Genomic DNA, 142,107 nt, shown 5'->3' with positions numbered 1-142,107 from the left:
TAGTTTGATGGGCTCTAGCAGACGTACCAAATTAAATTCGAGCAAAATCTTTCTTGAGTATATTTTTCTTATCTTAAAGATTCGAAATAAACAATTTTTTTTCTGAAATTTTTGCACTGTCATGCCCCCTTAAGGGAAGTTTAAGGGGTTATATACAAAGTTGGAACTCAAAAAATCGAAAAAAAATTATTGAATGTTCTGAAAGTACATACTTTTAAAAATATCTGTAAAGTTTCATCCTCATCGGAGCATTAGGTTTTAAATTAATGCCGTTTGCAGCGCGCTGGTTCTTCCACACATGAAGTTAATACAAAACTTTAAACGCAATTATCTCGGAATGAAGTTTTTTGAAAAGTACCGTTGCGGTGAACGTGATATCTCGAAAACTAATCGGATTTTCACAAGCATTTGTTTAATTTGTTTGTATTTACATTTTCGTGTACTTGAATTTTGGATTCTTTGCAATGAAATTTTGTTTAAAATTTCGAACACCGGAAAAATTAATTTTTTGGTTTTTTGTAAGCAAAAATTTTTTTTTATTGGGAAACCGATCCGTTCAAGTGCACCACATTTCATTTTTCTTCAATAATCTTTTTCCAGTTGTTGGATTTCAGTTGAACGGTTCACCTTGGAGAGCATTCACCGCAAACCTCTGCCAAAAACACGTTCCGGGGGATGGTCAATCACTCCGACAACATTGAATATTTTTGCCTTTCTCAATAGAAAGCTATTGCAATTGCTCTGAAAACCGTCTTTTTAACGGAGGACCGAGTGACATATACCATTCGATTCAGTTCGTCGAGTTCGGCAAATGTCTGTGCGTAGGTATGTATGTGTGTATGTATGTATGTGTGTATATATATGTATGTGCGTCTGTGTGTGTATGTGAAGAAAATGTAACTAATTTTTCTCAGAGATGGCGGAACCGATTTTGACAAAATTAGTCTCAAATGAAGGTACAACGCTCCCATAGGCTGCAATTGAATTTCTAATGTGTCCGACTTCGGGTTCCGGAATTACAGGGTGATGAGTACGATCACGCAGAAAATGTCGATTTTAATAAATCCTGCAATGAATATATAAAGGTGAAAATTTTTCCAAAATGTAACCATAACTTCTTCGATTTGTAGTATTAGGTCACTAACAGCCATTCAAAGTCTCTTTGGCCACATTGGCCACCATCATCGGTTCCGGAAGCCCGGGCGGAATTATCTAAATTCAGAATAACAGTCACATCGGTTTCTCGGAGATGGCTAGACCGATTCAACCAAACTTAGTCTCAAATGAAAGGTGTTGCGCCCCCGTAAATGGCGAATAAATTTCATCCCGATTCGACTTTCGGTTCTGGAGTTACGGGTTGTGGCGTGCGATCACATAGCAAATTGCGATTCAAACCGATACTCCGATGAAAGCAAAAAAGGTAAAAACTTCGCTAAAATGTCTCTCAAACAACTTAAATTTGCAGTTCTAGGTCACCGACGGCCAACTAAACTTTCGTTGACTACATTTTTTTCCTTTTTTATTAAGGACTTATAGTGAGTCAATCTTTTTCCTTTTTTATATTGTAACGACATATAATTAGCAAGGGACTAAAAGGTGAAGTATTTTTAAAATATTAAGAGTCATAGTACTCAAGGAAGAGCAAGGATTTGAAGTAAGAAGGTTTAGAAGAGCGTGGAGTAGGGTCGATGAACAAGCTTAGAGTTTCCCGGCTACTTAACTCTTTGTCTTCTGCAATGCAGGAGTCAGGATCTTTTGGCATTAAATGCGAATCACCTGAGTCTGCGGCATGTCCGGACAAGCGTAAAGTCAATTGAATGCTTATGCTGTCGGCCTTGCTAATTATATGTCGTTACAATATATAAAAGTTGACTACATTGACCACCATAGACGTTCGCGGAAGTGCCCGGGAAAAGCAGCCATATTTCAAAATTAACGAACTCACATCAGTTTCCCGGAAATGGCTGGGCCGATTTTCACAAACTTAGTCCCAAATGATAACTATAATATCCCCACAGATGTCTATAAATTCGTGCGGATCGCTTATATGGTTCCGGAAATATATGTTGTTAGTTTTATTTACCCTTCATTCGTCACGTTCCAGAAATATAGACTAAACCGTCCTGTCACATATGAAATTCCCATATAAGCCGGAACTCAATTTTTTTTCATAAAACGTTTTGTGATTATGAAATTTTAATGGTATTTTCCCGTTTTTTTATTTGTTGTCTTGTATAAGTTAGGTTTGTTCAAATTTGTCAGCAATAGTTATGTTAATGCTGTGTTAATTGTTAAAAGAATTTTGTCAAATAGGTTAATTATTTCAATAAAACCCTAGAGGTCCGTTGAAAAATGAAATAAATAAATAAATAAATAAATAATCAGGCCAGTTTTCCATTATAGAGATCCAATTAACGTAATTTTTTTACGAAAAATGTTAAGTGGGACTGTTATGACGAGAAATCGGACAGAAACCGGAAAATTCTACGCAGTCCCACCACGATCTATGCAAACGATGTTGATTACTTTTTTTTACAAAAATTGTATATCGTGAGCTTTTTTTTTGTTTCTCGGGAGATTTTTTGCTTCATCAAAATCGGAAATAGAGTAAATTGCCAATTTTAACCCTATTTAAGAGGGTACCTCACAAATTCATTAATTATTCTGCCTACACTCGATGGAGTGCGTATAATTTGGCATCGACAACTTTGTTTCGTTCTTAAGAACCAATCTAAAATGACCTAAAAACGAAAGCTCGAATCGAGTGCCCCAATTGTCATCCTACCATTTGACCCAATGTGTTGAACAAAGATAGCAGACGCAGCACAAACTAGCGGCTTTAAATGGGTAGCGTAATAATATAAACATGGCAAAAATAGGCTCATTATCCTAGATGCATTCGTCATGTAATGCAAGCGACCATAATGATGAAGAGCTTTACAGGACTGTTCTCGCTGCTGTAATTAATATTACCACGGCCATCTTTTTTTTAATGAACCTTTCTTTTTACCCAATTTTTTTCAGAGCCCGACATCTAGCGTAATGTACTTCTTAACTAAACGCTACGTAATTATTTTTTTATTGTGCACTTTTTTGGGTTTTTTGTTAGTGGGACAAATATGCGTAGTATTTCAACAATGGGACAAACAGACTTGGTATTTTTTCACGGAGTCTTTGAACAAACTGTATGATTAGGATGTGTTTTCTGAAAATATACTTCAAAATGAACTGTTTGATGAAAAAAAGTGAAAATGACCAAAAAGTAACATGGGACAATTATGCGTAGAACGGCAGTATAGTTGTCATGTCGTGTATAATAAAAATGTAATATTTACATTTGGAGGCTTATAATGAATATAAATAACGCATAAATTTTCGTGTTCATGATTGAGAACGGCACAATTGCACCGCTAGGTGAATTAAAACAGGTTTTTTTTTAAATTCAACTGGTTTTTTCTATCTTCGATAGTGCTACCAACCAACCAATCTTTCGCTTTTTCAAATAAAAATTGCATAAAATGCTTTAAAAAATCACGAACTTAGCTCAATTTTTCGCCACAACGTTGTATATAATCCCTTAAGCTAAACAATCAGGAAAGGTTATGAGCCTATACAGTGACACAATCTCATATTCGTACACCTCTAGTGCATATGTTTAATATTGTTTCATAAATGTTTGCGCTATTTAATATGGGTATTGTTTTGTAAATGTGGTAGTAGAATCATCAAAACATTTAACATCAAACAAATTAACATAATGGTTAAAAAAGTAAACTAGCTGCCATTATGGGACGAAAACTAATTATTACTCACCAAAATGAAGCTAAATCACTTCATGGAATCTTTGAAATTGTTCAAAGGTTGCGTCCAACTTTTTAAAATGTCATTAAAAGCTTTGATGTGGCGAAACGTAGAGCAGATATTGCGAAAAACTTGAACTATGAACAATTTACGATGAGAGATAAACTATTTTTAATTTAGAATTAGAAAAAATTGGGAAAATCGAGTAATTAATGTTATATACATGATAAATAAATTGAATCATAGCATTTAAGTATAAGTCTGCTCTGGTACGGCTCGTAATGTATTGAGAACGGACAATTACAATGCCTGTGTTCTGAGCAAGAAGCTGTTCATCAATAAGAAGGACAAAGAATTGATTTTTTATTTACTAAACAACAGTGAAATATTTTATCGGAATATTTGAAAGATTGTAAACGTTGTCTACGAATCCAAATTCAACATCTTTGACTTAAATGGCTGTTGTCTCGAGTGGAGAAAATCGAACTCAGACCTGGACGTAAAAGCCTTATACCGGCAGCCAAGCGCAGAGACAGTGGACTTTTTTGTGTGGGGTATTATATGTCCACTAGATGTGCTAGAAATGTGGTGTTCATCGATGGAATGATGGATCAGAATGTGTATTTTAATATGAATATCTTAAAATAAATTTTAAAGCAAAACTTCCATAAAATGGTACTTTTACTAAGAAATGGTGGATATTGGAAATCCCATCAGGAGAAGAACCTAAAGCATAAGGCGCGCAAAAAACGTTTAGAGTAAATTTATAATTGTTTGATTCTCCACTGCGGACCCCGTTTATTAACTGATTAGAAAAATAAATAGGAGTATTTGGATAAAAAGTGCGAAACTATCCGGATTATAATGAGAATGAGCTTAGAAACTACTATTTAGAAGAATGGGATAAATTTAAGTTGAATACACACAAAAACTAGTGGTCAGCATTCCAACACGATTGAAAACTGTAATTACAAACTAAAGCTACCACATTGAATATTTATTATTGAAATTTCAATTGATTTTTGAAAAAAAATATGTGTGCTGTACGAATATGAGATTGCGTGTAAATTTGACTATCATTAGAATTATGATAATTTTTTGAAAAAATGAGCATTTGTAGTGCAAAGATAATTATTGTATCTTCCCTATGCTGTCTAATAAACTACTTCTACATATATACAATGTCTCGTAAACTTAATGTTAACTTGTAAAATGCATATAAGCATTCCGCATAGCGGTGTTCGAAAATGAGATTGTGTCACTAGGGACTTAAGAAGAATATTTTAAGGGCTTCGGTTTCTTGAAAAGAAAGAAAAATATATGTCCCGATTTTATAAATGTCCCGGTTTTATCAGCCTAAAATTCACCAAGGGGCTGATAAAAACGGGTCTTTACTGCATTAGTTTCGGTATCCTGCATATTTCTTATTTTATTTTCTTTTCTTTTTGGAGCATGGAAAAGCCCGCTGGAGTTGTGTTTCAAACTTTTTCTCCGGCAGGTATAAAACCTCATCATATTTTGCATCAACAGATTAGCCAGATTCAGCCTTTATTTCAGGAGCGTTGAATGCGTTGCGTTGCGTTGAATAGCGTGGAGCGAACTAAGCCACAATAAAGTGCTTTTATGTATCGTATATCGACAAATTCATTAGCGACTCGGAAAATAAATCCTAAGAGCTTGGATTCTTTGGAAATAGTGTATTCTATGTGTTCCTTAAATTTCAGTTTGAAATCCAGCAGAGCAGAGGATCGTATCACCTGAGAATAAAAAACTCCTTGGTACAGTCATTTTACGCCAAGACTGGAACGTGAGGAGCCAATTGAGAAAAGAGCCGCTAAATTCTCGTCTTTCTAGTTTGGAAATTGTTATCTGGTGGTTGATTTTGTCGAAAGCTGTGGAGAAGCTAAATCTTGCATGCAATGAATTGATGATGAAAGATGTGGAGGATATGAAGTTAGTAGAGGTTTTGTTTATATATTTATTTCGTCAATGAGATGAGACTACCAAAATGATTTAACAATGTTTACTTGCCAAATAACGAACCAGAATATAAAATAACTTACCAAATAACGAATCAGAATACCAAATAACGAACAAGCTAAAAAAAGTTTTGGGATCGGTTTCGAGTTTTCAACCGATCTCAACATTTTTTTAGCTTGTTCGTAATTTAACTGCCGTTCCCTTGAATTCCTTTTTTTCGTCAAAATTTTCATATTAGTGTTATGATTTTTTTAATATTTTTTTTCAAATGAAAATAGTGTTTTTTTAGAAAAATCGTCCCCGTTTTCAAAAAGAAGATATTTTTTGAATGAATCGTTTAAGGACATCACACAGAAATTTGGCTTGGGGAGGGGGGGGGGGTCTGTTTGACAAAAATCGTTGATTTTTCGAAAATGCTTCAAGATAATGTAAATTTGATAAAATATTGAAAGTTCAGAAACAAAAATAGTTCATCAGTTAGTATTCCATTCTATAAATGAGAAAAAATAATAAAAAATACCTTTCATATCTTCATAGATAACTTTCTCTTATAAAATGCTAAAAAATCAAAGAATATACACTTTTAAAATGGATATATGTACGACAACTTTTCTTACGGTTACATAATTTCAAAACCATCAACTTCGAAGGTTGGTTGTCAAATGGTGTGCATACAAACTGCAGGTTACTGGGCTTTGGAACAGTAACCAGTCATACACAATTGTGATCACAAATGAGGTGAAGATATTCTTGCTCCCAGCGATATCACACTCACATGTAGTTTTCCTTACAGGACATTCCATGTGAAGATTCTCTCTCAAGAGGAGTGGTTGGCTGGCTATATGGAAAGACAACAACAAACGCAAGTGGTCTGTTACACTGACGGTTCTCTGATGGAGGGACGTGCTGGTGCTGGTGTCTACTGTCGTGAAATGAGATTGGAACAATCTCACTCATTAGGTAGATACTGTACTGTATTCCAAGCTAAAATTCTTTGCGATTATGTGCGGGGTACAATCGGCCCTTCAACTGAGTTTGTCCGGCAGAGTTATAAACTTCTGCTCCGATAGTCAGGCTGCAATTAAGGCCCTTATCTCAGACAAATCACGGTCCAAGCTAGTGATCGCGTGCCGAACCCAAATCGAAGAACTAAGCATTGTCAACACTATCTACCTTGTCTGGATGCCCGGATATTGCGGTATTACTGGAAACGAATGGGCTGACCAATTGGCCAGGGCAGGTTCAGCGATCGACTTCGTTGGTCCTTGAGCCCACGCTGCCAATTTCGACAAGTTGGATAAGGGAAAAAATACGATCCTGGGCTTCGTCCGAGCACCGCAATTATTGGAGAAATCTACAAACGTGTCGCCAAACAAATAGGGTTGTGGTACCGGTAATACCGGTACCGAAAATCCCGGGAATACCGACCCATTTTTGGAACCGTAATACCGGTACTGAACAAAAGCCAGTACCGGTATTTTCGGTACCATACAATTTTTTATGAAAAATATGTGGACTCTCTAGGGGGACCTGTTTCAAAATATCGGTCTACAAGATGACCTTTAATTATATTAATTGTCTTCTAGATAAATCGTTGAGCTAACACCTTCGTAGGGAAATGAGGTGGGGCCACCGTCATAATAATTCTAGAAGTAAAACATTACTAGCCCCCGTTGTACTGAACGGTATGTTTAAATTCTTGTTTTATATTGTCGAAATTAAAATTTAACGATCTTGTTCTAAATTTCAAAATATTCACATCTAGCGTAAGAGACGTAAAAATTTGCTATTATTGTGTTTATTAGCGACATTCTGATTGGTTTTCATTATTCACTGGGTGGCGCGTAATAAGACTATGGTCTAAGCCATGTCTGTATTTGGTTTGATCTTAAACCATTATCTATAAAACGAACAGCGAGTTAGTAGCCAATAATTTTAGAGTTGGTGAACTGCTTCAAATGGGGCGATTTGTAATTATTGGTGATCGGAAAATTCTGGAAAACTCAATACTTTACGGAAAAGCAAGGAGCCTTGGTATGCATTAGAGAATAGTAGGCAAATGGCATAAAGATCGAAACCAATTTACAGAAAAGCAAGAGAGGAAATGCGAGCAACCTGCTCGGATTTACCTGCCATTCTCGCTTTGATTTACTGTTATTAATAGGGTTTCTTACATTTACCATCTGTTGAAGTCGACGAAAGTCGCACCGCTTAGCTGTTAGTGATATCAAAGTGGCCTAGATTTTAAAAGAAAAGAAAGTGCCGCATACGAAAAATATTCTGTGAAATGAGTCATACCATTCCGAAGCAATTAAAAACAATAAACATGTTTTTTTGATCAGCACAAATCAATCATCTGAGAATAAGGTCATCAGTTTGAGCATTCGATTTCACTTTGAAGCTGTTTTCGATTTTTTTTTAAATGTTCAAGTACCGGTACTTTACCGGTACTACCGGTACTGAGGGCTTCAGTACCGTAGTACCGGTTCTCACCAAAAAGGGTCGGTACTGCGAACCCTACAAACAAAGGCGTTTTTAGAACAACCGTGCCCAGTGATTTCGAAAAATCTCCTACATTTTTCGAAGCTCCACTGCGGCATGCTGACCAGGGCTTTAACCGGCCACTGCAAACTCAATTATCACATGGCAACTATTCAGCGCGAGTCTTTTTCATGTGATCTTTGTGCATCCGACCACGGAACCTCATATCTGATATGCAACTGTCCAGCGATTTCGAATTTTCGGAAGTCCTTATATGGACGAAACCTCCGTTTGGACGACTGAAACCAAGAGACATATTAAAGTTTCTTATCCAATGTGGTAAAGAGCTTCAGGCTTATTCGCAGACAAGTTGAACTACTTGTGAGTTTAACTTACCTGTTGTTTATTTTTGTTTTTGTGCTGTAACTTTTCCCACCCTTCCATTTCTTCTTCCCCACACCTCCTTGTCCTTTCCTTCCACTCAGGAAATGATGAAAACACACGGAAAGGCACAAACCCCGACTACATACGGGGAACGTGCCATTTAAGCCAATATATTCTGATTCCTGAAGGTAAAATGTGGTGATTACCTAGTATGCTGATAAGTTTATTCGAGTACATACAATTACAATTACAATTTTCATCATCTAGATAATTAAGGGCGATTAAATGGCGCGTTCCGCGGAAGCTTCGGGGGCAATTGAAGGGCGCGTTGGGCGACAAAATATGATGGCGACAAATCGCCCAAATCTTGCATTTAAGATAGCCATCTATTTGCCCGGCATTTGCTGGCAAATTGAGGGGCCTATTAAATCGAAAATAGGCCGAAAACCCGTGTTAGTTTCAAGAAAACGAAAATGATACTGTGTGAAGCGGCGATGGACAGCCATTCGTAAATTACATTACACGAAAATTGCCCTAAATTAACTCATCCTCTCCCTATGATACATTTTTTTATACCCCGTGGAGTATGTAACGTACGTATTTGTTTTTATAATTTCATTTTTTCAGTAAAAATATGGTACGTCACGTTCTAGCCTACTCCCCTTCCCAATACGTCATAAAATATAACATACATGGTATATATGGTAATACGCCACCTTCCTCTCAGGGGCCGTACACAAATGACGTAGCTTTTTTTCGGCGATTTTTGACCCTTCCCTCCCCCTACGTAGCATTTGGTCACAAAATTCTAACCTCCCCCTCGTAAATAACGTAGCATTTACCTACCCCCTCCCCCGGGAGATGAAAAAAAATTACATATGTTTTTCAATTATTTTAAATACCTACATATCCTTTCAAAATGTGTGACGACTTTTATCAACATTTTCATTATAACAGCAAATTGCGTGTAAAATAAGCCCATTTCATGACAAATATAGTGTTGATAGTTTTGTTTTGAATTTTATAAGTCAAAGGGAGCATGAAGAGAAATTCTCTCAGTTCACAATCGTGCAGCCGCCAATGATTGTAAGAAGCATACGTTCATCTAAATTACTAAATTTTGTTTGGTTGAATCCGAAGTGAAAATTTAATTCAGCTTTCAAACTAAGTCTACTAATTAGCAACATTAGCTAACTAATGTAGCAAGTTAAATCCGCATACAAAATCTTTTTGTATTTTCGCGAACTTGCAATTCCGCGAATCGTAAAATTTACCTCATGAAAAACCGCATCAAAAGTAACTTGTTTGAATTTAAATTTATTTCTCTTGGGAATGGATGATCATTAAATTGTTTTCTCTAAACAATGGGTTTTAAACTTAATGCTACGTCGCACAACTTCTGACCCTACCCTCCCCCTCGTCACACTTCGTCACAAATTTGGTATACCCTCCCTACCCCCCAAAATGCTACTTCTTTTATGCATGGCCCCTCACCGCATTACGTAATTTATGAAAGGTCCTTACACGAGCAATATGTTCAAATTAAGCATTCATTTTTGCTTTGCTAGCATCCAATTTTATAAATTTGAATTAATATTTAAAATCATTTTTAACTTCAACGAAATTATAAATTAAATTTCACCCAGTTTGAAAAGTTTTAATCATGAAAGTAGAATCCAACAGAGCAGTCATCAAGTGGCAAATTGTGTGTTGATGGTAGTGTAGTTTACCTTACGTGATACTACCAAGATCGTTCGGATATATAATAATTGCTTGGAATTGAAAGCAGGGGTGTCTTGTTTAATATCCGTCCTCAGGTACTACCTATCACTGAGGCAAAGCCACACATAATTCAAATGAATGGCTGCATTTGACGTTTAGTTTTTTTTGCATTCGCGATTCCCCTCCCAAGTGTAAATCAGCGATCTAAAAATAGCGCAATTCTTTAAGAAGCTAAGCTTAATTTTACTCCTAGTTCAACTACCACCAGACTATATTTAACGATTGCGATTAAAAACCAGCGTGTTCACCCTGTTGGCCAGATTCTAATTATTGTACAATAATGACTGAACATGAAATGTACACAGTCCTCTGAGCGATTATGGTTAAAGTAGCAGTGAAGAGATGAAGCATCCGTGGTTTTTGCTCAAGAACTATAACTTTAATAAATTAGAAATTCTTCAACAAAATTGGTTAAAAGGTTGAAACATGAACTTTTTTTAACAAATTATATTGCATACTAATACTCTTACATATTAAAACTTCACTTCAGAAATCCTGCTCAGGTAAATCCTGTCGTGTTCTTTTTAATTAGTATTCTAACTTGAATGTTGCAGCTTCCATTCTTTCCTTTGAAATGTGAAAAACAGGAAGGGAAAAAACTCGGTTTTAATCTGGCTAATATAAGCATTCCGATTTTTTTTGCTCTCTTACTCTATCTTGTTAACAATGGCTTGTTCTTCCGTATAGCATCTGAAAAATAGGATATAACCCGAAGCACCAGTCCGGAGTGTGCAGTACCGGCAGTCGCCTACGAGCAAGGAAATGGACAAAGTGGAAGCAGAAGCACACACATTTCAAGCACCATTACCATTCGGCTTCTCCAACCCCATGAACGAGCGGAAACGGTTTATACGACACAGAATGAAGAGAAAACCCCTCTTCATAAGCATAATAATTGCCCATCCCCGTGCTATTCAGTTTCTGTTACTCCCCCGCAGTCATGTAGCAAAAATTCAAAACATTCAACGTCCTCATCATGTGCTCAACTTGGTTCGTACAAAACGTGATTGTGTTGAAGTTAGTTATTTGAGAGCAGAACCACCATACAAGGAAGAACCGTCAACCCTTCTTCTGGCCAGCCTCCAATGGTCCTAGGTAACCGCCCTCTGATGCAAAACCATCCAGCCACGACATGGCAGACCTCTTAAAATGTCATTGAAAGCCATAATGAGGAAAGACGATATGCCACACATAACTGGAGGAGATTTTTCGCATAATAGATTTTATGAGCATTGTTTCACCACTCAATTACGCTGCAACGGGGATCCTGGTGAGGGAAAGGACGAAAAGACAATGGCAATTCGATACGACCTCCATTCCAATTCCCACAGGAGCACAGTTCTGCTGGAAAAAAGGTATGCAGAGCAACCCGTAAAAAGGGTAATCTGGAAGCGTAAACGCAAACAGAAAACGACCCCATTCAAGCTTATTGGTTGATTGGGTTGTTATCCTTAGTGGGTACATGTTCCGAGCCAGGACCTTCTCAACCTTTCCATGCGAGAATGGAAAGGTGAACCAATGCAACGACGCATTTGTCGGAAGTCTTTTCGAAACAATCATTATATGTATGACGATCCAGACAGATAGGGTTTGATCAGCATTTACGATACTCTACAAAATATTAGACCCCGAACAGTGCGATGGAGTTTTTCATTGTTTTAAAAGAAAATACATACTGTGCTATATGTCTCCTTAGTAGAGAAAAAAATTGGTAAAAACTATTTTTTTTCACTGAGGAGAAAAAATTTTTATACCACATTTGCGCGTAAAGGGCACAAAACCTATAACTAAAATAGTTATAGAATTTTCGTTTCATCAGAATCCGACACTAACTTAGCTACAGTTTTAAACTGGCACAGAATTAAGCCCTTACCTCAACAAAAAATATTAGAAAAAGGGAAAATAGTACAAAGGGCCGTTATCCCTACAGCGAGGATGGAATATGAATCCCCAAGGCGATATGGGCGCTTAGAATCATCATTAAATTGATTAATTTCAAAGGTGATAAACTTCGGCGAAGTGGAATGTTCATTAGATTAGAATATGTGGCGAGGGGCAAGCACTAAATCTTCAATACGAACCAGCGCCAAACGTTTTACATAATTAGTTACTTTAAGTACCATGAAGTACACGTCAAATTCATTGTACTTTAATTACTGAAACGATTTTAAGTACAGTGCCTTCGTACTTTAAATACGCAAAATATTTTAATTACCGTCAAGATGTACTTTAAGTACCTTAAGTACGTACACATCGACATTAATTACATTAAGTACAACAGAAGTATTGTTAAATACTTTCATTATTTACTTTAATTATATTCAAAATACGTTGGTTATTTCAATACGACGCACTCAAACCTGCTTGTGCTTCCCGCTCGATATGTGACTTTTTTCGAAGTTAAATGTCAACTCTGACCAGTTTCATCTCATCAGGAATGTTGTACTGCTCTCACTCAAGAAGTTGTGAATAAATTTAAATATTTGACATTGCTGTTTATTGTTTGCATTTTTGGGCTTAACCTCTACATCGCGATCAAGGTGGCTGTCAAACGCTGATCAAAAGAATTCAAAACGTTAAACCCTACTTGTCACACACGATCAAATGGTCTACTTCTCTACTACTTGTTTCTATATTTAGTCAGCATTGCGGGAATTAGAATGTGTGACTTTACCTAATTTTCTAAATTAGCTGCGTTCGCCTATATATTAACGAAGCCTTAAATCTTAACCTTAAACTCATCACGGAATACAAAGAATTTTTCTGGTCAAGACAACGTTCATATGGTGAACGGTAAACCCCCCCCCCCCCCCCTTAGCCAAAGTACTATTTATTCTCAAACAACGTCATGCAGCTATGAAGATGAGATTACCACATGCTGTATTTCTTGTCTACAAATGTCCTGTTAGCTTCCAATAGCCATTATCATATGTCTCTTTTTAGAAACTTAGATTGAAATACGAGTCTTCTCAGTGGTATGTTGTTTTATTGTTTCGATCGGTAGTCACTTTAGCTTAGGGTGTCTGGAATTTTGCTTTTTATGGAAATCTTGCGCATGACAGTCACTTGTCAATAAATTTTCAGATCAACTCAAATCATCTTGCGTGTATTATTCCACCTGATGGTGTAATCTATAACCATGTGTTTTCTCCATGTATTTTGATGGTTTTTCCCATTCAGACTTAAGTGGTGGCCTATTTGGGTCACATTTGGAAGAGTCTTAGAGTGATATGGAGAACCATGCAACTATACATCTATTTACACCTGTTCAATGTTAGGGGACGCTTAGTTCAATAGTGCCAGGGGCCTCGAGTGGTCTTAAGATGGCCCTGCACAGAAGTAGCAAAATAAACGCCATTTTGTGGTAAACTGAGCTAGATACGCTACATTACAATCTCTACAAAATGACGTTTTCAGAATTTTGACATTCTGCTTGGTTGCTGAGGTATAGCGATAAATGCCTCTGTCTTGGGAATGGCTCAAGTTATCTTGATGTTTTAGGTGTTTTTCTGTGTAAAATATCTGAGAAACACAATGGCATAAACATTTTCAAAATAAAAATACACGAAGTGTGAGAAAAATGCAGTTTATATGCAGTTTATTATATTTATATATATTTTATTTATATTTATAAACTGGAGAAATGGCTTGTTTGGCAACACTGTAACCAAAAATTACTAATTTCCTTCAAAATGCATCTCACCGATTGTTTATTGGCCAAATTAACCCAAAGATACGAAAAAAGTTTATAATAAGTTTATGTTCGCATAGAAAAATTTTCCATGCACGATTATGACACGTCATACATATTTTGTCATCAATACACACTTATCAGTGAGTGCGACTTTTGTTTACATATTCGGCGATAACTCTCAATATAGTCATCCGATCTTCGTAATAATTGAGAGATTAATACAGATTAGATAGAATAGAATCATGAATTGTCTTCTCTGAATTATTTCTAGCATTTATAAGTTTCAAGATGTTCATTCTCAAACTTTAAAAATCGTTTTTTCTCGAAATGTGTAAAATGCCGCTTGTCATAAGATAGCACAACAGTGACGATTTATGTCGTTTTCGATTGAAAACCTAGACACTAACCCAGGCTAGTTGCTTCAAACAAACGATTTTAATGGAACTGAGTTGGGTTCTCACAAAACAGCGGTGGTGTGAGCGAACCCGAAATATATTTCAGGTTGGAACCCACCCCGTTTTCGTTCAGTGGCGCATAACCTAGGTTCGGCTTCAAACAAACGGTTTGACAGCAGTTAGGTCTGAAGCTGAGTTAGTTTCTACCTCAAGCAAAAACGACATTAGTCACTATTTCACTATACGCTGAGCAAAAATTGCGAAGCATATCTCGATTTTATTTGGTAACTCGTGTTCTTTGGCATCGAAATCGCCTCCTGCGATTTTTGGGTTTTGACTGATTAGTCCAATCAGAGCGCGTCTTTCGCTAACTGGGATGCTGTCTTGACCCAGTTACTGAACAATTGCTGTACATCCAAATCATGTTTCAAAGTTTTGTTGATTACCCTAAAATGCAAGTCTGCCATAAAGTTGTAGTGTTCGAGTCCTGATTTCAGCTAAACAAATAAATAAGAAAATTTCAACATGCTCTGTCACGATTATAAATTATATCACTAAAACGCACCGTAAGTTTAGGAATATTTCATCAAGCTCAGTGTGAAAGCTATTCTGATTTATAGCTAATACATCTACAAAACAAACCGCAATTGTGTAAACGTATGAGCTCATGAAGTAATATGTTTAATAAGCAACATGCAGAAATGAAAGCAATAATTTGAGTTTTAAGCATAGAGACCACAAATACCGCATGCAGGCCCTCGCGATCCTTACTAGCCACAAACGTGTCGTGCCAGCATGTTTGTGTGTGAGCCTGACAATCCCTTTTGAATGATTACTGTTTCTTCTCTTTTATTTATGATCAAACTCGGTTGAGTGATGATAATTGCATAATGCTCCGAACAGCAGCTATTTATTTCAAATAATAAAATGTTCCTGAACTGATGTCCGAGCCATGAACTTATATCAATTTATGATGCTAGCGATTATCTCTCATATGTTGGAAGCTCTAATGAAACAATAAAACCGTACATGGTTCCGTGGAATTTGCGGGATTATATGAAGGATGATAAAACATAAGTGAACATAAGATTATCAGCATTTTTTTATTTTTCTAGAATTAAGGGGGTACGTTATTATTATTTGTTAATTATATAATAAGGCTCGAGGGTCATTCGTCTTTTTGATTATAATTTTAATAAGTATTTCAAAAATACAATTCCATTTAGAATTCAATATAGATAAAACAAATAAATGAATAATCGAATAATATTTCTGTCTACTATCCTGGGCGCTTCTTGTATTAATTTTCTTCTTTGGTAGTGAGCAATGGTCAACTTTACCCTCTATCTCGTGCTGATCATACCGTCTGCCTTCTCCCTCGCTTGTGTTTGTGTCAAAGTCGTCGTTGCTAGAGCTTTGATTTTCGCTGTTTCTTGTATGGTGCTTTTTGAGTTTTCGAGTGACTCTGGTATAACCGTTTTCTTTCTTGTTTTTTTTTTCTTCCAAGGTAGGTTCACTGTTTGCTTGGAGGTACTGTGGAATATTGTTTGTCCGGCATTTATTCATTGGCCGGCTGTTTGTGGTGTATCAGCAGATATCGAAGGCTGTTTGGTGGTATTGATTGTAGCAGATGAATTTTCTTTAGTTGTTTTAGCGTTTGAGATGATCTGCCCTCGAAAATTAAGTAAGACGGTATAGCACAGACTAACAGACATAACACTATGAGGGAATTCCCTCAAAAACATCGATCCGACAATTTTTCCAGAACACTAGCTCCACCTTTTGTTCACGGTCCCAAACACTAATTTACTGGTGGGTTACCCCTCAGGCCCAAACCCAAAGCAATTTTTCACTAGTGGTTTATCCCCCATATGCTTGTGCATATGTCAGTGGCGCCATAATTTCAAATGTGACCACAGTCCCAACTACAAATATAGTTAAAATGACCGTTAAAGCGAGCGAAGCTTTGTTTTTAAGTTTTATGTCTGTTAGTCTGTGGGTATAGGTTGGTTCAGCCGCATTCGCACCACCTGAAGAGTGTTGAGAATGCCAGGAAAAAAGTTTCGCAAGAGACGGATTTCACTTCTTCATACTTCTACAGGAATCTTTTAATATAATCCGTGCACTATATGCTAAATAATGTAAGCCAATTTCCATTAGATCATGGTCCACATACATGTAATTTATGGTTTTGACGTTTTCATATTAGATATTGCATGTTGTTCTTCACTACGAAGCTTTCTGCCTCGGCTAAGGAGTTATTAGTACTAGGTACTTGTCTCGTATAATGTAGCTATATGTGTGAAACTTCTTTAAGAATAATTTCCATGTTCAATTTAATCAACTGTTCCACCTCGCACACGGTAGGTCTAACACGGGTCGGCGAAAAGTCAATCCTGATCGTGTTCTTCCGTAATGGGCAAAATTGACTTTGTAGTTCACTCATTTCACTCGCTGTTTATGGTAACGGAACTTTGCTGTGCCTATATTATACACGTACACGTTAGATCGGCGCGGCGCGAGTAGTATTTTTCCGCGTCGAGGAGTGCCGCGGCGAACACGATAACTTTTCAACGGAGATAGATAGAAATCAGGTGTCTTCTACACAGTTGTAGAACTGGCATTTTGCAATAATTCTTCCGAACATCTCGATATTTTATATCTCTCATATGAAACTCATACTATGTACTACAATTCTCCTAAACATACTATTGAGTTAAACTTAACCATTATTTCACAAAAATGTGTAGTTCGTGGGAATCGAGTCCTGATACACAACCATGCACTGCTAGGCCCCATGTTAAACTGTCTCAAACATCACTTCGTTTAAACTTTAATAATTTCTTTTAACAAAGCCGGATTGACTAGCAGTCTTCGACAAAGTTGTAGACAATTAAATTATCTTTCTTATTTTCACTTACAGTGATATTATGATGCATACAGTGCCACCTACGGGCGACAATGCGAAAACCCACTAGTTTCTCCGTATAAATTGTCGAAAAATCCCATACAAATTTCAGACACGTTGGTCCGGTAACTAGATTTACTTCAAATTTAATGCAAGAACTCCTGGTGGGACTAGGAATCGACTCAGGGGTGGGCCGATTGAGTTTTCAAAAATTCATTATTTTTCTGGGCAGTCTAGTGCACACATCAACAAGTTCTATGAGTACGTATTTAAATTTCACTTTCACAAGAGTCAATGAGGTTTGGGAAAACAAGCCGGTTGTCACGGTAAAGATAGATACGTCTACCTTTATCAGGACACATGATAGTGAACTCGGGTGATTCGTAGTTATTCTGCCTAAGCTCGACCCTCATTATCAGAAGGCAAAAATTAAGCCCGCATGATATTAAGCCTGTTCTAATGACCCTGCCACTTCTAGCTTTCCGATCTGTTTACTTCACATCCTTGCTCTCACTTGAGTACTATGGCTCTAAGTTTCATAACTTTCCCTACCCAGTAATCTCTAGCTAATTGAATGTCGTTAAAACGTAAAAAAGAAAATTTGACTAACATAGTCGAAATAAAAAAGGAAAAAAGAAAACAAGCAATCAACTCAAATATTTGTTTTTGTCCCAAAGATGTGTCAAATATCAGTTATTGCTGATGCTAGGAAATTATTGGGCTTAGATAGAATCAGAGCCGTCTCAGTTTTGCGCCCCTTTGATGTTAATTTTGTCATTCTTTTTCGTTCGAATTTCGAACAATGATTTCGTGTGTACATGGAGATGGTTCTGCTCTCCTAAGGCGGTAGCCACAAAGGAATTTGCCCATGCTAGCTATATTGTCAGCGAATATGCCGCGGTGAACATGAATCCTTCCGAAGAAAGTCTTCAGATGTAAAGGTTTAAAGAACTTCACATAGATATGTGAATACAATATACATTGTATAACATTCCACTGTCACAAACTCGAGGAACAGGTGTTTCGGTTCGATAACACCAAGTTCTTTCGTGAATTGGGATGGTCAAAGCAATGTTACAATGCAGTCCGATGTTTCCTCATTTATAGGTAAAGTTTTGCTGATTTGCCAAAACAGTTTCGGTTAAAAACCGTATGTCATCCCTTGACCCCCAGACTTACAACATGTTTGCATTACTATTCTTTGGATTGTCTTTCTATTTATCATATCTCCTATAATTTCTGTCTCTGCCTTTGTATTCTTTGAGTTTTCACTTTGCTTTGGGCTTCAAGCCCGGGCATAAAAAACTCTGCTGAAAACTCATATTCCGACTCCCCGTTTAAAAACATTGATTGAACTCGGTTGGACCCTATTTGAACTTGTTTCGCATCAAAGATTATCAGCTAAATATTGTAAAGATTTTGAAAGAACTAAAGCAGGCATAGTGATAGATACCCCGAAAGGTCGTCCAGATAGTTCAGAATTGTGATATTCTGTCTAAAGCAAGCAAATGACGTTAGTGGCGACAAGGCTTATATGAAGAACTGCCGCATCTAAATGTCCGCTTACAAAGTTGAGATCGACGGTGGGGCGACCGATTCGAAATTGTGCCTGGATCTACTAAATTCCAGGTCATTTTGCTTTATGAGACACAATTGTGCGATTCTTCAAACTTGTATCAGGTGAACTTTGTTGTTTAATTACGTCTTCTTCGACAGGAATCGTCTGCCTGTTCGACTGTTGTACCAAAAAGCGTGAGGATGACTCTTGTATTGATAATGCTGACAATACCCGATCAGAGTGAAATAACAAGATTATAACAGAACACATTTTTTGTAACATATTGTGTTATAAATTAGGTCTCGTTAGTAGTTAAAATAACAGAAATTTATAACAAGTAACAATGCGAGTTATAGTTTTGAAATATTTCTGTTATGTGTTTCTGATCGGGTAGGTATGCCTATTATGAAAGAGTCCATATGATTCAGGGTCCTAGGAATCTACAGCGTTCCCTTTAAAGACAATCTAAGCATTCTTGCAGAAAAACTAAAAACTATGCTCTTTTGGAAGAGTATCACTCTGATGATCCCCATGCACAGGGATGCAAAGCTGGCCAAAACAAAAAAAAAATCGATTTTCAGTGCAGTTATAACCTGACTCAGTTTCTCTTCGAGAAAAAACTGCATTAGTTTTTCAACCCTGTGGTATTTACAATCTCTTCTTTTCCAGTGTTCAGTTAACTTGGAAATGGCACATTTCTTGACTTATTTCATGATTTATACTCACAAAAATTAAAAATCCGGTCGTGACTTCAGCGCCACTCTAAGGCTGGCGCGTTTGGCGGGGTCAACCTGGCCAACCGCACGCTACGGCTCTGGATATAATAGAAGTGAACCTTTTCACATTTAATACTTACACGTTTCAAATTAGAAGACCGCATAAATGCTAGACTCTTCACATAGCCGTGTGATGTAATAGAGTGAGGATCAAAAAGGTGATTGGTGAGGTGCTGGAAGGGGTATAGAATTCCACATATGCGCATTTTTACGTGTGTTATTTGCTGTTCTTCAGAATCAAAATTCAAACTCTAATTTTTATTCTGCGGAACAGTGCTTGCGGAGCTCTTCTGAAAGTATAGTTAATTCGACATCTGAAATTGTACGTATATTAAATACTATACCCCTTCTAGCACCTTTAGTCGGCATCCTTTTGTCCCTTATTCTTTCACATCACATGTGGTTTCAACCTCTTCCGCTGGTTCTGCTGAAGAGTCAAGGATTTTAGTGCTCAGCTTCTTTGAAACGTCGTAAATGTTAAATGTGAAAGGGTTCCAATAGTTTCTTAGCTTCAACAATAACTGAGATCAGTTAGATGTACAATCGAGCCAAGTGAACAACAGGCCTCTCGATCTAGTGTGCATTGTCTCGAGAACAAAGGAAATATCGGATTATTCTTGTCATCATGAGTAAAGTTGACGAAAAAGCTCTACTCCGACCCAACGCTGCGATCGTTGACTTTAAATTTTGTTTAAAACGACCGAGTTTTAGTGAAGTGGAATACCTTCTGAAGGTAAAAATGCAACTTAGGCTTGCGGAAGTCTTGTACCTTCAGTATCATCATCTTCGCAATGTAGTGTTAATATCATTCAACACGTTAGCACAAGCCGAGCGTTTCGTTTTGAAGAACAACTTAAAACACGTGGTTGAAAGTGACAACGTTGGAATTAAGATTCCCGTATACATTGAGAATGATTATATAGATGTAAGGTTATATGACCTATCACCTCGTACCCCTCCTGAGCCAATTGCAAAATGCATGTCGCAATACGGAGAAGTTGAATCCGTTACACCTGATACTTGGAGAAACCTCTTCCCGGGTACTCCTAACGGCGTTTTTGTAGTGAGGATGCGGGTTGAAAGGCCTATACCATCCTACTTGGCAATAAAACTCAAAACTCACGGAACTACAATTATGCAAACTACGCTATGCACCCATGAGGGGCAAACTCCTACGTGCAAGTATTGTAATCTGACAGCTCATCATGGACAACCTTGCGCGGAAGATGCAGAGGAAAATGCATCTCAACCGATTGCCAACTCATCTACGGCAAACGAACCTAAAACAGAGTTTTCAATACCAATGCCTGAACCACAAACGGTAGCCAAATTTGTGGCAGCTGTTCAGACCATAATGACAACTAAAAGAATCATCCAGCACCCCAAAAGCAACTGTAAGCAACATCGGCAACGAATGCAGTAACAATGACGACGGATTTACAGTGATCAACAATAAGTACAAGAAGCAAGGGAGAACATCTGATCTCGGACACCAAGCCAGCTTCGACCGGGACGTGAAAATCAAGACAAATTAAATGAACCCCCTGACGCTGTTTGCCAACAGACCTCGCGAAAAAAGTCCTTCGCTCGCAATAAAAAGTTGCGCGCACGAGATCCAACTAATTAATTCTTGTTTGTATTTTTCTTTTTACATGTATTGTAAACGAATAAAAGATCCACGGCTCCGTTAAGCTACCGCTATGAGCCGTGTCAAATAAACGAATAAAAAAAATAAATAACTGAGATCAAAGACATATATTTGAGATGAAAACCCCATAGTTCCAAAACCAGTCAAGAGTCAGAAGTAAAATTTAGATACGTATTCATAGAACTACTATTTCGAAATGTCGCCCACTAGAGCTAGCATTAGAAGTATACTTTCTATAATATACTTCATTTGGTTGATGTAAAGATACTCTGTTTTCACTCGTCTCAAACTTAGATACCGCCAGATTTCCAAGTAGGCAATATGGTGGAGGTAAGACATTTAAATATGCTTGAACTCTTGCTAAAATGCCCAACGATTTGGTTTCATGGGGGTTCCATTTAAATTCCTCGACAAAGGCTGCGGTACTGAATTCTCTTCATTAGGGTAATTTGCATGAACAACTGATGAATGACTGACGAACGAGTAAGGGGAACATGATATAAATGTTTCCCGCTTGAGTGGAAGGTTTACGTTTCGCTTTGGAGAATGTGGAGAATTTCTTTATTGCATAAACAATACGGCCCAAGTTCGCCGAGGGGTTTCGTATGTATACAGGGTGCTAGTGGTATTTTGAGAATAGGCTCAGTCACATTTTGTTGTACGATCGATGAAACTTAATAACAAAAATATGGCAACCCTGGTTTTATTGACATTTCCAATAAAATAAATAAAGGTACGAATGAAATTTTGAGGAACAGCACAATTTTTTGTGTAACAGGGAGGTTTGTAATGGTGTACATGAATGGAATAGTTAATCGCGGTCATTTTGCCTGTCAAGATGACAGTGCATTCTGCTGCATTGCCTTTGAAATAAAGCTCTTTATGCATATTGTTGGCAATCCACCAATTAGAATCCCTGCAGTCAGTAATCATTCGTTGTAGAAAAACTAAAGATTTCGTTAAGGCATTTCATTACTGATTTATGTGTCTATAATCACCATACACTTCACCATCCTAATTATATGCAAAGTCTCAAAATAGCGAAAGCACCCTATACAATAAGGAAAAAATGGATTCTCCTTTTCACGTTGCTGGGCTGGTAGTCTCCTTCCCATTGCAAGTTCTTCTTCATTCGTTGGTTTCGGATGCTGCCATTCGATTCGCGGAGTACTCTCGACTTACCCGTGTGTACATTGTGAATACATTTTATCCCGGAGCTTAGCGAGCACAGATTTTTCCCACTTGCTGGAGGTAATCAAATTTTATGAGTCTGGCAAATTTGAGAGCGTGGTGTTGGAATAGAAATCGGACACCTGAATTGGTCAGCAATTAAAAATAAGAGCTTATCGGCTATGGCACCAGAGATCAATTTGTTTAAACTTATAGTCATTGATCCATCACATTAATAGAAATACCACTTGCACCGTACGTTAAGTGTATTCTCAGCCACGTCTCTCGAATATCCATCACTGATTAATTGCTTAATTACTGCTTCAATAGATTCAGGATGGTCTTTGATTGTATGCCACCATTATAAAACTAAGATTGGAAAGAATAAAATTATTTAAGTATTTAGTTTATTAATTTTTAAAGTGATTGATTTTCAGCATCGCACAGTGGCTCAAAAATTGATTTTGAGTAATTTGAATATATGCAATTAAACAATCCATATTTGGAATTTGACATGTTCTACAATGAAATTAGTTATGGAATTTGAGCTTCGATTTCGTCTCGCCGGATACCACACTAACATAGTGACAGGACTAAGTTAGCGCCGGATTGATACTAAAACCAAAAACGAAAACACGCAAGAAAAGGACATCACGCGGGACTAGGGGTTTGCTCAACAGACAATCGTGTTTTCGTTTTTGGAACTAGCGTCAATCCGGTGCCAGCTTAGTCCTGTCACTAAGTTACTGTCGGATTCTGATGACACGAAGCTCTGGCCCGGTGCCTCAACATCAGTGTCATCGACAAAGCCAAAAACCTAAACAAACTTCCGGAAAATCATACCACGTGTGATCATCATGCTCTTCTTGTCACATCTTCCAAAGCGATATTGAACAATAAACATGAAAGCACATTCACCCTTTCCGAGTTTTAAAATGTTTTAAAGTGTTCCTGATATTATTTGCCATAACTGATCTCGATCAATTCTATCACATGCGACTTTTAAATCTATAAACAGGTGATGAATGGGCAGGTTGGTGCTAGGCGGCAACAAACCTCCAACCGATCTCCTCCTCTATTTCAGGTAGATCTGTCGTCGGCTGCACGCATCCTCAGGCTGGTTCATGTTCTACTCTCGTCGTCTACTGCTTCGCAATTTAAATTTTCGTCGCAATACCGCCTCCAGTTCGTTCGTTAGCAGGTTCCCATTAGCATCTCTGCACATGTGGAACATAGACTTTGCGTGAGCGATTCACCTTCTCGTAGAATTTCCATGTACCATTACATCTACTTCATCGCCTCGTTATCTCGAGCTACCTGTAGGCGCGAGTTTGCCTATTCCGCACTTTTCTGCCTTGTACACTCTCGTGCGGTGCTTCAGTGTGCTTGCCCTTGCTGCATTCTTCTCCTTAACTAACTGCAGGCACTTGCTGTCATACCAGCCATTTCCTCGATTCGAAGTATTACCCATCGTTGGCCGGTGTACAGATTCTCTGATCCGATCACTGATCATTCATTGACTCCCAACCTATCTGGGCCTTCACGTCGCCAATGACAAACTTAACATCTCGTTGTCATACACACGCTCCCGCTGCCCGTAAAATGCATTTTTATCATCTTTGGGTCTCGCTTCGTGAGGACAATATGCATTGACTTGACCACGCATTGGCGTATATTTCCCAACACTATACCATCAATTCCCAACAAATTTGCTACAACTATACGACTCAAAAGCGGCTTGCAGTTCCATGTTTCATGCTTACAATTGCTTCGTCGCGTGGGTCTTTGCCGATTTTGCCGATCCCTATTTTCTTCCAAATTGTTCGTAACGTAGTGTTTTCTGGGCTGTTTGCTATGCCATTACGAGCCCTCTGTCGCATCGGTGAGATTTCATTTACTGTCTGCCAATCCACATAACTGACACCTGCGACAGGTGTTTAGTTCTGCTTATGGTAGTGTTACAGCGTTCATGTTTGCATCGAACATCGTAATAACAAATACAAATATAAATATAATTTGAATTTGGTAATAATTTGTTAGCATATATCACTGTAGAACACATACAAGTTTTAGTTTACCCGACTGAAACAATTTAAAGTTGTTAAACATAACATACCCAAATGAGATATTTTAATTGTTTATGTTTTATCGAAACAGCATATAATCGAAACAATAATACAGTGTAATTGTCGGATCAAGCTTCAGAAACTCATATAACAGGTATTCAATAAGGTTCTAACGTAGCGCAGATTTCATTTCAAACTACACATAATCTAGTCCAAAAAACTTTTTAGTGGTCCACTAGGAGGATAATATCAGTCCACTAAGAAGTTGATCTCTTTCTCCGGACCAAAACCAGCCTAGAAATCGTGTGACATGCGGCGAGTTGAAGTAACTCAGCCAACAATCGATCCACTGGGTTCTTGCTCCAATGTCGTAAGAGGCGAAAATAGGAGTTCCGAAATCAAGTTGTATCTTCGTGCCGAGAACTGAATGGCTGGAGGGACCATGCCAGGGAATATGCCACTTGTGCACGGAGTATCATAGGGTTTACCCTTGCTATATCAAGCAAATATCAGACACAGTGCTCGTTTGTTACCATTTACCCATTTCGAGGTTCGCTATAGGCGATTATAAGCCAGCGTGTTTGGTATCGTCTTGTTGCTGTTCAATTATATGTAATAGTGCTCTGATCGACCATGGTTAGAGTAGCACAAATTAATCGCCAGCATAATCTTCAGAATAAATGTACGATGATACATACTGTGACAGAAATTGGTTTCCATTTATTATCGGCAGCTCAGCTATAAATGTGAGAGGCACTAATTTGATGGAATACTTAAGCAGTACAAATCTACATATACTCGATAGAGGAAATCACCCAGGATTTGCACGGTTTGGCAGGGAAGAGGTGGTATATGTAACTCTCTGCTCTGACAGTATTGTGCATTGAGTTGAGTTTCACGGCTGGGGTACACTAGGAGGTTGATAACAGTCTATTATCTTTCTCCGGACAAAACCTGCCTAGAGGCCGTGTGGCATCCGGCGGGTTGAAGATTCTCAAGCAAGAATTGAATCATTCGAGTTCTACTATAAAAAGAATATGGATACTTCAAGCATATTTTGAAAAAAGGTTCTTACTTGTAGTCTAGCAACAGGATACATTCCATTAGCGTGGTGGGAAATAACTGTGAAATTCATTCCCAAAGGTGGCCGCGTCCCTTATGAGGAGGCAAATAGCTTTACATTGATCAGTTTGACCTCCTTCCTTCTTAAATCAGTGGAACGTTTAATCGACCACTACATTCAGGATGTTAGCTTGGGCGAGCACCCGCTGCATGCAATGCAACATGTATATCAGCGGGGGAAGTCTACTACCACCCTTAAGACAATGTTGTCTACAATATTGAAAAAGCATTTTCGCAAAAGTAATTAAGTCTAGGAGTTTTTTCGATATTGAAGGTGCTTTTGACAACGTGTATCTCGAATCCATTTTGAAAGCACGAGGTCATGGAGTACCTTCATATATCACGAACTGGATACACGTGATGCTTAGCAACCGACATCTGACGTCATCGTTAAGATAAGTAGAGATAAGGAAACTGAGTGTCAGCAGATGTGCTCAAGGTGGTGTACTGTCACCACTTCTATGGAACCTTGTCGCCGATGGCTTGTTGAAGAAACTTAATGATCTTGGGTTTCCGACATATGGTTACGCCGATGGTTGTCATATAATGATCTCCGGCATTTCCATTAATACACTTTTTGATATGATGCAACAAGCCTTATGTGCTGTTAAGGATATCTGGTGTAAAGTGCTCGAACCGAAAGTTATTTTGTTTTACGATTTTAAAGGCAAGGTAACAATGGATCTTTTGTGTAATGTTAAAATCTATTTCTACATGCATTGTGTACGAAAAACAAATATTTTGGGTCACGCAGAGCCACACATACGAGCGTTCCAAGTGTAGACGTCCAACCATTTCCAAGTCCAGAAGCGCCGCGGCGAACGAAACTCTTGATAAAATTCAGGTATGATTCAGGAAATTCAGCAAGATTTGTAAAACTTGGACGAACCAAAAAATTGAAAAAAGTTCGAGTTTCGGAAAATGGGTTTATGAAACCCGAAAAAACTTACATTTTACTGTAAAATTCATTCACTTTTCTTAAAAATAATAGGGAGAAAAAAAATTGTATTTAGTTTTCTGTAGTTCATCGACAGGCTGCATATATTATGCATTCTAATAAAAAATCAAGTCAATTCGTTAGTTAGTTTTTGAATTATCGTGTTCGGCAACATGAAAAACGTTGTTTCGAGAAAAAAACGCTATTAAAGGACGTCCCAAATCAAATTGAATCACGGAACAAACGCTTTGGAAAATTACCCATTGCGTGTGTGATGGCAAATACGCGCGAGGAATGCATAGCTGTTTAAAACAAAAGAAGTTCAGCGTGGCCACTGCGATTGCAGGAGGCTATTCTAGGTGTTCAATACTAGCAATTAAGCGGATAAAAAAAGAGATCGATTTTTTTGCCCACTACACGTTAAGCAAATCACGTTAAGTACGTTTGGTACAGCTAACATCGTTTTACAATCAAGAAAGCTTACATGGTCTTCGGTCTTGTGCATTCCGTCTTAAAGTTACTGGGCTTTGGAACAGTGACCCAATAGGTCGTGCAACTAGCCACACAAGACTGTAGTCGCAAATGGTAGCTTGGGATGAGTATACACTTGCTTCCAGTGACCTTACACTCACACGTAGTTTTTCTTTGAAACTTTCAATTCCTCCTCGCGAGGAATGGCTGTTTGGTTGGATGGAGCGACAACTTGAAGAATATGTAGTTTGTTATACTGACGGTTCTGTGTTGGAGGGCCGAGCCGGTGCTGTAGTCTATTGTCGTGAAATAAGATTAAACCAGTCTGATTTGCTCGTAAGGTACTGTACCGTATTCCAAGCAGAAATGTTCACGATTTTGTGTGGCGTGCAATCGGCACTCCAACAGGGCATTTGCGGTAAAAGAATCTATTTTTTCTCTGACAGTTAGGCTGCCCTGAAAGAACTTAGTTCAACAGATTCGAAATCGAACTTAGTATTTCAAATTTTATGCTTTTATGGGTACCCGGTCCAAAACCAGTTCTACAACTTTCGATAAGTAGGATAAAACACAAGATTCGCTTTTAGGCTGCATCCGAACATGCCAACCATTGGTGTGGCTTACAAACTTGCGTCCAAATTAAAACTTTTCTTTCGGGTGCAAATCCGAAAATGTCAACGAATTTGTTGAATTTGTTCCAAGCACAATTGCAGTATTCTAGTTAGAGCACTGACTGAACATTGCAAACTTAATTATCACATGGGTACTATTGAGCGGGCTGAGTATTGTTCATGTGAGCTTTGGGAATCCGATTACGGAACTTTATATGATTTGATGTATAACTGCCCTGCAGTAATGCAATTGCGAATCCGGATTTTTGGTTCTCCATTATATGAACATATGTACAGGGAGCTAAAATAAGAGTGGGAGATCCGAGCGAGTGCTGGTTCATTGATCTCTGAATCTCATGACTAATAATCATTCGATCGAGTGTTTTGGCGGACGGCTGATATGGATGTTTCTACTTTCAAATGGAACATACTGGTTCGGATGTTCGAGGAATCATTTGATCTTGAGTATAGTGATCGAGTCATTCGATTCGGATCAATGGACTGTCATCTATAAGAGATGATCAGACTGAAGGTGGGTGTTTTTATTTCTTAAATCGCTCTGTCGCTCTGGCTCGTGAAGATGGTGAGTAACACTCGTCTATAACGAATCGGATTCGCTGTTTTCAGAAACAGAGATGACAATCTCTTATGGATGGAACCTTCTCTTAAACATACTGTTCAGCCACTAGTTAATGCTCAACTAGATCAACTTAATAAACTGAAACTCGTAGTTTTTGAAGAAATCCAATCCATGTGAACCACATCACCAAACACCTAAAAGTAGTTTAGATGCATGTAATATCTATTTCTTTATCGCTCTCGCAGGTTGATGGGATTGACGATATTGTATACATCATCAAGCCACAATAGATTCAATAGAGTTATCTAAATATAAGGACCTTCACTCTTTTTAGTTTCTTTTTGCACCAAGTTCTACTACTAGAGGTTAATTAGTTCTCATGTTAATAATCCACCAAACATTATGACTACTCACGATTTGATTTATATAAAAAGCCCGCTTCATGATGTTGATTACAATACGCGTCGATAGTGGTGTATCGAGGAGGCCGGGAGGGCTGATGTGAGCCTTTTTTCTGTTCTATACCTTTCCTCTATTTACCCTCTCATAGACGACAATCAACCAGTAACAAATAGATAATTGAGAAAGGATGTGCTATGTGTGGTGGTTGGCTATTCAAGTATTGGTAGATTTTGAAGTACTAATGTATGTCTTTCATGTGATGATCATAAATTCAGCTGTATCTTGTACCTATCTAATCTATTACGTCTCTCATATATTGTCCTTTATTTCTTCTTTTCGAGTCCTATACCGCCATTCTACACCCGCCTTCAGCTGGGTCAGCAAAGATGGTGATAGTGAACGTCGTAACACTCACACATTCTAAAACACGGTCTCAAGCGGGAACCTACAAAAATGCCCTCGCGCACGCGATAGCGAATCGGTCACGTCAGGAAGTCTATCCTTGATATTAGAAGCCTAGGCCCCTGCCTTCAGCTGGACCAATTAAGAAAATACGCTCATACCTATTAGACAACACGTCTCATGGCGACATGACCGGGAACCCTATCGATATAAGGGTTCCCATTCTCTTCCAGAATTCTAACAGCGCACCGAAAATTTAATATCAGACTCACGGTTCTCGCGACCATTCAAGAACATACGTTACAAAATCAAGCCAGCGCACAAACGTTAGAGCCCCTCGCGATCTCAAGCGTCAACCTACAAACTCCCGCGCTCGCGCCATCATGAATCGTGATCGTCCGGAAGTCTCTATCCTCGGTACCAACAATCTAGGTCCTTTTTAATTAATAAAAAAAATAATAAAATTGAAAAATAACTCCCATATCCACTAGACAAAACGTTCCATGGCGACATGGCCGGAAACTCTAGTGATATGGGGTAACTCTCTCCCAGTCAGAATGTGATCCGTACACCGAAAACTAAAGATCAGAATGGCGGTCCGCGAATATATGAATGGCCGCAGGGTTTCAAAATCGAATTTATACACGCGAAGTCACATACACGCGAGCACACGCGACAAACACGTCAACATACGAACGCTTAAGCCCTTCGCGATCATCTACGCACACCTATGCCCGCGATCGCGTAAACTTGATAACACTCCGGCAATTGTGTGAACGTTTTAGTACTTACGAAGTTACAAACGCAAACGCGCGCGATCATGAATCGGTCACGTCCGGAAATCTTTACCCTTCATTCTAGCAATTTAGGTCCATACATTCAGTTGGACCAATCAAAAAAAATATAGCGCATATCCACTAGACCACGCGTTCTACGGCGACATGATTGGGAACTCTAATGATATGGAAGAACCCACTTTCTTCTGGATTCTGAAACGTACACAAAAAATTAAGTATCAGATTCACGGTCCGCGCGCGATCATTCTAGAACATACGCGAATATGCGAAAAGGCACACGATTATGAAATAGAATTTATACACACGAAGTTACATACACGTTAGCACAAGCGACATACAAACGCACACGCGATCGAGCACGTTAACGAACAAATGTTCGAGCCCTTCGCGATGATACACGCGATCACGAGTCCCTGTGCCCGCACATACCTGAACCGTACAATGAATATCACATTCACAATCACATTCACGTCCCGCTACAATTGGCCTAATGCAGTGTTTTAGTAGGCGACATTACCTGTCTCGTCTGCAAATTGTAGTATGTGATTCTGATGGGGAGCCCTTCCGAGAACCTAGCTCTACAGCTCCAGTAGGACAACTCTCGAAAAAAATGATGAGTCGGTATCATTGTTCCAGACCTTTGTATTGAATCTATTCTAGTGGTTCATATTAGCTTCCTTACATGATCTAAATTAGGAAAAGAAGAAATAGATAATAGAATAATAATAAAATAAGATTTCAATGAAATTCAAGAAAAATTAAAAATACAAAAAAATATGATAAATATCATTGTTAGTTTTAGAAATATACTTTTAATTTATTGTTTTGTATCCATCGGATTAGAGTTAGACTAGAGAGAAATAGTGACAAAAACCCGTTTGAGTTGGACATATTTCATGCCATACTCAAATTGTGCTAGTCTTAAAACATATTAGTAGTGTGTCATGAAAAAAAAACTTTTTATAGAGTGCATTTTTAACAAATACCTATATTACTTTCTTCACAGTCTAATCCGAGGTCCAAAGGCTAAGGGATCATTCATAAATTATGACACGCAAAAATTACCCAAAATTGGTTCCCCTTCCCTAGTCTAGATTACCACAATTTTTTTTAATACCTTTTCATTTTTTTACTTCAGTAAAAACATGTATTCAATTCAATTCAATAATAATACCGTTGAAACATATTTTTGATCACGTTCATTAACTCACAAGAAATGTTTATATGTTGATAGGGATACCGCGTTAACTCCGACTGGTAGTTCAATTAAACAATCGTATCTTTATTATGTTTTTAGTATGGCTTACCAACAGATGAACCATTGACATAAGACTTGTCTAAATGGAACCATTAAACTTTCGAATAATTTATCTCGGATTAAACAAGGATTACCCAACCCCTTTTCGTCTACATCACGTGTATAATGACCGTATGCCTGATGTTATAGGTGCATTTATTTTACACACTTCGGCTCGTGTGCAGTTTCTGTAGCATATACTCATTTACTCTCTCATCCAACAAAATCGCTTATGCTTATGATGCCTGGCAAATGTGCTATCATCATCATCACCATTATCATCAAGAGCACCGCCAATAACATCAGAAGCGGTATTATCTTCCGTCCCGCTGTAATGGTAATCGACTTCCCACCTGAGAGGTTTAAGTCTTAGAACACATCGGGCAACGTGTTAAAAGGCATCAACTGGCGAAACATATTAGGATTAGGATGTCTGATTTGGTAGTTTCATAAAATACGATACGTTTCACCATTTGTATACGTTTACTACTGAAGTTGGAGAGAGGCTGCTAAATTCTTTATAATTCTTAGGTAAATCCGTGTATGTATACGGATTGTATTGCCGATTACACTTTCTAATTGCTTCCGTAGTCCTGCATAGTCCTGTTTTGTTGCTAGTATGCTCACTACTCCGCACTATGGTCCAAAAACCTTAGGAGAGACCGGCTCTAGTTGGCGATGTTTTCAGTTTTCATGTTTTACCATTTTGATTTAGGTAGATCGTGCAGACGGTAAAAAGACACGTTTTTTATTTGTTCTAGTGATACAGAGAGTAGTAATAAATTCATTCAATTTCCATATAATAACGTCGCAATCGAACAATATTTTCTCAAAATTTGATTGCAAAAAGAAAATACGACGAAAACTTGTCTTGCGATGTACATTATATTTCCTTAATCTAAAGGACCACAGAAACTTTTATTTTTTGCTAGATTTTTTTTTAATTTTTCGTAGCACTTTGAAACCGAAAACACAATCTTTGCTAAAAATCGGTCTGCATGGTATTGTAAAAAAAAACAAATATAATAAAAACCTCTTGTAGTTTTCTGAGCAATTGCAATGATATGAAGAAGAGCCGTGCAAATTTTCAGAACAATTGGTCCAAGAGATTTTGAGTTATGGTGCACATTTTTTGGGTGCATTCTGAAGATTCATTGTCACTCGCCCAATTTTCAATTTTTTGCGATGAAAATTTAGGAAAAAGTTGTTCAATGCGTTGGTATAGCTGAGCCGTAGGCCTTTTATGATTTTTACAATATATGAAAATTAAAATTAAATTTGTCTGTCCATCGGGTCTTGTTGATGTAGCTTCTCTCGCTTTTTCGTTCACGTCCATGTCGTCAGCGGTACTGTATTCATGATGTTCACGGTCGGTTGTTCTTATTTGTTTCTCGTACTTACGGGTCGCTGTTTTAAATCTATCTTCCTCGGAAGTTGATTCTCTATTGGTGATGGTGGTTGTTGGTTTGGAGGCATTTGGTGTTATCATTTTTACTTCGCTATTGGTAATGGCAGTTTGTTTAGTTGCATTGGTTCCGATCGTTGTTGAGTTGGTGTTTGTTATCGCCCGGTCAGCAGTCGTTGTTTTAACAACTGGTTGTGGTTTAGCACACGACGGCTGTATAGCGGTCTTAGTCGTAACGGATGGAATGATTTGAGCAGCCTCTGCGCAAGGTTTTCCATGCTGTAGCGGCAGATCACAGTATTGGAAGCGTAGAAATCTGCCCTGGGTACGTGATCAGTGTTCGTTGAGAATATGCAATATGTTCAACTGATTTGCGGACGTATTCTCCCCACACGAACGCCGAGGTTCTGGAAAAAGGTTTCTCCAAGTATCTTCGTTGACTATATCAACCCGTTTTTTGAGGTGAGTTGTTTGATAGCGGCGGAACGAGTACGTAGTGTCAGGTCAGGTCACGTAATTTTATTTCAGGACAGTCATTATCTATATATGTATGGATACTGTATAAAATGTCATCACAATCGACGGTGTGTTTCAAGTTTTTCTGCGAAGCAAATAATTCTGCTTGACTAATGTTTTTGAACATAATTAGTACGGCATGACCTAGATGGTGGAATCGCACAGCATTAACTAGCTTCATGTTAACCTCCACCAACTTTACTTCACAAATCGATGGTCTTACAGGACATTGCCGGAAGTCAGCAGCAACTCAGTTTGCCTGAATGGGGCATAAACTTGCTCTGCATTGTCACACATTGTTTGTTCATGTTTCACAGACCAGGTAGAAGGAATCATTTTTTTGCTTTTGTAAATAGACAAAGCGGCACACGGATAAATTTGGTTACGTGCAGCGGAGCGATTCATAGCTTCTAAACTGAGCAATATGAGAAACCAGACTTAATATTTTATCCCTCCTTAATTCAACACACTAGATGGCTGTGCTAATTGTTCATGTGGTTGTGTGTGTGTTTTTTTACTATTTATTTTGAAACTATTTAAATATTTTGGGAAATCGGGTATCTTGTATTATTCTTTATGTTTTAGTTTCTCGCATTTCTTTGTTGTAAACAATTTTAGGGTTTTCATTGACACATATTTTTGCCAAAGGGATCAAGTTTCTATTTCTATCACTCGAAGCTAAGATTATTAAATAGATATTAAATTGATATCATTTTTTAAATTTCAGCCAGCAAAGCCGATTTCTAAATAATCTTGCAGCATTTTTTTCTCTACTTTAAAATGCATGTTGAATGGTTTGCTCATTCAGGTATTATTTGAATACAAAGTACTTCAATTTGCATCCAAAATATGCGAAGAACTAAAAAATGTTCAATATTTCGAGTAACTCTTTTCAGCACTCTTTCGGCAATATTGTTGGGCATATTCTTGAATGTGTTCTACGAACTTCTGTAAAGTTGTCAGAAATTCCCTTGTATCTAAAGATGGGCTCAATCATCAATCGATCAAAAGAAGCGACTCTTAAATGAACCACGAGTCTTTTTAAAGAGTTGCAACACGACGGAGTAATTGTTCATTTTGATTACATGCAAACAAATAGAGTGCGTTAGATGAGCAAATTACCTTGATCATGAATCACGGAAAATTAAAAAAGACGATGTTGGTTATGTTCACAATTTTGGAACTAGTTGGCGGTGTTTACAATTTTCAGTTTTTTTATTGTTAATTTTGTATTTGATTATATTGTTCAGTTTATAACATATTTCTAATTCAATATATTGGGTGCTCAGATAAGTGATGACTTTTTATCCATATTGATTACATTGTTCAGATAGTTACTATTTGAGATAGTGGTACCCGGGACTACTCGGACCTGCTTAAGCAAATCGCCCTTTTAGGTGGATAGATGTGAAAAAAGTTACCGGTCAAAAGTCCTAATTGTTAGTTTGAAACCTCAGCTACATTTTGGTGCCATAAAAGGTTCATTTGCACCACTCAATGGCAGCGCTAGGCGACGATTTACAAACCTCTACTTTTTTCCAGCCTTTTACAATGTAGGCGTAATTCGGACATCCCTACGGTGCAATTCAGACAGCCATTTTTCTTTAATTTTCTACAATGGAATTATATTTACCTATGAATTAGTTACAAGAGACAGTCATTAAGAAGCAAAAAACCTATTTTAATCCACCACCGGTGCAATTGTGCCTTTCTCAATCATGAATCACGAGAATGTGTGCGTTGTTTATATTCATTAAAAACTTTTAAATGCATATATTACATTTTATTATTATACATCACATGACAACTATATACAGGAAAATAAATCATTCGAGTTCAAAAATTTTGAAAAAGAAAAAACAGCCATGGTAATATTGAACTGAAAAACCTATTTTAATCCACCTAGCGGTGCAATTGTGCCTTTCTCAATTATGAATCACGAGAATGTGTGCGTTGTTTATATTCATTAAAAACTTTTAAATGCATATATTACATTTTATTATTATACATCACATGACAACTATATACAGGAAAATAAATCATTATTCGAGTTCTAAAATTTTGAAAACGAAAAAACAGCCACGGTAATATTGAACTGAAAAAAGGTGCGAAATCGGCAAAGTCCCAAAAAGCCGATTTTCATAAAAAAAAATTTTTCGAGATAACATAAAATCTCGACGTTTCATGCATTTTAAAGATGTTTGGCATCAAAAATACGAATTCGATTTCTGAAATTTCATGGGGTCCCCCCTTTGAAAAAAAAAATTGAGCTCCGGCTTATATGGGAATTTCATATGTGACCGGACGATTTAGTCTATATTTCCGGACCTATATAAGCGATCCGTGCGAAATTTTATTGACATCTATGGGGATATTATAGCTATCATTTGGGACTAAGTTTGTGAAAATCGGCCCAACCATTTTCGGGAAACTGATGTGAGTTCGTAAATTTTGAAAGATGGCCGCTTTTCCCGGGCACTTCCGGAACCGTCTATGGTGGTCAATGTAGTCAACGAAAGTTTGGTTGGCCGTCGGTGACCTAGAACAGCAAATTTAAGTTGTTTGAGAGACATTTTAGCGAAATTTTTACCTTTTTTGCTCTCATCGGAGTATCGGTTTGAATCACAATTTGCTATGTGATCGCACGCCACAACCCGTAACTCCAGAACCGGAAGTCGGATCGGGATGAAATTAAAAAGCCATTTACGGGGACGCAATACCTTTCATTTGAGGCCAAGTTTAGTCGAATCGGTCTAGCCATCTCCGAGAAACCGATGTGACTGTTATTCTGAATTTAGATACTTCCGCCGGGGCTTCCGGAACCGATGATGGTGGCCAATGTGGCCAAATAGACTTTGAATGGATGTTAGTGACCTAATACTACAAATCGAAGCAGTTGTGGTCATATTTTGGAAAAATTTTCACCTTTATACATTCATTGCAGAATTTATTAAAATCGACATTTTCTGCGTGTTCGTACTCATCACCCTGTAATTCCGGAACCGGAAGTCGGATCCATTAGAAATTCAATAGCAGCCTATGGGAACGTTGCACCTTTCATTTGAGACTAAGTTTGTCAAAATCGGTTCAGCCATCTCTGAGAAAAATGAGTGACATTTTTGGTCACATACACACACACATACGCACATACACACACATACATACATACACACATACATACACACACACACAGACATTTGCAGAACTCGACGAACTGAATCGAATGGTATATGTCACTCGGCCCTCCGGGCCTCCGTTAAAAAGTCGGCTTTCAGAGCAATTGCAATACCTTTCTATTGAGAAAGGCAAAAAGGTGCGAAATCGGCAAAGTCCCAAAAAGTCGATTTAAAAAAAAAAAAAAAATTCGTGATAACATAAAATATCGACGTTTCATGCATTTTAAAGATGTTTGGCATCAAAAATACGAATTCGATTTCTGAAATTTCATGGGGTCTCCCCTTTGAAAAAAATTTTGAGTTCCGGCTTATATGGGAATTTTATGTGTGACCGGACCGTTCAGTCTATATTTCCGGAACCATACAAGCGGTCCGTGCGAAATTTTACAGACATCTGTGGGGATAATATAGCTATCATTTGGGACTAAGTTTGTGAAAATCGGCCCAACCATTTCCGAGAAACTGATATGAGTTTGCTAGTTATGAAAGATGGCCGCTTTTCCCGGGCACTTCCGGAACCGTCTATGGTGGTCAATGTAGTCAACGAAAGTTTGTTTGGCCGTCGGTGACCTAGAACTGCAAAGTTAAGTTATTTGAGAGACATTTTAGCGAAATTTTTACCTTTTTTGCTTCCATCGGGGTATCGGTTTGAATCACAATTTGCTATGTGATCGCACGCCACAACCCGTAACTCCGGAACCGGAAGTCGGTTGGGGATAAAATTTAATAGCCATTTACGGGGACGCAACATCTTTCATTTGAGACTAAGTTTGGTTGATTCGGTCTAGCCACCTCCGAGAAACCGATGTGACTGTTAGTCTGAATTTGGATGCTTCCGCCGGGGCTTCCGGAACCGATGATGGTGGCCAATGTGACCAAAGAGACTTTGAATGGCTGTTAATGACCTAGTACTACAAATCGAAGCAGTTGTGGTCACATTTTGGAAAAATTTTCACCATTATACATTCATTGCAGAATTTCTTAAAATCGACATTTTCTGCGTGATCGTACTCATCACCCTGTAATTCCGGAACCGGAAGTCGGATCCATTAGAAATTCAATAGCAGCCTATGAGAACGTTGCACCTTTCATTTGGGACTAAGTTTGTAAAAATCGGTTCATCCATCTCTGAGAAAAGTGAGTGAGATTGTGTTCGCGTACACACACAGACGCACATACACACACACATACAGACACACACACACATACATACACACACAGACATTTGCCGAACTCGACGAACTGAATCGAATGGTATATGTCACTCGGCCCTCCGGGCCTCCGTTAAAAAGTCGGTTTTCAGAGCAATTGCAATACCTTTCTATTGAGAAAAGCAAAAATAAATAAATTACTTTACAAAAACTTAATACGGTATGTCACAGCTGTCGATTGGCGGCCCATGTATTTTCTTTGCTGGGGCGTGTGCAATGGTGTGCGCAGCCGCAAGCCACTGAACGGTGGTTGACGGAATAGAGGGTCCGAATAGCCCCGTACGCTCATATCGCACAAAAGTGGTGAGCGTCTCGAAAATATCTCTGTTTTCACCCAAACAAAAGTCATTCCATAAAATAGGAGCCTCATTCTTTCCAAAACACTTACCTTTTATTTTTTCACTTTTATTTGTTGCTTTAATCACGGTTTTTCAATTATAATGATTTTTGTTTTGAGAATGGCAAAACAGCGAAACACGTTGTATATCCTTTCTACAAAGAACAAAGAATCAACTTCAGCTCTCAAAATTAATGTTTCAGGATAGCGGTTCCACGAATATGTACGATAGTTAGAAAGTTTTACTATTTTCTGAGAAACTGAGAGGGTCCGAATTACCCCCCGAGGGTCCGAATTAATAGCCCCGGTTTCCCCTATAATATGCTTTCGCAGTTTCCTGATTTTTTCGGTAGTAATTATTAAGCCTACTTGTCAGGTAAATAACGAAACTAAACGAATCTTAAAAACTTACTTATGAACTAAAAAGAGAGCTATTTGATGATTGCAACGATTTTTGTCGTAAATTGCTTAGAATACTGTTCATAATAATTTAATGTTTGCGAGTCTGTGCGACTAGTTTATGCTAAACCAGGGAGGACGCTTCAAAATTTTGTTCTGAATCCTGTTTTCTTCCTGGAAACCCAACAACTTGCCCAAAATGGCACTGTAGATAGCATTGCCGATCTAAATGTTTATTTTCAAATTAATAGCTTGTTCTTTAGGCAGAACCGAGGATTTTTGATAATAAGAGGGTATAAACATTGTATATATTTGCTGCATTTTGCTTGGATTCATTACATTTAACCCATTAAATAGAATAATATTACTATTATTTGGTTTAAGAGAAGAAGCTCTTGGGTTATGCGGAAAGCAATTATTAATTGTGTTTTTGCCGCGTTAGTAAAAATTCTCAATTTTTTCAGGGTAATCATTGAAAATATTCAAGCTTCGTTGCATTGACTCGAAGGCAGAGATCATCAAAGAAAAGTTTCTACAAATCAGCAGGTAGATTTGGAAGATCTGAGGTAAACATATTATATAGGATTGGAGCGACGCTTGACCTTGGTACATCAAATGTACTATTCATGTATTGCACCCAGGGCCGTCGAGAGCCGCGCCGGGCCCCGGGGTTTGAAGTACTGACGGGCCCCTACCATATATGACTTCTTATTTCAATATCGATTAGAGAAATTATACGGATGCAACCGTTTCAATTAAACTATTTGTTATGAAAATTGTTTATTTGACACGATTCAACGCGTTAGCTTAACAGAGTCGTCAGTATTTTAAACATGTAATAGATGGAAAAAATAAAAATTAATAAAGGAATATTTGTGTCTGGCCATTAGAATGACTTGCGTCCGATTTACCATTCCAATTGGAAACCTTTTTTGTGGCATTGCCATACAGTCCATATCGGCATTGTTCATGCTCCCTTGACGCACAATAATGCTGCCCAGAATCAGAGCTTAGAAAAATTGACATCCCTTCGTGAGCTTGAAAGAGAAACAAAATTCAATTCATGCCCGCCGCGATGAATCGAATGTTTGGTTTGTTTCCCTCGTCCTTTGCTTTTCGGTACAACGCATTCATGTTCGCATATGTTCGGTTTCAGGAGCAAACTGAATCTTGTTTCTATGCTAGCTCGTCGCTGTTGTGCTATCTTATGACAAGCACCATTTAGCACATTTCGAGAAAAACGATTTTTAAAGTTTGAGATTGAATATCTTGAAACTTAGAAATTGCACAAACAATTCAAAGAAGGCAATTGATGCTTCTATCTATTCTGTATTAATCTCTCAAATATTACGAAGATCGGTTGACTATGTTGCGAGTTTTCACTATAAATGTGAACAAAAGTCACACTTACACGTGCCATAGGCGTGTATTGATGACAAAATTTGTAGGGTGTCATAATCGTGCATGGAAAATTTTCCATAGAAAAAAATCAGCAATTATTAACTTTTATTCATATCTTTGGCTTCATTTGGTCTATGAACAATCGATGAGATGCATTTTGAAGGAGATGAGTGAGGGAATCTAGAAAAAATAGTTATTTTTGGTTACAGTGTTGCCAAATATGCTACATTTCCAGTTTAAAACTTAACTTGCATTTTTCTCACAATTCGTGCATTTTTGTTTTGAAAATGAGTATGCCATTGTGTTTCTCAGATAGTTTTACATATAAAAACATCTTTTACATCAAGATAATTTGAGCCAATCCCTAAACACAGTCAATTGAAGTAAAAAATGAAAAATTTCTCAGCACGTTTATCGCTATATCTCAGTAACCAAGCAGGTTGTCAAAATTCTGTAAACGCCACTTTGCACAGTGGCTCAAAACAGCGTTTTGAGGTACTTAATTCACTGGAGTCAAAACTGTCCATATTAGTGATTTCACATATCCTACTATGTTTGTGTGTGTAAAAAGCGCCATCTTTTGGTGATATTATCTTTTTAAAAAAATTATCATAGTAGGCTATAGAAAATTTAACTTTTGAACCGAAAGAGATAGCGCTTGGCTGTCTTCGACAAAGTTGTAGAAGAGAGTATTTTTATAAATTTTGCAGAAGACATGTTGTCTCTGTCAGTCATAGTAATCGAGTTATGAGAAGTTCTCTATGTTCTTTTTTTACTCATAACTCTTCAATTCCTATTTTTACTCATAACTTTTTTATTTCTAATTTTTCGCATTAACAATGTTCTAGGGTATTTTTTATCATCATAAAACACACAACTTTTCCGAAGAGACCAGATAGCTGTGAATGCTGTGTAAAGACTTATAACTGATTTTGATTTAATTTTGGCCTGTTTTTGAACCCGTGTGACTTCACTATCGGCAAAAATTGTAATTATACTATCAATTATTCTAATAGGACTAGGTTTCGCCTACAAAACAAAGGTAAAATTGTTTGTCCATAAGCACCCGTTCAAAAGTTATACACTTTATGTCTGGCCTTCCTTTATGTCTGGCCTTCCTGAAGTCGCGTGCATGGCTCACGGAACGAGTAGGCGCTGGTGTTCAAAGACGCTTTCGCTTGATTTCCTGAGTGACGCGCACTCTGTGTACTAGTGCGTCTACCGGAAGGTTAACACTGATATTGAATGATTTTCCAATGGGTGCATTAACCGGCTGGATATTTTCAAATATTTTAGACTGTGGTGAAGGCAGCAATTTTATGCATAATCTTTTTTGCCCTGAAGCTAACTTTCATACGATAATCTGGACTGAGATGAAATTGTATGTCACCCATTGGAAATCGGTTTTGGAATCAGTTGTTACATTTGCGCTGACATTCAGAGAGAAAACATTCCGAATGCGATGACTGGGATCCAACAGCGAAATCTGCTGTGAAAAGACTGAGACAGAGAGTTGTGAGAGAAAGAATTTCAACTTTTGGTGGAAACTAATGGGTAGAATAAGTATCTAGTTAAATTCCCATATTTTCTGCATCAAATGTGTACACTGCAACCTCCATTTACGAACCAAGCCAAGGGTTCGTAAATTAAATTAGTTCGTTTTTTGGGATTTAGATCGTAAAAAAAGTTCGCTTCACATTCTTATTAAAATTCGTTGGTTGACCAATATTATCGATAACCCTAACAATATGGGTATTTCCGGAACGGGCTTGACAAGTACATGATGAAAATGGATATTTGGTACCTTTTTGAAATCCAGGATGGAGACTTCCGATTGAACAATAATCTCGATAACCCTAACAATTTGGGAATTTTTGAAAAGGGCTTGACGAGTAGATGATAGAAACGGTAGCTTGGAGCCATTTCGAACAATATCTGTATAAACTATGAGGGTATTTTTAAGCGGGTTTGATGAGTAGATGAGCGATGCCCTTTTGAAGGCCAATATAGCGTCTTCTGGTTGAGAAAAGTTTTCTATAATCATATCATTCGCATCACAAATCACTATACCTATATCGATTATATGATTATCTTATTTCGAAAACGTCAATATTTTAGGTTATAATGATGTCTTAACTGGAATTCGCCATCTTGATTTTCAAAATACATTGATTTTCGTCATCTACTCATCAATCCTATTCCGAGAATATCCAACTTTTATTAGTGACAGTTAGCTAGGAATATGATAAATTGTATACCACTTCATACTGCACACTTTGAAAAACACTTGCGATAAATGAAACCAGAATGGTTCAATTGCACTGTTAAATGAATCTGATTGGGTTACGTTCACCTACTTCAGAAAACCATTGGAACGTATTCGATTGTAATATATTTGCAGTGTCAACAGAAACAATAAACTTCAACAATTAAATTAAAATAAATTTAATTCGGTTAAAAATGCGGGCCCCCAAAACAGACCCGGGCCCCAGGGTAGTTGCCCCCCCTGACCCCCCCTCTCGTCGGGCCTGTGCACCTGCAAGTTACGTGAGTGATGAGAATGTCGCCTGCGTAATCCCTTAGGGATCATCCATAAATGACGTAGCATTATATGGGGGAGGGGGGAGTTTTGTATTTTGTAATGATGTGTGACGACAGGGGGATAGGGGGTCATGGTATACTACGTAGCTTTTCTAAAGGGGAATAACTAACATCAATTTTCATTTTTTTTAATTTTACGCGGACAAGGGGGGGAGAGAATTACCGCCAAGCTACGTAATTACCAGGGGGGTATTTAGAGGTTTGTGACGAAATGCTACGATGGGGGAGGGGGGTGTTAAAAATCACTCAAAAAATGGTACGTTATTTATGGATCGTCCCTTACTTCAAATCCCACACCTTTAAGTTCATTCAGGAATCCGTCTACTATCAGGGACCACAGAAGAGATGACAACACTCTTCCTTGAGGACAGTCTCTAGTGGTTTTAATGGTCAGAGTTTCGCGTCCCAGTGACAACACAACATTTCAGTAATTAATTCGGGGAATTTTCAACCTTTTTGACAAGATTGTGCAATGCCGTAACAGGTGATTTCCCAGGTTGATAGGCAAACTGTTCATTATTCAGTGGTTTCCTGCTGAGAAATTCATTACTGATGTGCGAGTTAAACACTTTTGAATACTTTAGGCTGGTCAACTTGCCTTTTGTATAGACACTACTCCGACTCCTCTCCAGTATACCAGTACGCCAATTTGTAGGATTTAAAAGCTTCCATTGCCCATCTGGCCTTCTGAGGTTTGAACATTGTTTTTGACCTCCGCCTCTCGACGATGACTGTCGTAGCATATGTGTTTTCGAGGGTTTTGCGATTCCGATTCAGCGCCCCATTGAGACACAGGTGAGTACATAATACATCCCTAAGTTTGTAAGATTATTCTGATACTTGATAAACTTCCCTGACGGTCTTGGAGTGTATGCTGTAATTCCCTTGACGCCCCTAAGACTTCCTCCATTCGTACCATTTCTTTGTTTATAAAATCAACAAAATGGTAGTAGATGTACGAGCTCAATCCATGCATAATTTAAAAAACTGCTTCTTGCGGTCAGTAATATTTATTAAGTTGAGAACAAATCAGATTTTTGACATTTTACTCCAGAACTATACAAATTTTTAATTTTTCGTTTGCGACGAGATCCGATTGTTTCGTAATATTCTGCCGGCAACGGGAGAATAGAAATTATGCTGGCAAGCGTGAATAAACTCATTTAGAGATGACACACACACTGAATGTAAACACGGTTGATCCTTAAAGCTTATAATCAAACAAACTTACCATATTTACCGCACTTCTTTTCTCCAGAAGTGGGACTGGCTCTTTATGAATAATTTAACTACCGGACCTGGTCGGAAAAGGGCTGAAGCTTAGCTCGAGTGGTTTCCAAATTCCCGGGATGAGAATGAAATCGGGGAGCCACTGCACGCTGCCACGATATGTTAAATAAACAGTTTGCATTGCTTTTCGGAGGGGGAGACCACAGCGGCGTAGCAGAGCAGTGTATAAGGGAGAGATACCCAAGGACAACCGTTCGGGTCAGCATTTAGTTTAATAGAATAGAATCTGAGAAAAACGTAAAGATTATCTCGTATAACGAAGGCATATTACACAACAGGAATCGTCAACATCGTCCTGTCGATCTCTTGACTTGGTGCCATGTAGCGCGTTCCAGCTTCAGCCTAAGCGTTTATTGTGGTTTGATATGAATCAGGAGGGATCGGAAGTTTGTGGCTTTTGGGGTGATGTTTACCGAACGGCTGTGATTGTGTATACATAATAAAATGTATAAGCAGGATTTGTGACATCTCGGATGAGTTGGAAATTTATTTCTCAAATGACGCCCAACATGTATATGTTATACAAGCTCATAAAACAGTTCTAATAAAATCTATGTCTTCGAATTAAACTGGTTGTAAAAGAAGTCTGATACAGTGGTGATTCGTTGATTGTGCCACACTCTCTGTCCAAATAAGAAATTCTAATCGAAAGTTTGTCAAAGTCAAGGGGATGGTATAGTAGTGTAGAATGTAGCTCGCATCTTTAACCAGACTGCCTATTTCGAGGTGAATTTGACCATGGAGTAGGTCTAACTGGAAAAAAGTTTAAGTAATAAACAGTCCAACCAGCGAATCACGATTGTAAATTACGAAAATTGCGTAGAGTCAATAAACTTTCTTTTCGCAAACATCTAGTGATATGATGATTGTTTGCCTGTGTTGAACAGAGGACCATTTGGTCAATAGAGGGCAGCTCGAAGAGCAGATGGCGTAGAAGACTATTGTCAAAATATGACCGCTAGTACGTAGAGCTGCCATTTATACAGATTTATCTGTATTACACAGATTTTAGACACAGATAGCGATCCAATACAGAAAATAGATCTTGCCAAATGTTTTTTAGCATTGGCTATTTTTTTTATTAAAGTATTGTTAATCTAACAATACACTTGTTCCATATTTTTGTTTGCTCTGTCATCTCACGTCTAAGACCTGACCACGTCGATCCAGCTCGGCAGCGTAGAAATAGGTGGAACAAAATCCATGGTGAATATTTTTTGTAGCGTGTGTCCTGTCGACTCGTGTGCTTTATATGCAGTCGGGCGTGCAGTAATAGTATGTGATAGGGTTATCGCAAAGAACTGCAAAGGTTATTTTATGCTCTTTTTTAAATTAGTATTAAAATTCTTTGTTCAATTTTGTCAATTTAGGGCAATTTTCGCGTTATGTAATTTAACATACTAACGATAGCAAGTTTCCATCTTCAGCAAAGTAATCCAGTTTAACAGTCCAAGCAATGTTCTACAACATTTATATAATAAAAAAAATCTTGAAGAAAACTTATGATGAAAAAACTGTTTTTAAGGGGCCTTTCACAAATAATACCCTATATCTCAAAAAACTTATTAAAAGCTAGAGAATTCAAGTCTTCAGATAAAATGTTTGTAATGAGTTTCTCCACAACTTTACTGAAGTAAGTATTTGTCTATCTGAATTATTGAAGAAAATAAATTTTGTACTCACTACTAGGGGCATTAATCATCAATCCGATAAGATGGAAAGAAGGAGAGTTTTATTACAAGAAACTTTCTCAAAGACATCACATTGCTAAAATCAACAGTTTTGACGCAATCTAAAAAACTCTTTTTTGCTCTTTGGAACCACTGTGCATTCCGCCGATAACGCCGTTCTCCGATTTCAAAGCCTTTCAAACTGAGCTTTCAATGTTCTACCTGAACACGAAAACCTCTTTTCAAATTAGCCGAAGAGGAGAATGTCGAGTTACAGTGGATGGATTAATTAGTCACAAACGCCTTTAATTCATTTTAACCGTAATGAGGTTAATGATTTGGAAGTATTAGAAAAAAGCACGTTTTATGTTCCACGTGCGGGTAAAGTGGGAATACTACAGACTATCCTATCTAAACTCTCTATCATATACATTTGGAACAACATAAGCTGTTGTTTCAAGCTGTTCTCAACTCCTATTCGACAGTTTTCACGATGGCACCCGCGTTAAGGTTTGGTAAGGCTAAACTGGTGTCGATGGAGGTCAATTGTGCTTGACTGTCGTATTTTTGAAAGTCACATCGTTAGCATCGGAAGGCTAAAAGTCAACAAGTGATTATTAGAATAGAATATTCATATACAATGAGGAATGAATTTCATTATCGTTTCAGGCAGTTAGATACTGCAAAATACGCAGGTAAATTATTCTCTTCTTAGAAAGGAAAATGGTCTAGCTCTAAATAAAATGCTTGAGGAAACAAAATCATTCAATAACCATAGAGAGCACTCGTAAAACGGAAGATAAAAGGAATTATAAAAGTGATAAGCGATAAGCGATCTCGTAAGATCGACCCAACATAACATATCCCTATGTTGAAATCAAACAAATACACCAAATACGCACACAAACACTCCATTTTCATTCCTACCAACAAAATACCAACGAATATGTTCGCCGTTTCTTCCTAAGTAGGTATTAAACTAACATTTCCTTTTTGTCTAGCGATCGTGTCAGTTACCCATGAAAGGTGCGATCATTTTTACTACTCTATGCTATTATTCATTGTCCTGCCTAGGTATTAAGGACGTATCTCGTGAATGATAGAAAGTACAATAATTTTCTATCAAACGATATGGTACATTATATAGTACTGGATCCAATTATTGACTGCTAATTGATACACCAAACCAACAATTCGTAGAACGTCAACCGTCCTGAAGAATATACCATAACAAATAAAGTGTGCAATACGCGTTATCTTCACATTGAAAGCTACCTGGAAGCCATATCAAAGCATCATCTGCACGCACAGAAAACAATCGTTGATCCTTACCAGAAAAACACCCCCCTCGCCCGCAAACATTTGCCCACCACCCGAGAAGGAGTGGAGATCAGCGATACGTTCCCATCGGTGTCAACATTTACTCCGAAGACTTTAGCCAATGGAAAACACTCTCTTCGCTCTCACATTTTCTCAATGCACAACCCAACCGCTCGGTAATGCACCTTCGAGAACCATGCCCGACCGTTGTGAGTTCGTGCGCGCATAAAATCTCTCCCTCTCGTTCGGAAGTGGCTGCTACTGATGCGATCCGTTTTCCCTTCTTCGCTACGTGGAGAATCTCGTTATAATCGCCACCCATCGCATCGGCAACCGGACTGGGACGGGTATGCTCAACCGATGATCCCAGCCCACAGTGTGATGCGAAGCACTTTTCCACTTCAGTCAGGCCGGGAGCTTCGATCCAGTGAGCTGGTGGTAAATCAGTTCATTTTTGATTTCCAACTAGTTTGGGCGCCCTTTCGGAGTACTACTTCGTGGTTCGATAGATTAGCTGATTCTGGTATTGAAATCACTTGTTCTTTGAATAACAAGTGTTTTAGAACAATTGTTGTATGCGATTTGATTTTAGCTATTGGAAAATATTGCTTATGAAAGGTGAATTTTGTTTGAAAAATTGTGAGGTTTCAGTGATATCAGTGCCATGTATAGAGAGATTACGCGAAATAGGTAGTTAAACTACAACAGATCAAAGACCACTTATCCGACCAGCTCATCGCTAAGAAGGGATACCGAAGAGAGCTGATGTGTGCATGCGGCTTAAGAGCGAACCTCTTCACTGCTACACACACCGATTATCGTCTAATTTAACGATCTGTTGAAAGAGGCAAACGAACAGCCAGAGCAAGAGAAGCGCGATGTGCAGAAACCAAATAAAAACAAAATAGAATGTTTGTGCAAAAAATTCAGTGAAACCGGCTTAAAGAAAACAAAGAACACGAAAAAGCTGAGATCGGTAGCCAGAAGAGATATTGGCCAGGCATTTCCGTTAAAACGGAACCTATCAATGTGAAGAAAATTGTGCAATTCATCAGAATCAGTTTGAGTGACGGTCGTGTAAATATGTAAACAGAGTTGTAGTAATCGAATGCTGAAACTCAGCAGTGCCAGAAACTCAATCTCAGCGATGGGAACTAAACTGTCTATATTCGAAATAAATAACTAATCAAATGTAAGATCTAAACCCGACTTGCAATCGGATTTTGTCAGCAATAGGTAGGGCTTTGTGTTTTATAGGATTCGACTTTATCTCGACGATATGCGATACAACAATGTGTTGACCAATCATGACACTGGCGTGATATTTAACAATGTGAAGCTAAAAATCGGCACTCTGTTCACACTAAAATCATAATGGATAAAACTAAACTTGTCCTATTTTTGTCCTAATATGCAGAGTCCAACGATCAAGTTTTATATGCCATTGGTATTAAATACATTTACGAAATTCACGAATTAATTTGATTTTGGACGAAACGAATGAACAAATAATTCTATTTTTGGAGTCTTACCTTTATAGGAGTACTGTTCACAAGAACATTAAATTAATCTGAAACAGATATTCCAGAGCTAGAACGCTATAAAGGCGATTATTGTAAAAAATAAGTTTTTTTACAATTAGGATTGAAAATTTGTAGCAATTCTAGATAAAAAAAACCCAAATCTTCACTTGTATTTATTTTTGCTCAACAATGAAAAAGTTATAAAAGCTATCCGGTTTACTCTCATTATAATATATACGCCTATTAATGAAGAATATTAGTCGCAGTCGAAATAGACCTACCCATTATAGTGAAGTGCATGTGCTGTTTTGAGTTTATTTTTAAATTATAGTTGTATTAACAATGGGGACATTCGTCTCTTTTTCGGGTTAAAAAATCTTTGTAGAACAGTCTCGAACTGTGTGCGGGATTGGGAATCGAACCCAGGGGACCTGGGTACAAGGCAATCGACCAACTGCTTTATTTCTACTACGCTTGCTTCCTTTTTATTTTTTTGTTAATTCCATTATAGAGGTTTTAATCAATGTATTCGCCTTTTTCGAGTTAGAAAAATCTCCAACCTTTTCTGCGGAAGATGGGAACTCAACTTTGGTGAGCTGCATAAAAGATGAGATATATCTCAACACTCTCAATTTTCTCTGTTCAGTATGGAACGATTGATTGTATTCACGAGATATATCTGAGTTGATATATTTTTAAAACCTGTTTTAATCCACCTAGCGGTGCAATTGTGCCTTTCTCAAACATGAACACGTGAATTTTTGCGTTGTTTATATTCATTATAAGCTTCCAAATGTATATATTACATTTTTATTATACACGACATGACAACTTTATACAAGAATAGAATTCATTATTCGAGTTCTAAAACTTTGTAAAAGAAAAAACAGCCACATTATCATTAAATTGAAAAAAAGGTGCGAAATCGGCAGTCCCAAAAAGTCGATTTTTATAAAAAAAAAAATTTTTTTTCGAGATAACATAAAATCTCGACGTTTCATGCATTTTAAAGATGTTTGGCATCAAAAATACGAATTCGATTTCTGAAATTTCATGAGGTCCCCCCTTTGAAAAAAAAATTGAGTTCCGGCTTATATGGGAATTTCATATGTGGCCGGACGGTTTAGTCTATATTTCCGGAACCATATAAGCGATCCGTACGAAATTTTATAGACATCTATGGGGATATTATAGCTATCATTTAGGACTAAGTTTGTGAAAAACGGCCCAACCATTTCCGGGAAACTGATGTGAGTTCGTAAATTTTGAAAGATGGCCGCTTTTCCCAGGCACTTCCGGAACCGTCTATGGTGGTCAATGTAGTCAACGAAAGTTTGGTTGGCCGTCGGTGACCTAGAACAGCAAATTTAAGTTGTTTGAGAGACATTTTAGCGAAATTTTTACCTTTTTTGCTCTCATCGGAGTATCGGTTTGAATCACAATTTGCTATGTGATCGCACGCCACAACCCGTAACTCCAGAACCGGAAGTCGGATCGGGATGAAATTAAAAAGCCATTTACGGGGACGCAATACCTTTCATTTGAGGCCAAGTTTAGTCGAATCGGTCTAGCCATCTCCGAGAAACCGATGTGACTGTTATTCTGAATTTAGATACTTCCGCCGGGGCTTCCGGAACCGATGATGGTGGCCAATGTGGCCAAATAGACTTTGAATGGATGTTAGTGACCTAATACTACAAATCGAAGCAGTTGTGGTCATATTTTGGAAAAAATTTCACCTTTATACATTCATTGCAGAATTTATTAAAATCGACATTTTCTGCGTGTTCGTACTTATCACCCTGTAATTCCGGAACCGGAAGTCGGATCCATTAGAAATTCAATAGCAGCCTATGGGAACGTTGCACCTTTCATTTGAGGCTAAGTTTGTCAAAATCGGTTCCGCCATCTCTGAGAAAAATGAGCGACATTTTTGGTCACATACACACACACATACACACACATACATACACACACAGACATTTGCCGAACTCGACGAACTGAATCGAATGGTATATGTCACTCGGCCCTCCGGGCCTCCGTTTAAAAGTCGGTTTTCAGAGCAATTGCAATACCTTTCTATTGAGAAAGGCAAAAATATGAAACACAAGAATTATTAAGTGGTTGCAGCAATTGCCTATTTACACTACGAAAGGTTTCAAAAGATCTTATACAAATGTTTGTTTTAAAGGGTTGTATATGTTGAGATGCGGGAAAAAAGGGAAAAGTTTGGATTTTTCTAAAGGTATGTAGCCGTATTTTTATTAAACACTTGCTATATGTCTAGCGTAGTACAATGTCCAATTTGCAAAATCCACTTGAGACAATAAAAAATATTAACAATTGTCGAAGTTATAGCAATTTCCGCAAAACTGTTTATTTCAAAGAGGTTTGCCATGACTACGATTACAGTCCAACAGCTCAACTGAAAGCATAATACTAAATGAAATTCATTAGTACATGTATCTGTGGTGTCCCTGAACGAATCATTGATTTTTTTTTATTTTTAGAAACAGGGACGATTTTCCTAAAACACTATTTTCACCTAAAAAAATATTAAACAAAATTATAACAATAATATGGAAATTTTGATGAAAAATGTAATCGTTCAAGCTAAAAAAATGTTTTGGGATCGCTAGAACTTTGCGTCTACTGTTCCTATCTCTATAAAAATTCGAGGTAACATTGTTAACAACGTGAACTTTACGATAGAAGAATAAAAAAAATTGATTTTTTGGCCGACCTCAACATATAGTAACCCCTTAAAAAAATCCGAGATCTGAGCATTTTGTAAAACAATATTTTTCAACAAATTTTAAAGGATCTAGAAACTTTCCGTTTGAATCTTTTTATTTCGCTATGGTGCACGTGTAAAATGGATTCGCTCAAATTTTGCCCAAGATTTTTTTATTCCTAAGGGATAACACCACTGTAGAGCACGAAAAATAGGCATATTTCGAGAATTTTTCGCAACACAAAAATGAGATCAATCAAGATCTTGTAAAATGGCATTTATAGCATAAGTATTGAAGCACAACCAATCCTATTTTCAAATAATTTCATCACAAAATAGTAGCTGTGTAGCATATTCCGTAGGCGCAGTTTTTGGAAGAGGTCCACGGCTGGAAATCTATCTCCCGTAATTTTTGGCCTAGTGCCAAAAACTGAAGTTTTTCTGATTCCTAGCAAGTGACGACGTTTTTGATTGTTGCCGAAATGGAGCACTTATGAGCGAAAAAACGCTGAAAATGTCATAAAAAGCGACGCAAAATTGTTTATCAAAAATATAACAATTTTGCGTCGCGATTAAAGTTTGCAGTCCATTCGTGGTATACATAAGAAGCGTTGCGGCAGTTTTGAAAATTTGAACATTTAGATTTTATTGTCGTCTTTCATTTTTTGGCATAGCATTTTCAACATCCTAAAACACATTTTTGATTAATAAAAAAAAAGTTCGATTTTTTAAAGATTCTACTGTGGTGTAACCCTGGCGATGGATAAAATTCCAACATCGCAAAAATAACTGTCTCCCTAGTGTATATGAGTATGTGTGATGCAAATATGTGCTTTTTGTAGCTTCATCACTTAGTAAGAAGATCTACTGGGGAGATCCAGGAGGAGGGTTCAGGAGAGGGCCCTAGGGAGGAGTATCCGGACCACATCCGAAAACTTTCAATTTGTTGAGAAATTTTAAATTAGTTTCAATTTTAAAATATTTTCAAACCCAAAACCATTTCACACCAAATTTTTCACTGATTTTCATTGATTGATAATTGATAATATATTACAGCTGTGCAATGTTCATTTCAAAAGTCAAATTTCAGACCCATTTCGAAAAAAGTTTCTGGACCCGCCCCTGGGAAGAGATTTCAAAAGCGTAGTGTTATAAGTACGAGTATTTTATCATATAGGATTATTTCATGATATGGATATTTTCAAATAATCCTTCCGAACATCATTTCAACCATCAAAGCCATTTTATGTGGAAAGAGAAGTTTTTTTTTTTAATTCTCTCCTATTAGGATTTTTTTACTTATAGGTGACATATACTTTGCGATAAAGGTATCTGTTTCAGTGATTTTTTGTGGCTCTAATCATCAACGACCCGACGATGTATTCAAAAGTCTTACTATGATAAAGTTTATCTAGGACAATCCAAGAGACTACTAGAAATTTCGTTTTAGGAACATATTGCAGGACTAGTAAAAGCTTCGAGAGCATTCGAAAAACAAAAATTTTCAATTTTAAATTTTAAAAAGGGACATAATAAACATCATAAAAGCGTTTCTATGTATTTCTGCTAGGGTTCGGATGTTGGTTTACCCCAACAGCGAACATTTTTTTCAAAAATCTGTTTTAATCCACCTAGCGGTGTAATTGTGCCTTTCTCAATCATGAACACGAGAATTGTATCGTTGTTTATATTCATTAAAATTAGAGAAGCCGATGTGACTATTATTCTAAAATTGTATACTTCCGCCGGGACTTCCGGAACCGATGATGGTGGCCAATGTAGACAAAGAGACTTTGAATGGCTGTTAGTGACCTAGTACTACGATTCCAACCAGTTGTGGTCACATTTTAAAAAAGTTTTCACCTTTATACATTCATTGCAGAATTTGTTAAAATCGACATTTTCTACGTGATCGTACTCATCACCCTGTAATTCTGGAACCGGAAGTCGGATCCATTAGAAATTCAATAGCAGCCTATGGGAACGTTGTACCTTTCATTTGAGACTAAGTTTGTCAAAATCGGTGCTCCATCTCTGAGAAAAATGAGTGACATTTTTGGTCACGTACACACAGACGCACATACATACACACACATACATACACACGCACAGACATTTGCCGAACTCGACGAACTGAATCGAATGGTATATATCACTCGGCCCTCCGGGCCTCCGTTGAAAAGTTGGTTTTCAGAGCAATTGCAATACCTTTCTATTGCGAAAGGCAAAAACGCAACAAAATATAATGAATGGCTTAAACCCGTCTTCAATGCACACAGTAGATGATTGGAAGGCAGATAAGAATGTGTACGAAAAAATGTGGTTCAAAAAGCTCTTGTTCGGTTGAAACCTTAGAATTAACCAGCAAAATCTAACATCCAGGCGAGCATGAACGTTGCTGTTGTTTGTTTTGTATTTTTTTTTGTGATATTTGATCCAATTTGTCTTCAAATGCTTTACATAATTGTTAAAAAATAATAACCTGTCATTATAATAGGAATAAAAATTTAATTCGTGGATGATTTTACCCCTGATTCCCTGTATTAACCGTGATTGGAGTTAAGTATTTGTAACACGCTGTGGAATAAATTTTGGGTTATCGAAACTCTGCTTTCCCTGAAAAAAAATCCTACCATATTGAACAAACCCTTGGATTCCATAAAGTATGCACGGTTTCGTACCTCATGCCAATACTATCAGTGATGTTATTGCTTCTTAAGTGCACTTACGATGTGCTTCATAATTGGGTTACGGTGTATTAACAGAATCGACCACCATGGAAAAAATAAAATTACCGATTTCCTTTATTAATCAGACAGCACTCACTAAATCCAAGTGACTATTCTTTGCCGTTTAGCCAAACAGAAGTAAAAATCAGACCGATTATACTGTTTGATAAAAATTTTCTTCTATGATACCAATCCTCTAAAGTTTGCGGTGTCGAAATGATGTACTATTGACCGTAAAAACTAAAGGTGACATTTCGCATCCCGGAACCAAACGTTTTTTTTTTTTGAAAACAAGTAAGAAAAAAGCGTACACCATAATGGACTATCATTGTCTCTATGAAAAAGTTTATCAAGGGTCTATCTAGGAGGATCCATGAGGCCACTAGAAATTTCGTTTGAGTAGTATATTGTAGCACTAGCAAGAGCTTCAAGAGAATTTGATGAACAAAATTTTCAATTTTTTACGTTGAAAGGGACTTATAAGTAATAAACATAATAAAAGCGATTCTGTTATTACCATAGTGTGTTAATAGTGTAATGAAATACTAGATATTTTTTTATTTGCATAATTTTTAATCCCACTTGCCGGATATTTTTATACAAGAAAATAAATAATTTCAAGACCCATAAAACTTAACCTGACGTACTACATAAAATAGATAAACTGAACCTGACGTACTACATAAAATAGAAAGGAAAGTAGAAGGGAGATAAAAGTAAAAAATATTGGAGATTCAAGAACAAAGAAAGGATATATTTTGATTTGATTTGATTTATTTTATTCATGTAACGTAAGACATTCTGCCTTGTTTATTGTTACAATTTGGTAAATGAATTCAAGCATATCAATTAATATTCTTCAATACTTCTAATGTTTCATCCCAACCCTAATTCTCAATTATTGTGCACCTAATTTGCGTTATTGAACTCCGATAAAAGCAATTTCTTGAAAATTAAATCGGACAAATTTGATCAATATTGGGTTTCAAGTTATTCCAATATGTGGTGCCACTCACAAACAGTGATTGACCATAGTATACTGATCGATGATTAGGTATCTGAAAATGTCTGGTTCTTGTACTTGTTAAGAAGGGGGGGGGGGGGGGGGTAAAGGTTTCAGCAAGAAAAAAAATTACTTTTTTGCGATTTCTTTTAAAACTTTGGATAAAGCGAATTGACCAAAACTTTTTTGTGTTGTAATGTATTATTTCAATAACATTCTGTATCTTTTTCATGCAAAAATATCCACAAGCGATTCTGTGATGAAGCTTTTTGTAGAACGTCACAGAAAAACAAGATTTGCGGTGTTATCTGCCATTCAAAAACTACTTAACCGATTTATTTAAAATTTTACACACACATTCTATGTTAAAAATTTTCGTTGAGGTTGAGCTTGTCACTAGGAAATGTAAACAAATATAATGAACATTTCAATCATATGAACAGCACACTTTGATCGAACAGCGTTTCCAGTTTTAGTTTTCTTCTACAATTCTTATCTGTCAATTCGAAACAGATGAATAGGGTAGACAAATTTGATTATTCGGTGAGTCACAAAATAATGACCCTTTTTATGGGACTTCGGCGTATTTAATTTGTATTTCAATGTTGTATTCATGTTAACATATTTTGGGTGGTGGGGGATTACTAGTGTCAGGCGAGAGGATGCGTTGGATACCCCATAACTTATGCGGGGTGGATAAAGGGAATGCGGATTTGAGTGTGGTCTGAGGAAAAAGGTCAGGGGGGGGGGGTGTTCAGGTGGTTGGTGGGTGTAATGGGAAGGGGAAATCAAAGGAGAGGAATTTAGTGGCTTTAGTGATTAGAAATCAGAAAGTGCTTTTAGTTGTTAGAAACGTGTAGATTATAGACTAATTGATGAAATTCGCTTCAAACGGCGACGAGCTCCCCCACCCGGTTAACCGTGTTAGCAAAAATTGCTGTTGTGGCCCAGCTCAGGAACAATATTAAAATTGTGCAAAGCATTATCTCTCTTCTGGCTATTGATCAAGTAAACATCCACTATCTTAAAAACAATCTTTCAGCCGCTGATCCTTTCATCTTATCTATCAGTGATCGTGAAAAATATAACTATTCGTGAACAGCTAAAACAGCGTCCCCATTCAACAAGCAGTATACGAAAGTGATGTGAAAGTCTAACCGACCGCGCCAAGTGTTTGTGTTTCTGTGAGTCGAGCGACCAGTGTGTATTTTCCAAACTATTTCCAAACATCGAAGAAAAATCTATCCAGATTAAACGTTCCGACCGTCGGCAACAGCGGCGGCGGCGGCAGCAGCCATCAACAAACAGTAAACCTGTGCCAACAACCAACCAGCAGCGGGGCTCAGCTTGCAGTCGAGGGGACGCAGCAAAAGGGGGCAAAAAAGGTTCATTAGGCAACACCGACAACTCCGAAAAGGTTTGTGTTAATTAATGGTATTTAAATTTTCTCAACTATCTCTAGCGTTGCTAGAAAACGAGAAGGGGCGATAAGCGCACAAGCGTTCCCGCGTAGACAAACTCAGATTCACATCAACGCAATGAGCAGAAACATTTCTTCTCGGCATAAATCCATCCGTCGCGTCGGTCGAATCCTGCCTGGGTAGCCTAGCAGCGAAGGGGAGGGCAGAAGTTCAACGGTCTACAGTTAGGTCTTTACCGCAAACCTAACTCTGTTGTATGGCCAAGTGGTGGCGGCGTTCATCCATCTATCGGTACATTTCAAACTCGATAAACAATTATTTACATTGACATTATTTCCAACGTAATGCACGTTTCGTGTATCTCTCCGAATGTTTTGTTTATTTTTCTCGAACTTCTTCAATAGTGTCTTTCGAATTAACCATGTTGTATGGCTGGGATGGTGGATACGCTTAGCAAAATATGAATTGATGTGGCTTTCAAAGCCGACCTTAAGGCCTACATCTCAAGCTTGCAGTAGACACTAATTCCATTCACTAGAAATGACTGTGAGTGGGACTTTTTCTCAATCTTAACGTTTTAGTGACTGCATAGTCGCGATTCCGCATATAGTTATCAATGTAAAAAAACTAAGTTGAGGTATTCCGTGATACTTGTAATCGATACTGATTGAGCATTTCCTGTGAACCTGAAAGTTGGCACATTTGTTTCCTGTTATAAAAAATGCTGGCTCGAAACTACCTAAAGACACTGTTTTACATATACTTCAACAGTTATTGTTCCAGAAGTGATTTAGGGAACGCTAAGTTCACCACATGCACAAATCATCTGCAGGATTAGAAGTTCCTTGACAATCTTCGACATTTTGGACACCGAAGTATTCCAATCCGGGGTTACCAAAAGCAAATCTGTATTTATGCTCAAAAAATCTTTTTGTTTGTATTTACTTTCCGAAAAATATGTATAAATATCAAACCAAACAAAATTGAATTTCACTTAAAAGATATTATCCCGTAAATTTTTGCTGTGTTAGCATTTAATAGTAATCTTTTATATTAAATCTAGACTATTCCTCTGAAAGAAATTAGGATCACCCTCGTGGAATTAATATTTTTATAAACTAGGGCTTCTTCTCACTGAAAAATGAATGTACTGTAAAAGAATACTTTGATGTAACAAAATTATTGCAAAATATCGTTATGAAAACAAAACTTTCATCAATTTTCCCACTCTAAAAATATATATTTAATCCACGAAATCTCATGAAACGGCAACAGAGTAGGTTCTCTAGACTCGCGACAAAAATTAAATTTCGGTTTCCTATTTTACAACATAATTATTATATGGAATCATAAAACAAGTTCTATGAGCACAATAAAATGCTGAATTAAGGGGTTATATAGGGAGCCCGGGACTAGTTGGCGGTTGGGGTAAGTTGGCGGAATCCCATTTTCTCTGTTTCCATTAGACACATAGCGCTGCCTCTTCTTGTGTACCTCAAGTTATGTGAAACGCGTTATCCAATGTGATTTTGTTGCAAAACGATTTGTTTGGTGGAAGTTGTGGGTGATATTGTGTTTTCGAGCATACCAAGTAAATTTTCTAAATTTTAAATACTTTACGTTATTTAGGCTGATTTTCAATCTATTTCCCGAATGATCCTTTTTTTCGATAGCACGTGAAAAGAGCTTTTAGTATCCGTATAGATATTACATCTATCCAAAAACAAAAGTTATTTTTTAAAAAGTTTTGAATAAAATATACGGTTGGGGTAAGTTGGCGGTGCTGCACGCGGGGCAAGTTGGCGGTACTATTTACAATGCAAAAAAGTTATCAAAATTTTTTATTTCTGGAACTCACTCCAAAGTAAGAAAATCTTTTTCTTATGTATCTCGCCAATGTAGGAGACATTTATTCCGGCCAATTTCAGGAAGAATTTCGAAAATTTGCTTTTGAATAGGGAGTACGCGTCAAAGTCAAAATGCCGGGGTATTGAAACTAAAATATAATAGCAAATGTCGGTTAATATACAGTTTCCTCTAAAAGACATTCAGCACGTTCCAAAAGGACCCTTGAAGTAATTGAATCTCCATTTGATTGCTTAGTTTTTGGCGTATACTCACATACCGCCAACTTACCCCGGTGCCGGGGTAAGTTGGCGGGTTTTCCGCGTCACATATTTTTGTCTCTAAAAATGGAGACAATGCATGAAACACTTAAAAAAAATCAGAGATGTAGCCAACAGTCTGCTCTTTCATGCCGCGTGTTCTATTTTGCAAGATCTACCTACATCAAAGCAATAAAAATTGAAAACTGAAAACACCGCCAACTAGCCCCGGTCTCCCCTACATAGTTGAAACTCAAAAAATCGAAAAAAAATTATTGACTATTCTGAAAATACATACTTTTGAAAATATCTGTGCGAAATTTCATCCAGATCGGAGCACTAGATTTCAAACTACAGCCGTTCGCAGTGCGATGGTTCTTCCGCGTATGAAGTTAACTCAAAACCAACGACACGACTAGACACTTGCATTTCGATACTGTATCGAAAATCTGACTACCCCTCAGTGACTGAGGTAACTGGTACTGTCAAATTCGATAGTTGGTTGCAAAATATATAAGAATAGCAACACTTAAAAATCTTTTGTTATTTTTCTCTAACAACCGTTTTGTTACTGTTGCAACCCTTGGTTACGCAGGGTTTTATAAACAATGAAAAATATTTCGCCGCTTTATTAATAAGCCCCGTTAGAAAAATTAGTCTACCTTATGTGAATCGTGTCTACCGTTTAGCCTGTTTGCGTTCGGCACGGTAAATTAGCGGTAAGTTGTAAACATTATTCAAAAAATTTGATTTCATGTCAATTTATTATTTCCAGTGGCCACATTATTAAACAAGAAAGTTACGTCATCACACTGCAATTTTTTTAAACAACTTATATAGTTTCCTGAGCAATCCCCGGCTACGCGCAAAGTCCCTCTAAACTGTATAAGGACTTTGGGTTACGCGCTAATATTTTGTCATCCATTTGCTAATCAAATGGCGTAATCTAAAAGGTTTCGAATTTACAAGTAAGTATTTCACGTTGTTCGAATAAAATTGGAGCTTCTAATTAATTATTCTTTCTAACGTCGTATCAAGTGGTCTGTAATAGCTATGCGGAATGCGAAATAGGGTCATCCAGCTTAAGTTCGAGCAAACCAGGAGCGTTACTTTGGTAGAAACGTTGATCGAACAGGACAGCGACTGGCCGGAAGTATTAATTCAATGCGTACAATTTCAACAAGTTGGGAAATCTGCAACAAAAAGATTGGCGACAAAATGAAGAAAAAGACCCTGTTAGCTGTAATAGGAGTAGGAGACATTTATTCCGGCCAATTTCAGGAAGAATTTCGAAAATTTGCTTTTGAATAGGGAGTACGCGTCAAAGTCAAAATGCCGGGGTATTGAAACTAAAATATAATAGCAAATGTCGGTTAATATACAGTTTCCTCTAAAAGACATTCAGCACGTTCCAAAAGGACCCTTGAAGTAATTGAATCTCCATTTGATTGCTTAGTTTTTGGCGTATACTCACATACCGCCAACTTACCCCGGTGCCGGGGTAAGTTGGCGGGTTTTCCGCGTCACATATTTTTGTCTCTAAAAATGGAGACAATGCATGAAACACTTAAAAAAAATCAGAGATGTAGCCAACAGTCTGCTCTTTCATGCCGCGTGTTCTATTTTGCAAGATCTACCTACATCAAAGCAATAAAAATTGAAAACTGAAAACACCGCCAACTAGCCCCGGTCTCCCCTACATAGTTGAAACTCAAAAAATCGAAAAAAAATTATTGACTATTCTGAAAATACATACTTTTGAAAATATCTGTGCGAAATTTCATCCAGATCGGAGCACTAGATTTCAAACTACAGCCGTTCGCAGTGCGATGGTTCTTCCGCGTATGAAGTTAACTCAAAACCAACGACACGACTAGACACTTGCATTTCGATACTGTATCGAAAATCTGACTACCCCTCAGTGACTGAGGTAACTGGTACTGTCAAATTCGATAGTTGGTTGCAAAATATATAAGAATAGCAACACTTAAAAATCTTTTGTTATTTTTCTCTAACAACCGTTTTGTTACTGTTGCAACCCTTGGTTACGCAGGGTTTTATAAACAATGAAAAATATTTCGCCGCTTTATTAATAAGCCCCGTTAGAAAAATTAGTCTACCTTATGTGAATCGTGTCTACCGTTTAGCCTGTTTGCGTTCGGCACGGTAAATTAGCGGTAAGTTGTAAACATTATTCAAAAAATTTGATTTCATGTCAATTTATTATTTCCAGTGGCCACATTATTAAACAAGAAAGTTACGTCATCACACTGCAATTTTTTTAAACAACTTATATAGTTTCCTGAGCAATCCCCGGCTACGCGCAAAGTCCCTCTAAACTGTATAAGGACTTTGGGTTACGCGCTAATATTTTGTCATCCATTTGCTAATCAAATGGCGTAATCTAAAAGGTTTCGAATTTACAAGTAAGTATTTCACGTTGTTCGAATAAAATTGGAGCTTCTAATTAATTATTCTTTCTAACGTCGTATCAAGTGGTCTGTAATAGCTATGCGGAATGCGAAATAGGGTCATCCAGCTTAAGTTCGAGCAAACCAGGAGCGTTACTTTGGTAGAAACGTTGATCGAACAGGACAGCGACTGGCCGGAAGTATTAATTCAATGCGTACAATTTCAACAAGTTGGGAAATCTGCAACAAAAAGATTGGCGACAAAATGAAGAAAAAGACCCTGTTAGCTGTAATAGTTAACGAGAACATGCTTTGCAAGGTAGTAGGGAAAAGAATCATGGCACTACGAGAAAAGGGCCATCCTTTGCACGAAAGTTTGCAGCAATGACGAGGACGAAAATAATGTCGAGGAAACGCAAGGGTGATTGCGAGAAAAGTTTGAAATATTTCCATATTGATCTGATAACTATGATCAAGGGAAGGAACGGATAGAAAGGTGCTATAATTTCAGACGTAAGGGGATATTTTTGACGGGTCCTGCTGTCATGTTTGAACAAGCCCTGATTCAGCATGCTTTGCATACGTTATATGCAAAGGACAATATAGACCACTTTACACTCCATTTTCCATGCTCAAGGAAGTAATGCAAGAAGTAGCCCAGCTTTCATAGTTCGACAATAAAATCGTCGAAAAAGGTAGCAAGAAAGTGGAAGAACAAAATATTGATGAGAAGTACCTAATCGCAACATCTGAGCAATCTATCGCTGCTGGATTGTCGTCCACCTGTTTCCGACAGGAGCTCGGTTCACTTGGCCACGATACACGGGGTGTTTTCCGAGTACATCAGTTAAGGAAGGTTCAAAAGCTTATGCTGAATTCTCCTCATGACAATAAATCCTAGGCGATAACGCGGCAACGAGGAACAGTTTTGCCAGCCGCTAGTATACCGATTCGCTACGAACAAACTAAGAAAATGAACGCCTCTATCGATTACGTTCACATGCTTAACACAACTCCAGTTAAACTCATTCCGGAAACGGTTCGGAATTCTGAGTAGAGTCTGTATGGTTATTAGCTCAAATGCAATCACCGATTCTGACTCAATCGGCTTCGGAATCAGTTGTTGCTGAATGATCAGATGTGTGAAACTACTTGAGTGGAAACGCATCAGACCAAAGCTGGTGTCAAGGTAATATGTAGCATGTTTTAGAACTATGGTAAGGGCAAATGGAAACTGGTCGATTTTTGTTTTTACAGATTCCGGAATCATTAAAAACGTATATGCTGGAAAAATACCGCGAAGACCTTTCGTGAAGCCAGCACCCATCGAGGTAGAAGCTGCCACTCAAGCTAGAAGGTTAAGAAAGGCACAAAGGAAAGTCCTGCTGCATACATTTCGAAAAAAATATATCGTTACCAATTTTCGATGGAAGAATTTTGTTACCGATATGCATTAATAAGGACGAAAAATAAATTTGAGCAAGATTAGTTCTTTCGTGTATTTTCAAATTTCTAATAAAATACAAACTTGGAGCATTCAATATTAATTATTCCTTTCCATTTTGGAACAACAGAAAGATAAACGCCTTACGCTAGCCGGGTAAGAAACTGATATAAAAGTAGAAATTGCTTCCTGGTTCGGGCAAGCATGGTACATCATCCACTGTTGATAAATCGCATATATTTTTCATCTGTGGTTCAAAGATATACAAATTTCGCACTTGTAAACTACTGCTACATCTGTGCCACTGTCTTCTGCGACTCGCTAAGAGAAAGTTGGCTGTCAGTACCAACAGGTATCACTCGTCCAACTATTCGTTCAGTTTCGGTAGGCAAGCCGCTCTTTTCAATTCCAACTCTGATAACGTTGCATCGTTCGATACCTTGGGCTATAAGGAACCGCCATTCTTACCGATTTCCGGAGTACAGTATCTAGCACCAGAGCTGCTTCCTCGACTAACGGAACGAGAGCGGACTTTATCCTTCCTTCGTTTCTTTTTCTGAAAACAATAACATAGGTTTAAGTTTTACCACAGATAACAGACGTTTAGGTTCGATTTGAATCGTGTGTAAATACCCGCTACTGAAATTCCGAATAAATCAGATGTCTGAAACATGTTTGGCAAACGTTTGCAGATGGCGCAGTGATCACTACAATGCAGTTAGAGTGCAGCTGTCAAACACGTGTAGCAAACAGTTGCGCAGATGGCAATAGTGAAACACGGATTATCAACGTATATCAATTTGAAAGTTTACACAGGTTTTTGAAGAAATTTTGTTCTAGCCTAAACGTCTGTTATCTGTGGTTTTACATACAATGTAGAATTTTTACTTCATTACCTTATTGCGCTGAACCTCGAGTGATGGATACTTTGAAGGATTACGTTTTTCGTTTCCACAACCGTTGCAGGTTCCTCGTATGGAGGAGAACGAAAGGTCGTACGATGCCGATAACCCGTTCAGAGCCCGCTTCTTATGAAATTTATTTTTCAAGTTAGTTACTGGATTTGTATTATGCACATAACATGGTTGCTATACAGCAACTGAAAATCAAAAAAACAAAAGAAGTGTTGCTGAAGAAATAATTTTTTTCGTTCGAATCAAGGGGTCACTCAATATACTGGTAACTGGCAGTAAATGATTCGGACCCTTTTTATTCACAATATTTCATTGAGTTTCAGGTCGTGTCGTTGTCAAAACTGTATCTCGGAACTAAGTTGGTTGAAGAGTACCGTTGCGGTGAACGTAATATCTCAAAAACTATTCATCCGATTTTCATAAATTTTTTTTGAATTGTTTGTATTTACATTCTCGTGTTCATCGTTTCCTTTTTCATCCATAATTTTTTGATTCTTTGCCATGAATTTTTGTTAAAAATTTTGAACATCATAAAGCTCAATTTTTGGGTTAACATGTTTTTTTGCTGGAATTTTTTTTTTATTGGGAAACCGATCCGTTCAAGTACACCACAATACATTTTTCTTCAATAATCTTTTTACTTTTTTGATTTCAGTTGAGCGGTTCGGCTTGGAGAGCGTTCTCCGCTAACCTCTGCCAAAAACACGCTTCGGGGGATGGGCCATAGCTCCGCCAACCCTCAATATTTTTTTTTAATTCAACTTGTTTTTTCTAACTTGGATAGTACTACCAACACTGTCTTTTGCCTCTTTAAATAAAATTTGCATAAAACACTTTAAAAAAATCAAAAGTTTAGCTCACTTTTTCGCCACAACTTTGTATATAACCCCTTAAGGGGTTACATACCTTTTTGTGCGAAAAATGTCAAGAAAGTTTGAATTTACATAAAGGCATAAAGCATTGATTTCATTACATAAAACTTATAGTATTTTGGTAGTACATTTTTCAGTGAAATAAACAAGCATAAGTTTTTAAAAAATATATTGATAACTAGCCGGTGCGCTTCGCTACACCCATCAGGACTAAACGAAATATTTTGAAAATACTAAAAATAACAAATATTTTTTCTCGCGTATAGACAATGTTCGTAATTTGACCACCTGGAGCACAATTAAATTAATTGCTCTGTTTTCCTACACACAAGCGTTTGAAATCCCTTGATATCATTCGAATTCGAGGTAGCAGTACATCTGCTCCTTTATATTTTCTAGTTACAATGGTCGCTTAAATGAAAATTTTCAACCAAAGCACAGTTGTGGTGGGTCGATGTTGCGCAGTAACTAATATAATAGGAACACAAAGTTTCAATTGCAACACATGCGGTACACAGTGTTGCAAAACGATGTTTTAATGATCAAAATTCAATAACTCCTGAACCATTGGTTTTGAAGAATGGATTTTTTCGAAGAAGTTTCTGGATGTAAATAGATGCATCTTTTGATATAATGAATTGAGTCATTAATCCCCTAAAAGTGAGATAGAAAATTTATTTCCCCAAATAATTTAGCTAAAAGCTCCCTGTCTTCAGTAAAGTTCTAGAAAATATTATTGTGAAAATCTTCACTGAAGATACTAAAGCTCTATATAGTAACAGTAGCGAGATATGTAGGTTTGCTTGGGATAGACCCCTTCAAAACAGTTTTTCGAATATAACTTTTTACGATTACTTTTTATTAGTAAAAGTGTCTTCTACAAAGTTGTTAAAAGCGATAAAATGCACATTTTTTTATAACAACGATGAATCTGTAGCTCTCGAAACAACAAAGTTATTGTCAATTTTCAAATATTTTTTTTATCAATTTACACCTTAAGCAGCTTCCTTAATCGCAAAAATTCGTAGAAAGAACTTTAATCTTTCGATTAAATATAAAAACCTTCGTCTGACGGAGACTGCTGGGTAGGTTACGTATAAAACCAATACTCCTGAAAGCATGGTGGATCGACTGAATTAAATAGTTCAACACGATAATCCATAGATTTATATGCGTAACAGAATTACCATCGATACAGAGCGTGTTAGTATATTCATTCACTTTCCATATAATCACTGCACAATTGAACAATATTTCTTCAAATATCATAGCAGAATACTGAAAATTGAGCCAGTGACAGAGAATCTCTGGAGGTATCTCGTTAAAAACTTGCTTTGTGGTGTACATCATAAATCAAAATATATTGGACCAATCGTTTTCAAGGTTCTACATATCCCCAGGTATTGATTGAAGCTTTTATTTTTTTCTTGATATTTGAATTTTTCATAGCATTCTGCAGCTAAAAAGGCAATTTTCGCTAAAAAAATCATGAAACTTATTTTTGTGAACAAAGTTATGATCTTTAATGATGTTATGATATGAAGGAGGACTGTGCAAAATTTCAAACAATTTGGTTCAGTAGATTTGGAGTTATGCTGTACATCGCATTTATTCGAGGTGTCTCCTGAAGATTCACTTTAACACACCCAATTTTCAATATTTTGCGGTGAACATTAAGGAAAATATTGTTTAAATGCTGCATTATTGTCTGAATAGACTAACACTCTCGGTATCGCCAATTGGGTCATTAAATGGGAAAAAATCGTTTTTTATTACTTACATCGATAAAGCTGATTTTCGTGATTGCAACAATGTTTTTTCCAACTCAGGAAACGTGAAAATAATATTAAAATTTAAAATAAAGAAATATGTTGACAGTCTGGATTTGACACTATAGGAAGGATTTGATATATCGAATTTCACGACAAATGATGCCCTGTCAGAAAAAATTAGGGCATGTTTTCTCGGTTTTACCGGAGGGTTATTTTTATTTGACATAAACACCATCCATTGCATATAGTTTTTTTTTCATTTTGGGTGTTGTCCTGATAGGCCAGATGTAAACAACCGCAGTTTTCCTATGTATGGTTGCCAAGTTTACATAAGATTTATTTTAAAAAACAAAAAAAAATCGTTTTTACGTATTACAACGAAATTTTTTTGAAATAATGTTATATTATGTATATTGGACCTAAAATTTATCGAATGGAACGGAAAACTATATATAGCTTAATGACCCAATTTTTTTTTAGCACGATATTTTTTCAACAATAATCCTACCCTCTTAAGCAAGAACTGATTTCATCATAGGTGTCGACTAACGGATAAAATTTGGCGAAGATCGCCGACCACACCACCAAATATTCGATTAGTTCCTTTTATGGGTCATCGTGAATTCGTCCTATATAACAGTATTGCATTCTTTCAGCATTTTGCTTACACCCGAAAAATTTGACAACATTTTGGTGGGTTTTCAACGGTTGGGGGTTTGCAAAGGTAAGACTGATGAAAGTTTGCTGAAGTGTTGCTGGGTTTCAGTCATAAAATTGCGGTGTATGCGGCGAACCTGTCGTGTTGGATGTGATCCCCTAGGAGACTAATAACTCTATTATCGGGAAAAAACAGCCTACAGGCCGTGCGGCATCTTGCGGGTTTAAGTATCTCAGCCCAGATCCTCTGGGTTTCTGCCCCAAGTCGCAAAAGGCGACTGAAAATAGGATTCCCTAAGTCAAGATGTATCTCCGTATCGAGGACTGAATGGCTGGCGGGGAGAGTTGCCCGTCAGGAAGGGAGGATCGTGGACCTTGCCTTTACTGTGCTAAACGAATCTCTGACACAGCGAACGTTTTGCAAGTCGTGGACCTCAAATGATAAGTTACGAAACTAAAAAATATCCAAGCGAAACTGCATTATGCGAAAGGAGCAGCTGAAATCCTTTGTCGCAGATTCACAAAAGAAAATATAGTCGTGGCGTTAATCCAAGAACCATGGCACAGTGGTCGGAAACGCGAAAAACGTAAACTTAATTCACTAGAGGCCAAACCATTGAATATATTCACAGGGTGTCTTTGGAGGAATTGTTCGTATGAATATTCCCCACAATCTGATAATAATTGGAATTATGCATGGCTTACTATGATCGAACTAAAAAAAATTTTTGTACTGAAGAGGTAGAAAGTTGGTGTCTTCGACAAAGTTTTATAAATGCTCATAGTAAAGAATTTTGTTGAAGAACTTGAGCTTGTACGACTAAATGTTACCGATTTATAAGGCGTTTTCTATGGCATCCCCCTTAAAACTAGTTTTTTCGATATAGCTTTTGTTATTGTAAGTTTTCGTGCAAACTATGTTCAAGACAAATGTGTAGGTATCAAAACTACATAATATTGTCGTATTATTATTGTATTAAAAATACTCATTCGTTTCAAATTTATTGAAGATTTTCACATATTTTTACACCAGCTTCGACTACGTATAAGAAAGAAAGGTGCAAACCAAAATGCACGAACCGGCACTTTTTTCACTATTTAAACTATGCACAATAAATCATATTTTTGCCAACACTGCTGGTGTACCAATGATATTTCATATAGCATACCAAAATAACATCATAAACATTGGATTTACTACATTGGTATGTATGTAGTATGTACTATTGCTCAGCATATTATGGACTATACTTATATCTAAATGATAGCATACTGCGGTAAGAATTGTAGTTTGCAGGATTCAAAATGCAAAAAATAGGGTTTCTCAGACTAATTTCCATACAAATTTCAAACGCAATGCGCTACGAACGGGTCAAAGCCAATCGACCCCAAATCTTGCACAGTTATTTGGGACCCCAATTGGAACCAAAAAAGTGCTGGGCTCGGTTGATGTGGTTATGATTACGCTTTTACATATAACAATGCCGCACCCTAATCTACACATACAGTCTTCCGGACAGTCCTCTGTCCGTCGTCTTTAAATACCTAGGGTCTACTGATTTCACAAAGTCTCCCGAAAAAATGCTCCGTCCGTCGCCTTCAAACACCTAACTTCGAATGATATTAGAGACAAATCTGCAAATTCATACTGATGGCTTTGCCCGAAATAGGAAAAAAATCATTCATTCATTAGACTGTCTTAACAGATACTTAACTTCATATTCACCGCGGTATGTTCGCTGACAATGCTGCAAGCGTAGACAAATGACGCAAAACTGAGTCTCGGCTAAGGGCGCCATAAGACCACGCTAGGGCTCTGACAGTAACCATTTGCTAACTTAGCAGGCATCTTTACTAACTGGGCCATATCGACACACAGTTACTTGGTCGAAAAGAGGTATACATAAATTTTACAGGCTCTTCAAGTTGCGGCTCCTCATTATACATATAAAATTCTGTAATCAGATTAAGAAAAATACTGTGCGTTGTTGTTACCACCAAAAAAAATCATGTTTTGGTATTTCGTAGACAATCATAATGCAAAATTTCTTAATTTTGCGTGTATATTTGCATTAGTTGACTGTTCGTTGACAGTAATAGAAGTTGGTATAAATATGACGGGTTCAGTACTAATATTCAAAGTCCAGGGTTAAGTGTTTGTATTCAGATGGAGGCAGCAGCTATCTTTCCAATTATGATAGTTTTGTACTCATAAGTTGTCTGAATCATTTTTCATTTTGGTAGTAACGAAAGTCGAAGGTCAACAGAAATCGGCATTCACTTAAGATCCATCGTTAACAATTAATGTAGCTAACGGGTTTGGAATAATTTAAATTTTACGTGTTTTAAAATAATGAATTGAATTTAATTCTGAAAAGAATAAACCTTGATTATATATTATTATTATATATTATTATATCAGTTAATTATTTTTTAAAAATCTTTTTTGTCTTGGTATTTTAGAAGTAAAATGTTGAGAGAACGCGTAAAACTTGAGTTACATTATCCGCCTAGGTGATAAAAAATTCGATTATTTCAACCTTGTAAAGCAAGTAACAAATACTCTACAGTTCCAGATGAATGTTGGCGAAGGAACTATACTCGTTTCCATCCCATTGCGCTATAATATTGATTACGCATTATTATTCTCTAATATCCGCTTGAAGGTATCAAGCGCGCTTCCAATAAACGATCGGCTGTTGTAGTCAATAGCAGCGATAATCCGTATCAGGTTCACCCCCGCCCACTTTACATTATTTTCGGGAGCACATCGTTAATGAGTACATTTTCTTTGGAAGCAGTTCATAATTCTCGTCATCAAAATTATAACATTATCCGATCATCATCATCTCATTACCAGAGCCGAACAAAACCATCCCTTGTTCCCGTTCTGAAAATTTAGCTCGTGAACGTAAAGATGAAAACGTATAATTTTTCATGCTTCACCGCATACCATTCAATTATGATATGCGCATACACGCTGTAGTCCTAAATTTGAGTCGAACCACGAACATAACCGTACCATCTCTCTGTGTGCATTGTGTTTGTTGAAATAATCTTCATTGCCTTCGCTAAGCTCAAATTTTTCGTCGTTGCCGCGTGCATAAAACGCCGATGCATGACTTTCTATGCTGTAAAAATATTAATTACATCTTTTATTTACAGTAAATTTAACCACGAACTTGGGTCAAAACTGGTGCGGTTTTGCAAACAGTGCACAAACAAATTGGGATAATGTTTTAACGGCGAGTAGTAAAGTGGGTTGTGGGAAACGACCAATGGGATACATGGAGTTTTGTAACAGGCTGCCTATTTTACAACAATCCAATGTAAGTTCAGGGATTTGCGTTTCGATTTCGACTGTGTCTCTTAAGAACCATGGCACTTGAATACTGCACCAGGCTGATGCTAGTCCAAAATCAAACAAAAAACTATTTGTGAACACACTAAACGACTCACATCTTAGGATGTGTCGTAAGGGAAAAAGTTCTGTTTGCTGATGAGACATCTTGATATCGTATGTTGGGAGTCATTTAGTGCAGCGGTTCTCAACCTCAACCTTATTGCGGACCCAAACAACGATTTTGTATGCTATCAATATGTTATTTTCAGTTTGTTAGGAAACAAGACTATAGATTTCAATATACACTCGGAAAAAAAAATTCTTCGCGGACCCCCATCAACGACTTCACGGCCCTCTAGGGGCCCGCGGACCCCAGGTTGAGAATCACTGATTTAGTGTGTTAACAAGCAGTTTTTTTCCCATTTTGGACCAGCGTCAGCCCGCTGCAGTAGCAAGTGCCATGGTTGAAATTAGGTTTTGTGCCCTTCACGCACGTGATTTTAAACTAATTTTTCTTCTTTAGGTGGAATATTTCATATTCCTATGAATAGTTCCATCCCTTTTAGAATCGGGACAACGGAAAAACCTTATTCCGCCGAATTCAGTTGATGTCAAACGTTGAAATGTATAGTACAAATTAAAATTATCTAAAGAATTCTAATGAAAATTTTAAAGCGAAAACTAAACATACAAAAGGGCGTTCATTTTTTTGCACGATGCTTGCCATTATTCGTTGCAGAGAAGTCTGTTCCAATATTAAAATCAATAACACATAAAGTTGGATAAGTCTAATAATGTGTAACAGGATAAATTTAACCTTTCGGTCGTTCTGCTAGTGCAGTGAGTGCACTTCACCCTAAAAATCTAGGGAGATCATATTTAACCACGAATGGCTAATCGGTCAGTAAGCCATTTACGCGACATTCGGAGAGTTAATAATAGGGCCAGTGTTTCGCTATTATGGCAAATAAGAGCATCAACATTCCTCATTTTTTGTTTGGCCTGTTTTTTTTTTTTATTCATTTCGTTTATTTGATAGGCACAAATGCGTTAGCTTGGCGGTGCCAAATTCTTTTGTTTTTACATTTTGTATATTTTAAAACTAGGAGGTTACAATGTTGAAATATTTTTTTAAAAAAGAAAAATTTTTACAGCTATCTTAAGACTAGAAATAAGTTTCTATATACAAGAGAGGGGGCGAAAGATTTTTTTATGAAAAAATTTTAAAACAAGGAATTCAATAGTAATAATTTTTTGGAAATATTTACAGTTATCTTAAAACTAACAATATAGTTTGGTACACAAAAGGGGGAACAAATATTTATGAGAAAATTCGCAGGTGTTTTAAGACTAGGGATACAATTCTATTTACAAGATGGGGGACAATAGTTTTAACAAAGAGGTAAAATTACAACTATCTTAAAACTAGGAATACAGAATACAAATTTGAACTTTTTTAGCGGAGACTTATGCTTGGTCAAGATATTCAGAGGGGGGCTGTAGAAGCAGTTGTATCAAGGACAGGGGAGAGAAAGCGTAGATGGTGACCAGAAGAGAAGAGCAAAACTTGCAACTTTCGCTCAAACGGGAGATCAGCGAAAGATTACCGCCTCAGTCTAGTAGGTCGGATTAGCGGATGGTATTCTTCGGACCCGCGGGGAATCCTTCAAAAGTCATCGGACCTTGAGTCGCTCTCGCTTCAGTTTCCGTAGTGGTAAGTGCGACGGCGGTTACATAGTTGCAGTCTGGAGCTGATCGGTCCCACAAGGCAAGAGAAAGCTTCTAAAACGAGAAATAAAAAGAGAGGGGCTAAATTGGGATATTTGTCGTTTTTATGAAAGTATAAATAAGGGACATATAGGGGAAATCACGATTTGCCAGTATATCTCGGACTGGGACATTGGGTGGTCTACCTCGGGCCCGAAGGGAATCCTTTAACTGAGACCTGGCGTCCAAGTACCCGGCGCATACCCAGACAACGTGCTCGATGTCGTGATAGCCCTCGTCACAAGCGCACAGACTACTCTCCGCAAGCCCAATACGCCGCAGATGCGCATCCAAGGTGTAGTGGTTGGACATAAGTCGGGACATTACACGAATAAAATCCCGACCCACATCCATCCCCCTGAACCAAGGCTTCGTTGATACCTTTGGGATAATGGAATGTAGCCATCGTCCAAGTTCACCATTGCTCCACGAGGTTTGCCAACTGTTGAGTGTCCTCTGACGACAAATACTAAAAAATTCGTTGAAGCAGATTGGTCTTTCGTATATGTCACCATTTAATGCGCCCACCTTTGCTAATGAGTCGGCCTTTTCATTGCCCGGGATAGAGCAATGAGAGGGGACCCAAACAAAGGTAATTTGATAAGATTTTTCAGATAACGTACACAAGGACTCCCGTATCTTCCCCAGGAAATATGGGAATTGCTTTTTGGGCTTCATCGCACGAAGAGCCTCGATGGAGCTGAGGCTGTCCGAAATGATGAAGTAGTGATCTGTGGGCAGAGTGTCGATGATCCCAAGGGTGTACTGAATTGCAGCTAACTCTGCGACGTAAACTGAAGCGGGATCATTGAGCTTGAATGAAGCGGTGATAGTATTGTTGAAGATACCGAAGCCAGTGGACCCATCGAGATTTGATCCGTCAGTGTAGAACATTTTGTCACAGTCGACTTCTCGGAATTTATTATAAAATATATTGGGGATCACTTGCGGGCGTATATGGTCCGGGATTCCACGAATCTCTTCCTTCATGGATGTGTCGAAGAATACAGTAGAATCAGAAGTATCTAGGAAACGAACACGGCTGGGAGTATATGAAGAAGGATTAATGCTCTGTGCCATGTAGTCGAAGTACAAGGCCATAAATCGGGTTTGAGAATTAAGCTCGACGAGCCTCTCGAAGTTTTCAATCACCAACGGGTTCAGAATGTCGCATCGGATGAGCAATCGATATGAGAGTTCCCAAAATCGATTTTTTAGCGGAAGAACGCCCGCCAGCACTACGAGACTCATCGTATGGGTCGAGTGCATGCAACCCAAGGCAATGCGCAAGCAACGATACTGGATTCTCTCCAGTTTGATGAAGTGTATGTTCGCAGCGGAGCGGAAACAGAAACACCCGTACTCCATCACCGACAATATCGTTGTTTGGTACAACCTGATCAGGTCTCCTGGGTGAGCACCCCACCATGTTCCAGTTATTGTTCGGAGAAAATTGATCCTTTGTTGGCATTTCTGTTTCAGATACCTAATGTGACATCCCCAGGTACCTTTAGAGTCGAACCAGACCCCGAGATATTTAAATGTGAAAACCTGGTTGATCGTTGCACCCATTAATAGAAGCTGGAGTTGCGCCGGCTCACGCTTCCTAGAAAAAACAACCAACTCAGTTTTCTCCGTGGAGAACTCAATACCCAGCTGAAGAGCCCAAGCAGACAAATTGTCCAAGGTATTTTGTAATGGTCCTTGCAAATCGGCAGCTTTGGGCCCTGTAACAGAGACCACGCCGTCGTCTGCAAGTTGCCTTAGCGTGCATGAATTGGCAAGACAATCGTCAATGTCATTCACGTAGAAATTGTAGAGCAGGGGACTTAGACATGAGCCCTGGGGAAGACCCATGTAGCTAAATCGCGATGTTGTTAAATCGCCATGCGAAAAGTGCATGTGCTTTTCAGACAACAGGTTTAGCAAAAAGTTATTTAAAGTTGGCGAAAGACCATGCTGGTGCAGCTTCTCTGACAGAATGTTGATAGAAACTGAGTCAAAAGCCCCCTTAATATCCAAGAAGACTGATGCCATCTGCTCTTTGTTAGCATAGGCCATTTGGATTTCTGTAGAAAGCAACGCAAGGCAATCGTTCGTCCCTTTGCCTTTGCGGAAGCCAAATTGTGTATCTGACAGTAAGCCATTTGCTTCAACCCAATTGTCGAGGCGAAACAAGATCATTTTCTCGAACAACTTTCGAATACAGGACAGCATTGCAATCGGCCGATATGAGTTGTGGTCGGAGGCTGGTTTTCCTGGTTTTTGGATGGCGATGACCTTCACTTGCCTCCAGTCATGAGGGACAATGTTACCCCCAAGAAACTTGTTAAATAAATTCAACAAGCGCCTTTTTGCAGTGTCAGGTAGATTCTTCAGCAAGTTGAATTTGATTCTGTCTAACCCTGGGGCGTTATTGTTGCATGATAAGAGAGCAAGTGAGAACTCCACCATCGAAAACGGTGTTTCGTTCGCGGTATCGTGAGGAGACGCGGCGCGGTACGTTTTCTGTACCGGGACAGAGTCCGGACAGATCTTCTTGGCGAAAGCAAATATCCAACGGTTTGAATATTCCACGTTCTCGTTGGTACTATTACGGTTACGCATACGTCGAGCCGTACCCCAAAGAGTGCTCATCGCTGTTTCTCTCGTTAACCCGTCGACGAACCGGCGCCAATAACTACGTTTTTTGGCTTTCATTAGACTCTTCATTCGCCTTTCTAACGACGCGTACTGTAGATAGCTAGCGGGTAACCCGTCTTCCCGGAAGGCCTTATATGCAGTGGACTTTTCCGCGTACAGCTCTGAGCACTCTTTATCCCACCACGGGGTGGGAGACCGTCCATGGGTATTCGCGCTGGGTACTGGTTTAGTCTGAGCTTGATTCGCACTGTCGAGAATCAAGCCAGCCAAAAACCTGTACTCTTCCTCCGGAGGAAGTTCTTGAGTGGATTCGATTTTAACGGATATCGCGGTCGCGTAACTCTTCCAATCAATGTTCCGTGTGAGGTCATACGAGACATTGATTGTTTCCGATGGTCTTGAACCGTTAGCAATTGAAATCACGATAGGCAAATGATCGCTACCGTGGGGATCAGGGATCACCTTCCACATGCAATCTAACTGTAGCGATGTCGAGCAAAGCGATAAATCCAACGCGCTTGCGCGTGCTGGTGGTGTAGGAATCCGCGTCATTTCTCCCGTGTTTAAGATGGTCATGTTGAAATTATCGCAAAGATCTTGGATTAATGTTGATCTATTATCATCATGAAGACAGCCCCATACCGTACCGTGCGAGTTAAAGTCTCCCAGAACTAGCCGCGGTGCCGGTAAGGATTCCGTGATATTACAAAGCGTTCGGTGCCCTACCGAGGCTCTAGGAGGAATGTAGATGGAAGCAATGCAAAGGTCTTTACCTTTGATTAAAACTTGACAAGCGACAATTTCAATGCCTGGTGTCGAAGGGAGGTTAATTCGGTTGAAAGAATAGCACTTTTTGATCCCCAAAAGTACTCCTCCATAGGGGTTTTCTCGATCCAGACGAATTATATTAAAGTCGTGGAAGTTGAGATTTATATCGGAAGTTAACCAAGTTTCACATAATGCGAAAGCATCACATTTTAAACTATTTAGTAAAAATTTAAAGGAATCGATTTTCGGGAGGATACTTCTGCTGTTCCACTGTAGAACAGTGATCGAATCGGTGACCTCGTTCGATGACTTAGCCATCGAAGGATACGATCGCTGCAAGGAGGGGCCATTTAGTAGTCAACTGCTTCAAAAATGTTTGCACTATAGGGAGAAAACGTATCAGAAGGCTTTTAAGAGGATCAGTAACATTGAAAGCTGTGAAAATTAAGTCCACTATGTCAGAAAATTTCATTAGTCCGCTACTGGACTGAGTATCTGTTTGAAAAAAGGGGACACTTGGGGTTTTTGGTGTCCCTGGAAGTGGTGGGTACTCCTTGTTAGAATTAATATTTCCAAGTCCTGGAGCAAATTTCTTCGGCTTTTGTGCATCACTTCCGTTGGATTTATTGATTGCGGTTGGTGCACTCTGAGTGGACGACACCTTGGCACCCTTACGAGGCAATGTAGGGGAGGCTAGATTTCTCCTCTTCCTGGATTCCCCTGGGTTAACCAATGATGTTCCCTCTTGTGGGTCGTCAGATTCTTGCTCAACGCCAGCCAAAAGAGCAAAGGAATTTTCGGAAGGGACAGATGGCGAAGCATTCTTTAGCATTTCTGCATAAGAGTGCCTCGAGCGATCCTTAAGGGAGCGCTTAATTTTATCCCCGCGCTGCTTGTACGCCGGGCATGACTTAAGAGCATGCGGAGGGCCCCCGCAGTAAATACACTTCTCAGTTTCTCCACCGCAAGCGTCATCCTCATGCTCTCCCTCGCATTTGCCGCACCGTTTTTTATTGCCACAATAAGTGGCTGTGTGGCCCAGTTGCTTGCAATTGCTGGAGTTCATTACCCGCGGTACAAATAGGCGAACAGGTAGGCGAACCTTATCCAGGAGGACATAGTTGGGAAGAGCAGATCCGGAGAAAGTCACCCGAATCGAGTCTGACGGAGAATAAGTTGTCTTATCATCTTCAGTTTTTGCGGAATACAATTGCTTGCATTCCAGAATTTTCACCTTTTGAAGTGAAGGGTCCTTAAAGCAGCCAACCCCGTACTTCAACAGGTCTTCGCACTTTAGACCCGGTTCGGCGACGACCCCATCGATCTCCACAACTCTACAAGGCACATACACTTTGAATTGCTTCGTAAAACGCTCGCTGCGAGCAATCTGGTTTGCCTGGTCGAGGTCATTTACTATAACGCGTATCTTATTAGCTCGAACACGTGTTATCTGAGCCACGGACGGGTAGTTGGCAGTCAGCTCCCGTGAGATTTCTAGAATATTGGGCGATTTCGTGTTGGGCCGGAAATACACCACCCAGGGTCCAGTCGAACTGGCTGGGTATGTTTTAATACGGGGAGGACTGGGGGAATCAGGGGAGGGAGTAATTTCGGGTTTATCCGGTATATCCATGGGAATATCATTCCCATCCAATGTTACTTCGCCCTCGGCCATTTAGGCACGAGGATAACACGTGGTGTAAACGAGAGATGAAACTTATATTCAGGGGAAAGGGCAGAAGTAGAGACCGATCGGGGAAAGGGAAATGAAAGAAAAAAAAATACTTAGCTTATATAGCGGCGATTCCGGCTATTCTGGTATTCACTTCACCAGCCTGGGCACCGGCGAACAAAGACTGCCTCGAACAATGGTTGACCTTCACTGACAATTTATTCTTGTTCACTTTATGCACAGCACCAGAAAACGAACTGCTTCGATCGAGAGCTCGGAGGGTTATGAGTTTGGCCTGTTATTAAGTATACGTGGCCAAAAACGCATTCGTACCCAATCTAACTAGCAACACGTACAACTAGTACAATTAAATTATAGTAATTCAAATAATGGTAAGTTATCGAAAAATGGATGTTGGCTTGAAAAATACCAGAAAAATGTTTTGGCGCTCAGTTCGCTTTGGTTTAACATAGGCAACGGCTCAGTGCGTAAGTTTTACTAAGCCATGGATCTTTTTTACAGTGAAATTCAGCTCTGAAATAAAAAAATTTCACTTCAATTTAGATTTTTTTTTCAAATCTAACGATGTTATTGGGGATAACGGGTGTCAGTTAGAAGGCAATTAGAGGTTTCATTTTTTTTAACGTAGCACCACAAATTAAAGTGTATGTTGGTCTATTTGCGATCAAATGAACCTAGTCGTTTTTATTGAAATTAAGTCCTTACGACAACTCTTTTTCCTAAACCTATCTTAGATAAACATAGCAAGAAATTGTTCCAGCGTATGAAAACGATTTCTTCTTGTGAACATGTTGATGCTTCAACCAGTATCTGGAAAATAACCTCGTTATGGATGGTTTAAAAATAGTATACCTAAATGAATCGAAAATTTATAATATATCAATAATGAATAATTTCTAAAAAAATGTGAAGCAAATTTCATAATACTGAGTCAAATATTTGTGAGTGATCTATATAAAAACACTAAGAACAGATATGCATGATCGAGCAAAAATATTAATAAAACAGGTGTGAACATTTGAATTATACGTTAAAATACTAGCGCCGCCACTCCAGCTTATCTCAACTTTCCGTCAACCCTATTCCGGAACCGGTTTGGAATCCTGAATGAATTCAGTATGGATTCCAGCTCCAAGGAAACAACCGATTCCGACTCAATCGATTGATGCATTGGAGCTGGAATCCATGCTGAATCCATTCATAATTTCGAATCGGTTCCGGAATGCTTTGACTGAGTAGAGGTATAATAATGTCGGCCATTTTGAAATGTCTATGTGAGTCGATGTCAATTCAGTCGAACTCAGCCACCAAACTAAATGTGGACAGTAGCGCAGCTGGTGATGATATCCCAACTACATTCGAAAACGTCTTCAATTTGTACACAACTTTAAAGCTGGAGTTTGACGTCTGTTTTCTGTGATAAAATCGAGAATAAACTTTCTAATTAATTCACTACACCAAAAATAATGTATTGAAATATTCAGTATTCAAACAGATGCAACTTGAACGAATGACGATCCACCTACGTTTAGTTAGCAACTTTTGTGTGTGACTATTTGTGTAGGCAGAATTCGTGTTAGGGTCGTAGCATTTTTTGAGTGGTTTCTAACACACAACGCCCCCCCCCCCTCTCCTCCATCGTAGCATTTCATCACAAACCTTTGAACATGCCCTGATAATGACGTAGCTTCACCACACCCCACTCGCCAAAGCTGAGTTGTTCGAAAATTGGCAAAAGAATTTTTTAGTATGATTAGTGTTAGTTGAAAGGCTTAAAAAATAAAAAAAATCGAAGCGATACATGAATCATTCACTACAGAAACCAAATAACTTGCTTATAGGGGAGCCCGCGGCTAGTTGGCGGAATCCCCTTTTCTGCGTTTCTAATAGACATAAAGCGCTGTCTCTCGTTGTGAACTTCAAGTAAACATTTTGTTTAGTAGAAGCTGTGGGCGATATTGTGTTTTTGAGCATATTTTGTAAATTTTCTTAATTTTAAACATTTTGTATTATTTAAGGTGGTTTTTAATCGATTCCTCGATTGATTATATTTTTCGATAGTGCGTGAAAAGGGCTTTCAGTATCCGTATACATATTATACCTATCTATACACAAAAGTAATTTTTGAAATCCTTTTTCATAAAATATGCTGTTGGGGTAAGTTGGCGGTGACGCACACGGGGCAAGTTGGCGGTACTATTTACAGTGCAAAAATAGTCATCAAATATTTTCATTTCTGGAATTCACTCCAAAGCAAGAGAAACTTTTTCTTGTGTCTCTCGTGAATGCAGAGGACAATTATTTCGGACAATCGCCTGAATATTTTCGAAAATTTGCTTTTGAATATGGAGTACGCATCGAAGTCAAAATAACAGGGTGTTGAGACTGCAATATAATGAAAAGTGTCGAATAATATACAGTTTTATTGAAAAGACAATCTTCACATTTCATAAGGACCACTGATGTAATCGAACTTCCATTTGATTGCTTATTTTCTGGCATTCCGCCAACTTACCCCATATATACCGCCAATTTACCCCGGGGCTGGGATAAGTTGGCGGCTTTTCCGCGTCACATCTTTTCGTCTTTAGAAATGAAGACAACGTATCAATCATTTTCATAAAATTCAGAGATGTTGCCGACAATCTGCCCTTTCATGTAACGTGTTCTATTTTGTAAGATCTACCAAAATCAAAGCGGTAAAAAATGAAAACTGAAAACATCGCCAACTAGCCCCAGTCTCCCCTACTTTGGATTATCATTTTTACGGAACCGCTTTAGAAAATTGAAAGTTGACTTCTGACTTTACCTGCAATGCGTTAACAGTTGTACCGGAAGATCTCAGTACACCTTTGTCGTAACATCAGGCCAATAAAATAATGACTTCCGTATTTTTTTTATTTGTTATGTTTTAAATACAGTTTTGGCGTACAGAAGTGCTGGTGTCTCAACTGTAGCTGCAGATTTATACATTTCTAAAGTTGAGTAGTATTCCGTAGTTCGGCTCCAATCGTCATTCTGTGGATTTCTATGATCACAAAATGTTTAGCTTACAGGTATGGAATCATTTGAATTTTTTCAAGACTGGAGAATCTGGAGTCTGCTAATCTTGCATAAGTGCGGTTTTTTAATCGGTTTTTTTGAAACGACTCCGTGAGTTAGCTTGTTTGAGTCATTGGTTCTTTATAGTACACAATGTATACAAATTAAAAAATAAAAACAAATGCAATTCCTGCTGATGCAGATCCTTTTTCTAATGAATGACGCATTAATTGTATTTGCATTCAATCAATGTGTCTTTTCTTGCGTCGCCGTACACAATCATGTAGCCATCGCTACAGCTTTCTTTCCGCTCGTACGTTTATTGGAAATGAAAAAAAGCAAATAAAATCTTAGAGTATATTTAGTTATTTTATGACCCATGAAATTGAAGACAAAAATAAACTTTTATCTCAAAAAGCGTTTTAATAGCATCGGAAAAATATTATTTTTCAAATTAGGCAAAAAAGATGAGTTAAAGAGTAGATATATTAATTAGCTTCTAAACACCAAAAATTGTAGGGGATAGCTTGGACGGTTTAGTCCTATACTTTGGGTTTGACGATTCTACTTTTTGCGATTTTGAATAAGTATTTTATTACTATTACCACGGTGTCTTTGTAGAACAACTTTATTAAAAACCTATTTTAATCCACCTAGCGGTGCAATTGTGCCTTTCTCAATCATGAATCACGAGAATGTGTGCGTTGTTTATATTCATTAAAAGCTTTTAAATGCATATATTACATTTTATTATTATACATCACATGACAACTATATACAGGAAAATAAATCATTATTCGAATTCTAAAACTTTGTAAAAGATAAAACAGCCACGGTAATGTTAAACTGAAAAAAAGGAGCAAAATCGGCAAAGTCCCAAAAAGTTGATTTTTATAAAAAAAAATTTTTCGAGATAACATAAAATCTCGACGTTTCATGCATTTTAAAGATGTTTGGCATCAAAAATACGAATTCGATTTCTGAAATTTCATGAGGTCCCCCCTTTGAAAAAAAAAATTGAGTTCCGGCTTATATGGGAATTTCATATGTGACCAGACGATTTAGTCTATATTTCCGGACCCATATAAGCGATCCGTGCGAAGTTTTATATACATCTATGGGGATGTTATAGCTATCATTTGGGACTAAGTTTGTGAAAATCGGCCCACCCATTTCCGGGAAACTGATGTGAGTTCGTAAATTTTTGAAAGATGGCCGCTTTTCCCGGGCACTTCCGGAACCGTCTATGGTGGTCAATGTAGTCAACGAAAGTTTGGTTGGCCGTCGGTGACCTAGAACAGCAAATTTAAATTGTTTGAGAGACATTTTAGCGAAACTTTTACCTTTTTTGCTTAAATCGGAGTATCGGTTTGAATCACAATTTGCTATGTGATCGCACGCCACAACCTGTAACTCCGAAACCGGAAGTCGGATCGGGATGAAATTAAATAGCCATTTACGGGGACGCAATATCTTTCATTTGAGGCCAAGTTTAGTCGAATCGGTCTAGCCATCTCCGAGAAACCGATGTGACTGTTATTCTGAATTTAGATACTTCCGCCGGGGCTTCCGGAACCGATGATGGTGGCCAATGTGGCCAAATAGACTTTGAATAGATGTTAGTGACCTAATACTACAAATCGAAGCAGTTGTGGTCATATTTTGGAAAAATTTTCACCTTTATGCATTCATTGCAGAATTTATTAAAATCGACATTTTCTGCGTGTTCGTACTCATCACCCTGTAATTCCGGAACCGGAAGTCGGATTCATTAGAAATTCAATAGCAGCCTATGGGAACGTTGCACCTTTCATTTGAGACTAAGTTTGTCAAAATCGGTTCGGCCATCTCTGAGAAAAATGAGTGACATTTTTTGGTCACATACACACACACATACGCACATACACACACATACATACATACACACATACACACACACAGACATTTGCCGAACTCGACGAACTGAATCGAATGGTATATGTCACTCGGCCCTCCGGGCCTCCGTTAAAAAGTCGGTTTTCAGAGCAATTGCAATACCTTTCTATTGAGAAAGGCAAAAAGGTGCGAAATCGGCAAAGTCCCAAAAAGTCGATTTTTATAAAAAAAAGTTTTTCGAGATAACATAAAATCTCGACGTTTCATGCATTTTAAAGATGTTTGGCATCAAAAATACGAATTCGATTTCTGAAATTTAATTTAATTTGAAAAAAATTTTGAGTTCCGGCTTATATGGGAATTTCATGTGTGACCGGACCGTTCAGTCTATATTTCCGGAACCATACAAGCGGTCCGTGCGAAATGTTACAGACATCTGTGGGGATAATATAGCTATCATTTGGGACTAAGTTTGTGAAAATCGGCCCAACCATTTCCGAGAAACTGATATGAGTTTGCTAGTTATGAAAGATGGCCGCTTTTCCCGGGCACTTCCGGAACCGTCTATGGTGGTCAATGTAGTCAACGAAAGTTTGTTTGGCCGTCGGTGACCTAGAACTGCAAAGTTAAGTTATTTGAGAGACATTTTAGCGAAATTTTTACCTTTTTTGCTTCCATCGGGGTATCGGTTTGAATCACAATTTGCTATGTGATCGCACGCCACAACCTGTAACTCCGGAACCGGAAGTCGGATCGGGATGAAATTAAATAGCCATTTACGGGGACGCAATATCTTTCATTTGAGGCCAAGTTTAGTCGAATCGGTCTAGCCATCTCCGAGAAACCGATGTGACTGTTACTCTGAATTTGGATACTTCCGCCGGGGCTTCCGGAACCGATGATGGTGGCCAATGTGACCAAAGAGACTTTGAATGGCTGTTAATGACCTAGTACTACAAATCGAAGCAGTTGTGGTCACATTTTGGAAAAATTTTCACCATTATACATTCATTGCAGAATTTCTTAAAATCGACGTTTTCTGCGTGATCGTACTCATCACCCTGTAATTCCGGAACCGGAAGTCGGATCCATTAGAAATTCAATAGCAGCCTATGGGAACGTTGCCTTTCATTTGGGACTAAGTTTTTCAAAATCGGTTCATCCATCTCTGAGAAAAGTGAGTGAGATTGTGTTCGCGTACACACACACAGACGCACATACACACACACATACATACACACACATACATACACACAGACATTTGCCGAACTCGACGAACTGAATCGAATGGTATATGTCACTCGGCCCTCCGGGCCTCCGTTAAAAAGTCGGTTTTCAGAGCAATTGCAATACCTTTCTATTGAGAAAGGCAAAAACATCGGAGTCTATTCAGGATATGAAAGAATCGACTTTTCCCTTTCATTTGAAACCAAAAGAAAAATAAACGTTTGGGGGATCTAAAAGAACCTTTTATTTTGAAGTTTTTTGCGTGAAAACTTTAATTTTAAAATATAACTAATTCACATTTTTGCAAATAGTTGATACTGTAGACATTAAAATAATACTAAAATTCAGAATCTGATGAACACTTTAATTGTCTACAACTTCATAGGAAACTATAAATCGATGTAAAATCATCGAAGAAAGTTATTAAAATATTTTTTAGATATGCACGGGGCCTACTGGATAAGCAGTCGATTAACAAGGACCTTCAAAAATGGTTGGGTTACATGAACAGTGTATTCAGGTAGATTTAAGTGTTTACAATGTCCCATTTTTTAAGCGGAAAAAATATATTTTCAAATTCCACCGGTTTTTGAGCGTCCATGATATTTTATGAGCAAGTAGGTATAGAGAGTTGTTGGCCAAACTTATTCGATATTCTTACCTTTTGAAGATGTTAGTCAACAGAAATATTGTCTCTACCATATATTCGAGTCTTCTTTTTAATTTCTTTTCTCACTCTAAGAGATGGCTAATGTAATCTAGAATCATCCTTCTTCCTGATTCGATCTTTCCTGGTAAAATATAATTGGTCTAAATTCAAAACTTCTATTTGGATGGACTAAAGTTCGTTCATTGTAATAACCGACGGATTGACAGATTTAATTGAGAATCTTGTCTGTCCATATCAACATTAAAAGAAAAATGACTAAAATAGAAAAAACTCGCCTAAATTTAGGTTCATGATTGTTTTCTTTTGGGGTAGATTCAATTCATCAGAATGTAGAGATGCAGAGTATTGCTTGCACTCAAATTGAGTTTCATTTACAAAAGAAACACATGTCACATAGTCTCAAGAAAACAGATCTAAACTAATTTTCACAATTTCCCTTAAAATGAAGACGTTACTCGCTGAACACGGATCACAATAGTAAACGAGTAATTTTATCTGTCCATTGAAGATTTCTCTCATAATATGGGATAAGAGCAAAAAACGAGATTAGCGTTACCAATTCACGGATTTTTCTGCTATGTCACAGTTTTTTTTTCGCAATTTTTGATCACAGATTCTTTTGTACAGATGACAGATTTTTGCCATTTTTATGAAAATTTCACAGATTTTCGCAAATATTGTTTTTTACATATTTTTTGAAGATTTAACACAGATTCTTTTCTGTTTTAGTAATAACAGATGGTAAACAGATTTTTTGACCGGAACAAAGATTTCTATGTGGCAGCCGTGGACAATATTTTAAGAAGACAAAGTTGTCAGTTCAGTCCAGAATCTGGAGACGGTAACAGCAACACTTCGTTCTATATCTGCTTTTATATCGTGCTCCCTATCTTCGTACAATAGATGACAGGAAAAAACTGCTCCTTTTTATTAGTAATTTTGACAAGAGTACCGATTTCGCACAAATTTTATCTACACTTTTCTATATCTCCTTGTGCATAAAATATGATTGGAGCACATAAAACCGTGGAATCTGGAATGTAAGATTGATTCCGCTTAAAGGGTTTTGTTAGTTCTCATGCCCTGGTCACACTGCTAAAATAAGGCAAACTATTTCTTTTACAAATTAAAATGTTTTTGGAAATCGGCTTCATAAAGGGTTACACCACTGTAGAGCCCGAAAAAATAGGCATAATTCGAGAATTTTTCTCGACCCAATAAACAAGTGAATCGAGATCTTGTTAAATGGAATTTATAACATAAATATTGAATCACACAAAATAATTTTTTCGAGCAATTTCATCACAAGATGGCGGGTGTGAAGCATTTTCCCCCATGCAAGTTTTCTTGGAAGGGGTCCACGGCCGGAAATCTTTCTGCCATAATTTTGGACCTACAGCCTACAGATTACTTATGTCAATAGGAAGTGGCGTACGTAGGATTTTTCGATATTTTGATTTTACGTGAAATGGCGCACTTTTGAGTTAAAAAACGCCGAAAATGTCATCAAAATCGACACAAAATTGTTAATTAAAAAGTTAAGCAATACATATAAAAATAAAATCCTACGTGCATCGCTGGAGAAATTAATGTTGAATATACTGTGAAAGTTTCAAAGGGATCAAACATTATTTGTTCGAGTTACATTTCCCACCAGCTCAAAAAAGTGATTTCGAGTAAAACGCGGTTAAAGTTTTCAGTACACAGGAGATATATAACCCCTTAACCAGTAAGCCCTGGGCGAATCTAGAAATATTGATAAAATTGTAATAACTTTCTCGGGCGATTTTAGATCGATTTGTAAATTTCTACAAAGTTCTAGACATTCCATCATATTCTTACTTTTGGTAATATTTTAATGTCTATAGTACCACCTAGGGGCAAAAATGTGAACCAGTTTTACTGTAAAACCTAAGGATTCAAACAAAAAAACTTTAAAATCAAAAGTTGTTCTGGAGCCCCCGACAGAATATTTTACTTTTGATTGCAAATGAAAGGGCAAAGTCAATTCTATCACATACTGAAAAGAAAAAAATGATTCTTCAAGAATAAAAAATATGCTCTCTCCAAAAATAACTACATACCCTACCCCCTGTCATCACAAATCGTCACAAAATACCAAACTCTCCCTCCACCATGCTAGGTCATTTATGGATGGACCCTAATATGAAAAACTCTCAGGATTGAAATGGAACTTCTGCGGCCTTAGTCATAATATGAGAAATTGGGGTTCTGGAGTATTCTATTTTTCATTTTTTTTGTTATATACCTTATGGAACGCAGGAGATACTCAAAAACAAAATGGGATTAGATCCATTATCGTTAAATTTCTAAAACAGTAGTTTTTGACACTTGTTCTACACACCATTTTATTTCATTAAATAACACACTAGAACTCATTTTAATAATAAATAATAAATTCAAGTGTAGAAAATGCTCAAGCAGAATTGGTAGAAGTTTCATTTCAGGAAAAATACGGAAAGTTGGGGGATTATTGCAAGTAGATTAATTTACGTCCATTTTGAGGCTACAAGGAGGGAGAAAATTGTTTTAAAGCTGGCTTTATGCAGGAAGGGCACAAAACCTAACTATAACTAATTAGTCAAGGTGTTTGCGTTTCGACTCTTCAGAACCACTGCACTCGACCAGTGCACCTGGACTAATAACAAAATTCGTTTGTTTGTCGGTTGTGCTAAACCCGTTCATAACAGAATTACGAATGTATTTGTTCAGAGCAGGATTGGAAATTGACTAAAATGTACAGCCATGTTAATATGCCGAATCTATCAGATCATCACTCCGCTTAAACATGATTCAAGAAACGATAGGTAGTTGATACTACAACTTTTTAATTCCTGCGTGCTCCAGTATATCCGATTTTCTGCACGCGTAGACGGCCGCTAAAAATCGCAGACAGCGAAGCGTCAATTGAAACACCTACCAGCCTTGTGTCTACACTTATCAGAAAAATGTGTTAAAATTTATTTCCTAACTTCTCCATCGGAGGCAAAATTATGACCAAACTTTTGTTTGTTTCGAGTTTTATTTTTACGACGTCTGGCTTGTTCCGAAAAGTTTCTGTTCGAAGATGATGATGTTGCTTCTCAGAAGTAAACATAATAAGTTCATCGGTATAAAACGGTAGCAAGCTGACTCGGAGACGACTTACCGAATCCCGCCCGGTAGCCGAATCTGGAAAGAAAAAAGCAACTAGGCATTTTTTCGATCGGCACACGCGTGGTCGGAGGTAATTGTTCATAAAGCTGTCGTGAGACCAATTGATGACGACAAGGAAGACGCGCCGTCCTGCACGTGATTCGCCGCCGTAAAGAGTTCGCCTTCGTTGCGTATTTTTTCAGCAATCAGTTTAATTAAAGATTGAAAATGTTGCAACAGAACTTTTCGAAAATAATATCATAAATAGCTGGGGTAACCGAACCGAATAAGAAATCAACATAAATTCAGCCTCATAACTTTTATTACTCGTCGAATTTCCTTTTTTCTCTCCGCTCGGCGGCTGGGAAATAAACGAATTTTGACTGTCGTTTCCCTTTTCCCCTCATCATGAAATAAATGCGGCAACGACGGTGGCGGGTGGCAAGCATAAGCAGTTCAGCAAGCATACGTTCATAACTTGGCGTCGGCGGCATTCTCTGTACTTTGGAATCGATTCGTTTAATAATGTGAGAAACGCAGTCTTGTTTTTATTGGATCCCACTCTTTACCACATGTGTTCTTGGCTGTGACCCGTGTAGTTGGAGATGCGGATATGATATGGGAATGAGCTGATATTACGTGTAGCGATAGTTAAACAATTTATTTACTTCGTCAATCGGCATGATTGGTATAATAGCAGATATAGCTACATTTTTCTTAATATTTATTAGGTAAGAAAAAGCTTTATAGATAACATACTTTAACATATCTCAAAACAAAGAGCAAATCACAGCAATCAGCACTATTTTTTTAAATTACGCACCAATGATTAGTTTGCAAATAGCACTACACAAATTATTCGGTGTAGAGTTGCGCAGAACTAAAACATTGATAAATGTTGAATAAAATGATATTCCTTTTTCCCTTTTTTGTTAACGAATACCTATTGTAACGGTATTTAATTAGCAAGGGAAAGTGTGAAATATTCAAAAAAAATCCTTTTTTATTCCGACTATGAAGTCACATTCTCTTTTTTACATTTTAACGACATTCAATTAGCTAGAGACTACAGGGTAGGGAAAGTTTGAAAATTTAGAGCCATAGTACTCAAGTCAGAGCAAGGATATGCAGTATACAGATGCTGGTGGGGGTCGAGCTTATGCAGCATAACTAGTGATTCAAGTCCACCAGCATGTCTCCTGGCAAAGACAGACTTGTCCCCCTTTACCGTGAGAACCGACAACTCAAATCTACCAGCATTGTCGGTTCTCACGGTAAAGAGGGACAAGTCTGTCTTTGCCAGGAGACATGCTGGTGGACTTGAGTGATTCGTAGTTATGCTGCCTAAGCTCGACCCCCATCAGCAGAAGACAAAAGTTAAGCCCGTAAGGTATTAAGTCTGTTCTAATGACCCGATCAGAAGGGCATAACTGATTTATAACACCTGGAGTTGTTTATTTCAAAAATATTTTGAAATAGAACCTGTTATAAATCCGGCTGGTTAGTTGTTAAAATAACATAAAATAAAACAAAAAACTGGCTAATGATAACAAAATTGTAACAGAATTTGATACGATTTTATCAAAATTAAAACTAAATGAGATATAATTTTTTTTTCAAAAGTAGAAACGTCCTCTGTAAAAGAACTGTATTAGATATAACCATCTTATGACAGCGACCTTTTAACAAACGATCAATTCATAAATTGATCGTTTCATAATAGATTATGTTATAATATTGATAGTATAGAAAACTGTCCGCCATCCATTTTGCATTCCGTTATCTGAATATAACTCCAGTTGTTATAAATATCAACCATAGTTATAATAGTATTATTGTTTTGTTATGCTCTTCTGATCGGGCGACCCTGCCACTACTAGTTTTCCAATCTGTATACTTCGCATTCTTGCTCTCACTTGAGGACTACCCTAGTAACAATTTAGGTTTTGTGGCAGTTTTATAGCCACTCATAAAACTTGGATTGCACTTATAGAATGCTATAAAACTTCAATGGTTACTTGGGTATGGCTCTAAATTTTCACAACTTTCCATATCCCGTAATCTCCAGCTAATTGAACATCGTTAAAATGTTAAAACAATATTTATCAATATTAAGAGCCATAGTATTCAAGGAAGAGCAAGCAGTTGAAGAAAGAAAGTTTAGAAAAGCGTGGAATAGGATCATATGAACAAGTTTAAAGTTTATCTGCGACTTAACCCTTTGTCTTCTACCGCAGGAGTCAGGATATTTTGGCATTTGAAAATTCGAATCACCTAAGTCCGGCATGTCCGGCATGTCCGGACGAGCGTGAATAACTTTGAATTTCATGCTGTCGGAACCGACAAAAATTAAGTCACGGAAAGCTTCCACACTAAGCTTATTGTAAAGTGTATTGTTGTTGAAACAACTCACCGTTGTTCAGAATGCTCGTTCGTGTTCTAAGGAAAATTTTGCTTGATTTGTCATACACAAATGTTAAACAGCATTTAAAGTTATGAGTTCTTGGATTTGAGTTCGACATGCGATAGCTAGTTTTGATTTCGAATCTGCCGAACTAAGTGCTTTTAGAGCAGCTCGTCAGAGCAAAACAAATTCTATTGTTGCAAATTCCCTGTTGAAGTGTTGATAGTACACCGCAAAAAATCGTACTGAATTCGATTTAGAATATCAAGTCAAAAAAGCTTTTTCCTAGGGGAACTGTGCCTCAAACGGACACCTTAAGATTAAATAGCAAATCCGATTGATCCATTGATGAATTTCTCACACAGCGCTATTCGAGATCATATTCCATCAATATATCAATATAGTAACTTATACCAATGATATTTCAAAAAGTAATGGCCGATTTCTTCGCCCTCGCTGAACTTTTAAACCAGGTTCACCAGTACGTTTAAACCTGGCTTAACCCTTTATAAGGCAGTGGCATCTTTATTGCCACCAAGATTATTGAATATTATTTATCGAAAAAATATGTATGTGTATTAGACTGGTTCAATTTTTGACTTTTAGCTCCACCAGGCTCTACTGATTCCTTTTATGACCCTTAGTAATAGTGCAAATTTTGGTACCGATCGGATGTGTCTATGGACCCTCCAAAAATTTCAGAAATCGGCCCTAAGATGTTTAAAATGGCTATGAAAAAGAGGCAAAAAATCGTCATTTTAAAAGTGGTATGGGGAAGATGGACACTTGGCATTGGGTAAGGTTGACATGCATCATTGTTAAAGATGGACATAGAATAATGGCAGAGTGAGACGCTTCTCGACCAATAACATTTGTTTACTGTCGGTACATCACAATGTAACAATAATAAAAAAGGGTCTGCAATTTAACGAAATTCTGCTTTGTGTTCACGTAATGTCTATCTTTCCCTATCCTACTGTGTCCGTCATACCCAAAATAATACCAAGTTTCCGTTTTTCGCCAATCAAGTGTTAAGTAACCAGTACCTCATGCCAAGTTATAAATATTTCCCCAGATCAACGATTTTCAGGCAATGCGGACCGAATACTCGTTCATTCCGGAAGTCACGTTCGTCGAAATGTCCATTAGTGTTAGTGCAATTATGATTTTTCGAAAAGTAAGTTGCTTGGAAGGATGTGTTGGCGGATTTACGCAAAACAATAATGAGAGTTATAATCAATGCATTTGCGAAATTAGTCCAAAGATTGTTCCTGTTCTACCACTTGAAATTGCATCGATCACATCAGCTTGGATTTTCAACGAAAGAAATGTTGCACGTTTGAAGATTTTTCAAATATTTTTAATCTTATAACTCGCATAAAATTTAGTCAGCATCAGTCCTAAACAGCGCTTCTTCTTTTAGATGATACCAAAAGATGTCATGAAGTAGTAGTGCGCGCTGTCAAAACTGAATTCAAACTAACGAATGGGAGTAGATTCGCCAAATTTTGGAAGAAGTCACTAATAAAATTAAGGGGTTACACCACTGTAGAGATAATAAAGAGATAATCTTTTGAATGGGATTTATGAAACAAGTAGTGAATCACAAACAATATTTTTTTTTAATAATATCACAAGATGGCGGTTGTGCAGCATTTTCCCCCATGGGTGTTTTTTTAGAAAGGGTCCGCGGCCGGAAATTTATCTCCCGTAATTTTCGACCTAGAGACAAAAACTTAACTTAGGTAACTTTTCATTAGCGTGGGAAATTAAAGACCACATATTTGCTTTCGTTTGATATTTGTGTTCCCAAAAATAATTAGATGTGGCTGTTGCTGGTGCTATGTTGGATGCGATAGCGATTTTAGAGCATGTATCTCTAAATGGCACTTGGTCCTCTTTGGCTTAACACAGGCCTTATATAACTGAAAAATAGATATCTTTTGCTTGCTCCAATCAGTAATATTGGAATTTCAAAACACCCATCTTTAACGAAGAAGTGTCAATAACTTTTCAACGTTATAGTATGATATGTTGTGCCATGAAATAAATTATGCGCCCTAAAGCAATCTTAAAGTTGTCTAAAGACAACTTCAGTTGTAAATCAATACCGTTGCATAAATACAATAGATCCTTTTGACAGGGCGATACACAAACAAAAAAAGTAATTAAACAAATATGAACTTTTCCAACATTTTTTCCACTGTCTCCCCCACTGACCATCGAACTTCTGCTGTTGCTGGCGGGTTCCCTTGGGCCGAGTTTTACAAGACGAAGGACGAGGGGCGAGATGTCTTCCTCTTCCGGATCGGTTTTACGATGGATATATCGTATAGGTGTCTTGGTTATAAGTAGCTGGTTAACCGGTGAAGCGAGCTACTGCACGAATGCATCCGAATTACGGCTCAGGACTTTCGCGGGAATGTTGTTTGGCGCACTTACACGCGAGCTGGAATGTGTTCTACATCATAACTTTACAACGACTGGAGCACAAAACTCTACGTTGTTCTTTTCCTGTGATTCGTAACTTTCTGACCTATCACTCGATGATCGCCTTCCACACGACCGAAATAAATCGTCAAACCGCCTCGCCGCATAAATGGGTTCCCCGATGCGCAGCATAGTCAACACACTTATTGTAGTAGTAGTGGCCTACCTAAGCCCTATGTTATTTATACACAAATGCCAAATAAAAATTACTACACCTATCTGTACAAACAAAACCTCGCTAATATGAACAAAAAATTACAACTAAATGTGAATGGTACAGAACAGCGGTGAGCATAATATTGCCTCCCATAATAAATACACGCTACGGAGAGAGTAAGCAAAAATAGGTATATTTCCACACATTGTCAAATTATAAATGAAAAGTATGACGGATAGAGCTCACATGTCTTCAGCAAAGTTTTCCAAAATTTGTAGTTCACTGAACGTAGTATGGCTCTATCTAGAATGATCAAAAAGTTTTTTTTATCTTAGTAAAATTATAACCACCCTAATTGTTGTTTTAACAAAGAGATGGGGCTCACAAACTACGAAAACTTTCCCAATAACATAATAAGCCTATGATGTTTAGTTCTATTAAACACTTAAAATTCCTACTACATTAGCATTCTGAATCACTGTGCAATGGTGTTACATATATGAATGTAAAAAACTTATCTTTAATCGTATTTCTTGTCAGTCAAATGCGGTGGTAACTCCGATAAAAACTCGCTGAAATCCGATAACAGCGCTGTAGCTAGCGTAGTTGCTATTTTCAGTCTTCCCCTGAACATCGACAAGTTTGCACCCGTGTACAAAATTTCGTGCACGCGTTCAATCTCAAACATGCTTTGCCTTTGTGTACAGGTTCGCATCGAACACCGAACCCAAGCAAACGATGTGCAAACTTAGGTTTAAACACCGTGTACGTACACCGTGTGCGTACATAAGAAAGGCACACACAAAACAGAATGAGTCAATGCTAATGATGATGGGTGAGAGAAAGAGAAAACTAGCATCAATAACCTGTGTGTACGAACACCGCGTACGTACATGGGGTTCGGTTGTGCAGACGAACATGTGCTCGTGTTTTGGTACGCATTAGCACGTTCGAGTTCACACACAAAATGATGGTGTAGGATGAGCACAGAACTAGAGCGAACATGGTGTTCGATGTTCATTTGGGAATATTGGCTGTTTATGATAGGTAGCCACAGGAGCGCCTTATTACGTAATGCTCAAAAGCGGGCCTGAAGATTCGGACGGATGAGAACTGTAGAGCAATCTACTCTGTCAGACAGTAAGTCCGAGATGAATATGACTCGAGAGCAGTCTCTCCGGATGCTGACTTAAACCTCTTGTATCTTGCTATCCTCATCCATCCGGAGCCACCGTTATACCATAAACACATTGTTCCTAAAATCGTGAATAAAGTGCCATGAATTCTGGAACGTTCACGTTTTTACGTTACGAAAAAAGGACTATGAACAAAAATCATGTGTTTTATAATTATGTTCAATTTCGCTAACCCGAATACGTCGTACCATCGACGGCGAACGCTACTGTTGGATTATGGCGCACTTTGTCTGTCCACAAATGCAGAAAAAAGGTCTGAAAAACTTCTATTTTCAACAAGACGGGGCACTACAATCAAGTTCTTGTAGATTAAATTCCTAGGACGCGTTGTATCAAAAAATGGTGATTTGGAATGGCCTTCCCCTTCTCCGGATTTAACGGTACCAATCTTTTTTCTGTCGGGTTACTTGAAAAGTAAAGTTTATTCTAGCAAACCTAAGAACCTTGACGAACTCAAAGCTAATATACGAGCTGAAATTTCTGCGATTAAGCCCGAAATGCTGTCCAATGTCATGAAAAATGCCCGCAAAAGGGCTGCTCTTTGTGTATCAAATGGAGGTGGTCATTTAATCGACGTTGTCTAAACCTAGTTATAATAAATGGCATAAAATATCCTAAAATGGTTTACTTGTGAAAATCGTCTGAAAACGGCAGATTTGTTCAATGTTGAAAAAGGATACATCCAGCTGGCGCACCCTGTACTAGTCACGACTTACTATTCGTGCCCCTGAAATAGTTCACACCATCATAAAATATTAAACATGTATTCGTTTATGACTCCTAGTATAATAGTTACGACTGACCATGCGTACCCGCGAAAGAAATCACAAAATTATAAAATGTTATTCATGTCGTGAACTGGTTCATTTTATTTAGTATAATAGTTACCATTCGCGCTTGTAAAATAGTTCAGAAAGCCATCGAATATTTCTCAATATTATAGGTACGCTATAGCTGTAGATACAAAAAAACTATTAGGACCTCGAGCATCGTTATTCATTTGATACGGTTCAGTGTGATGTCTGGATAGAAAGTGAAAACAGCGCTGAGCGCCACAAATCGTGTTCGGAATATAGTTTATAGAACAAGATACTGCGGACCAGTCACACTTTTATGATCCAGTACACTTTGTCACGTTACTCCGAGTAAAAAACTGATAGTAGCCAGAATATAACAGATCGCGATAAGGCGAAGAGATATCACGAATATCACGGTGAAACTGCTGATATCATGTCTTATTACTTCACGTGTCAAATTCGAAAGTAAGCTCACGAATAAAATATCACGATAAGATGAATGGAAATTACAAAAATCGTGACTAAGCTGAAAAAATCATAAACATAAATCACACAACTCGTGACAAAAATATCAAAAATCGCCATTAGGACCCATAAATCATGAACATAAATAAACATGAATTCCTACTCGTGACTAAAATATCACGACAACATGAACTGAAATTATAAAAACCATGACAAAGTTCCTGCAATCAGGGACATAAATCACATTACTCGTGATTGAAATAATCAAATTGTGAACATGAGTCACTTTACTCATGGCTGAACGATAACGTGAATATACATTACCAAAATCGCGTTTAAGATCCTGAAATCATGAACATAGATCCCGCGACTCTGACATAAAAATCGGATAGTAAACTCGTAAATAAAATATTACGGTAACGTGATAAGAAATCACAAAAATCGGCGATCATCTCCTGAAATCATTAAAATCGCTTGACTGTCGGCTGTGTATTCCCAAAATATGAACAAGACTCATAACAAAAACTAAACATGTCCAGCGAACAGCAGTAACCCAATCAAACATTAGCATGCAACGCCATGTATATAGTCGGGGCGAATTACTTTCGTAGAAACACAAATAGTTTCATGGATACGAGGTTTATTATTCATAATTTCAAGAACTTGGTCACGGTTTTCGTAAATAGTTCAGTTCACGAAATAGCGATCATTTTTTCATGAATTTATGAACGGATTTTTTCCGCGTAGGCACTACTTCAGCGGGGATTGTACTCATGCTCTTTTTATTTTGTGTTAATCGTTCATGTTTTTTTTGCTGCTTTTTCTTGCTTGCTGTCCAACCGTCTCGGTATATCTGACCTGCTCAAGTCTGCTTGCAAATATCATCACCTGTTGAGACACGAACCTTTCCGGAGGTGTCGACAATAACATCTCTTTACAACCATCTTCGCAGGGTTTCTTATCCTTCTTGGTGCTACTCGTTCCTATTTATTTGCTAGCTGCTGCTGAGAATTTCTCGGCGGCGGTATTTCTCCCGATACCGATGACCATTTTCTCGAGCCATTTAGCTGTCAGTCACTCCGACGGAAATTTCGATTTTCTCGGACATCATGCTTTTTCATTACATCCCGTTGCTAGCCCGCTGACCGACCTTTACTGTGTAGTAATCTACTTATAACTAGTGCTAATATCGAAACATGCCGAAACGTGAACCGGCCCAGAGATGCCGACCAACATAACCTAGTTCCCTTTCCAGCCACCTTCGCGAGCTTTCTTCCAAGGTTTTTTCAACGACTTGTTTCTAGAGCGACCGAACTCGAATGACACGGCTCGCTGTATAATTTCATCCCTGAACCAGAAGTTAATAAATTTTTAAAAGTAATGTAATACTCTCATGGGAGGGGTTTGAACCCCTAAAACCCTCCCTTTGCGCAAGGGCCTGCCCCCTATAGTTGTTTGCTATCCGGAAGTAGCTGTCGTAATGCCTTATCTACGTTGTATGAAGTATGTGGTTTGAACATTAGTGCCGAATCCAAGATCCTTGACGTGAGATCCAAGATCCTTGACGTGAGAATGGAATTCTTGAATTGAACAAATAGTAGCTAAACTGAATCGGATGACACTTTCGCATGAACGTGACGATTTAGTATTTACTAACGTTTAGAACAATTCTGTTTAGATCACAGCACGTCGTGAGACTGTCCAGTTCTCTTTGAAGAAAAATCGGCATGTTGGAATCCCATATCCGCTGTACGATATTTCCAATTCGTAATTGTAATTTTCAATTTATTTATTAAGGGTATTAACCTGATGGTCATTCACCCGGATCTTCATTTTGTCCACCAAGGAAATACGGTGCCTGGTGTTTTGCTATTGGCATTATCAAAATAAGTACGATTGTTGAGAGATGGATGCCGTATGTAAATGATGCAGATAGATATTTCTTAGTGTTGATTTGGACCTGCCTTCCATCGAGATAAGAACGCAACCGATGAATACCGAGATTATCTAGTTTGGCTCTTGAGTCATCATAGTCCATTTTGTTGAAGGCTGCGTATAGATCAAAGTAATTAGCATTGGTTTCCAGTCCATCGACGAACCCATTGAATGCATAAGTTGTGAATGGGAATATATTTAATTTTATTATATTTTCTTGATGTAATACTCAGTAATATCATTTAAAGGAGTAGTTATCCAGTAATGATTTTCTTTGTAAATTTAAATTCGTTTTTAATTACGCTTTATTAAACAAAAGGTATTTTAAAAATGGGAACATTGAAAATAGCATTAGCAGCAGTAACCAAAGTTTCATACAAATTGAATATGATCACGATAAAAAGGTATTGTTTACGAAACTTGCTTCACGTCATTCATCCTCGAAATATTCGAACGAACAGCCTTCGTACACATGCAGTCATTTGAAGGATTGTGTGTAAGATTTTTTCAAAAACTCCGGCAAATGTGACAATTGTATTCGCCATTGATCATCTCGTTTGATCCGACAGACACGTTTGATCCGACAGACACGTGAGATTGCACAGGATTCGGAGAACTTGACGACCAACCAAAATGAGCAAATTTTTACTACTATTAACTACTATTTTTCAGTACATTACCCTTCTCGGGTCACAAAGACGCGCATATATCGTTACGATGGCAATGTGAAAATGTGCGCCAAAACATCACAAACTGCACAAGGGAGAGTGCGAAGGGGAGCTGCACGTGGTGAAGTGAAAACAGATGAAAGGCAACAAAGAATTGAAGCCGAAAACAGGAAAAATTAGGGGAATTATATGGAGAAATGCTTCCCGTCGTCTCCATCGTCGGTTAAGACGGACGATTTTCGCAACCGACAAAGAGGGTGGATCGTGGAAGGAGAAAACAAACAAGCGTTCAAGGCGTTTTTTGCAACATCGATAGTTTCCTGACTTTCGTATTACACGGCTCATTAAAACGTTTGTTTTATTTATTTTGTCAATTTCTCAAACACTCTCTGTCGAAGACGTGAATAAATGCTTGCTTCCTTTGGCTAAGTGAACAATTCCACGGAACTGTGTGACGAGGGAGGTAAATCATCGTTCCAAATCGGTACCTCTGGTAGTATGCCTTTCTGGGTTTGATGTAAGTAATGTGCTTATTCTTGGCATTCAAGTGTCATCATTTCAGTGCACAATAGAACTTGTCTAGAATGTTAATTGAGCAGACGGTATAATATGCCTAGAGTCAGACAAAAAATATCAAGTGCACCCGAACCCTGCTTAGACGGAGTGGCGGTTTTCTACCTTCACGGATGGCAATAAATCCGTATACGAAAGAAAAAGTGATGCAACGGTTACCCTTCCGAAGCTCGGCCGTCTACGGCAATAATTTATGCACTCGCGAAGATGCACCGTCATTTGCAAGCAAGCGATTAATGCACCGCGGCCGTTGCAATTGCATGTACCATAACATTTCTGTATGGCTGCGCCAGTGAATATTCATCAACAGTACCTACATCAGATCCAAAAGAGCTTGAAGTGTTGTAGCGTGGTTTACTTGAAAAAAAATCCAAATGCCTAAACGTGACTCAAAATTCAATACGCGATTGTTCAATTAGTACTAAAAGCATTCGGTTTTTGTTTTGTTTAATAGCTCTGAATTGTTTGCATCAGTAATTGTGATTACACGGCGTGAAAGCCAACTAGCAATAATTTGAAAATTTTCACGGCCAGACATTCTCAAACAGACAAATAAAAAAACATCCTCTGGTATTAGGGTACTAGTGAAAGTGAATGGCGATGCGTGTGATTGTTTTCTGCACGCAGAAGAATCAGGCCATTTTGAAACAACAAAATATTTAGTTAAATTGCAAACTTGAAAAATGACATTTGCATTTTAAATAGAAATATTGTTGTGTGTGTTGTGTGTTTTTACAATCCATCTCCCACTGTAGTATATACAGGTATGGCACTTTGGTATTCGTAAGATAAATCTTACGTGAATGGCGTGAGTGATCACAGAATAAATCGACTAGCTTTCGTCATACCGTTCGTTCCGCTCCCTATTTTCACATTTTTTCAGTGAACCATATAAGTAACACCTTTTTTACATTATATTTATGTAATTAAATGATAAAGTTTTCCTTAAAAAACCGCAACACGTATAAACAATCTAAATAGTCAATGGACAAACATCGATTCACGCTTGAAGTCTGGTAGAAAACTCATCTATGACCGCATACCACATCTATACCGTTGTAACTTTCGATTCCGTCAATGAAATATTTTCAAACTTGCAGGGGATATACTTGATTACTATATCTTTCGAATGCCAAGTACCAAATTAAGTAGACAATTATTTTTTTTTGTTTATAAAGATAGGACCAAACCCGTGGGTGTTTGCTGGTAGCCTTATGAAACGTATCAGAAAACTTCAAATCACCATATTTCTCGAATCTCTCGATGGATCATTTTGAAATTCACTGAGAAGATGCTTGGATACTGTATCTTTCGAATGCCGTATGCCAAATTTATGGTCATTTTTTGTTAATAACGGTTTTAGGAACACCGTGTATATATCTATAAAGTTGTAGCGGAAACATCTCAAGGAGGTCGGTTGTCACGTTATACTGCCTAAGCTCGACCCTCATTAACAGAAGACAAAGATTAAGCCCGTACGATATTAAGCCTGTTCTAATGACCCTGCCACTTCTAGTTTTCCTTGCTCTCACTTGAGTACTATGGCTCTAATTTTCATAACTTTCCGTACCCAGTAATCTATAGCTAATTGAAAATCGTTAAAATGTATAAAGTTGTAGCAAAAAACATGGAGTAAGCTAGATCAACTATCATCGAGAAGACCATCACAAGCCGTACCGTGAGAATAGAGTCGTTGCTGGGAGGAGCTCTGCAATATCCCAAAGTTACCCGGCCTAACTTAGACCCAGCCAGCCCAACACAAAATCTAATCTACGGTTGAAATGACTCGTCAGATTTGTAGTGTTTCTGGAAGTGATGAAAACTAGATGATTGATCTCAAATTTCTAAGACCAGAATTTGTTTGTCGAGTTGATATATTTGGCGACTTCTCAAGAGAAAATTTGAAGCCATTATACAAGGAGTCTCATCTGGCTATATTTTTTTTTGTAGCAGTAAAAGATTTCTCCATATGTGGATCATCACAGTCACACTCTTCCGGAGTCACGAAAGTATAATGATTTGTCTTGATGAGTAGCGAAGCTGTTTTTAGTATTTCTGCAAAGTGTAACCGGGCAAGGTAGTAGATCATGTGAACTGTTCGCACAAAAGGCATACTTTTCAGCACTCCTAATGCAAAATTCATCCTCCTGAATAACTGCGCAATTGTCACTCCGACCGTTATTGCCACAATGGCCCATTTGCGCAAACAACCGAACAGCCAGACGATTCTTGTCGAAGAAGACGCAATTAAACGCAAGACAGTCCCGCCAAACCTCACGCATGTTAAGCTCCAATCGGCGACTACACCATCGCACTCAACTTTGTGAGTGGACATGTAGACGTGGTAGTCCCCAATAAACGATTTGACTCCAGTAACGTCATTCGCTTTATAAAGAATATCACGATTCTGAGTTAATCTAAGTGAACTTTAGAGGTATCTGTCATGAGTTATAGATCATAAAAACATCTTTGTTTCACTCGCATACGTGCTTTTGCAGTATACGCATACGTGGATAGGTGGGTAATTTCTGGGACGTAACCGGAATGTCGTGATGGCACTTGAACTTGTAATTGAAATCTACGATGTGAACCATAATCAACAATCCACAAACCAGACTACAGTGTCCAAAAATTGCCTCCTCGGTATACTGGTCCTGATATACGGTAGCGTGCCAATATTTATGATTTACCTATATTTTCAAACCGGACACTCTTCAAAAATTTTGACAACTCGAAAAAAGTGCTCAATCGGAAGACAAAATGTCTTATAAATATCAGGAATCGTCGAGATCTCTTAATCTGGTGTAATCTCGAAATATTCAATTAAATTCCTGGTGTTGTTGTACGATAGAGGAGGATTAAATAATAAAGCGTCAGCTCTGTAAACCGTTTTACACGCACTATGCTATATTTCTCCTTGACGGAGAAAAATTTATAAAATAAACTATCTGCCCTAAGGAGGTTGTGTAAAACTACCTCTACGCGTAAAGAGCACAAAACCTATAACTAAAAAAGTGAAGGAACTCAAAACGCACCTCCATAACTAGTTTAGTTATAGGTTAAGTGCCTTTTTCGTGGGTGGTTTTAAACAATTTTTTCCTTAGTGGAGAAAAAATAGGTTTTCGCCCTTTTTTTCTCCACTAAGGAGAAATATAGCATAGTGGAAATTGAATTGCTAAGCCAAGCACAGTTTCGGTTCATAATTTTCATCTGCTTAATCAGAACTCCTTTTCTTGCGGGACACCACACAGGCCTCTTAATTCACGAATTAACCTTGTGTTATTGAAGAGAAAGACCTGCTTAGTCAGTTTATGTCAGTTGAATGTTATACAACTTTTGTTGTATTCACAAGTCTATGTAAAATTGGTCATTCTTTAAACCTGGAGTCTTAAATACAGGGACATTGGAATATATACCAGGTGTATAAGCTTAAATCCGCTGTTTTTTTGTCAAAAAAGACGATTTTTTTTATATAGAACGCAAAAATAAATGTATTCAAAGTATTTGCCCTCGCTAGCTATACATTTTTCTCATCTCTTGGTAATTTGGTAATTGGCTGTTCTCCGGGCGCTTGATTCATCGATGAAAACATATGATAATCGGAAGGGGCCTGGTCTGGTGAATTAGCGAGGTGAGGTGGCGCCTCCCAGTTGAGTGTCTTTAAGTAGTTTTGGACCATTTTTGACTTGTGCGAAGGGGGCTTCTCATGTCTTCGTTCATAATCTGGCCTTCTTCACGCAAAGCACGGCGCGATTTGTTTACTTATTGGTGGTAGTGGTGAACATTGACAGTTCCAGTTTTTTTTTCGATAACGCACTGTCGCTATAGGCCTTCACAAGCATTCGATGCGATTAGGCAGACGATTTCTTCAAATTAAAGCAAAAAATTTGAGCTTTCCGCTTATGCTCTTTTTATGACACAAATTTAGACCTGATTACACAAGGGAAAATGTAAGTTTTCATATGAAATGACTGATGATGTGCAATGATTAATGAGAACAGGTGTCGAATTCACACAAAAAAGTTGCCATTGCCATTCAGACCAAACACTATATTTGGAGTAAAATTACATGATTTACGAAATTCAACGTCATGTAAAATTAAAATCAAACTTAAAAGTAAGTCATTTTTTATGCTCGTATATGTCAGGGTCAGGAGACGTAAATTTACACGATTTTTTCTAGGTGTGTAGCTAAATATGCCATGTATGAGCAAACAGCGGATTTAAGCTTATACACCTGGTATTACTCTCTGGTTTGATTGTCTTACAGATACTTAACTTCATATTCACCGCGGCATATTCCTTGACAGTACTGCTAGCGTTGACAAATTCCGCAGTGGGCGCTAAACTGAGACTCCGCCGAAAGCACTAGCATATCACGCTACGGCCCTCTTTACGGATATAACAAATCTACATTTATAAGATCTTTGCGACAACTTCAATATGATTCGCGTTGGTTTTGGTGCAGTTATGGTCAAAACTGTAAAAATTCTCTGCACATCGATATGAATAAAACATAAAAGCATCCCATAGAAATAGTACACCTATCATTTAAGTCTAAGATTGTCCAAATCGATTCTGCTGCCCCGAATATTCTGATTTTGGCTGGAAAATGCTTAAATGTGACCGAGTTGTTCATTCCTTAGCTCGATTTCAGCCAACTTGACTCTAAGTTTGTGTAAACCTGTTCAACAATACGCGTATGTGACATTTTCGAAACGCGAAGAATTGATACCAACGATATAAATGCTTATTATGGCCTCCTTTTTCAGTTCGAATTTCGAACAATAATTTAGTCTGTACCATGAAAAGGTACACTTGTCCAAACCTAGTTTTTAACTTACCCATACTTATTTTATAAAGCAGATCAAGATCTCTGCGTTGCCAACCGCGCGCTGTGGGCCAGGCTGTTAGTACTTATATTTTGTAAATATGTTTCGCTGGAATCTCGAAATCCCATTTGTAAAACAAAATCACAATTGCTCTGAAAATCTTGACTACCGACAACCATACACTGCATGTAACAACCGGATTAATAATAAAACAGTTCAAACGATGTAAGGCAACTTCAATAGGTACGCACAATATAAACGGAAATCTATCTCCCAGCGTCGTCGAGTAGCATGGTAACGCGACGTAATACTATTATCGGGCTAACAATTACGTAAATAAACTTCCTCTCAATTTCGGTTAGCACAATCATCAAACGTCTGACGAAAAAGGGGATGTTTACGATGCCGATGGCTTTATATGATAAAGTCCCAGAAGCCAAATCGGAAAATGCTGCTGCAAAGACAAACAGTTGTGACAGTGCCTGTCGTAGCCAACACAAAGGGAAACAGGCAATAAATAAAATATCAGATCACGTTGACGATATCTCGTCCGTAAAGGGACATTTCCAGTCTGATCTGTTCTAGTAGGGAAGGGGCTCGTGGTGCGTTAAACGACAGCACGTGCTTTCGCTTGCCACCCACCTCCCGATCTCTTCAATTCACAGTGCATGATGCAGGATGTGTACTTGGTACATCCTGTGCGATGCGACTGGAGGCGCGTAAACAACAGATGTTGACAAAACATTGTCTTCTTGTGGAACTATATGTATGGAAAGGAATCCTATTTCTTATAGGTTCAATATGCTGGGAGCGAAAGAACAGGATCAAGCAAGGATGTTATTTGATCGCTATCATATTTATTATTTGAGAGACAAACTGACGACGGTAATACAACAGGAGAAGTCAATCGATGAATGATTTATTTGACATCTGTAACCAAGTTGTTAATAAAGTATTTATAACCTCTCTGGAATCATTGTGTTTTGTTGTTTCCCTGTAAGGAGTCCAAGCGAACAAAGCGGTGGAAGCCGAACGTGATACTGAATGAACGTGAATGGGGTTGAGACTACATAGAAGATGGGGGTTTGATTTCACTTCATGAACAATAGAAAGATTAAGGAAAGCGCATTTTCCGGACTGAAAGTATTGTTTGAAATTTTATTGTACCTTAGGCTTTGCGCAAGAATTCAAACTTGGGGTGATAGTGTGTTCCAAAAGGAATCTTATGATTTCTCTCGATTTTTGCACAGAAAATGCTTCCTTTCAATACAAAATATTCATTTTATCACTGCTGCTGTTATTTATCTATTTATTGATTTAATTATTTAGTTATTTCAATACTTATTTACTTATTTATTTGTTTTTGATGTTTATTGATTTTTTTATATATTTATTTATAAATTTATTTATTTTTTTCATTTCTTATATATTTTACATTTGGGAGCATGAAAATGTCTGCTGGCAGCCGGCTACCTAGCAATTTTAACTCCAGGCGGCTGTGTGAGTATTGCTTAGACAAGCAAGTTTTATCTTTGAAAATGAGTATTTAGACAGATTTTATTATTTCAATTATACGAAATATTTATATATTTATTGGCGTAGAAACCACAGAACGATTACGGGTAGCTTTAGTTCTTTTTTTCTTAAATCTTTAGAACGGATAATCGATCATCACATCAGGAATGTAAACTTAGTTGCAATAAGCATTACGAGCTATCGAGCAGTGGTGTCGACAAGTTAAACTATCAGTTAATCCAAACAATACTTTAATGATTTTTTTTCACGAAGAAACGTTTAACAACCGGGGTTCGTCCCTTGCAGTTCTTTGACTCTGAGCTACTGTGTACATATCTAGTCCAGTACGCTGGAGTTATATTGGATTTCAAACTGCACTGTTTTGCTCACTTTGAGTTCAGAGTCAATAAATGGCCTTCGGACAGTGAAGACGCACCTTTGAAAAGACCTAGGGACACAAAATCAAACACATGTATACACGTCATTTGTACGTCTAATACTGTCATATGGATACCTTGTATGGTCAGTTGAATGGCGCTCATGGCGTTGACTGGTGCTTTCACGACAACTTCGACTGCTGCCCTTCTAAATATCAATCCATTACACATACACCTCAAACAAGAAGCACTATAATACAGATTTCAGAACACTTGTTTTTGGAACAGTAACCATGTTGATCTAGCTATCGGTCATACACGACTGTGGCCATAAATGGTTACATGGGCTTAACAAATTCATGCTCCCGGCGATATTACACTCGCATGTAGTTCTACTTACAGAACATACAATGTGAAAATCCCATTTGAGAGGCGTGGTTGTTTGACTACATGAAGAGACAACGTGAGTGGACTGTTACACTGACGGCTCTGTGATGGATGGAGGAGCGGGTGCTGATGTGTACTGTCGTGAAATGAAATTGGAACAGTCTCACCCGCAGAGGTGGATAAGAAAACCAACCGGTTCGTGCATTCACTGGTATGGTTCCCAAAATCTCAACACGTGTAAACGAGTTTAGCACATCGCATTCAGTATGGATTTCGTTCACACGTTAAACGAAAGAAAAACCTCCACCGAGTCTCAGTTTCTAAAACCAAACTGAGCCACTCAGCACCGTTTACATGTGTGTACGAATTTCAACTTGTGTTGATGTATTCTCAGCAGCGGTTTCGGTTTGGCTTTAAAAACCGAGCCTGTTTTTTTTCTGTACACGGTGCTTCGGTTGAAAGAAGAAGCAGTAAATTCGTCTGCAGTGCTGCCGAATAGACAACTGAATTGAGTTCAATTAGTTGTTGAGAGTAAATGGCGTAATATCGAAATTGCTGGTTCTGAGCAGTTGTTAAAAGTTCAACAATTGATGTTCGTTTCAATGCTGAACCATGAAATATGAGTTTAATTTACTCAAATCCAAGCTGAACTTACCCAATCTTGAGTATACCCCAAACAACCCAAAAGCACCCCACTGCACGGAAGACCTCGACTGAGTCGAATCTCTCGTGTTGTCCCTGACAACACCAATAAGTGCGTAAGCGACGCACAGCTCAAAAGCACCCAAATTCAAGCCAAAAGAACCCATTCCGTAGGCTATTTTACGGTTGCGTGTAGAGCACTCCAGTCAGAGTGCGGCCAAGAGGCCACGACGCATCCAAACGAACATGGAACCTGACGTATACACAATAGAAATACGTCAAACTCCATGCCCATCCGGACACGCCACGGCCCCCCGACCACACTCCAACTAGAGAGTCCTAGCACACCCTCCATCCCCGTCTCCCTCAATGAGGTATATACAGGTGTGGCAGAACACACGGTTTGCTAGTGTTGGCAACCAAAATTATGTAAATAATCCAGAAGCACAACGGGTCGATGTCATAGCGGTCACACGATTCAATGGGAGCGGAACGACCGGTATGACGAAAGACTCGCATTTTGTATACATGTATCCTTATTATTACTGCTACTGCGCATCGTATTGATACATCTATCCTTGCGCAGAGGCAATTGCGTGTATGTGTGTGTTATTCACATATGGTAAGCAACTCAGACGCAAGTGGGGGAAACTCACGATTAGGTCCTTATTTACTGTGTACTGGTAATACGTATTTCTGTTATTTTTGCTGTTACTGTACATCGTTTTGAAACATCTACAAGGTTTGGTCGCGAACATTTCTGGTTTGAGAAAACCACCACTAAATTATTCAATTACAAAAAAAACTTAATTCATTGGGAACAGCAACCAAATAACGAATAGCAAAAATACTTTCATTTTATAGACCGCCGTTAAAAACTAAATTTCTTTAAGGAATAAATAATTCCGGACGATACCAGTCGATGTGTGTATGTAAATCTACTGCAGGACACCATATTGGGATGCAAAATGACGACGAATAACAATTTTTAATCTTTACACAACTTTTCGATATCAAAAATACCATTGTTTCATGATATTTTTTATCATTAAAACGTTATTGAATACCAGTAGTATTGAATATAGCTCGCCATTTCAGATTTTAAATGACGGCAGGCATCAATTTGCGATCTTTTAACATATTTCTTATATCTAAGATGTCCCTGTCGCGTGATTCTAGATTACAGAATATCTTGAATATACCGTCATCTTAAACTTTGATCTGCTATCATAGATATAAAAATAGCGGAGACTATTAAATTTCCTTTTACTTTCGATTTTTGGGCAGTTTCTCATACCAAACATACCCATATTGCAAACTTCCTGATGATAAATCATTATGAAAATGTCGCAATATTGAGTTAAGGATCGCCATTTATGACCACGAACATAATTTATTTGAACAGAAATATGTCTGAAGACATTTTTTCAATTACCGAAAAAATACCTTATATTATACCCAAATGAAATTTATTTGGAATTCTTAATAAAAATACTGGTAGCACTAGCATAGCCGATAAACATCAACCCGAATACACAACCGCGCAATACAACCGAAGTTTGGTTTCGTTATTCTCGTGTTCTCCTGGTGCTGTGTAAACGAAACTCGGTTTGGTTTTCGTGTCTCGTATAAACACAACCAGCGATAAGACCGCACACAATGTAAAGGAAACATAAACACTTGTGTAAATTTGGTTTACCGTACCGGTACTCAACCGGTATTTTCCCACCTCTGCCGCTTGGTGGATATTAGGGCATGGCAGAATTTTTTTTTTAATTCTCAAAGGCCCCCATATTGTGACAAATGTCAAAGTAAGCTCAGATGCCAAATTTCACATCATTTGGACAATTCTAGACTCCCGCCCACTACGCTTGAAATTTTTGAAATAGGGATCTTTAATTTGGAAAAATTGTGCCAGTTTTTCACATTTATTGATAGCAGGTGTCCTTACGAGTACACTCATATCATTCTTAAACCTTAATAATTATTTTCTGATTTTTAAATTAAAAAAAAAACAAATTAAATTCAACCAACAAACTGACAGTTGTCCGACTAAATGACGTATCAGCAAATATCTCGTTCGCCTCATTGTTAACCGGGACACCCCACACAGCATGATCTGGTACTTTGTCAATCCGCTAACAGCCTGCCATTCCAAGTTTCATCTGCAAACTATGGTAGATCCGATAAGGCAACCTATAGAGTCGTGCAAGTCGTATGGGTTTGGATGTGTTATTGTTCTAAAAGGAAACAAACTAAAAAATGTTTTTTCAATAGTTTAGGGCCTAAAAATTGGAAAAGGACTGAGATATTAACTCACGGTACTAATCTGCATCAGAATTAACCTTAACCCGCACAGCCCTAAAGATCCCTATTGGTACTATGGGAAAATATGGAGGAAAAATATATCAAATGCTATAACTTTTGAAGTAGCAATCGTAAAATTACAATTTATACCTCTTTTTAAAGAAATAACCTTAGTATTTGAATGGATATATTTCTGTTTCTAGAAAAACAAGGGAAAGTGAGGTACTGGGCCACAGAAATCGAACGGAATCTTTTTGACCTTTCTCAGAATACGAGAAGTTGGGGTTATAGGGCCTTTTGTCATTCATATTAAATTTTATCATTTTCTCGTGCATATATCTCTATTATTTTTCACTCAATTTTAATAAATTGTACCTAGTTGAACGTGGAAAATCTTTAGGAACAAAATAAAAATAGATTCGCTTTCGGTAAAATTCAGAAAGATCTACACCCTTTTCGTCAACCTTGCCCAATGATTTCGAGAAATCTCTCTGTAACAACCACGTATATGGCACTCCTATCCCACTTGTATTGAACTGACATAAGTCAACATCTCAGCGGGCACATAAATTATGGGCCCCACTGACAGTTCGAATTGTCCTGCTTGTTTTGCTCGAAGCTCGATTTTCACTAGTCACGGCATGACGGCATGACGTAATTTTTAGACATTTGCTAAAAAGTGAAAATATTGGATAGCTAATTGAAGAAATGTGTTGTTTTGGACAAGTCGGTGAATAACAAAAACTCTGCACCATAGTGACCAACAAATTAAACGAACTCGACTATCAAAAAATTGTGTCGAATGAAATTGATTCTGTTTCTTGTGGATCGACCCTAACGCGACGTTTTAGATGTTGGCATAGAAATCATGGCGGCGTAGCAGATACCTGGTAACAACACTATGGTATGCTGATCAGGATTTATCTTTCCACAAATCGCTGGTATCAACGGGAAAAAAGCCAAGAACAAGAATAGTTTTGCATCGAACTAGACTAGAATACTGCTGCTCTATCTGAGGAAACTAGTGATGTAAACTAGTATCACTCAAGGATTTCAACGATAACCTCAAGTAATTGGAGTAATATTATTAATGACTTCTAATGAACCATACTCAAACCGTGCGGGTGCTGAAGCTGTCCTGAAATAACTAGATGCTGACATTAGCAAGGTAATTGAAGAGAATTCGGCGGATGCTTTATACAGAAAAATTTTCGTCAAAACTCATTCGAACGGTGCTGTGTGTGATCTAGTCTAATCTAGCAAGAGTAAAGTAGTTAACCAAATTTTCAGGTAACATTGTAATGAGAACTGCATCAGTTACCTATCAAATGAATTTACTTTATAAAAACAGTGTGATGTCATTTCAATTATTATTTGTTTGCCAGTTAGTGCCTCAACGAATAAGGTTAGTGAGAAAGTTAAATATTACATTTTTTGCTTACTTCATCATGAGAAAACTTCATAGCAAACGTAAACCGCAATTTCACCCCAATGCGATTGTTGCATCATATTAAGGGGTAGTGGTAATGTGCTCAAATCGAAAGTAATTTTGTTTTATGATTTTGAAAGAGTGGCAACAATGGACGCCTTGTGTACTGTTAAGCTTTATTTATACATTCATTATATACGTACAAAAATTATATTCGGTTACGCAGTGCCACACATACGAGCATCCCAAGAGTAAATATCCAACCATTTCCACACCGAGGAGCGCCTCGGCAGACATGATAACTCTTGTTCAAATTTTCAGAAACAGGAAAATCAATAAGATTTTTAAAACTTAGGCTTATAATAATTATAATAATAGTGGTATAACACGTTTTATAACTGAAAGGGGCTTTCCGACGGAAAAATGGCCTCGAAATGTACCGCTAGGTCTCTGACATTCTGAAATAGACCATTGGAAAATCGGTAGAGCTAACACCTACTACATCCCGAAATTAAGTTGTTGGCATGGATTGGAATGGTTTGATTGGACCAGTGGTCCGGTCTGTGGGATTTAGAAATTACACACACACATACTGTAAACTCAATTATCACATGGCTACAATTCGGCGCGCTGAGTCATTTTCATGTGATCTTTGTGAATATGGAACCTCATATCATCTGATATGCAACTACCCAACAGTAACGCAATTGCGAGTCTTTGGCTGCCCTTACATACACCAAAATATGTTTAGGCAAAAGAGATTATAACTACTAGAGGTCGCATGTCGCTGTCAACACTGAAAATTTATCATCTCGCTCTTACATATGCTTGGCTCATTAACTTGACACATATTGCCCCGAGTATACACCTGTCAAAGTAATGGGATACAATATGCTAGAGCGAGACCCCATGTTTCAGTCCGTGAATGCATGGAGACAGTAGCGCTTTCCTCCTCTAGTAAAAATCTCATATCTTACGCGAACGTTTATGAAACTGACTGGTACCGAGTGATGTCTTTTGGGATAAGACCCAAACGCCTGGTACTACTCAAATGTGCCAATTTGGTGCTGGTTTAGACTTATCTAACTTGTATTAAGTTGTTGTTAGTTACTGATGAGAAGAATCCGAAGCACTGAAAACCCAAAGTTTTATGTTAGGTACTGTGTCCCCGCACAAAATTTTATTTTGTCTCTTCCAAAAAATTTTCCCGTCTGGGAAGCTTTGCAAACAAAATACTAAAGTGTTTAATGCGGTGCGGTAAAAAAGCTGTAGCCTTTCTTGCAGGCTATTTGAACAACTTGTGAGTACAGCATACCTGCTCTTTGTGTTTCTGCTGCCATTTTCTAACCCTTCTACTTCCTGCCTCCTCCTTTTCCTTTTCTTCCACGCAAGAAAATGACGAGTAACCACGGCAAGGCACAAATCTCCGACAACGCAGGGTAATGTGCCATTTGAGCCATTATAGCCACTGTGTAAAAATATGAATAAAACGACAAAAAGTGGCCGCTGACTTAAAACACAAAAAATTATTTTAGGTGTAATTTCCTCTATAATGTTAAAGCTGTTAGATGACAAAATATACAGTAAATACGCCAAACATATCGAAAATTAAAAAAATAATTATACTACCCATGATCGCATAGTTGTCCCGTTTTCTGTGGGATTTCCTATCTTTATGGGACTGATATGCGATCATAGGCAGTATATGGGTTTAGTGGGATCCCTAGACGCACCAAAATTGGACTACAGTATTATTGTATGGATTCACGTCCAAAACGGTTTGAGCATCTTGAGTTTTTCACTTTTCGTGTTTTCGGCCTACCCTAGCAAATACATCGATATTGAAATTCGAATTGTGATCTTCAAATATGCATAAAATTTTTAGATTCGTTCGAAATCCGACTCCTACCTAAAACTCCAGGTTTGAGTGAAAAGAAAACCATGCTCCGATCTCGGCGGGCATGTATATAGGTCAGGCATTCAAAACATAAAGAAGAGCACCTACCCTACTCGTACGATTCAGCATTAGTTCCATAACATATCGTTTTAACGTAACGACAGCTTCATAGTCTACCACACCTAGATCTGATTTTAGATAACGATAGCAAAACGTTCATACTTGCATGAACACCAGCCACAGCTACTAATTACCAGTTGATCGTAATACGAAAAGACAGCTAACGAACGCATTATCCTCTTGAAACCGACTCCGTGTGTGGTCAAAAACTGTTGTGCTGCGGTCTCCCACGAGATGTGCAACTCAACACACCGGTAATGAGCAATAACAAGATTATTTATTTACAGTATTTCATAAATTAATGGCAATAAACTTTAGAAGCAAATAGTTTTCATCGATCGGTACGTTGGTTACCTTACCAGTAATGGTATGGTATCCTGAGTACACCGAGCATGCCTTACCAACCGGTCATCATAGTGGATCGACCAACCTAACTGTATGTCGTTCCCAGTACTCTCCAAATGAACCACAACCGAGGCAAACGACGACCATTCGTTAAAGGTAAAATGTATGTTTAATTAATTTTAATCGAGAAGAAATACATAAAATTTACGATTCGGAATAACGGTTATTAGTTGGCGCGATTCGGTACGTGAAAAAAACTATTGTGTCGTATCCTTTTGAATTTAAAATAAAGCTATTTAAATTCTTGAGGAGAAATAACATAATTGAACGATAATATTTGTAACTCATGTTAGTGGATATTCAGGTGCTAGTTCCAAAAATGTCAAAAAAAACTTCGGAGGCCCTTTGTAGCAATCCCAATGATTAAGGATAATTAATTTAAAATAATTATACTCGGACCGCGGAATCCATTAAATATATAAGTGTGTTCAGGTCTTCAAAATGAACGCAGCAATTTCCAGAAGCAATTAAACCCACTCGCCGCACCCTGAGTCGACGGATCGTGGAATATCTACACAGCTATAACATTCATTGGCCAATCGCACATGGATTTTAGGTTAAAGTCCATGCCGGATATCTATTAATTTAATTAGAATGAGTGGGCACTAGAATTAGAACGCGATTATTCAACGATATTTGTCGTGACTACAGCGTTCGCTTTTCATCCTATGCTATGTTTTCGAAAAGTAATGACCAGTTTTTGTCCGAAATGATAGCGTTGTGCGCTGTGACGATGAGAGAGAAATGTTGCAGCTTAATTATGTCTGACATGCAGCGAGTGGTGAACCTCTTTTCCAGCTATCCACAAAGGTGGCTCATTTTATAATATCAGACGAAACAACAATTTTTTAAATGATTTCATTGAACATTGGACATTAATTAATAAAAACTTCATTTTTCGGCCATTTAATCTAGTAATAGAAACATTTAATCTGCGAAGAGGTCTAAATTTGTTTCTCTTGTCTCTGATGAAACAATGGCAAACCGCTATCAAATTGACATCTTAAAATGACACCAAGAAGTAACCTTGGCGCTAAAGTTAATTTTGGAATGTGTTGGAGCATTATTATATGGATTCTGATTGACTTCGCAACTCCGAAATTTCTCAATTTTCAGATACATTCGTGAGCCACTCTATTGTCCAGGACAGGTAACAACCTTAGGCAAGCCGCGCTCATAAACGTCTGAGATGAAGGTTTCCGACTCGTTGCGCAATTATTCTTCAACCGCACAATCCGTAGTAACTTTGAGTCCCCGTCACATATGAATGTACTTCGCAAGTAGAGTGCTGGCTATGTTTGCGTTTGGCTAAACTGCAGCTAATTTTTACTCTACAAATAGTACAGTATACTGCTCTGCTGACTAACTCCATCAAACCGCGCCATGCGTGAAAATATAACCATCACCCTCCCTGGCACTGAGCCACGTTGCTTGTGATGCTATCGACGATTGATCCTCATTGGTAGAAAGCTGAGTGCAGCAGGTTTCACACAATTTATAACTGTATATACTTCTCGACAGTCGATTTCTAGCAAATTGTTTAGCATAAACAACTATTGTGTACTGTCTGGTAGGAAATGGGTGTAGTTGTTTTTGAATTTGTTAAACAGATGGAAAGTCCGAAGTGTGGTTTGATTGGACACAAGCATTGCTACTGCAGGCATATCTTGCAAGTACCTCCCACTTTTATTGCAACTGTGTACAGCGTTCATTTGCTTTGTACGATTTTCGTTTTGGTTGACCATCTCTGTTAGACTACATAGGGGAAAATTGAGAAGGAGGCTCAAGTTGAAACAAATGAAGTGTTTCTTAAGATGAACACAGGCCACCATGTGTCAGTAGTCAAGTTCTTCAGTGAACGATAAGCTAAGGTAATTTTTTTCTTGAAAACAATTTTAAACTTATAGGTGTGCGCTACCTTTTCCATTTAGAGGGTTCTAACTTACTACAGTCGAGTTTCTTACTACACGGTTAACTGGGACGGTGAAAAAAGGAATCGAGCAATAAGGAATCCCATAGCTTATGGAATTTTGGCTGATTAAGGTTGCAGCCGAATATTTCGTCTATGTTAACATGTAGCGTCATTGCACTCCAAGTACTAAACAATACGACCAAAGTGGGAACAACGGCTGACGGCTTCATTTCTCTACTAAAATGTGATTATGCAACCTTTTTTCCTAAAGGAAAAAAATGGATGTACTCATTTGAGCTTAAGGGCATAACACCGAACTTAAATAAGTTGGATTTGAATGTTTCGTGTTCCACTCATCAGTAACTTGTATCGATTGTAGGCTGAGTACCGCCAACCAGCACCAAACTCGCGATCTGACATTGAAAGATGCACACACTGAGTCATTGGAGCAGATTTCCGCTCAAGCAAGCCCGGTCGATGAGATCCTGATTGTTGGTGATTTCAACTTCTCCGGATTAAAATGGCACTCTGCTTCGGACTGATGTTTGTTGACAGATCCCGAACTGTCATCTTTTCATGCTGGCATCTCCAGTTTGCTTGACTGCTACAGTCTAAATTTGCTGCGCCAAACGAATAATGTGGTGAATGAGAGCATCAGAATCATCGATCTCTGCTTCTCGAGTAAATCTGACTACGCGCCAAAAATTACCGCAGCACCGTTCCCCCTGGTAAAGATTGTTAGACACCACCCTCCCTTGCATTCTTGCATAGTGCTTGAAGCGATTCGTATGAAGCATGACTGCAATTAAGTCTGATGTTTTGTGTTTCGGATTCTCCTCGGGCCGCTAGGTAGACAGTATATCCAAAAATTGACACGCAACTTACGTGTACGTTCGAACGACTGGTCGGGACGGATGTCCGGGTAGTACAGAAGTTCTGTGTTTTACTGACGAAGATAAAATTGAACCGACACTTTTGAGACTATCACGCCAATGTGGCATGACTGCAATGTTTCTGACACCGTCAGCTATTACTTTAGAAGAGCCGACTATAATAGCATTATTGACTTCCTGTCTAATATCCACTGGAACGAAATTCTTGACAATGATGATGTCAACGTTGCAGTCCAGACCTTCTCCAATATTATGAGCTATGCTATCGATCGCTATGTACCTAAAAGAAGCGTCCTTCAATCTTAGCATCCGCATGGAGAACAGCCGAGCTGAGACGATTAAAAACGACTAAAAGAACCTCTCTGAAGAAGTACGCTAAGCTTGGGGGCTACGTGCTGCAACAACACTACGTGCATGTTAACCAAGTCTATAAAAATACATCGAAGCGTTGCCATGCCGATTACTTGCGAACCGTGCAACGTAAGTTGAAGTCCGAACCAAAAACTTTGCCTCGCTTATATGCTTCCAGAATGCATGTAAGCGAGCAAAGAAAGAAATCCGGGTTGCCTTCAACGATGAGCTATGGAGGGCATAAGAGCTCTAGTTTACAGGAGATTTGCCAACTATTCTCTGAAAAGTTCGCGTTTGTTTTCTCCAACGAGAAACTGGCACCGATACAAGTTTTACGCGTGGCACTCAATGTACCTCAATCATACCAATCTTTGAGCTCTATCAATATCGACAATAATATGGTACAACTTACGATTGGGAAAATGAAAGCTTTAACCTTGGCAGGCCCAGATGGTATACCAATTATTATTCTTAAAAAATGCTCTGCCGGTCTAATTGAACCTCTTTGTCATCTGTTTCAACTGTCGCTAACAACCGAAGTGTTTCCCGAACTCTAGAAATCCCCCTTCATGTTTCCAGTTCACAAAAGGGGTGATCAAAAGTAAGTTGATAACTACCGCGGTATTATAACGCTAAGCGCAGTTCCTAAGCTGTTTGAAATGACTGTGTTGGAACCCATCTTCAGCCACTGCAAACAGTATATCTCCGAGACTCAGCATGGATTTATGCCGAAACGGTCAACATCTACGAATCTTCGGTCGATCACAACATATGTCACAGATGCCATGTCTGACGGTCTTCAAACCCGATCAGAATGAAATAACAAGATTATAACAGAACACAATTTTTGTAACATATTGTGTTATAAATTAGGTCTCGTTAGTAGTTAAAATAACAGAAATTTATAACAAGTAACAAAGATATAGTTTTGAAATATTTCTGTTATGTGTTTCTGATCGGGAACTAACGTTATTTACACGGACCTTTCAGCTGTATTTGACAAGATTAATCACGTTATTGCATTGGCAAAGTTGGATACACTTGGCTTTGGTACCAATATTCTCAGTTGGATGCAATCGTATCTCAGTAATCGACGTCTGGCAGTCAAGACAGGTGATTGTGTATCCGAAGAGTTCTTCGCTTCTTCTGGCATTCCGCAAGGCAGTCATCTCGATCCACTGATTTTTCTTCTGTATTTCAACGACGTCAACTTTTGTTTAGAAGTACCACGGTTGTCTTTCGCTGACGACCTCAAGTTACACCACAGAATCCGGTATACTGATGATGCAGCTTTCCTTCAACGCCAACTGGTAACCTTTGCGGAATGGTGCGAAATCAACCGAATGACCCTAAATCTCAAGAAATGCACGGTCATTACGTTCTCGAGCAAAAAAACGCCAATTCGTTTCTAATGCTGTCTAGCAGAATACACGATTGAAAGAGAGAACTGTGTCAAAGATCTTGGAATTTTTCTCGATGAACAACCAGACATGATCAGTAGTTGTTCGAATAAGCTATATAAAGTTCCCATCATTGCAGCAGCGATCACAAGTGGGACAGTATGGTGACGTTGGTACGTGTTATCCAAGCTATCTCTGCACTGTGTAGACAACAGTATGTAGCTATGGGGAACGATATTGTATTGCAAAAGTATGAGGTTAGTTGAACACTAATGCATCATTTGGGAGCTTTCCGCTCACAGTTTGAGAGCGAAAAAAAGATGCATTTCGCTCCCAAAGATTCGTTTTGGATGAAGGAATCATCTTCTAGTACTAATCTGTCTGCCTAACGACTATTGACAGAAGCACGAGAGAATGAGTATTAGTTTCACTGTCATCTGATTGCACCTAAAGGGCGTCGCAGCACCCTGTACTCGCTATCAGATCGTTAGTGATTCAATGGAATCCACGAAACAAATAACGTCTATGTTTCGTTGATCAATTGAAATCTTTGTATACATATACTGTGAACTTAATTATTTCGTCATTCTTTCAATTCTATTCGCACTTGTAATAACACCCATTCCCAGAATCAGACACTTTTCATTCTATCTTATATTGTCTTGCACCTACTTGTACGGCGAGCTCTTCTCACAAAGCAAAAAAAAAAATCTGAAATCTGATATTTTATTTCTGGTGAAAGATGTGGTTGATATGTTTACTCTGAGCACTTTGCACAAATGTTCAGTGAAATGATGGTTCCTTCGTTTCCAACTATGGATTACGAAGCAGCCATCGATATGCAATGTTGGCTTCACCATTTAGTTTAGCTTCCTCTAGGTTTGTATCTTGTTGATTCAAGCTCGAACTAGTACTGATTTTAGAACCATTGAACATAAATTTAGATAGGTATGCTGGTTATAAAATTTAAATTTTTGTGGTTAATTAGTACACAAGTCCTTTTATGAGTATAATTGAATACCCTTCAATATTCCCTAGCTGGACACTGGGCCCAATGAATGCTATGGTTAATATCGCAGCTAGTTATCATCGAACAGTCAGAATAGGCGCGATGAATTTCATAATCTATGTAAGTAAAAGAAGTTTTTTGAACCGTTGTATAGCCGACAGGGTACCCGGGTACCTTTTTAGATCTCAATCCGGGAAATTCCAGTATTCTTCCCCAACCATGTAATTGGTATTCAGTGACATTCTAGAACATCACCAAGTTTTTAAGGGAATAAAATTGGTGATGCGGAAAACGGGAGTTCTGAAGAATGGTTTCAGTATTTTTTATCACGGAATAGGCCGACAAGGGTACCCGGTTACCCGCAAAACTGATATGCTTTTTTTTATTTCTATTTTAGGGGTTTCAACCTTAAGGTCATTCGCCTCTTCGGGTTAGAAAAATCTCTTATAAAAAATTTCTAACCCTATGTGAGGGGTCGGGACTCGAACCCATGTGCGCTGCATACAAGGCAATTGATTTACCAACTACGATACGGCCACCCCAAATGAAATGCTCATAACTAAGTCACTTTTTAACCGAATAGGACATTTCTGGATTTTTTAGTTTCATGAACTCATGCTTTTAGACTCTGTAAAAACGAAGCGGATGAATTCATCTGGTTCCCGAGAATTATAATTTCGGAGAAAGGTTAAAGTATTTGGGCACTATTTGTGAATTTCAATGGAATATTGGTATCAAAATGGGTGTTATTGCCTCAGAACACTGTATCTCATCGTTTTGGGACCATTTGGTAATTTGACCCAGATACGAATATTCCGAAGCAAGTTTCCGTAAGGACGTGAGTAGCCGTTCCGACGTAACATTGCCTTATGGTCCCGTAAAGCTAAATAATAGACTTCTGAGCAGGAATGCATAAAGCACAGCACGAGAGCCTAACATGGAAAACCATCATTTTATAAGATGATGAGTAAACATCTTGCGAAAAGGTTGTAAAACATAGTGGTTTCTAATATTATTCGCAGAGCTATATGTGTGCTGTTCCAAAATGTAATTTGTTGAGCATCGTAGCCGCCGCAACATCATTTCCAGTTCCTCCTAAGTTAAGCTAAACCTTCATGAGATGGTGTAAATTCATGCAACTCTCCGGATCACGCGAGGAAAGAATATATCTGGTTAATAGGAAAGTGTCAGCTTTGTATCATACACAGCCGATCCTTCTCTCTGATAGTCTTCACTGAATCTCCTACATAGTCCAAAATATGAAGGAGTTTGACATTGGTACTGATTGGGTCTCGGTTTCAAGTTAGAACTTTATTTATGGAACGATTTTTGATAACCACAATAATACCCCGAATACATTTCGAAGAAATGTATGAGCCAAATAGTTGCAAATGGCTGTAATTTCAGAATAATTGCAAATAAAACTAAATTTCTTACTCGTTTCGTTCATATTTTGGCAGTGGTAAGCTTTTTCCGAGAAGAAAATGAAGTTTTTGGTGTAAGCTACGACTCACTTGCGGGTGAAAAAAAGCAAACTGTATCACTTTACCAGTTCATGAGCTGAATCATAGGTGTCGTATGACTAATTTTGGTTTTGCCGCAAATCGCCAATAGCTGAGCTATAGCTCCGTGCAGCGGGCTAGCTATCACCGTGCTAGAGAGAGCTCTCGCTCATCGGTGATCGTGCTACTTGTTAACTCTAGCTCATCGGAAACCAGCACAAGCACTAGCGTAATGAATTTAGCTCTGACACATTATGAGCCAGTGCACAGCAATAGGATACGAAGCAGCACCGTTCTTGTGCATGTCTGCTTCTGAGACAATTTCAAGAATGTTAATACCCATGTTGCCAGTATTCTATTGAAATTCACAAATAGTATCCCAATACTGGAACCTTCCTCCGGAAATCCAGATTACTGGGAACCAGATGCATTGATCTGATGCCTTTTACAGGTGGATGAGTTTCTCAATCCAAACCAACTAAAAATGTCCAAATTAGTTTAAAAATTCCATAGTTATAAGCTTTTTAATTGTCGGCCTAGTCAGCCTGCTAAAGGTGTATTTTGTTGAACACGTAAAGATTATTATAACCAAGCCATGATAGAAATTTTGGTTATTTATACAATACTTCGTGAGCCCTCATATTATGCCGAAATAAGTGTGGAAAAAACAAAATAACCACTTTGGAAAGATTTGTTGCGGGAAAAAAAACGAACGTATGATGACGTCCCAGAAAGAACATATGATTATCACACTGGCGACAGTGATCGTACCCTACCTCCCAGTGATAGCATATGGGTTAGTGCATTGAACCGGAGTCTCAAAGGTTGAGGGTTCGAATTTCGCCTCTGGGGTAATTTTTTCACATAATTACTTTCGCTTCATTCATCATTTCGTTCAGTTATCCCCATTGGATACCACAAAAAAGCTTTAATTTTTTTCTTCTAGTTATTTAAGGTATATTCAATTGATCGAACGTGGTTTTGTGTTCTATTGGACCAGATCCACAACTTTTATTACTTAGAAAATGGGGTCAAATGGGTATGGGTATGGGAGAAAAATAGGTAAAGGGCATTATCTTTGCTATGTTATTGTAGAGGTATCTCGTGTGGCGTGAATTAGATACATGGCAGTGAACATGGTTGATGACTGTCATTTCAGCTGTTACCGAGGAACAGCTGTGTTAATTACGGTGTCGTTTGTTTTTGGCGTGTTGTTCTGCGAAAAACGCATAGTCTTTCGTCATCAGTAACAGTAATCAATGTAGAAAATGTCAAATCAGTTTTTTCTTACGTAAAAATTAATGCTGAACACGAGTTTTATGTTGGTTTTTCGATATTTTTGTTTAAAAAAAATACAGACATCAATATGAAACATACGCTTGGGGGCACAATATGTCAGCCGTTTGGGGACACTATACGGCACTACTATAATGTAAATTAAAATTATTTAAACAGGAATATTGTGAGTAATTTCATGCGAAAATCGCCAAAACGAAGTGGAGAGTACATAAAGAACACAATTGCATCTGTTCAAGATGGCCACAGTATTCGACCAGCCGCTAACAATTCAAGGTTCCGTTCAAAACAGTACTTGCTCTTGTGAAAGGAAAATGCTCGTCATCAATCAAAACGCGTCAGATATTTCGCGTGAGTTGGCAATATAAAAATTAATGGTGTTGTTGAAGTAGATAATCGAAAAAACATGATCGAAAAAGAGATGAAACGAATCTAAAAAAATGCTCCGAAACACAAACGCACAGCTAAGTAGCCGGAATGCACAACTTCATTTCCACACTCTGGCGACGAGGATAGGCTTTAAGTTCCACTTAAAACATGAATTTTAGAAATGCTTTATCTTGCCCAAAATCTTGACCAAACATTTAAATTTCTTTAAAAATGAGGAAAATATTAAGAAAAAAGATTAACAAACTCGTAACTAACGTCCACACAGAAAAAAAATGGTAGAATAAGAGTGTTCCGCTCTTTGCAAAAACAACCAATGCCTACTAATAAGTTGAAAGCAAAACTTTTTAATTTATCCAGAAAAATAATCAAAATAAGAGTTTTCCTTTTAAGCTAATGAAGAATAGTAGTCAAAATAAAAGTTTTATTTTCAAGCTAAGAGTTTGCTTTGGTTGTTTTTTGCTAAGAGTGGAAAGTTCTTATTTTACCAACCTTTTTTTCTGTGTATCAGAACCATTGGTCACACTAAAACAAAATGTTCGCACAGCCAAAAGTACATTCATTCACCTTTAATTTAACATGATTATATTTTGTATCGATGCTCTATAACCGAAGATATATGGATTTTACTAAACGTACTTTTTATTTTGAAGGTGAAATTTATGGCAGCGTTGCCAATGTTTCAGATTTATCTGGAATCTTCCAGATTTTTCCCAACTGAAACCAGACATTTTGCCAGCTTTTTCCAGATATTCTGAATTCTACATTACACCCCAGCGGAGTTACCATTATGCCAGATTTATCTGGAACAGTAAGGTTTTTTAAGCTCCCGTCAAAAAGTCAAGTCTCTTATTCTATCAGATTTTTAAATTAGGGAAGCTGTTACACACAAATTTCGGAAATCTGGACCATATTCGATTAATGCACGTTCTATGAAGACCAAAATGCATGCCAAATTTCGATGACTTTCAGGTCGCTGTCAAGTTGCAGATTTTGCCAGACATTATTTGTTGAACCACCAGATTTTCTCTGAAATATAATGGCAAACCTAGTCTATGTACACAATAGAGAACCCATTCAGTAACTACAACATTATTTTGGAGTTATCTTGACATTTGAAGACAATATTCATAACCCGACATATCCAAAGACAATATTCATAAACACAAACATAACATCGACACTTGCTTGTTGGAACTAACCAACAATTTTATGCTAAGGCACATGTGTGATCCGCATGCAATAAAACCACAACGATTTAGGTTTTTAGCCCGAGACAGGGTGTACTTACTTGCGAAAAGTCTTTTTCTGCAGGACTTTCAAAACATTAGCAAGCATAAAGCATAAAGCAAACCATTTTTTCGCTGCCATGCTGCCTACAATGTCGAAATTCATAAGCGAAAGCCAGATCCGTTTTATGAGTACCTACAGCAGTGGCACATGTTTCCCGGTATCGTATTGCATGAAATTCAAGAAAATTGAACTCTGATTATTAGAATGTCGCCGCCTGCACTGCAGTGCCATATCAGCAGAATTACATCGTTTCGCTAATCGAAGCATTATATCTGCTCTTTATTCCACAGTTTCTACGTTGCAATGGGACATCATTAATATCCGATGAGTAGTACAAACGGAAAATGGTGAAGCATAAGAAGTTCTTTTGCTTCCGACCTTCGAACATTCTACCGACATCGCTCCCCAGTTGGCCAGCGGTCCGTGGTGACAGCGGCTCATTCAGAAATAATGCAGTAAGGCGAAAGACAATCCAGTTGCTGTTGATTTTGCTAATATACTTCAACGGATTCACCAGTGGCAGCTGGTGGCGGGTGGCAGATCTTTCCTTGGACGTTAAACATTTCCATCGAGATAACCGGAGCTTTGAGATTTGCAATGAGAACACCTTTTTCACGCAACATCAACGAGAGATTTGCTACAATAATCCGGAACTGTTGAAGGTAAGCGTTTTAGCGGTAATAAGTAACTTGGCTAGGAGTCTTAGGCTACAACATTATAAATTTTGGTAGTTTTCAGATATAGGCAATCTGCGAAAACTATATAATCACAACCGACTTGTAAATGCTATTTACATTTTTGGAGCTACTGTAGGGATAGTGCGGGCAAAACCAATACCCTGAGACTTTTCCATAAGAGTAAAATGTGTATGATTTAATAATCACAGTAGTTTAGTAGAACTCTTGGTTTGAATATTTCGAGACACATTAGTATGGCAAATGTTGTAAGAAAAAGACGTACTGAATCAGTCTTAATATTGATGAAAAGTAGAAATGAATTATATTTCCATCATGTAGTGAGACAATGCGATAATGGTTGTTTCTAGTTCGTAACTGGCGAGTATACGCTATTAATATGGAACCAAATTTAGAGAGTTGATCTGATCACACACTGGCATGACTGCACGAATAGTTCTCTCTCCAATCAAATTTTTACAGACGTCTGTGCTAAAATTAGAGGTCGAGAGATCCAAAAACCTTTCCACACATATGGCACCTCAATAGAGACGTTCAAGCATGGAGCTAAAATTTAGCGTTACGGTCATCAATGGAAACATTGAATGTTGCAAAAAAAAACTATTTCTCTTCCGTAATGCTACCTAGATCGATTGGAGCAAACAAAACGTTGTGTGGATAATTTTTTTTATTTGCTGCTTTCCTAAAAAAAATTAATTTTTTTCTCGAAAATGATATGCCTAGTGATTCGATTTATAGTTTCTGCGACAATTAGCGTTTTGAAGATTTCTGAGGTTTCTTACACTGGAGAAACGTCTTTTATTTGCGAGTTATCACTACAAATCATACATTTGGATTATAAATGACCATTTTTAGTGTCGTGCCCAAAGTCTTGGCGTCTATGACACTGGGTCAGATATTGAATTCTGCCCCATATCGTCAACCATGTTCCCACTTTAGCTACACGCATTTTATAATTCTTTCGAATTATTAGCCTCATTACACTAAAATGAATTAAATAAAGCTCCTGGATAAACCCAGAGTGTGCTGGCGTGTTAGTGTTGGTGAAGAAGTAGTTCAAGTTAGGGTTGGGAAAACCGAGGCATTTAAAAAAAACCAGTATTTTCAGTATTGGAAATGAAAAAAAACCTGATAAAACCGGTAAAAATCGGTAACTAGAAGGAAAATAAGAATAACAATTAGTATTTACAATGCAATCATTTTCACCTTCGTTGAGTGCCAATTCATACCTTACTAACGAAATAATCGTTCAACACACGTTCAGTACTTAACCCTGGTCGCTTGATTATGCATCGTAGTCTGAAAACTGGGAATGTAGGCATGTTGTCTAACACGCTTATTGAACCAGAAGGGGTTATGTAGAAGCAGTCGGCTTTCCGAGATTTGACAAACACTGAAGTTTCGATTGACGGCTTATCCGAATGCTTCAATATAGACTGAAGGTGATATTCAACATAAGTTTAAACAGATTTCAGCGTATCAAAAACACATCTAGATTTGCTATAGGTTAGGTTTATCCAAGTCAAATTTGTCACCGGTCCCCGAAAGGTTATATGAACAGTCATACTTAGTTTATAAAACCTTTTGAACATCAATTCCACCTCATGTTAAAAACCAGCGGTTATTTGCCACCCTTTCAATTTATTTTTAACGTAACCTGATCCAATATCAATGGAAATCTTTTGAAAAAGATATTCAGTGTAGCGCCTTTCTCTATAAAAACTGTAGAATCTATTAACAGAGCTCGCTGATAGTATCATGCCTTTTAGGTTTCTACAGTAGAGGACAAAAAATTGAATACAAAATAAAGTATGTGGGAATTAATAGATTTTGTCTTGCAGATTTACTTAGGGTAAGGTGGGGCAAATCCGACCTAGTAAACGGTTTTGACTGTAAAATACTCACTTTACATCGGATCAAGTCGTTTTATATACCAAATGAAAGCTTAGACTTCTGGGCAACTTTCCATTTATAGCATTTTACCCGCATCTTGGAAGAATTTTAAGATACAAGCGTTTTACGAAAAAGTTCATTTTTTCTGTTTTCAAAAATGGTGGGGTTAACCCGTCCGCCTATGTTTTTGGTTGATTTAGTACAGATATTACCCAAATTTTATGGTTTTTCAATGAATGCTACGTTATTGAATTGTAACATGACCGAAATGGAATTCAATGTCAATCTTGGAATGTCAAAATCATGAGCAGTAGCACGTAAAGATATTCCCATTTGCATCGGAGCAATTGCTATATGAATATTATATTCATCACTTTTTTGTGTCTTTCGCTTGCAATTATGAACCTTTGTTAAAAAAATAATAAATAATAATAATAATAAAAATATATTTCAATTTGATAAATACACATTTTCTTAGCAAAAAAGCGGTCAGACTTACCCACTTTAGAGGTTTAGAGGTCGGATTTGCCCCACCGCGTCATTTTTCATTACTATGCAATTAAAAAAAATTGAAAAAAGTTGGAGTAAATTCATCTATGCACTTTGTAGGACTTTAATCAAAGAATTTAAATCCACCTACATTTTTTATGCAATCACTTTAATAATCAGAAATATTCTGAAGTCAATGATGCACAAAAATCAAATCAAAAGTTGTAAAAATACGTTTTGTCGTTTGAGCATCTCAATGTAGACTAATTAAATGCTGTCATGCCACCATTATGATTATTTTCAATGCTCTACACGGCAACATTAATATTAGTTCCCGTAGTTCTTCCGATTTTCGATAACAAGGGGGGGTCGGGTTTACCCAACGGTCGGATTTGCCCCACCTTACCCTATTCTAGCATAATAATATGCACTGATTCACATGATGGTGTTTTGGGTTTTTATATCGAGCTCTATTGTCTCAAATCAGGCCTTACTGTAAATGGAACCTTATTTTAGAACATTACCATGTAAACGGGTTTTAAAGTGTTTCGAAAGCTTTAAAGTTTTAAATAGTTCTTCCTAACAAAAATACCGTAAATACCGGTTTTTTCTGCTTCACAAACCGGTATTTCGCTATTGATCGGTATTGGATATTAGAACGGTTTTGCATATTTGGACGGTTTTACCGGTTTTCGATTATGGTAAAACCGGTACTTCCAACCCTAGTCCAAGTAGTTTTTTTAAACTCGCTGGATATTTCATCCAAGAGTTGACCTTGCGGTAGGTAACCTTTTCAAGACAGCCTTACAATGGTCTTGCAATAATATGAATTCAATTTCTGTAACTTCTCAGCGAGATACAAAAGGAGACATTTGTGGCCAATTAATACATTCGCTGTAGTAATCAGGAACCAGATTATATTGGTTAAATGTCTCGTTCGCCGTATGTAGTCGGGAATTTGTGCCTTGCCGTGTCATTTCATCATTTCCTGAGCGGAAGGAAAGGAGGGAGAAAGTAGAATTGGAAGGGTGGGAAAAATAACAGCACAAAAACAAAAATAAACTGCAGGTAAGTGAAACTCACAAGTAGTAAGCCTAAAGATATTTACCACATTGGATAAGAAACTTGAGTATGTCTCTGAGTTACAGTCGTCCAAACATAGTGTCATCTGTGTAAGGACAGCCGAAAACTCGAAATTGCAATTACGCTACTGCTGGGCTGTTACATATCAGATGACATGAGGTTCCGTAGTCGGATTTACAAAGATCCCACGAAAAGATTCAGCTCTCTGAATAGTTGCCATGTGATAATTGAATTTGCAGTGGCCAGTTAAAGCCCGCATGCCGCAGTGGATGTTTGAAAAATGTAAGAGATTTTCGAAGTCACTGGGCACGGTTGTTCTAGAAACGCCTTTGTTTGGCGACACGTTTGTAGATTTCTCCAATTATTGCGGTGCTTGGATGAAGCCCAGGACCGTATTTTTTCTCTTATCCAACTTGTCGAAATTGGCAGATTGACCAACGAAGTCAATCCCTCAACCTGCCCTGGCCAATTCAGCCCTTTCATTACCGGTAATACAGGAATGTCCGGTACCCAGACAAGGTAGATAGTGTTGACAATAGATAAAGATTGTCAAACCGATTCAGTTTGGTGAATGAAACGTATTCGATGGACTCCCTACAATGAATCGACTCTTTGGATCGATTCAGTGACTCGTACGTTGAAAAAATGATTTTTTTTTTAAATAAAACGAGAAAAAATGCAATGCTTTAAGAAACGCTTTTGTGTTACACATATTTAAAGTAGTGTTCTATCATAGTTCCATTTTCAATAATGGACTCAATTCATTTTATGTTTCTCAAATACTAATAGAGAGAATGTTGATGTTGAAGGTACATATAGGCGTTTTAGCATAACTTCGAAAAGAGTAGGGTAAACAAATTTTCTTTCCTTCCACCAAGTAGTTGGATCATATGTGAGTGTGAGAGGAGGTTCTGCTATTATTTGACAATCTCCAATATAACTGCAACCGTGCCAATTTGGAAACCATGAGAGGACATTGCTAGGATTACGATATGTTACCACATTGAAGGTGACATCAAAATGATCGAAATAGATATATTTATGATCATATAGAGACGGTTCAGTTTCATTTGAAACCTGCTTTCCCAGCTCATACGAAATTCTATCAGAGCTAAGCGTTATGTCTGACACCTCCTTCCTCCCAGACCTCGCAAAAGTTGGTCGGTTTCCCATATTCAAAATATGGAGATTTGTACTGCTTATGTACTCCATCAGTTCAGAGCCTCTCAGATTGATGTCTGAGCTACCCCAAATGATGTGATGAGCATTCGCATCACTGCCGATAATGAGCAAAAGCCCATTTCTGCTACAATATGATACAACGCTTTTAAAATCATCAGATGGAGATGACTCGTTATGCGGTAGATATGCTGAACAATATACATATATTTTTTATCTACGTTACCGACAGTCAGTGTAACTGTGACAACACAGATATCGCGAGTTGGGAGCTCCGATATGAGACACGTGTCAATAGCCTTATTTGCAAGAATGCAAGCACAAAGCATTTCACGTGGGTTAGTCATTTCTGCGTTGTTGTTATTGGACCAATCCTATGGAAGCTTTACCTTCCTGCATAAGTCGAGATAAATTCATAGTTGCTGTACATTTATGTCGGAGATTGATTTGTGCTATTCTAACCATTGTTGATTAGAGAACTGTTCATTTCATTTCCAACATAAATTGCACAACAACTAGAGGACACCAAGCAAGTTGTGATATAAACGCATGTATTGAGCCATATCAGGTTTGAATGGGACACGATTATTTGACTCTCACGATTTGCGAAGAAAATAATGGTCCACTGTGTCAGAGATTCGCATAACACAGTAAGGGCAAAGCCCAAAATGCTCCGTGCGCGACTCTTCAGTCATTAAGTCCTTGACACGGAACTACACCTTGACTTAGGGACTCCTACTTTCAGTCGCCTCCTATGACATGGGAGCAGGAACCCAGTGGCTCAATTCTTGGCCGGATACCACACGGCCTCTGGGCACGTACGTCTGTACACATAGAAATTTGATAATCGAAACCAGAAAAACTTCACCCAACTATTATCAGCCAAGAATCTCAGCAAACCCCCATCCAACATAAATTCGGCAAAATTAAGCGGATCATCGGCGAAAAAACTTGGGTGCGTAGAGTAAACGTTCCGCTGCTTAATGCAGCATACTGGGGTGTTCGCCCAGCTCTTCCCAGGCTCCGTTCCCCATTGAGAATATTTTAACCCCCCTCAACAATTTTACCCATAGCACGGATCGCATGTGACTATGGAATTGGGGTTCCCTGTTTGGTGGGTTTTTACCACCGGAACAGGTAGTCCGTAGTGTAATTCTTAGCCGGTTGAAACAACCACTACCGACACTACACGGCTTATCTAGGCTGTTCGGTGAAAGAAGCTGACATTGAAGGACAGCTTCCATAGATGGCCGAACAGCCCCCGGTTCTGACCAATTTTCACCATTTTCGAGTAGTTTTTGAAAGATTTTTCAAAACACAGTTTTTTCGTTATGAATGCATGTTATGCATACTCCAAATTTTAATACAACATTGCTGTACATATTTTTGATAAACATCAAATCATTCTGTTAATTATAATGGACGTTATTAAGGTACAAAAGCTGACGCGGCTGCCACAGCCGATATTTTCAAGGGGGAGCCCTATATTGAAAGCTTAAATGTATTCTAATAAAAAACACAAAACATATAAAAAGTCTAAAAGCTCTCTCGGTCTCCTTGATGCACTACTATGCAGACGTAATGCAATAACCATGTTAGAGTAATTGTCTGTCAGAGGTTCTTTAGAACTGATGCACGAAATATGCTTGATGATGTTTCCAATACCGCCAAACCAATCAACCTAGGGAAGGAAAATCACTTATTTGTGTCTTTTAGCATAACAAACAAACCAGCGACTAGAAACTAGCGGAAGCTAAACATCAAGCGAAGAGTGATTCAAAATATGATGCAAAAAACGGGTGAAAAAGTCATGAAGATTAATCCCTTGTTTCAACAAATCTTGATGTGGATATCATTTTAAAGATTAAAACTCTATGAAATGAAAAGCAAATATTTGCAATAAATTTTATCTTTTTTTTCTAGGTTATCGTGAACGCAGCGAATATCGCCAAATATGAGTGTCAAAACTACTTTCAGAACAGCAGATGGAACTGTTCAGTTAAACGTGGATCAGAGATATTCTACGGAAATTTCGACGACAAAGGTACGGTTACTGCCATTGTATAAATTTGTTCTGAAAAAAACACCGTTTCATCTTTTTCAGGAAACCGCGAAACCGCTTATCTCAGTGCTATAAACTCCGCTTCGCTGGCGTGGACCATCACCAGGTACTGCACTAAGGGCGAGTTGACAATGTGCACATGTGACCACATACAGCGTAAAAAGCACAGCAAGTGGACATGGGGCGGATGTTCAGAGGACGTCAATTATGGCATCAAACAGGCGCGCCAGTTTGTCGACCCACAGGAAGATAGTTCTTTGAGCTTTGGCTTGATGAACTTGCACAACAACGAGGCTGCTCGAAGAGTAAGTAAGTTTACATCATTTTTTGATTTATTTATAATTTCTTGTAAACGCAATGTAATGTGAAGATAAATTCGCACATACTAACCGAACCCACGCTTACAGACTTTGCGAGGTAAAATGCAAAAAGTGTGCAAATGCCACGGAATGTCCGGCTCGTGCACGACGCGAGTTTGCTGGCGACGGTTACCGCCAATGAAGGTGATGGCTGAAACACTAGGCTCCATGTTTGATGCAGCCGCTCTAGTCAAAGTAAGTTTCAAAATGAAAACAAAAAATCATCAAATCCAGCTTGTCTAATGATGGATATTTTCCGCAGCCGGTTGAAAATAAAGGCATCATCAAAAAGCTAAAACGGAAGGATTCGCAGTACAAAAAAGTAAATAAATCTGACCTGGTGTACATCGCCGATTCACCCGACTATTGCGAAGAGAATGAGAGGTAAGTTTTTGTTTTCCGGCAAACTTTCTCGCGGATGCGTTGGGGGGGGGGGGGGTGATTTTGTAATTCTGGGTACAGTATTTCATCCAACTTGAGTCACTTATCCAGATCAATCACATTTAGGAATACCAAATATTTACCCTCTTCGTTTACCGTCATTATTGCGTATTTTATCTCAACACAATTACATTTTAAGATATGTGTTATCGACAAATTCCCGTCGACCTAAATCGATTTGTACTATCTCACGTCTTTTCAGCCTCGGCATATTCGGCACACGAGGACGCTTTTGCAATCGGACATCCTATGGTATAGAGGGCTGTCGACTGCTCTGTTGTGGCCGGGGTTACCAGACGAGGATTCGCAACGTGGAGGAAAAGTGCAACTGCAAGTTCGTCTGGTGCTGCTCGGTCAAGTGTGACACGTGCAGTGTTCGTAAGGATGAATACATCTGCAACTGAGAGCATACGATCTTGCACCGCTATATTCAATGCTGACGCAGAGAAGCAAAATTAAAAAAACGATTGATCAGTGTAAATTATTGCCATTTGCGACTAGAGGAAATATTCTCACCAAAATGCCATTTTGCACATTTTAATCACGTCATTTGTGTCGAAATTTTGTATATTTTTGAAAAATATTTAAACAATAATGTAAGTCAATCTAGAGAATGTTCTCTCTCTAAGCTTAGCATGTCACTGTATTATTTAGACGACTTAACGAACAAACAGATCGAATTTGCATCCATGACATACGTGCTGATTGCTTGTTGTAATTCATCATTTTTTACGAAGATAAACAAGAACAAACAACGAAAGTCTAAATGTTTCCAGTATTTTTATAACCATTTTACGGTAAGAACATATTTGCATTCTGTGATTTCTTTTTGTTTTTTGTAGTATTGATTTTATTTAATGATTTAGCAGAAGTATTAGTCGATAAGCCTTTTGCGTAAGAATAGATGTTAAGACAGCCAATTATGCCAATAGCCAAACGAATAGAAGATAATATTCTATTTCCCTAAACAACAAAAATCGTCGAAGGAAGAAAACAACCCACACAAATCTCACTGAAAGTACTCTCTCGTAAATTGAATCCAAAGTAATATTTAGCCATCCTGTATAAATCAAATGATCGTTGTGTAAAACAAACCATTTATATAAGTATTAATTGAAATCTGAATAAAGGTAAGAAATAAAGCTGACCGCCCTGTAATCGTGCACCACCACATCGTGGTTCGTTTCTTTGACACGAATGCAAGTCACTGGTGACAAATTGTCCAATAAATTTCCCCATTGGTGTGGTGCTCGGCTATAATAAATCACATATGGAGACTTCAACGAAACGTGAACGTCATCCAAAAGGACTACACTTCTCTGAAGACACTGTATGGAGCAAATGGGCCACTTTTTGGGCAGAAAGTATAAAGTTTCCGAAACAAAGTGTAAGCAAACTAAAGCTTCGAATTGCTTATGACCAATTCATTGTCCAAACGCCATTTACCGATCAGTCATCCACCAAAGATGAATGGAATGAAATGGTAAATGCATTGATTGTGGTTAGGAGAACTTATTTATCTTTGTGACCACGAAATAAGCAATCTAATGGAAATAAGCGTGTTGGATGTCTTCAATAAAAATGTATAAGGGCCATGCATAAATGACGTAGTATTTTATGGGGTATGAGTGATATTCCGATTTTGTGGCGAAGTGTGACAAAGGGAGGATAGGATTAGTAGTTCTGAGCCGCAGCATTCCCGATTACAATGGAATAACAAAAATATAACAAAATTCAATTTTTATAACAAATTATGTTAAAAATTAGGTTTTGCTATCAGTTAAAATAACAAAAAAAACCTGTTTTAATTCACCTAGCGGTGCAATTGTGCCTTTCTCATTTATCCAAACTACGATTTAATGCCTGGTTGCGTTCAACATAATATTGTGAAAATGTCTATTACATTCTTATCATACTTGATAAGCATATATAAGTGCACGACACTCACGAACCTGATAAGCAACATGTCGACACTGACATACTTGAAACAGTTCAGTCATCACCGAAGTAGCTGTAGATCTGAAATATGCCCGGAACCCGGGACTTCCGGAATTATCGATAGTGGACAATATATTCCAATAACCTTTGATTCGCCATCAGTGATCTAGGCCTGCGAATCGAAGTAATTTGAGTCATTGGGGGCATTATATCAAGAGTACTTATTCAAAAGGTCCTAAGTGACATTGAGTTCGAACTGAGAAAAACGAGGCTGAAGTTTCATGGACCTAAAACAAATCCCTATTAGAGAACAAATATGTGTTTTGATGAAACAATTATGCCAATATAGTCTATGGACTATGCTCTTTAGGTAAATAATACTAAAACATGAAATGTTTAGTGCTAGTGTAGTTTTTAGGCGCTTTAAAATGATGCGTCCTGAAAATTATAGGACCTTTCACATAGGTCTTTTTTCGGGCCTAAGAATCATACGACGCTGCACATAAGGCTTTTTTCAGCAAAGGTAGCTCTTACGACCAATATTGAATATCTTCAAAGTTTTCGACAAAATAAGTACCGGTATACGGTATTCTTCATTACTATGGCAAATAGTTGCACTGGATTTAACAGAAGCCTTGCAGAAAAAAAATTGCTGGAAACTTTAGTTTATATTAACAAACCATTGGCTGGAAGTGGTTAAAACCAACGAATGGCATGTTACTTTAGAATAACTAAGCTTTCCAATTATCATTTAATTTATTATACTTTCTAAATTCAACTTCGAAAATAAGTCGCATGAACAGAAGAAAATAATTTCTTTTATTTTGATGCTTAGGACGTTTTTACTAGGTACTTATGTGCAGTGAGAAAAACATAGAATGAAATGAATCATGCGTCGTTTTTCCATGGCGCCTATGAACAGTTGCAGAGGTTTTGAAATGTTGCACGCGTAGGTCCTTTCAATTTAAAAGGTCTCAAGTGCAAAATTTCAAAATATGATCATGAAAACTTTGCGACTTTTTATATAATGCTTGTTATTTTGATAAATACTGGGTATAATGAATCCTGGTTTTCGGTATTGGTTAGCTATGTTGTAATCACATGCTGCGCTGCAAATAACTCAGTTTGTTTACATTTGTCACTAGGGACCATTTGAATCAGCACTCTTGATATCTTTCATTTGAAATCAAGTTTGTCAAAATCGGTTAAGAGTTCGCTGGAAAATAAGTGTGACATTAGCTCGGAACTTGGCGAGTTCCCTGGGGACATCAAGATCCGTCATCTGAGACCACCCTAGTAACAATTTAGGTTTTGTGGTAGTTTTATAGCCCCTCATAAAACTTGGATTGCACTTATAGCGTGCTATAAAACTTCAATTGTTACTTGGGCAATGTGGTCAAAACTACTTTGATTGGTCATTAGTGATCTAGACCCGCAAATCCAAGAAATGTTGAACGTATTTGAATATGTATTACATCATTCGGGTATCATAGGGTTACCAGTTTATATGGGAATTTGATGTGTGACCGCACTCTTCAATCCGTAACTCCGGAACCGAAAGTCCGATCAACTAAAAATTCAATAGCGTCTTATGGGAGCGTTATACCGTTCATTTGAAACTAAGTTTGTGTAAATCGGTTCAGCCATCTCTGAGATAAATGAGTGACATTATTTGACACACACACATACATACACACAGCCATTTGCCGATCTCGACGAACTGAATCGGATGGTATATGACACTCGGCCCTCCGGGCCTCGGTTGAAAAGTCGATTTTTACAGTGATTTCATAGCCTTTCTTTATATGAGAAAGGCAAAAATATAACAAGCAGAAACGGAAGATATACTTTAGGTAGTTTTACATTTCTTATAAAAGAAATGTATAGAATTCGCTCAAACTTTCAAGATTTTTTCCGAGGCCCGGAGGGCCGAGTCTTATATACCAATCGACTCAGCTCGACGATTTGGGACAATGTCTGTGTGTGTGTCTGTGTGTGTGCATGTAACGGACAAATTCTCATTCGTGTTTCTCAGCAATGGCTGAACCGATCTTATCCAAACTAATTTTAAATGAAAGAACCAAAAAACAGTATGAACGCTATTAATTTGTTTTTGATTCTGATGTTTAGTTTCCAAGATATGAATGTTTGAATGCGAAAAATTGGCGTTTTTTGCCGTTTTTTTTTAATTATCTGCCGAAATTGACAGTATAGATTAACAATTTATATGTTTTTAGACAGCTTTAACGAATATCTTTCGAACAAGCTATAGATTGTTGAAATCGGACTATTATCAAAAGAGATATTTAACATTAAATGCGGACGAAAGATTTTTATCATTTCCCATTGCCCGAAATATGATCAAAAACATGTAATCTATTATTAACGCCAAAACGGCTTATTTTAGGTCAATAGTATCTTCGGAGAATTTAATGGAGGTAATATGCCTTTCTTTTGGTATTGTGCTTTTGCTGATTAATCCCCCTATGAGTGAGATATTTTCACAAATTTTCGTGGAAGTGATTATATCGAAATGATGCCTTCAGCAAATTTGTAGCACTCACTTTTGCGAATAACTTTACTAAAGACTTTAAATATCTATTTTGAATACTTTAAAAGTTATGGCTTGTTGTTTGTTGATTACTCTTTGTCGCCTATTTATTGTTCAATATAGTAGTAATCCATTGAAATAAGCTAAACATTATTTCGATAAAACGAATTTTGTATTTCATTTTACTATCTACAACCGCTAGAAATAATCACCGAACACTTCCAAGTTGTCTGGAAGGAACTTGATAACTTATCAGTACAAAAATGTTCATTTGTGCGAACCTTCTGACTGCATTTTTTCTAACTCATAACCATCGGATCGATCTGAAACATATCGGAAAATGAAAAGGGAAATATTTCAAGCAACGGCGTAGCCAAGAGAAGGTTTCGGGGTTTAACACCATACAACCGCCCGCCCCCCTTCCTCACACCCAAAAAAAAATTATTGAATTGAAGTTGAAAATTTATTGATGCAGACTGATTTAATTCAATATTACAATAACAATTATCTGATCCGTACATTGATAACCTGTTGTTGTAAACATCATGAGGACTTTTGATAAATTGTCGGAATTGGGTCCTGATATGTAACTGATCTATTGGTCTTGATTTCACAGTTGTCTAATTGCATCAATATCAAATTCCTGCCTGAAAACATTCCAATAGAAAATTCCAGAGTTCTGTAATCAATCATAATCCTCAGATTTTTTTTCAAATAAGGGTAATAAGGGTCTTTATTTAATAGGAAGCGAAGTTAAAATTGACTTAATGTCTATGAAACATAGAACTGCTCACCAAAAAAATGCATAACTTTCAACATTTGCTAAAAATGTTTTTGCCTTTCTCATTCACTCTAAAATTCGTCAATCTAATCCCGACCCGGGGGGCTGAGTGTCATATGCCAATCGACTGAGTTCGTCGAGATCGGAAAATGTCTGTGTGTGTATGTATGTGTGTATGTAGAAAAAAAATGTTACCTCTGTTTCTCAGAGATGGCTGGACCGATTTGCACAAAGTTAGTCTAAAATGAATGGTACAACCTTCCCATCGGTTGCAATTGATTTTTTTTTATTGATTGGACTTCCGGTTCCGGAGTTACGAGTTGAAGAGTGCAATCACACAGCAAATTCCCATTTAAACAGAAATGAAAAATTTTGAAAATCAAATTTGTATTTTTGATGCCAAATGATTTTAAAATGCATGAAACATTGAGATGTTTGATAAAAATTGACTTTTTTGGACTTTGGTACATTTTTGCCTTTCTCATATAGAAAGGTTATGCAATCACTCTAAAAATCGTCAATCATACCGGCCCGGAGGGAGTATGCAGTGAGGGGTTGTTACTTTAAAATTAAAACTAGTTTAAAATTTCTTAACAAGTTGAAAATTTTCGGCAGGACCTGGACCTCCCGGATCTTTCTCCATGATCCGCCGCTGGTTTCAAGCGATGTTTCAGTATCACATAGTATCTCAAGATCGTGGCTGTCGATCCATTGTATGTATGTGCAAATCGAACTGAACATGTAATATTCATTTCCACCATTGTATTGAACATAACCAGCCATGGAATCGTAGTCTGGACAAATGAGACAAGCACAATTGCACCATTAGGTGGATTAAAACAGGTTTTTATTTTGGGAATGCGTCGAGCTGAGACGAAAACGTAATATGATTAATAACGAGGATAACACTTTCCGATTGTAGAGAGAAATTTATGAAAAATGACGATCGATTTTGATGAGCATTTGATTTTTGTTGTATGACCAATTATATGTATAGGTCAAATGTTTAAAAACAGTAATTTAAGATCAAGATAGCATCATTTTGAGACTGCCAATTTCGGAGGTTTAGTATCTTCGATGAGTTTTACAAACGTTAAACAGCGCATCATTTGATAAAATAATTTTGACGGTATATCGTCCAAAAAGAATTTATGGTGAATTGTCTCAGGTTGATATTCATGACTACAATAAAGTCTCAACAAATTCGCTAAAGACACGAACTCTGTTACTATTTTCTGGAAAATTAATTCTGCATAATTTTAAAACTTCAAAAATTACGGTTTCGGAATTATGCCGTTTGGACAGTATGATCGATTTTCACCAAACCGAATTTCTGGCTACGCCGCTGATTTCAAGTAAGTAGAAACAAAGTCGTTCTACACTCGTTCAAAAGAAACTTCGTCGAATGCTGAATATCTATTATAACACATTGAAACCCCGATTTTATCAGCCAAATATGAACATATGTTTGATGGGCTCTAGCAGACAGTCTTGTTCGTTCGAGTAAATCCTTTCTTGAGCATGTTTTTCTTATCATGAAGATATGCGAAATATGCGAAAATAAAAAGTTCATCATAATCAGAAATAGTTATCAGATTACATAAAGGAACGAGAAGAATATTTTAAAAGCTTCAGTTTATTATAGAGAAAAAAAATTGCCAGATTTAGTCAATGTCAATTTTATCACTAAAAAAATACAAATGATAAAAATGGGTCTTTATTGTATGTATTATTCGCTGTGTTTCACATTAATAGGTACATTTCTTTTTTGGAGATTTTTTTATTGCATCGAACTACAACAATTTTTAGGTAGTTTTCAAGGGGTTATTTTATAGACTTCTTCCAAAATTTGGCGAACCTATTCCAATTCGTACACCAATTAATTGGTATACTTAAGGGTTTATATGTTGCAGATAGAGAAAATAATGAAATTTTCAGCTTTTTTCCTACACAATATTATGAAAGCTTATTAAACAATTTTTCCTAATAAGTTTGTGAAAATTATAAACAATTTGAAATTTTTTAATAGTTTTATTTTTTATTTAACCGTGATTTTTTATTAAATAGTGACAATCGCTTCACAACGTAGTCTATTTTTCATGGCTTGCGGTGAGCACGATCTCTCGAATTGCTGAACTGAAAATTATGGAATAGAAATTAATTTTTAGTATTCTTTACAGACCCGCTGGTGCCCTAAGACGATTTCGCTAGATTTTCAGAGCACTGTACACCCAGTGCATTAACGCAAGTGACGGAAGGTTATCGAAAAGTTTCGTGAAAATGAAAATTCCAGTAATGATGATGATTTTCCCAAACGGTTCGTTTTCGTGAGGTTTTTATTTGTTCTTTGGCATTAAGATTAGCGATAATAATTCAAATCAAGGATACTACTGGGAAGTCACCTTTAGAAAAAGTCGATGTCGAAGTAAAACTATGCACGCATGCACTTCAGAGATAGCGTGATATCAGGAGCTGCGATTTCATTTCAACGCTTTTTTGTGAAAAAGGGGATACTTACAAATGTAAACATAAGGCTTTTTTCATATATGCGAATGAGGGCTTTGAAACGCAACAAATTTACCTAAAAATTTTGATTCTACGATATTGCTTTCTTAAACTACAGCAAAAAATACAACGGGTGAAACTGTATTTTTGTTTGTTTATTCAAAGTTTCGCCCTCCACGCTCCATGCAAACAAACAGGGCGATACTTTTTTTGCTGAAAATTTAGAGGCGAAAGTGCAATTTTTGTATTTTTTATGATTATCAAGCTGATACCAGCTGTAAATAGTAACAATGATCTCTAATGAAAAAACACGGACGAAATCGGTAGTGTAGAACGGTAGTTATTGTAAAAAAAACGTAAGGGCGATACTTCAATACTGATAGGTGGGACCGAAAAAGTAAACAATCGCCAAAGGGGCTATACTATCATTTTGTCAATTTCAATAGCAAAAACAAATTTTAATTTAATAATTTCAAATACTTTATGAAGTTTAGGGTTTCGATCACTGAATCATGCAATCTAGGATGTAAAAAAACACAATTGTTCTTAAGTAGGAAATAAAACCAAGTCTGGAAATATTCACTGTTGATTTTCTTTGAATGGTACCACTGCTAGTATCGCCCTTTTCAAGAAAAAGCGTTGATTTCTTAGTTCTCAGTCGCGTTGGAAATTTGAGTAAAGTATAAACTTCAAATCGATTAAAAAAAAAATTTCGATTTTTTGGCTCAGTACAATATATAACCCCTTTAGGAAAATTCAGTTTTCCCACCACAATATAGATATTTTATTAACAATAATTCGTAATTCGTTGGTATGTCTATTTTATGGGCCATTTTTTCGCTTTCCCATTGATTTGGTTTGAGATTTCTAGCACTGATGTTGTCCTATGCTGATTTGAGCGATTCTCTGAGTCCTGCCACTATCCCATGTAGTATGTGTTAGCAAAACATCGCGAAGCATCAAGTTCTAAATGTTCTCAAACGATATAATATCCGAAGAGTGATAAGAGTTATAAGAAATGTCTCATCACACTGTTAGGTGGATTAAACACGTTTTTTGTTGTTATGTTCTAATCGGGCTGGGCCAAAACTTTTTTTTATTCTATTCGTTTATTTGATAAGGCACGTTTGCGTAAGCTTAAAGGTGTCAATTTTGTTTTGTTTTACATTTTAAGTTACTTAAAACTAGGGGATTACATACAGTAATGTTTCGATTATATCATGCTTATTCAGCTTTTTGTTGGTGGCTGCGTTCCTAAACGCGCACCCCACTTTGACAAGTCGTCCGTCCAGTGTCAATTTTGACAAATGATCAGTGGGGTTGACATTTTGACAAGCCATCTCTTCAGCCTCAAGTTTCACAGCTCTCACATTACTACTCATTTTGGTTCTCTCAAATGTTAAACGTGAAATTTGGAATTTATTTCTAATCGAATTTTTCAATGTTGAGAATATTAAAAAAATTAAGAAGAATTTGCGCGCGGTTATTCGAGCGATTGTACAGGTAAATTACGTATTCCAAATTTCCAAAAATATATGTTGTATATCTTCATTTTGAATTTAGTGCCGTTGTTGAATTGGATTACAATCGAATGAATCCAGTGTTTACTGTGCGGATCCGTACCGAAATCGGTTTTTATTTTGGACGGAAAAACTTACAACGTTTCAATTTGGCGTTAAAAGTTTGAACTATGAGCATAAATTAACGCCCACCGCGTTGCGGAAATTCTGCCTGAAGAACAGATTGTCAAAATTGACACGACTGATGATTTGTCAAAATTGATTTGACACTGGACGAAAGACTTGTCAAAGTGGGGTGCGCATTTAGGAACGCAGCCACCAACAAAAAGTTGAATATATCCTTATATGTATCCATGTATCTGTGTATATACACATGTATATGTAAGTACCTTAGTATGTATTCAAATGAATACATACATGGTACTAATATAGTGTATATATATATATATATATATATATATATATATATATATATATATATATATATATATATATATATATATATATATATATATATATATATATATATATATATATATATATATATATATATATATATATATATATATATATATATATATATAATTTTTATAAGATTAAAGTGGTCATTTATTTTTATAGCAATATTGTTTGACATTGTTAGCAGGGAGATTATTGGAGCAAATAATTTTTAACTAAGAGGGATAATTTTTACAACTATCTTAAAAGTAGGGATTACTAAAGGGTATGATTGAATTTTGTGATGATTCGAGGAGATTAATTAGAGTTATTTTTATGTGGTTATTTTTGTTTAGGCCATCAATCAATATAGATGATTGGGAATCTACTTTTTTGGCATTGAAAGTCAATTGTAGTGATGTATTGATGGGGTCTTACAGCATGTTCCATTACTGCATGGATCATTTTTGAGAAAAAATAAACTCATCGGATACTTTTGTTGTTATTCGTTACATGTAAGATGTTGGTTATTTGTGTTACTGTTGGTGGGTTCACGGTTGCTCTTATCCCCTGGGGATAGTCGTTGCGATTCCGGAAGGGGCCTGCTTAAGTCCCAACGCTTAGTATTAACGTTCTGGGGTGGGAATGGAAGGCCTCGTTTTAGTCTTCGGGTATCGGGGACGTATTTTGTTGCTAGAAGGTTTTCAGATCTGGTTTCGGTTTAGGATCGTACCTAAAGTTCTGGATTTATCCGCTTACTTCTGTAAAATTCTGATTCCTGATTTCTACCCATGCAATGAGTGGTTGTTTTTACGCGGTGTTCTCTAGCGATAGAAGTAGATTGGCGTTACGTCTTCTGCTGCGGCGGGCCATCGAGGCACGCGATTGTCCTTTATGTTGCCGTATCAGAACTAGGACTGATTAGAGAAAGACAGTCAAATTCTATGTTGCTCCTTGTATAGTTCACCGCCAACTTAAGTCTGTGTTAGCTGGTCTATGAAATTATTGTGTTACATAAGCATGCATGAAATATATTTTTCATATTCTACTATTGATGCAGAAGAACAAAAATTGAAGCAATCCCACAATATATGTTTTTCGGAAATTGTGTTCCTATTGAATAGGCAAATAATGTTAAGTAACAAATTGATTACATTATTATGATGGTTTAAATGTAAAATATCACTAATGACGGAAACAACATATCCAGAATTGGTGTAATTTAATTACTCTATATGGCCATCGCGGCGTTTTTCAGAAGTATCATGAACATGAATTATTGTAGGGGCCTAATGGAACTTTTGTCGAAGCTTTTTGGAGAAAGTGCGTTTTTATGAAGAACTACGACCGATTAAGATACTTTATTTCAGACATTCTATGTTGACTGAATGAATATGTTGCGTTTAAAATTTAAATATTGAGTTTCGGAGGGACTATTGAAATGATTTGAACAGCTGTTAACATTTAGTAAATATATGGTGGGCTCTTCTCCTCATCCTTTGGGATTACATTTGACTACCATTGCGATCAATTACAGTGGCCCAGTACGATAATTGAGGAATAAATTACGTTTCCCGTTAAATCTGGTGCTTCTAGGTCAATGTCGTTTTCGAATCATCTTTTCGCATAATTGGGTGCAGCGAATTCAAGAATGTCTTCGCTAAAACACAATTCCATGCACTCACTATACTGCCTATATATAGAACATGGGACTGACTTGCGATTATGGGCAGTATATTTCTTGGCAAATTGGATTTTCTGGCAGGAAAATGTTGAGAATGGTGGATAAATTGGTTTCTGAGTTTTTGTAGTCGCCGTGTAAGAACTTTTCAACGCATGCACGCATTTTCAGAATACCTTTATAAAAAAAAAATTTGTCATCGTGATAAGAATGTGTAATCCAGACTGAGCTTCATTGCATTGTAAATACTATAATAAGGGGCAGATTAGTGCAAATGTATAACATACATTTGAAGCAAAATCAGATATTTCTTCAAGCTGTTCTCAACCCCTATTCGGCAGCTTTTACGCCGCCACCCACGTTACAGCTTGGTACGGACAAACTGGTGTCGAAAGGGATCAATTAAGGTTGTCTGACATATTCTTGATGATCACATCATTAAAGTTTCTGTCATGTGCAACGGTAGGTGTACATTTAATGCACATAGGTTGCAAAAAAAGGTTTTTGAGACAGCCCGATTGCACACTGATAAATAACAATAACATTAGTGCAAATGTATAGACAATATTGTGCAATGGTTCAATCACCGTCCAATACACGTTGGTGCAATGCGTGATCTAGATCTGCGATTAGAAGTAATTTGGTGACCATTTTAGCCTCTGAGGTATTACCATTGTACCGATTTATATGGGAAATTCCAGTGTATCCTTACTAACACCTTTGTAACTCCCGAAGGAAGAGTCAGAACCGAATGAAATTCAGCAGCAGTCAATGGTATTACTGTATCTTTCATTTGAAATCAAGTTTGTAAAAATCGGTAGAGAATTCGTTGGGGAATGGGTGTGATATTAGCTTAGGAACTTGGCGGGTTCCCCGGGGGCGTCATGAACCGTCATAGGTGGCCAATGTGGTCAAAGCTGCTTTGATTGATCATTAGTGATCCAGACCCGCAAACTAGAGTAATGTTACATCAATTTTAATATGTTTTACATCATTTGAACATCATAGTGGTACCAGTTTATATGGGAATTTGCTGTGTGACCGCACTCTTCAACCCGTAACTCCGGAACCGGAAGTCGGATCAACTAAAAATTCAATAGCAGCTTATGGGAGCGTTATACCTTTCAGATGAAAATCGGTTCAGCCATCTCTGAGAAAATTGTGTGAGTTTAAATGACACACACACATACATACACACACAGACATTTGCCGATCTCGACGAACTGAATCGAATGGTGTATGACACTCGGGGCCTCGGTTAAAAAGTCGATTTTTACAGTGATTGCATAGCCTTTCTTTATATGAGAAAGGCAAAAATATATCCGGTTCTGATTAAGCAGTTTTTGTTAGCCAACTTTTAATCTTGAATATCAACATATACGGATGCTCCTACGAGCGATTTATTTATTTTTAACCTATTTTTATACTCAAGGTTCAAATTTTATGGGTTCTTATGCTAAAGAATTTCTGTTCGATTTTTATGCTTGAAGTTTATT

At 37.7% G+C, this 142,107-nt stretch overlaps 1 protein-coding gene and 1 pseudogene across 8 annotated transcripts; both read left to right on the top strand.

Annotated features, from left to right (window-relative positions):
* Positions 1 to 46,931: 46,931 nt before the first annotated feature.
* LOC131682587 (protein Wnt-1-like) lies at positions 46,932 to 130,417 on the top strand. 8 transcript variants are annotated; one of them, XM_058964193.1, is made up of 8 exons: positions 46,932 to 47,026; positions 55,620 to 55,994; positions 121,287 to 121,658; positions 128,259 to 128,379; positions 128,440 to 128,702; positions 128,805 to 128,951; positions 129,019 to 129,140; positions 129,400 to 130,417. In XM_058964193.1, exons 3-8 carry the CDS (start codon positions 121,341 to 121,343, stop codon positions 129,599 to 129,601), a joined length of 1,173 nt encoding a protein of 390 aa, XP_058820176.1. In that variant the 5' UTR covers positions 46,932 to 47,026; positions 55,620 to 55,994; positions 121,287 to 121,340; the 3' UTR covers positions 129,602 to 130,417. The 8 variants fall into 8 exon arrangements, with proteins under 8 accessions (XP_058820176.1, XP_058820177.1, XP_058820172.1 ...); XM_058964194.1 differs by having other exon boundaries at positions 46,988 to 47,111; positions 55,648 to 55,994; XM_058964189.1 differs by having other exon boundaries at positions 47,002 to 47,111.
* On the top strand, positions 59,968 to 63,240 carry LOC131682593 (serine--tRNA ligase, cytoplasmic-like; annotated as a pseudogene).
* Positions 130,418 to 142,107: the final 11,690 nt, after the last annotated feature.

Source organism: Topomyia yanbarensis, chromosome 2, assembly GCF_030247195.1.
Source record: "Topomyia yanbarensis strain Yona2022 chromosome 2, ASM3024719v1, whole genome shotgun sequence".
NCBI lineage: Eukaryota > Metazoa > Arthropoda > Insecta > Diptera > Culicidae > Topomyia > Topomyia yanbarensis.
This window is presented reverse-complemented; position numbering and strand designations above follow the sequence as displayed.

Coding starts and splice junctions, on each gene's coding strand:
- LOC131682587 (XM_058964193.1), top strand. CDS start 121,341: ATGGTGAAGCATAAGAAGTTCTTTTGCTTCCGACCTTCGAACATTCTA. Junction 121,659..128,258: donor ATAATCCGGAACTGTTGAAG/GTAAGCGTTTTA, acceptor TTTTTTTTCTAG/GTTATCGTGAACGCAGCGAA. Junction 128,952..129,018: donor ATGCAGCCGCTCTAGTCAAA/GTAAGTTTCAAA, acceptor TATTTTCCGCAG/CCGGTTGAAAATAAAGGCAT.